Raw genomic sequence first — 144,179 nt, 5'->3', positions numbered from 1 at the left:
ATCAGTCTGTAGCAGCATTTTTTTTTCAAGTATTTTTCAGCCATTTCAGTGATGAATTTTTTTGGAGGAGGGGGGAATCTGCAACCTACACACTATGCTCATGTAATCATGAATTCAAATATAAGGAAAATAAAGTCTGAAATGTTTTATCTATTTAGTTTTAGTTTCTAACCGTGTTTTATTAGACTATGGAATCCTCTTCATGCTTTTTCCTTTTCCTCCTCCTTTCCCTCCCCTCCTCTGTCTCCCTCCTTTATCTTTGTGACTTCCTTCTTCCTTCCCATCTCTTTCCCTTTCTTTCTTTTACTCATCATGAAAGGGACTCTCTGAGAACCTTCCTGAAATGCACCCTGGTAAAGACTATTCCAGAGTTTCTTCTGCATGTTCCTCCTTGTATTTTGCTTTTTCAAAGGACTGAGTCTTTAAGCTTAAATTACCAAACCTAGGAGGGTTTTATCCTAGAGGTAGAGATAGCAATTTCAGTAGTATTTTTGTATATCAAATTCTGTTCTGCTGTGTTCATTCATGCTGTGTTTCTTTTTTTAAAATCCCTGCTATTTTCTACATCATTTTCTAATGTTATACCATCATCTCAGATTCTTCTCAGCATAATCACATAAAGTCCTGACTTTTTGAGTGCTTCGAAATGCTGTGTCTTCTCCCTTCTCCCTTCTCTTCTCCCTCCCCGGACTACAAACACGAAGAATATAATTTATTTACTTTTAGCTACCTGGCAACTGATCTTATATCTATAATTCCGGAGGATATTTGGAACAGGAAAAGACCACTGAGATGCTGCTAACTGGTCTGAATTACAAAAGGAAAATAAAAGAAAATTCTCCATTTTTAACTTCAGACTCAGAACTATTCAAGAAATTTCAAAGACGCCGGCTATTTCATGATTTCTGAAGAGCATGTCTGGAGCCTTGAGGGTTTGAGATGGTTTTGTACAGCACATACTTGACAGTGAATGTTTTCCTGCCATAGGGGCATGCCAATGTTTTATGAAAGAATGAAAAGCCGTTGTTCAAACGTCCATCTGGAGATGCTTAAAAACTCTGATACATTCATACAATCAAGAAAACAAAAGAGAAAGATTTCCATCATGTACTTTGTGCCACATTTGACACTTTGTTGGCAGATTTCCTGAAACTTCTGGACTGTTCCGTAGAATATCACAGGACTGGGAACCACAGTTTATAGTAAACTGGCACATCACCAATCATGGGCTTCTTCTCCATAGGTCACTTTGGTGACTTTCGATCAAGTGAACTGATAGTAGGGCACTATGAAAATCACACTGGACCAAATACCTTAGTAATATGGCATGGGCTTCAATGTCCTCCTGATTCTACGTTGGTTATAGTGACTAGATTAACATCAATAAGTTATACATTGCCAATTCTAGTAATGATATATGCTATCTCTTATTTGCCTGAAAACATAATATGTTTTTAAGCATAAGAAATATGGTAATATGTAGCATTTCACCAAACTCTAATGCAAGTTGAGAATTATAAAATTAATTTAATGTTATCATTTTGCCATCGAAATAAAACATAATTTAAATTTTTTTCAGTTAATATTGTAAAATAACAATAGAGTTATGAGACCGAAATGAGCATTTCAGGAAACTTATTACTGAAATTTATTCTGTTTTCACATTCTGCATCTAGGACAGCAAGAACTCAGTAAGAGTTGATGAACAGAAATTGTAGAAAAGTCATCAGAACAGAAATTTGAATCGATAAATCTATACACACTATCTGCTATCATGTGCTGTGATCTGTGTACAGAAAATTCACTTTACAAACTCCGTGAGTTCTTTTGCTTCTCTGCTCCCAGACTGCTTTAGGAAATCAGGCCTAGAGGAGAAATATTTATTTGCCCTAGCATATTTCCTTTAATATGGTTCTGGTTTGGCATGAGATACTTGGCAAGGCTATGGGTTTAATCTCCCACAAACATTCATTTGAAGCACTTTGCCAATAAGTCTTGACTCTGAGAAACCACCTTGCTTGTTACAAGTTGTAGAAGATAAGAATCCACAAACACAGCGTACAAGGTCACCCCAAGTTTTCCTTTACTTTAAGTCAATGGTTAATTTTTATGGAGCCTCTTCCTTTCTGTCTTCACTGTATTAATGATGCTAAGCAGGTGCCATCAAATTGGAAACCTGCTCACCTCTAAAACAGACAGTTCAGCAGCCAGCATCGGTGATGGCTGCCCTACTCTCCTTTTCTTCTTGTGGTTCCTCATGGCCTCTAACTAAAACACTGTTTGCTCATAGCTGTAAGACTTATTTCCTTACCATTCATTCTGCCAGTCAAATAACACCTTCATAATAATGCAGTTCTGCTCTACCTCTCTCATGTCTTTTGGGTTACTACTGATATTATTCATCATATGTACACATGTTGCTGATTCAATGATGAGCATTTGATATGTTTAGCATGATCATCTGGACATTCTATACCTGACATTTTTCAGGGTTGTAACTTTTAATCAGTGCATCCCAGCAGCAATTCATTAATGCCAACTATGTGCAAAGTATTTAGATGAACACTGCCTTTTGGTGGTCATTTTGGATTATCAATAGTCAAAAAATGGTCATCAACAGCCTTCTTTGTATCTCAAAAGAGAAAGGGCCTGGCCAAGGAGCACAGTCCCTCTTGAATCTCTGTATATTCAAAATGGAGTGAAGACTCAGTTATGAGATTTTTTTATCTAAATATATTAGTAATTATAATGATCAGTTTGATGCTGGGTCACTATTATGGCTAAGAAAACTCTTAGGGAAGAATTTTGGAAAGATACCATGGCAGTATAATGACATCACAATGAATCATGAAGAAAATACCACTACAATATGGGAATGACTATTGTTTCCTCCTCTAGGTCCCACACGAATAGAACATAAATCCAATTCAGATGACTAACTAGTGTTTGTTGGAAAATCAGGAATTACCTCTCAAGACTGAGATATGAGCTATTATCCTGAAATCTCTGTGGCCTTGGCTGTCCTGGAACTCTCTTTGTAAGACCAAGCTGACCTTGAACTCAGAGATCCACCTGCTCCTACCTCCTGAGTGCTGGGATTAAAAGCTTGCACCATCGTGCCCATCTTCAAGTTACTGGGTTTTTTTGACAGCATTTTATAAGCATTGTTTCATTTCATAATTACAAACATCCTCTCAATTAGGTGCTACATTTATCTCTAAGTACAGAGGAGGAAAAGGGAAGAAAATGATTTTGCTCCTGGTTGCACAAAAGGGCATACAGTTCTGAAACTAATCCCAATGCTGATAGAATACTATGCCCAGAATAGCTTAACTATTCTGAAGAAAGGTGTGTGTGTGTGTGTGTGTGGGGGGTGATCTATTTGATGAATATCATGTATCTAACTGGGATAAGTGATGCCCTTTTTTGATCTCAATGTCTTGAACACCTTTTATTTAATTTCCAAGCAACTTCCCACTTATAATGCTCCAAATATTCCACCAGTCATTTACTTAATGAACTTGCAACAAGTGTCCAGAAATTTTAAAGTCCACCACCGAGTAGTCTGAGCAAGGTAAATTCAAATCATTCACATTTTTTTTGGTATTACTTTTTCTTAGGAGTTTGCACCAGTAGGAAAAAAAAAGCCAAAGTCTGTGTTTGTTTTTGTTTTGCTTCCTTCCCTGGATAGCCGTACCACAATTATTGCAAATAAAACCACAATATTTCAATAGTTTCTTTGCTGTTAATAACTCTTCAAAAATAATGTTTTGATTCTAGCTACACAGTTTACACTTTGGAACCTCTCCATATTTATGTAATTGACACAGTTTTCCTTTTCTTTTTCTCTTGAGTTCTTCAACAATGAAAAAATTATAGAAATAAGGGTCTGGAATGTTTCTCTGATGGCCAAAAGTTGGCATCAGAAAACAAAGGATATATTATGATCATATATTTTTATATTCCAGAAACTATAAATGCTTCCCAATTATGGAAGAGCAAACATTTTTTGCCATTCTATACTTTGCATTTGTGGTTGCCTGACATGCATTGTTTGCTAGGATGCTTACCATGTTTCTCCTCAGTCTATAGATATGACACACATTATTCACTACTGAACATATGAAGAAATTCTCATAGTTTGTGGGGAATTTCTTTTGAGCATGTAGGGACTTAATACTGATACAGTATACTTATTTCGAGATAAAAAGATTTTAATTTCTCTCCTTTGGATGGAACAACATCCAGGGGGCATTCCCTTTAGTAGAACAAAGTGATTGACAGGAAGAGAGTGGATAAGTAATGTATGTAACCTAACCCTCAGTTGTCTAACTCTCTTGCATCAAGGTTTCTCTCCATATCAGCATTGTGTAAAGTTTTTTTCTGAGGTTAAAATGCTGTACTCATAGGATTCATGCATTTTCTTAACCCATTTTAAAAATTATACTCTTGTTTACAACACATATATTATGTAAAAAAATTCTCGGTACGATTCGATAAAGGAGAAATTACCTAATGCCATGAGATCAGATAACAGATGAAAGCTGAATCCCAATGAGGAAGCCAGGAGATTCTCTGCATCATAAAAATACACTCTACTTAAGTCAAGCTCTCATTTTACAAATTATCTGTAAGATCCTCCAGTGCCTGCCATAAGCATGCAGAATTCTGTTGCTGGGTCATGTGGAAATAATGGAGAATTCCTCTATTATGCAATTCTTTTATAATCTTTGAATAATGAATCTATTCAATGTATTCTGTATTCAAAAGCATCATTTTGAATTAGCTGCAATCTCTGAAAGTTTCTAAGATAGAATTAGGTCCATATTTTTTATATAATTTTTAAAAATATTCAAAGAAATAATTATGAGAATTCACTGTGGCCCAATATATGTTTGGGCTACTAAGCTTTTATTGTCCTAATGAGGAGGATGAAGGTGATATCAAAGACTTCATATATCTAAGCAACGATCTTACTATGAGTGACAGGATATGGAATCCCAACTACTTAAATAAATGATAAGGGACCATAAATTTCTTAACTGTCCCACAATCTTTGTATCAAAACCTCCTGGTGCCACACAGTAAAGAGCCGCGAGGATTATACTGTAAGTCCTTGAACTTTCCACTGTGTGTCAGTCTGTCCCTTTATGCAACATGGAACAACCATCTGAAACCAAATCTACCACTGTTTCACTTATAATTTGTATATGTGTTTAATTTCATCAGAAACATTTACCAGTTGCATGGCTTGTTCCAGGTCTAGTGTCTGGAAATTACAATAAAACAATACATGCATTTCTTTATCTTCCAAAAACTGTTGTCTAAGAAATACAGGCAAACAAGTAATTACTTATATCTCCCGCTTTTGACATATTCTGAAGCAGTTGTTGGCATAACATGGTATGGAGCCCAAAATAGAAAGGCAGTCAGGAACTTTTGAGAAATCAAGGAAACCTCGCTGGATCAGTCAACAGCTAACTGGAAGATGAGTTGAGTCTCATGTATCCCAGACTTACCATGTAGCCAGGATGACCTTTGGTAAACTTGTGATCCTCTTGCCTCTACCTACTGAGTACTGGGACTATAAGCATATGTCACCAACCAGATTTGTGAAGTAGTGTTAATTTAAATCCCAGCCTTAGTACATTCTAGGAAAGCACTCTAGTTTCTAGGCCAGGTCAGCAATTTAAAAAAATGATATTCTACTATATGTATATGTCATGTTTTTCCATATGCTGCTGTTGGGCTATAGTTAAAACCATCCTTATGAACATGAGGGAAGAAAACATCCTTTTAACATCCCGTTTCCCGTTACTCAGAATCACAACTGGTAAATTATGTAATTTTACTTCTTTTTTTTTATTATTTGCACATTTCTTATATAAAATGACTTGTTTCATTGCAGCATTAAAAATTAGTCCTGCATGTGTGAAAAAGTGTGCTTCATTGCAGCCTTTCTTTAAAAATTAGTTCTCTGTGTGTGAGAAAACACAGTATTTGTGTATCTGAGTCTACGTCAGTTCAGTTAAAAGATGACGCCTTCAGTTCCATCCGTTTTCCTGAGCATGACAAAACTGCATTCTTCTTCATGACTGAACAGAGCTATGCAGTGTATAAATGGAATGTTTTCTTTCTTTAATTTTTGTTTAATGTTTTCTTATAATATATTTGTTCATGTTTTTTTCCCTTAACTCACAGATCCATCCAACTTCATGTTCTTTCTGCCTCTCAAAAAGCAAACAAACAAACAAACCAAGCAGGGAAAACAAGAAGGTAAACAAAATCAAAATAAACTTTAAAAAAGAAAATCAATAAGATAAAAAATATCAAAATAAGCAAAAAGTCCATTTCAAAACAAATAAACAAAAGAAGCCATGTAGTCCATTTTCTAGTGGCCAACTACTTAGGGGCAAGGGGCTTGTTCTAAAGTGCCTCAGTGATATTCTATTGGAGAAAATGTTCCCTTATCCCTTTTCCAGCAGATATAACTTGCAAATACCTTTTTGGTTAAAAATGGGGACTTATGCCTGCTTCCAGTTCTCAGTGCTGGAATTTTGTCGGTGTTTAAACCTGTATAAGCCTTGTGTATCCTGTCATAGTCTCTATGAGTTCATTTGTGAATAAGTCCTATTTTCTGGAGAAGTTTCCTTGGAATCCTGCAGAACCTCTGGCTCTTACAGTCTTTCTGACATTTCTGCGTAGATCCTCGAGCCTTCAGATGATGGATTTAACCAAGACATCCTCCTAAGGGCTTAGTGTTCCCAGATCTCTACCATCTCTACACATTGTCCTGTTGAGGATCCTTTTGTTAATTCCTATCTCCTGCAAGAAGCTGCTCTGATAGGGTTGGATGATGCTCTGATCTATGGATATAGCAATATGTCATTAGGAACAATGTTATTGCTATGTTCCTTTAGCAGACTGATAGTACTAGGATTTTTTTCTGTACCTCTTACCTACCCTGTCTCGGGTTCTTTGCCACTTTAGTCATGTGACAGTTCCATCCCATGGAGTGGGCTCTAAATACAATCAAAAAGTGGTTGGTTATTCCCACAATGTTTATGCCACTTTTTTTTTTTACCAGTATATCTTGCAGATAAATCACTATTTCAGGTTATTGAATTTTTACCTAGGTGATATTAATGATTAGTTTGCTCATCCAGTAGCCTGGAATGTGCCTTCAAGCACCATGAATGCTAGTCAGTATAGGTGAAAGTGTACATGGGGACCAGCTTGATTTATTCATATTTGATAACATAAGTAAGTTATGTCATCAGTGATAGAGCATTAAGAAATCAATGTTATAGATTAATTTGTAGATAGTAACAAATAGTCTTGGCAAAATAGCCTTGCTGCTTGGAGGGTTCTATAGGGCCACTTTGGCCAATGACTCAACAAGATATGGCTTATACCTAATGGCATATTTTCTTTGTCTATTCATTTTTTAATTGGTATCTGGTCTGACTCCATGACCCGGTTGTTATAAATAGTACTGCAATAAAGATGGATGCAGGTATCCCTATTTTATGCTCACCTAGAATTCTTTGAGGCAACAATATTTTGAGAAACAAGCTGAAAATTAAGCATTAGTTTCACTTTAACACAAGCAAAAATGAGGCTGAATAGCTGACTCAGATAGTACAGTTGCTTGCTGCCTAACCAGACAACCTGAGTCTGATTCCTGGTACACTGGTAAGAGGTGGTATCACCCCACAACTCTTTTTAAGTTGCCCTCTATTGTTCATGGTATGGGATTCCAGTGAAAAGACATTCAACAAGTCTTGGGAAATCAAAGAAAACTCATTGAAGTAGTCAAGGGCTCATTGGAAGATAAATTAAAAACTTCCAGTGGTGGGAATACACCATCTCTTTAGTTATCATTTTTAAATTATTATTTCATAAAACAAGGTTAATGTATCCTAAGACAGCCCAGAACTTAAGAATAACCCTTTATTTTTTTTAACTTCTTATCTTCCTGCCTCTATCTATCTAGGGGTGGGATTATAGATATGCTCCACCACACCATGCATAATCACACACACACACACACACACACACACACATACACACAGCAAAAACTAAACAATTAGATGTGCAAAATACAAAACAGAAAACCAAAAGAAATATGTCAATGCCTTTGTACCATCAAATTTATTAAGAGGTTTTACATTAACTCTTCTGCCATCATCAACACTCTTTGAGGCTTGTAGTAGCTAATTTTCTTTGTTAATCTGACTGGATATGGAATCACATAAGATGAACACCCCTGGGCATGTCTTTGAGGGCATTTCCAACAGGGTTTCACAGAAGAGGGAGCCCCACCCTGGATGTGAGTAACCAGGAAAAAGGAGATAGAAAAATGAGCATTGACATTCTCATTTCTGCTACCCAACCGGCACCATGGACTAAGCCTCCACAGCCAGCATGACCCCTCAGCGTTATGGACCATACCTACTCAAACCAAGAGCCAAAATGAAGCCTTCTTTCTACATGCTAGTTTTGTGAGGCATCTGTCACTGCAGTGTGAGAAAAAGAACTGATTCGAGGACAACTGCTGATGAAAGGAGTCCCACGCTGCCACCCTTGACGTTTTTCTATGGTTAGGGCAGAAGGTATATTTTACCCCAAGGTCTCCTTGTCCTTCATAAAAGAATTATGTCTGCACTTATAATTAGTAAAGTTGCTTAATTAAGTTAGACATTTGCCAGACATCGAAGATTATAACACATAGCAATTATTTGCCAGAGTAAGTTATTAGTGTAATTTGCTTTATATTAAGTAGAGAATTAAATATGCCAAGTAAAGCAAACAAATAAACCTCCCTCTCAGTACCCCCAAGTGTCCCTTGTATGCCAAAGCTGCTCACTATTTCTCTACTAGCTCTGAAATTGACAGTCTGAGCAAGTTGCTCTGTTCTACATTCTGGAGAAAGACAGGACAAGTTCAGGGAAGTGCTGATAATGTTCTGAACGACCTAACCATGGCCATCCCTTCTCTGCTGCACAGCAAAGTCTCTCAATTTGTCTCTGTTTCCTTGCAGGGCCCAAGGACTATGGTGGCCGGGATCTCAAGTTCCCCTTCTCTTCACTCTCTCTTATAGGTTTCCTCTTCAACGGCGTAGGATGACATCTTTAATACCATATCTCATTATCTGGAGCTATTCAGGTCAAAACCAATATATATTTATAAACCATAGAATTATATTTCCAAGAATCAAAGATCCGGTGCTGACAGATTTAGTGAAGGCTGACTTCTGCTTCATATGGCACATTCTAGCTTACATGATGGAAGGAGTCAGGAGTCTCTCTTAGGTCTCTTTTAAAGAACACTAATCCCACTCATGAGACAGGGTCTTCATGACTTAATCACTTCCCAATAGCCTCATCACCCTGGGGCTAGGATTTCAATATGAATTTAGGGCACACCAAATTTGGACCATGGCTTTGTATCTCTTAGTTTTCATTTCATCTGTGTTGTTTATAATAACACTAATGCACTCAATGTTGTAAAAAATAAAATACAGTCTCACTGATCTATGACTAATTCTTTCACTTTAGCTTTTTTTCTTATGTATTCTTTTTTTTTTTTTTTTCCAGAGCTGAGGACCGAACCCAGGGCCTTGCGCTTGCTAGGCAAGCTCTCTACCACTGAGCTAAATCCCCAACCCCATGTATTCTTAAAATATGGCTGATATTCTTTTATCCTTCACATTCTACCATTCTTTCCTATTAAAATTCATTCATTTTTATTTCTTCTTGATAATCTGATACACATAAACAGTGTGTTTAGAGTTTTATTGTCTCTCTATGCCCTTCCAACTCCTCTCAGACCTCCACTCATATCCTCCTCCCAAATTCATGCCCTCTTATTCTTTTTTTTTTAACCCAATGAACTCACTGAGTTAAATTGATGTTGCTAAGATGAGCAGGAGTGTCGGGTCATCCATGAATCATGAGCAACCTACCATTGGTTTGACCCCAAAAGAAAACCGATTCATCTTCCTTCAATAGCCAACAACTGCCAATAGGTCCTCAGCTAGAGGCAGGGCCTCCTGAGCTCAGCCTCTGTCCATGCTGGAATATTTACCCACTTGGTCTCGTTCAGGCACCCACAGCTGCTGTGAGTTCATGAGTGCACTGGCCCTATCATGTCCAGAAGATAGTATTTTCCAGTAATACTTCCAAACCTTGGACTCTTAGAGCCTCTCTGGCCCCTCTTCTGTGATCTTCCTCTAGCCTTGTATGGAAGGAGGTACTTGTCATTAAAGAGCCTTTGTATGGTATGTATAAATATAAATATCATCAATTAAGGCACTAATTTATAAGATATTTAATACATTCATTCAGAAATAATTACATGCCAACAAAAATACCTGGTTTTTACAGAAAGATAAGCCTATTGAAAAGTCCAGTAAGCCGAGCTTGAAAAGTGTATTGCTTTACAGTTGTTCAAATCTCTTTGACATCTTAACATCGTTGGTTTCTGGATGCACTCTGCACTACAGCCGCTGCCGTGCTGTCCTGCTGCCATTTGGAATTTCACCTCATACAGATTTACAATTGAACAAGGGGAAATTACTTCAATAACCTTTTCATGTAATTGAAAATAGTATTTCTGACAAGCTGCAGATTCTTAAAAGTGAGCTGTGCTGTGCATTCTGAAGTTGTACCAGCCCTTCCACTGCTGTGTGCCATTAAACTCCAGGAACCTGTTTGGATATTTTACTCACAAATCATTGTGCGTTAGTCGTTTGGGAAATATTTTTCATTGACTTTTGTCAAGCTTTCAAAATTTTATAACCTTCATTACATAATGTAGTCTCTAGCCAAACTATCACTTATATTTTAACTGTGAAAAAAATAGGCTTTTCAAAGTTTAAATTGTTATCAAAACTAAAATTTCATCTTTAGTAATGTGGTGTCAATTGAGATTTAATACAATTAATTTTCTTATATATTATTCTTATATTAAATCTAGTTTTCATTTGAATAGTTATTATTGTGCTATTTTAATTTCAATAAAATTAGTAATTTATTGCCTCATTAAAATATTTTCCAATAAAATTGGATATTTTTAAAGTCTAAGTGCTTGATAATGGAGAATCCAATTAAAATTTGCTTAGTGTGTTATCACTCTTTAGATTAGGAGTTTTTCTGTAAAATTGGTGTCAATGTCAGCACAGGGAGAAAAGTCAAATATATTAATTATGTGTTTTGAATGTGTATTTTTGACTTACTAGATCATCTGTGAGAATCTTGGTAACACCCGAGGTTCCCTATATGTGGAAGTGATGCTTCATATAAAATTATTTAGGACATTCTGACAGAAGACCATATACCTACAAAGACAAAAAGGGTACCTATTAATGAGTAGTACTTCATTAACAAGCACCTATAATTCCAGTGGCATGTCCAAGACCTGCTTCGCAAGCCTCACCAGCTCTGTTCAGCCTTTGGCCTATTGGACCTGTAGAGAAGTAGTATAGATAATAAGGAAGAGGGTACAAAGGCAAGTGGGAAGACATCCCGTGCTACCCTACAGAGCACTGGAGCTGTAGGTTTAGCCATGCACCGATTTTCATCTATGTCTTCCCAAATCTGTAGGACAGTAATGTGTAAGATGGTAGCCATTTCATTTGGAGCAGGCTTTCATTTGGGCCACCAACTAACTCCCAAATCATGACACAGAGACTTACTAGTTATGAATGCTCAGCCTTAGGTTATGCTTGTTCCACTAGCTCTAATAACTTAAATTAACCTGTTTCTCTTCATCTGTGTGTTAACTTGGGGCTTTTTACCTCTTTTCAATTCTGTATGTCCTCCTCTGTGTCTGGCTGGCTGGCCCAGGGCATCTCACTCTTTTTCTCCCTCATTCTTTTCTCTTTTCTTCTCCCCAAAGCCTAGACTCCTCCTAGTTATTCTCTCTGCCCACCAGCCCTGTCTCTTCCTCTACTGTCTAGCTATAGGCTGTTCAACTTTTTATTAGACTAATCAGGTGCCTTAGGCAGGCAAAGCAACACATCCTTACATCATTAAACAAATACAGCATAAACAAATGTAACACTTCTTTGCCTAGTTAAGGTAATATCCACAATAGCCATTGGATAAATGTAGTTAGATTAAAATTAGATAAAACCCAACAAGTTTTAAAATTCAATTTCTTGGTCTCTGTAGCCATATTTCAAGTACCAAAATCATCACAATAATTGCTATTATTTTAGAAAATGATTATATAAGACATTGCCATCCTTGCAGAAAGTTCATTAGTCAGTTTTACTATGAGATGTTGTGTTCTTTTTTCATCATGATAATTTACTTCATCTTCCTTTATCTACTTCTTGTCTGCCATTCGTCATTCTTTGATCTACTTCTGTTTTTTCCATTTAATATAAACACCATGACAATACCCTGCACAATAATTCCTCTATGTCCTCCACCTGTATGTCACCCCTTAAGTAATGTAGAGCTACACTATCTCTGAAATTACATTGGCTCATTCTCAGTCCACTTAGGCAAATTTTAGAAAAAAAAAATAATTTCTTGTTTTTTCAACTCAGTGAGGCAAAGCAAAGTCACAGACCCATATTCTATTATGAATTAGTAATTCACTGCCAACACAGACTGAACCCTTGAGGAGACTGTGTACTCAGAGAGAGCTGGATCCTTGACACAAGCCTGACAACTTTTAGCCTGGTGAACACATTTGGACAACTTTTTCACAGTTTCTCTACAGCCAACTTCCTGCCCAAGACAAAGAGATACTTTCATGAGATAGTATTTCCCTCACTCCACCCACTGCCACACACTTAGAGAAGCAGATTGTGAGCTCTGTCAGAGGTGGTGGAGCAACCAGGAGCAAGATAAGGTAGTAGGAGTCATCCAAGAAACAATCCTTGCCTCTTAATTTCTGCAGTATTTAATTGGGACAAAAGCAATTGAATGAAGCAGCTATGGGGTGAACTTCATCCTAACACTAACCCTAGAATGATGTCAAGGGACACAAATATTCCATGGTTATTTCCATAGTTTTTTTTTTAATTTATTTTTTATCACGATGCAATCTCTGTGAGGCTAGAGTACATATTTTAATTATAATTGCACTCATGGATAGTATAAAGCAATTCATAGATTCTTGCTGTTTGTGATTTGCAGTGAATATTCAAATATCCCTCCTCTAGGGATATTAACGCATAAAACATCTAGGGATTTAGTTCTCCAATGTAATTTATGTCACATTTTATTTTTCCACCCTTTTAAAATAACAAATTCTGACATCTACAATACTTTAGCTCCAGTAGAAATTGCTAAGATGTGTAAGAACTTTATTCTTTTCCTCACTTTCTCTTAATTACCATTCATATAGAGAGAGTGTATCATCATGTCATAGAAAAACAGAATTGGAAGTAATCAAAGAGTCTCACATAGTTTGTCTCACATATTCAGATACTCTTGAGATTAAAAACAGAGAAGTAATCTTTAAAGATTATTAGATCTAAGCATTGCTTTGGACATATACCCTTGACAACACATATTGTCAAGGTCCAAATGAGTTACTAGGGATTTTTTCCTCTATATTTGAATACATATAGGATTTGGATATTAAAATTTTGAGACTGCTAAATAGCTTGCTGTTTTGATGGGAGGAAATGGAATAGTTGGACTCTACATGTGACAGCTAATATCACTTTCTAGCCTTGGTTTGATTTACTTTTTAATAGTGCTTATTATTTCCTGACATTATTTTGCAATTTCATTTGCTTGTTATATATTCCTATTACCAGAAAATATGTCTGTCAAGATCTTTGTTCTGGTCAAAATTCCCACAATTTGGAACAGTACATGCAACTGGTATTCAGGAAATATTTTATGGATGCGTAAGCATAGGGTGTGTTTGATCACCTTTGATTAAATATTACAAACAGCAGACCTTCACAAACAAGCCTTTCACATTAAAAAAATACGTGAATCACTCTGTGAATATACTTTTGAAAACTAGGTAGCATTATCTTCACTTTAAAGAAAAGATACCTAAATGTCTGAGATGCGGTGTTGTTAACATAAAATCAAAGCTCATTAAAGAAGAGCCATTTCTGGAAAGAAAATGTCAGGAAATGACAAGCATGAACAAGCAAGAGTGTAATTCTTTAGAAGTGGCTTTAAGAGCAACAAGCAAGTGCATAAACATTTTAACATCAGTTTTACTAATTCCTTGAGAATTTCATACAATGCATTTTGAACATATCTACCCTCCTCTCCAAAGTCTACTCATCACTACCATCTCCCTTGCCACCCAACTTTGAGATTTCTTCATTTTGTTTTCATGTCGAGTCCAGTTTGTGTTACGCAGTTACTCTTGGAGCTGGGGCCTGCCTGGTGTGTGGTCTGCCTAGCAGGGGTCACACCACTAAAGAAAACAGATTCAGTCTCCCTGTAGCTATCAAATATCAATAGATCTTCAGTTAATGGTAAGAATGTATGCCCAGCTTCCCACTCTATGCTGTGGTATTTGCCTCAATGGAACTTGAACAGGTTTTGTACACGTTATCATGATTACCATGATTTCATATGTGCAGGTGTCCTGTTGTGTCTGGAGAAACAATATTCCCTTGATGTTATCCACCACTTCTGGCTCTTACAGCCTTTCCCCAACTCTTCTCATAAGATCCTGAGTCTTGTGGGGAAGGGTATGATATGTATGTCCCATTTAGGGCTGACCATAGTCTCATTCTCTGCACATTGACTAATTGAAGATCTCTGTGCCATTTACTGTAAGGAGAAACTTCTCTAATGAGGGATGAAAGATGCTCTGGTCTACTGGCATAGCAATAAGTCATTAGGAGTAATTTTAATATTATGTCCATTCAGCAAAACAATAGTATTGGCTTCTCCCCCAGGACCTATGACCTATATAGTCACAGGTTCTGGTGTCTGTATCAGTTCTAGGTACGGGTTCTATCTCATGCAACCCAGCCTTCTATCCAATAAGAAAGTGGTTGATCACTATCAATAGTGATATTATTATCACTATTATTATTCATGCCACTATTGTACAAATGGGCATATCTTGCCAGCACGGTAGTTTTTGTAGCTTATATGGTTCATATCTTGAAGAAATTAAAGGTTTCTGCTGTGACAGTATGCCTAGCAACAACTAGTACTATGAAAGTCTGCTAGTAGGGATGAAAACTGCAGGTCTTCATCTACCTTAATCTGCCTGCTTGATTTCTCAATACTCTGTAACTTGGGTATTTGAGTATGTGGTATCTTCAGTAACAGGATCTTATCATCAAATTGTATAGAGTACTCAAAATTATTGACAATAACCTGAAATGCATGAAGGTCTATGTGACCCCATTGGCTAACAACCCAAAAAGAAGTAACTCATTCCTGGTACTGGAGTTCTTCCTTTTTTTAAAAAAAAATTAAACATAATTTTTTTGATTTTTTAAAAAAATTTCACATCATGCACCCCAACCCCACCCATTTCCCAGTCCTTCCTTATCCACTACTCACTCTTGCAGCATTCACCTACAAAGGAAAACTAAAAAAGAAAAAATAAAAATTAAATAAAAAATAAAAATAAGAATATTAATTAAAAAAGAAACAACAAAAACACTTCACTCTTCCGTCTTTCCTGCCTTTGCCACTGCTTCATTCATCTTAGGGGCATGGGAGCTGCTGTGTATCATGCGGAATAACCATTTGTCCAAACAGCTTTCAATGTGTAACATGTTGTTGGTCTGGCTCAAGGCCTCTGACTTCTGATATACCATCAAAACTGGACAATCACCAAAACTCCTCTCAGACATCTTCCTGTTGCCCTGCGTCATAGAGATCCTGCAGCAACTCTTCCATAGGACCAGTCCCTTCACAAGCTCCAAGAGGTCATAGATGGGGTAGGTGTTGGGGAGTGCCAACCCAAAGCCCTGGGTGTATGTCTGGGTGGTAGCTAAGTTGGTCAGTCCAGGCCGCTAGCATCATACCTCCTCTGGTAAGGGACAGAATCAGCTCTCCTGCCCATGAAGCTAGCTTACCCAAGTGTGGGGGGCTGGCTCTCCTATTATGGGGAGGATCAGCTCATCTATGTGGGGGTCATCAGGGTCCATTATCCCAGGGCCAGTAAGGGGCAGGGTCAGCCCTCCAGTGGGAGGGGTAGGCTCTTCTTAGGCTAGTGATGGATGAGACCAGCTCAGCATGACCTTTGTACTTCAACAGGTGGTGCAACATATTTTTCAACACAAGGTTCAACACATAGTTCCCATGGGCCCCTGTGGTAACACAGGTAACAGACATCAACACAGACCCAAGCTATGGCAGGACCATGGACCCAGATATGGCCAGCAGCAGCAGATTGGGCCCAGATGTCACATGGCCTCAGGTGGCAACATAAACCTCTCAGATAAGCAGGGTAGACCACAGACTCCAACATGGCCCCTGGTGTTGGTTCAGATCCTGGGCAATTGCCTGACCTTTGATGGTAACAGGAGCCATTGACCTCAACACAGACCCTGGCTGCAGTAGGGCCACAGACCCAGACATGGCTCCCAGCCAGAGATCTGGCCTAGATTTCATCTTGACCCCTGGTAGCAGCACTGGGCACTCAGATCTGTGTGGTACCTAAATGGCAGCATGACTTTTGGATTCTAACATGGTTTCAGATGTTGACCATACCCTGGGCATCTGCACAACCTTTAGTGTAACAGGAGCCACTGACATGACTGCAGACCCTGGTTGATCAGGCCAAGTCAACTCCACGGCCACTGGTGGCAGGACAGGCCACTCAGATCAGCATGGTCCCAACTGTGTCACATCTCTTGGTCCCCAACACAGCTACAGGTGGTGGCCCAGAACCTGGGCATCTGGGTGGCCTTGAGTAGACATCAACACAGTCCCCAGTAGGACCATGGACCCAGACATGGTCCTTGCCAGCATCCCAGGGCTGGATGTTACCATGGCCCTGGGTGGCAGCATAGGTCATCAGATTGGGTCTTTCTAGCTGCAGGCCCCAGGTGAGGGTCCAGACCCTGGTCATCTACTTGGCCTTCAATGGTAACAGCACCATGGATATCAACACTGACCCTGTCCCTTGGCAGTAGCCCAGGTCTGGACATCACCATGGCCCCAGGTAGCAAACAGACTCCCCCCCCACATCAGCTAATTCCTCACCACCTTCACCTCTTCAGATCTGCCTCTCTCCACAGGTCATGAACCATTCTGTCTCTCTCTCTCTCCCGTACCACACCATATATTTGCTTACCATAATGGTGTTCAAGCACCCAGCTCCACGAGGCATGGAGCATGCCTATGGTTTCTTCTCCTTACCTCAAAGTGTATACAGGTAAAACAAAGCAATTGAACAACTAGCTCTTAACATCTTACATTTAGAAAAAAGTAATCTGTCATATTTTCAATGTTTAGTTTTACTTGCTAAAGATAACATCTACCAATTTTCCTAGTTTTGTTCATGACGTTTGTCTCTGCATTTATAATTAATCAGCTTCTACTGTTATTCCTGAATTTCATCAGTTTAGGGATTATCTATTTACTTCTGTGTAGAATGGGTAACAATTTAATTTGTAAATACTGTACTTGATACTTTAGTTTTTTAATATATAACTTTTGTTTATTCTTATCTCCTTTTGTCACGTTATACCACAGGACAGTGACTGCATGATCACAATTATGAAAATGGTATTCATTATTAAAATAAGTAAGGTACTGAAAGTGATTTTTTTCTTAGTATGAGAGTTCAAACCCATGGCCTTGTAGGTGGTGGGCCCAATGTTTTGTGCCCACCACAATTAGACAGGATTTGGAATCACCTAGGAGACAAGCCACCAGACATACATGTGAGGTATTTTTTTTTTAATTAGGTTAGTCAGGAGCTATGACTAGGGGGAATTACTTTGATTGAGAGGTGGAAGCACCTACCATAATGGAAAGCAACATTTCCTGAGATTGGACACTAGACTGCATAAAAAGCTAGCAGAGAACAAAAACTCATTGCTTTCTGCAGATGTAATATGACCAGAATCCTCAAGCTACTGCAACTATGACTTCTTCACCATGATGGTCTACACCCTTGAACTGTGAGACAAAATAAGTTGTTTATTCCCTAAGTTATTTTTGTCAGTGTATTTTATAAGAGCATCAGGAAAAGTAAATAAGACAGAAGAGAAATGCTGGGTTACTAAGCTACATCCCTAGGCCTTTTGCATATAGAAGAATAAAAATAACCACATCCATCATGGTACACAAAACTCAACTCCGAGTGGATCATGGACCTCCACATAAGACCAGATATCCTGAATTTAGTTGAAATTATCGTCCCATGAAAGGATGTTCTGAACAGGACACAGATAGCACAAACATCACGTCCAAAAGTTAGTAAACAGGACTTCATAAAGACAAAAATTCTGTATAGCCAAGGTCACCATCATTTGAGCCAAATAGCAGCCTATAGAATGGGAAGCTTCTTTACCAATTATGCATCTGATAAATATTTAGAACATACAAAGGATTACAAAGAGATGGACATCAAGAAAACAACACAATTACAAATGGGGAATAGAACTGTGGAGGTTGGGTGAAAATGGCCCCCATAGGCTCATGTCTTAGAAATTTTGTTTCCCAGTAGGTAGACTATTTAAGAAGGATTTGGAGGTGTGGCCTTGTTGAAGAAGGTGTGTCACTGAGGGTGGGCTTTGAGGTTTCAAAAGCCCGCACCAGGCTCAGCCTCTCTTCCTCCCTCCCATTAACTCCCTATAGCTCCTTGGGAGAGGTGGGTGGCTCATGAGTTCCTTTCCCATCCATGCTGTAATATTTATTAGGTTGACCTTTTGAAGATCTTGTGGAGATAACAATGACTGCAGGGAGCTCATGGGTATAACTGCCATGTCAGGTATATAGATAGTGTTTCATAACACCCTTGCCCTTTGTTTCATACATTCTTTTTGCTCCATTTTGTATGGCATTCCTGAGCACTGGTTAGGAGAAATGATGTAAATGTCCCATTTAGGTCTAAACACTCAACAGTCAATTATTCTCCATACTTGGCCAATGATAAGTCTCTGCAGTAACCACTGGCCACTATAAACATAAGTTTCTTTGACCAAAGCTGAGAACTGCACAGATGTATGAATATAGGCATAAATATTTGTTTGTTTCACAACACAACAATGTCTATTTAACAAGACAATGATGGTTAAGTTTTCACTTGAGCCTAGGACCATTCCATAGCCATGAATGAGTATTTGACCAGGCATACAGTACCAGGCATGATATACCTCCTGTAGAGTGGACCACAAATTTAATCAGAAAGTGGTTGATTATTGCCAAGACCAATCATACTATTATTACACTAGTGGATACATCTTCCTGGCAGATTCACACTATAACAGGATACATCCACTGCTTGGTAAAACCATTGATGACTCTTCTCACTCAGCCTCCTACGTAAAAACTGTGAAAGCTATCCAGGAGAATATAAGTCAGTTCTAAATTTATTTCTTTTTTTTCCTACAAGCAAAGTATTTGTTGACTTCAGAAATAAGGTGTTATCATCTAGTTCTGGTAAACAACTAAGAGCAATGTGATTGGCCTGTATTATTTAAGGGACTTCAGGAAACTTATAGCCAAAACCTTATAAAGTAGTATCCCATACTTGGCATTGGGATTTTTGTCTAATAACCTATGGCTTTTAACAGCACCTTTATCTATCCACACAGGTTCCTCTTATATTTTTCATTTTAACTTTAAGTAGCTTCCTACATAGTGAATTTCTATAAGATATTGAGTCACCTTTCACATGGGTCCTAAATCATTCCTTTAGTTGACTTAAGCCTTTCATTTGACAATAGCATATCCTCTGAAAAGCCTTTGGGATTATGAATGAATGTCACATCCTTTTTTGTCTTAGTGTTTATATCTAAATATGTCCTTATTTTGCCATAGTGGTTGGTTGCTAAATACAACTACATAAAGCATTTATAACTGAGAATAGGTTTAGATATATATTTTGCTGACTTTGTATATGACATCTTTCAGATTCTTAAGTTGAATTTGAACTCCACGTCTGTATGGCATCCATGTGTCTTAGATTGGATTTTACCCACTTTGATGGCTGTTCCGGGTTGTCAACTCTACTATACTGGAATTATTAAAACCCTATAAGCACCATCACCAATGAGAGGGGGAAATTTGAAGCTTTAGAGAGGCAGTAGGCTTAAAATAAGAAAGAAGTTTCTAGAGAGCACAACTGACTCAAATACCAGAGAAGAAAAAAGGCTGAAAAATGCTGAAACTAATCCTGTGGTTTTCTATGTTTGTGTAAATCAGTGCTAGTGTGTAGATTCTTGCCTTGCATCAAGCCAAATCCTTCCTAGCTTCCATTGCTGCCAACTATTTATAGTAGACCTCTTCATTGTTATATCATTGTTCTACATTTTTAATTTTGAAAATTTCTAAAATATTCTTTGAAACTCTCATACAGTGTATTTTTATCATAGTCACCCCTCCCCCAACTCCTCACTATCCTTCCAATATCACATTATCTTTTTCTTCTTTTTTAAACCCAAGTTCATTTTGTGTTGCACAGTACTCTTGAGTGGGGTCTGCCTTGCAATATGGTTGACCTATCAAGAGTTACACTCTCAAAGATAATTGACTCTTCCTTTCCCAGCAGCTATAAAACGCTAATAGCTCCCCAGCTAGGAGTAGGAATTTATGACTACCTCTACCTCCTTTCTTCTCTAGGATTTTTTTCCGGCTTCAATTCACACAGGTCTTGTGAATGCATCTCAACTGCTTGGAGTTCACATGTACAACTGCCCTGCTGTGTGTGGAAAACATTATTTCCTCTGGCTCTTATAGTATTTCTACCACCACTCCCCTTCTAAGAAGATTCCCTGAGTCTTGGGGAAAGGGGTATAATATGGATGTCCTGTTTAGGGCTCAGCACTCTGTAAATTCTCTAAATATATATCGGAAATTGTGAGTTTCCATAGTAATTGCATTTATTGCAAAGAAAAGATTATCTGATGAATGTTGGAAATATACTAATTGCTGAGTGCCATGATAAGTCACTAGGAGTCAGCTTAACATTGTGGGCATTTAACAGAATAATAGTAGTTTTTCCCCTTAGGTCTAAGGCCTATGTAGACATGGGTTCTTAGCCTCAATAATGATGCCAAGTATGGTTTCCATTTCATGAAACAGGTCTTAAATCCAATCAGAAAGTAGTTAATAACTCCCGTAATATTTGTGAGACTATTACGTTAGTGGGCATATCTTGTCAGAATTGTCATTGTTGTTTGTAGCTCATTAAGGTTACAGCTGAGTAAGATTGATGATTTGTTTTCTTCTCAAGTAACATAGCACCTTTCAAGGTCATGAAAGGTAGGTAATAGGAATGAAACTTCCAGGTCAGTAACAGTTTGTTTTCTCTAAGGACCATGGCTCAAGCACATAATGTTTTCTGAAATATTGTCTTACCGTCAAGTTCTAAAGGGTAATCAAGGGCAATAACATCAACCTGTAATGTTTGGGAATTTATGGGACTCCACTGGCCAACAGCTCAAAAATAAATGACACCCAGTAACGCAGCTTTTATTTGCTAGCCTAAAGTTGTGGCACTATCAAACATTGGTCCAGGCCCTTTTGGCTTTCAAAGTCTCCACAGAAAAGTTAGCTGTTACTTTGATTGGCTGACTTTCCATGTTATCTGGACTTTCTATCTTGAAGCTGTCAATATTCTTCTTTGTTCTATACATTGAGTGTGCTGATTGCTAAGTGACATGGGGGTTTCCTTTTTAATCCTCTCTATTTGCTGTTCTATACGCCACTTGCCTCTTGATAGGCATATCTTTTCTTAGCTTTAGCAAGTTTCCTTCTGGGATTTTGTTGAAAAAAATTACATTGGATCTTTGTTTACTGTTACCTGAATTTGTCAGGTTGCTGACCCAAGTGAATGTTGCTAGGTGTACAATCTTAGGGCCATAGCATATCGATGTGCAAATGGGGGCATCATAAATGGTGTCATCTCACCCAGGGGTAGGTATAACTTCTGAGCTTAGGAGAAAACTTTCTATAGGCTGCTGATCTCAGAAATCTATGGAGGGCTTTTTTGCATTCCACAGATGGCTCTTGGGTGGCAAGGACTGGGATCACACTGGAAATGGAAGTAATATATGGGAGTAGGGGACAGGATGGCACATTATCCTCATGTGGAGGTATGTGTGGTGGAGGCTTGAAGAGGTTCTCCACCTGGGGTAATGGGCAAAGCAGCCCATGTAGTCTCTAGGTTTATCTGTGAGTAGGGTTGCTGATGATGATGCATAGGAATACTAGGTCTAAGCATTCCTTCCTAGGTCTCAGCACATCTTGCTGTCCTGAAGCAGGATTGTGATTGGGAAAGCTGATAAGCATTGGCATGGCTAAGTTAGATTTGGGGCATCCCTACCTGGAATTCTTGTCCAGACTCCATGTGGTCCCAGAACAAAATGTGTGTCATGGCATCTCTAAAATGCTCCTTGGTCTTCATATTTTCAAAAGAGATTACAGGGATGTTCTTAAGTTAAAGAACTCTGAGACAAACACATCAGCACCAGTAATACTTCAGGCTGTGTGAGAAGCTTAGAAGCAGAAAATGTGTTACTTATCCTTTGATAAGCACAATGACAGATGTGGTAAATGTGGTTAAGAAAAGAATTCCATAAGTTTGTTTTGTACAATATTATTGCAGTAGATACTCTGGGTGGATTCTATCAAAGACATTTAAGACCGAAAAAAACAATAAGTAAGTAGGTAAATAAATAAATACAATTTTACACCTACTATGTCTATACAATAAGCACATTAGGCTATTGAATAAAGTAGACTATCTAATAAAATTATGTTTTCCCACTATTAACCTACTTGATGCTTGAAACAAATATTCAGTATCCTTATAAAATGATTCATCTTGGTCACAAACATTTATTTTGTTTCTCTAATAGTTAATGGTTATTCTGGCACAAGGTCTATAGTTAAATAATTTGGATAAGTGATGCATTTTCCCTCGGAATACCTATAACATGTTAGAGTACATTAAATGTCTAACATTTCATTGAAGAGAAAAATGTACAGTTTTAACATAGTTTTTAAGATCTTATTTGGCTATAAGATCCAGTTGTAATAGAATTTCTCTTAGTAACTTACAGAAATAATGGTGCTCGACAGATTCTTGAGAGACCACAGTTTAGTGGAATCAAGTTGGACAAAGTAGGAATCAGGCTAAAACAAGCGTACTGTGTCCAATATTCCGCACAAATAGACATGGTGGCACCAGAGATTAATCTTTCAGAACATCTGGTCTTTTAATGTGGAATATAACTCCCAACCATCTAAATATAATTCTTGCTTTTACCACATAAAATATTTTCTGTACCACCCTGTAGTGTAACATTGCTGGTGCTATTTTAATTGCCACTTGATATTGTCTCAGACACAGCTGGCTACAATTTTACTGTGACAGAAATGACAGGACTTGTATATGTGTAATACAATTTGTGATTCTCTTTTTATTTGTGTTTTAAAAGTGTCATATGCCTCAGCAAGTGACATTTGACATTCATTCAACCTACTACTTATTAGATAAAAAGAAAGTCATTTTTATATTAGCTATAAATGGCAAGGCAAACAAAAACCAAAAGTCAGAAGCTTATATTTGTTTAGTAATACTCACTTAAATACTAAATGCTTTTCGTGAATTATAATTTTAGATTAAGCCAGGAAGTTCCACTGTGCTCTGTTTGATGCTCTAAAATATGACCTGGAAAACACGTTATAAATACACAAATGAAACAGAGAGTGAGTGCTTAATTGAGGGACAAGCGAGCGCAAGATACAGTAAGCACCTGGCAATAAGAGAATTTGGAGGTGACAATGCTAAAGAGCTCTTAGGGACAGAGATTTTGAGCTACATTTTCTATTATAAGTTATAACTTTGTGTTGATTCATCCAACTGTCTATTCCTTCTGGATAACAACTGTCTGAGTAAAAATAAGGTGGATTGATCTTCAGGAAATGAGTTGTAACTATAAAATAATCCCACCCACTAGCTAACTTGACCAAGTGAACATTGTGATATCATTCATTAGCATAAATACTTACTCAGATGTGCTATTGAATACTATGTGGTTTCATAGTGCATATGCTACAGGTTTTTTAAATTTTCTTTTTAAAGTAGCTCTCTGTTTTGAACATTAGATATGAAGAGATTGCTGGAAGGCAAACTCATGAAGTATTCCACTGCCTGGGAGACAACAGTTAAAGATATTACTAAGATAAAGTAGTAGGTTACTGTTATTGTTTACTATGTATTCAAACTATTTTTGAATAACCTATGTTAGGGTAGTGTTAAGTTCATGAATTGCTTAAAAGAAAGGAAGTTCAGAACCAGCAAGATGACTTAGTAGGTAAAGGCACTTGCTGCCAAGTCTGATCACCCAAATTTGATCCCCAGGACCCACATGGTGGAGGGAAAGAACCAACCAACTTCGGCGGGTTGTCTTTTGGCCTCCATATGTGCCTTCAACTCCCACAAGTTAATAGAAATCCAATTTTAAAAAATTTGTAGCAAAATTGAGCAGAATGTACAAAGATCTCCCACATACTTCCTGCCTCTGTATATGCATAGCCTCCCTTATTGCCAACAATTCCCCTCTTGTGGGTAGCTTTGTTATAATAGATGAACATACAATAACTTATCATTATCACCCAAAATTAATGGTTCATACTATCTTTACTCTTGATGCTTTACATTCTGTGTAACAGGACATATGAATTATAGCATGTGTTCTCTAGAGAGTATCATTTATAGTATTTTCACCATCCTAGAATCCCACATGTTATACTTGTCTTCCCTTTACTCTCATGAATCTCTGGCAACCACTGCTCTTCTCAACAATGTGTACTGCTGTGGAATAATCCTCTTGTAGACTGTAGAAATTTCTCACTCAAATTGATTTAATAAAACACTGATTGGTCAGTAGCCAGGCAGGAAGTTAGGTGGGACAATCAAACTGAGGACTGGGATGAAGAGGGAAGAGTCAGGAGAGACACCAGCAAACAACCCAAGAAGAAAGATGCTAGAGGACCGGTAAAGCCACAGACCATGTGGCAATACATAGATTAATAAAAAATGGGTTAATTTAGATGTAAGAGCTAGTTAGTAATAAGCCTGAGCTATTGGCCAAGCATTCTGTAATTAATATAAGCTTTTATGTGTTTATTTAGGACCAGGCAGCTAGGACAAAAACAAAACAAAACAAAACAAAACAAAAACACCTCTGCCTCTGTTTACAGTGTACTTACTTAAACTGATTGAGATTGTACTCATTTCCACAGTTTTTCTTTCCCAGAATCATTGCTTCACAAGAAGCTGCTGAATTTCTTCCGAGTGTCAGTAGCCCTCTGTAACCCTCAGTAGGGCTGAAGGGTCCTGTCACTCCACCTCCTGGCCAGCATTTGCTATTGTCAGTATTCTGGACTTTGGCCATCCTAATATGTGTGTAACTATTTTAATTTTTATTTCCTTGATGGCACATGATTCCATGTAGAATGTCTTCATTTGCTGACTTGCCAACTGTCTATCTTCTTTTATGAAAGTCTGTTCAGGTCTTTTGGGGCTCACTTTTTCAGTAAATTCATAGTGTACTCAGAGTTGTAGGAATAAAAACTACTTTTTTGATCTGTGTATGAGTCATCTTTTATACAGTGAGGCACTGCTTTTTAATATTTTCTAAGTATTTCTATACCAATCTCCATCACTTTTTTCTCAGTTTTTGAAAAAGCCACCTTCACCATACATAAAGAATACTTTCCTCTAAAGCACACAGCAGCTAGCATTAATCCCTCAGAATTTTCTGAGCTATGACAGTTCATTGATGTGTTCTAAAAATAGAAGAGTGTTCTGTTTCAGCAATATTGGTTTGATTCAGCTCTAGCATTACAGAAAAGAACTTTTGCTTTGGATAGATATATTTAGGGTAGATAGGAAGTAAATTTGGATTTTCTGTTACGAATATATAAAAAAATTACAAAACATGTTTCATTAAGCCTCTTAAGTACTGCCCAACCTTCTAATAAACAATTGTGAGATAAGAGACACAAAAAGGTTTCCTATTACCTTAGAGTAAAAATACCAACTTACCATAAGTTGGAGGAAAGAATATAGGTATTATATTATGCAATCTTTCTTACCAAGTGTCTAATTTTCTGTAAAAATATTTTCCATATTAAGACAACATTGCTGTTTTTGAAGATAGCAGTCTTTCTACACACTAGAGCATTTAACACAAGAAATGACACCAAGTTGATCTTAAGTATTTAATCTTATTTCTTAGAAAAATGTACAAATCTCTCTTTGAGTGATTTTAAATGTTTTTTAATTAAAGATGATGATTATTATATTCTCCTATAGACACCTATTACCTTTGGACATTTTTCCACAGTGAAAAATTTCCTGTAATCTTATGTTTTGTTGATATGAATATCATTCATTCAGTGGACTTTGTCTAAATCATTCTGGAATGCTCTTCACAAGTAGTTTGTACTTTAGCATACCCAACTCCCTTCTGAGGCCATCACTATAGTGTCTCCTTGAGGCATCCCTCAGGCCCTGACACAGTTCTTCTTAACTCTTCAAACAGTTGCTTTTTTTCTTTCATTTGCTAGACCTATATAAATATCTCCAGTTTAAAGCTTGACTTACTTAACTCTACATTTGACCACAATTTACAAAAGAGTGGATTGCTTCCACAGCTGTTCTTCTGAAGAGGTGGTGAACTGTGCTTGCAGTGAGTGATCTGGCCTCTTTTGGCCCGCCATCTTTCTTCCTTGAAGTCCTGTGTCAGGCAGCCATTATGAGAGACCCTATGCAGGCAACTCATCCTTCCAGGCTTACTGAAGGTTACCTGGTTATTCCAACCAGGGATGTGGCCTGATTACAGCATGGGCCATCTAATAAGGACCTAATAAGGCCCCTAAATCTCTGAAGGTAGCTGTGGCTACATTCCTTCCAGAACCTGAGCCCTTCACCTTGAGGAACCTTTTTTATGGTTTACTGTAATAAATTTTATTTAATATCCATTGGTGCCAATGTGTCATTTGTCCTGGCATTCCTTATAAATTACAGGGGTGGGGCATTTATAGCAGGATAGATTAGTCATTCAAATAAAACAATTTTTATACACTACTTATAGTCATAAATCTCATCATGGCCATTCAGACTTTTCATGCCAAATATTAAAAGCAGGTCTTATTTTTTATGCATAATGCAGATATATCTACTGTATGTAATGCATAGTATATCATAAATTATCTATATACACATCTTCTCTGACTTTGTGTAAAATTTATTAATAACCGCTACCGTCTGTGACTGGTATATTCAAACATATATAATCAATTCAATTTAATTATGAGTGTATAGGTATAATTGAAATGGAAATAATATGTAACAATCTTAGTAACAATATTTAAACCTCTTATAGTTTAAATAATAATAGTGTGTTTTATATTTAGCTAACCAGTGCAGTATATTGATAATATAACATTGTGTTTTATTTAGTCTGTTTCATATTTCAGGCCTTATTGAGCTTATTCTTTTCAAGTTCCCCTTCCTCAGTTTGTTCTGCTGATGTGTTTACATAGTGAAACACTTGTTTATATAGTGAAAAGCTCGATGTGTGGGACTATTGTATGAATTAGTAGTCATTCTTCAGCTGACTTCATAATAAAGCTTTCCAACCTCTTCTCTTTGTGCTATGCTAATGTGACTTGCAAAACTATTTCCTGGTACAAAGCATTTTCCATTGTTAGAATTTATACCAGCCGTACATTATTGCAAACATCTGTAACACAGAAGAACATACTTGGATTCCTGCCTCTAAATTTCTCAAAGTACAATCAACAGGATTATATAGCCAAATGAATACAATAAATGCTCAATGGAGAAAGGTGTAGAAAACACTAAAATTATTTTAAAATGTGTTGTGTAATCCAATGTTCAATTTCATGTGATTCACATGCCAATGATTCAAGCGACTCTCATTTAAAGTTCACAACATATTTTTTTTCTTCTAAAGTTTACAGGTGGTTTTTACACTTACACAGTCCTAAAACGTGTTTGCACAGTTCCAATACCAAAGTTAAATTATGTTTAAAAGACCCTGGCAGAAATAAAAGTGCTCTGAAAGCAGAACAAAATAGTAACAGTGATATTGGATGCCTTAGTTCTGGAGCTCTTTCTCTCTTGAATTTTGTGTATTAGTGTCAACTTTTTTTATGACTTAAAGTCTATTTTATGTAGGTTTATATTGTATGTACATCATATTTCCCTGCCACACCTTTCTTCTCTTGTCCATCTCACCTCTTTAATCCTCTTTACTCATTTTCACCTCTACTTGCATGTAATCTATAATTGATGATTTTATGGATCTATGTAAAATTAAAGAACTGCAAACAAGATAGAACAGGATGTTTTTCTTTCTGAGAGTATGTTAAATTGCTTAAAATAACTATTTTAAGTTGCCTTAAAGTAACTATTTTAACTTTCTCTGAAAATGGCAATATTTTTTTGTTCTTTGTGGTTAAAAAAATCCATTGTATATCCATAGAATACTTTCTGTACTTATTCTGTTTTTCCATACCAAGCTTGATTCTTGTTGAAATTGAAGTTTCTATTGTTGTGATAAAACACTATGACCAAAAGCCATACGGGGAAGCAAAGAATTGATATGGCTTACACAATCCAGGTCACAGTACATGGAGAGAAACCAAGGCAGGAACCAAGGCAGCAACCTGGAGACAGGAACTGAAGCAGAAGCTGCTGAAGAATACTCTGTATTGGCTGGTTCCCCCTGGCTTTCTCAGCCTGCTTTCTTATACAACCCAGGACCACCTACCCAGGAATGGTACTGCTCCCAGTGAGCAGCCACCCCCCCCACATCAATTATTAATCAAGAAATGCCCTACACAGTTGCCAACAGCACAATTTTATGAAGTCGTTTTCTCAAATAAGATTCCCTCTTGTCAGATGTGGCTATGTCTGTGTCAAGTTGACAACAGCAAGCACAGACCAATTACAGCTATTGTGCATAGTGTTAAAGCAAGTATTGCCTGTAAAATATCTCTGTTTCATGCTGGTTTAGATCCCTGTGAATGAATAACCAGGAGTTGTGCAGCTGAGTCATACAACAGATACATTGTTAGATTTTTGAGAAGCCTTCAAACTTATTTTCGTCATGGCTATACTACCTGACATCACATGTCTTAAATCAATTAACTATTTTCTTGGTTGTTCAGAGGCTTTTAAAATTTCATTTGCCTTCAATTGTTGATTCTTTGCATTATTTCTTCAGTGACTAGAATCCTATTTAGAAAGTCCTTGCCTGTGCCTGTATCTGGAAGCTTTTCCTACTTTTTCTCCTAGCAGCTTTAGAGTTTCAGGGTATTAATATCTTCAATCTATTTGAAGCTTGTGTAGAATGAAGGATAGGAATATAGTTGCATTCATCCATGAGTAGACAACCAGTTTCCCAGTACTATATCTTGAACAAGCTATCTTTCCTGTAATGTGCATTTAACATCTTTGTCAAAAAAGTTAGATGGCTGTAGCGGCATGAGTTCATGTCTGTGTCTTCTATTCTCTTCTATTGACCTCCATGTCTGTCTCTTTGCAAGTAGTGTAAAATTAGCTTTTTGTTTAACAATTTCTTCTTAATTTTATTGAATGCTTACTATATAAGTCCAATAAACACAAGACTATATAGATACTTGCATTAATATTGCAGTGTTTTATTATCTGCTTTATCTAGAAGTAACATGGAACAGTCACTGGTAAATAGTGTCATTAAGTGGACAGGCCAATGTGAAGGATGGAGAGAAGACTGGAGGTTGAGGATGTGGGACAGGGCCATTCAGAATGGGTCCTGAGCATGAACATATCTCTCTACCTATTTACCAAGTGAACACCTGAAGAAGACAGATAGTGTGAACAGCAGGTAGATAATTCAGTTTTTGGAAGTTTTTGTCTTTTTTTTTTTTTTTTTTTTTTTTTTTTTTTTTGGTTTTTTGAGACAGGGTTTCTCTGTGTAGCTTTGCGCCTTTCCTGGGACTCACTTGGTAGCCCAGGCTGGCCTCGAACTCACAGAGATCCGCCTGGCTCTGCCTCCCGAGTGCTGGGATTAAAGGCGTGTGCCACCACCACCCGGCTAGTTTTTGTCTTCTTTGTCATTGAGCCATCTTTTCCCCCAGTGTTTCCAAAGAAAGCTGCCATAGTGACAAGGATGTAGACTATGTGTGGGTGAAATAATGAAGTTCCTTCAACAATGTCAGCTGTATCATCTTAACGGATTCTGTCATTCTACAGGAATCCCATTTTGCAGAAGACTACCCACATTTTCAGCAATCCCACCACTTTTGAAACTTTCTCATGGTATGAAGTTAGGATACTTGCTTTGCCTGCTCAGAAACTTATTTTAACTTACAGTCATTTGAAAATTTGCAAAATTCCCTGGAAACCATCATGAAATTCTGTACAAGAGTGATTGACATAACCAAAATGCTCAATGGAAAGCCAAATAAGTCAATGAATGCACACATTTAATGTTAACTACTATTTTTATGTTTCTACCACCCAGAAACTATGGAAAAGTGAAAATACCAATATAAGTTTTGCCAATTTAGTTAAGTAAATGATGAAAATTCCTGTGCTTTCATTCATCTCTCAGGATGTTTCCTGTTTCCTAGTCTGGCATTTATTTGGCTTGAGGTTTAATTATTCAAACAAGGAACATTTTAGCAAGTATGTTTTACATTGTAAATACTCACGGTAAACCACTTCTCAGAAGAGGAGATTACAAATAAGAACTCTTGGGTCCAGATTCCCTTATAGTTAAGATTCAGAACATGATCCCAGTTAATCAATATAATGTGAATATGTAAGCCATTTATGTAGAATTTGGTTTTGTGGTTTCCTTTTTTTTTCTTTTAAATTCTGATTAGATTGTGACAGAGTCAGAGTTTTCTGTTGGATGCATCATCTATCTACAACTGCTTGATACTCTAAAAGCCTGACTAGGGCAGAACCAGAAAGAAACATTTTTGGAAATCCCCACTCCTTAAGATTTATTAGTTCTCCACAAACAGTTTGGAAAACAAACTCATAAAAGCTTTCTACCAAGAGACAGCAAACAGAATTCATTTTCAACTAATGACCACGAATGACAAAGTTTGAAAACTAAAGTTCTCATTTGGTCACTGTAGATCATTAGTGACATTATGGGAGCAGCCTAAGAGTAAAGTAGGGTCTCTGCGATAGTAAAGAAAAGGAAGCATTCTGAAAATAATTAGGTCCATATTTACAATTATAAATCTTACCAGAAAGAGCTATAAATTACTTTCACACTTCAAAATAAAGATTAAAGCCAATCTATTTGGTGAAGTATGTGAACAGTACTATGAAACAGAGGAGTGAGGCAAAGGAAATTGAAGACAATGTAACCGTGTCACAAGGATCACATACTACCCTGTTTCATGCAGTGCCGTATACAAACAAGGATTTCATTTTCACCTGTCTTTCTCCTCCTTGAAAGATAAGAACTATTACTTTGTATATCGCCATTTTTGTCATTGATGAGTATAGAATTTTCAAAATGAGATTGAATGTGCATGCTTTAAGGACTTTAACTAGGCTTTTTTTTTTTTAAGAATTAAACTTCTGTACTATTTTCAATTTAAAAGAAAGTAAATGTTAAGTGATAAAAATAGCAATAGTTACAAATAATTACAGATTCATTTATTCTAACCATAAAGGTGCCAGGCTTGGGAGGTGGGGAGAAAGGACAGGAGATGGGGGAATTTCTACCTAAACCTCCCTTAGTTAACTAGGAGGAAGCACCACCTAAAAGGAAGATTGTGTGACACCTGAATCATTTTTCATGAGTTAATGAATTCCCGTTTTATTTGAAAGAAATTCTGTTTTCTCTACCCAGGTAAACCTGACCTTTGACAGCTTTTCTTGGATGGGATGGAATCGAACTGCTGACTTCCTATCCAGGCACCATGCCTGGGAATCCACTGAGTAGATTCTGCTTTATTTCTTTATGCTAGTCCTCTCATTGCAGAGAATGGAATAGAGAGTAATTGTTTAGAGTGATGTCTTCTTCATCCTCTACTTGTACTTTTCACTCACAATATTAGAGAGTAACATGAAATATGAGAGTGAAAGGACATAGGCAAGCATTGCAAACTGGGAAAATAATCATTTGTAAAAAATGTATTTTATTCTCTCTGTAGTTTAAAGCACAGTGATTATTCTCCAGGAGGGCTGGTTTCACTAATGACTTATATCTACTTATATGAAAGAAAAATCAATCATATGAAAACTCCCATGTAAAGACACTGAAAATTGCAGAGCAAAATCCATCATACAGCAAGGCAAAAATCCTCATGAAATATTGGAAAAGGACACTAAGCAGTATATAAAAATGTATAATGTATCATAACCAAATGAGATTTGCCTCAGGAATGAAAGACTTCTCTAATACTCAAGACTCAATCAATTTTATATACTACATTTACAGAATAAGTCCGAAAAGTATTTTCATAACAATAAAATTAAATCCCCTTGTTAAAAAGTACAGCTTATTCTCAGCACAGTGGTTACAGGGCGAACTTTTTTCAATCTGATAAAATTTATCAATGAACAATATACAGCTATTAACATAGTAACCTGACTGTATAAGAGTCAAGAAAAATTATTATATTAATAAAGTAAAGGCAGAAATGGAAAACATAAAGTTGACTTTACTCAGCAACTCCAACTCCAAGGAATGGACAAAATAACTAAGAATTGAACAGTGAATATCATAAATGGCTGCTTACAACACTGAGTAAAGAAATCTACTCTAAAGTTGAATAGCAAGGAGCAATGGAAAAAGAAATATTACAAACCACCAATAATGGTAGTAAATTGGCTAAGGATATGCATCAGTAGTAGAGTATTTGCCTCATAAGTGTTAGCATTTCTGGCATCACCTGGCCTATCGCCAGGGACCCCAGCTGTAGCCACTAAGAATATACCTCATCGGATAAGCATTGGCAGTATTCAGGCAAATGCTTGGTCAGTCCAGGGTCCTAAGGCTTCACTCCGTAATCCACGCACATGCACTGCATGTCTTCATGAGTCTGTATGCACGCCCTAAGCCCTCTTTAAGAGCTGGGCCCTGCCGACCTTTCTCTTCTTCTCTCCTCAGCCCTGCCCACTCTGAGTCCCCACTTCCATGCCCCCATCTTCCAGTAAAACCCTCCATGTGAATTCTGTAGTGTGGTGTGACTCTCTAGGGCCCCTTGGCTCCAACCCGCCAAGGTTGTCTTCTGCCGTTTTTAAATTACAACAATAAGCCTTCAGTCCTGTACACTACATGCAAAAATGTTTTCATTCATGAAACACTCACGGATTGCTTTAACCTGAGGTGTGTAGAAGCATTATACCAAAATTTGTAAGACAAAAGGCTATTCAAATAAGAGGTCATAATGGAGCAATGGATTAGAAGGCAATACCATATTTAGATGTCAATTACAATGAAATAATGTTGAGATTTAAAGAAATTTTTATTAATAGTCCAATAGGTCAATGGGACAAAAGGTCAAAGTCCAGAAATAACTCTATCCACAAAGAGTAGGAAAATAAAAGTGACTTCATCTGATTGTACTGCAATTACACGTAAAAAAGCATTTATTTATTTAAATTATTATTGATAATTGATTTCAGTTCAGTTTATTTGAGACGGGATCTCATGTAGCCCAGACTGGCCTTGAACTCACTTATGTAGGTCAGGCTGTCCTTGAATTTAAGATTCTTCTGTCTCAGTTTACCAAATGTTGGGATTTTAGGAACAAACTACTGTATCTACCTTAACACTTACTTTTAATCTCCTGTTGGTGATTTATATCAAGCTAACATGGCGACTGGAAAATTCTTGGATAATACCCATTAAAATTTCCCTGGATATGATTGCCAAAGCACCAACCAACTATATGGCATGTGTTGAAGTGTTATTGCCTGATATTTGCTTAACATATTTTAGACTTAGCATAATTATTTTTATTATAAAGAATTACACATTTATTATAATTTATAAGAAATGGATTATGTGTCATGTCTTAATCAAGGATGCAATAGTGATCACAACAAAGAGGCCCTCATTCTCAAAGACTTTTAGCTTAAAATATTTAAATGAAAGGGACAGTCACTCAAGTAAACATATAAAATTTTAAATTAAAATTGTAAGTTTCCCAAGTGTTATGTGTTAAAACCTTGGTCCTCAGCTGACTGTACAGTTTTGGAGGTTTTGGGACATAGGGCAGAGATAAAGAAAGTAGGTTTTAGGGGAAGGTCTTTGAAGTTCTAACCTGGTCCCATGTCCTGTCTCCTCCCCATGTTCCTGCCACCATGAGATGCTGTTCTAGCACAAGGGGAAAAGAAACTATAGACTGAATTTTCTGAAAACAGGAGCAAAATCAATCTCTTCCCTTGAAGTCATTCTCTCAAATACTTTGGTCCCAATTAAAGACATGATTAACTATTTTATAATTATAATACATTCTGTACAGATATGTTTTCCAGTATGTTGGTTTATGTCCTTCCTATAAGGTTATATTTTACAGTTAATTTACCTGTGCTATGAAAGGCAAACTTGTGCTAGTTAAAGGTGATAAATCTAAATGTTATTGGAGAATGATGGTTGGCTTTTCCGAGAAGTCAGGAAGTCATTCTTAGGCTGAGTTCTGATGGTATGAGGTAGACACAGTTAAGTGTTCAATCAAGACATTTAAGCCCTGAAATGTGGGAAAATTCTGAAGTAGATGAGAGTTTTTAAGTGTTTGAGGAACATTCACTGTGTGCATGTGATTGTGAACTAGTCAGCTTTTCAAAGGGAAAATTTGTCTTAAAGTAAGGCTCTAGCCAGGTGATGCTAAGCCTTGGGGCTATGATACTGAATCTGGCCAGTATCCCAATGAAACACCAAGCTGTCAAAGGTTATAATAGAGGAGGTAGCATTTGATATAATTTACATTTTAAAAAGACTACTCCATCTACTCTGATAAGATTGAAAGGATAGTAACCCTCAGATTTAGGTACCAGATGCTCAGGGAATGTGGTTGTAATCTACAGTTAAGCATGTGGACAGATGGATTCCTGACCTTGCAGAAGTTCAATCTATCAAAGGGCATACTCAACCCAAAGTATCTGCACACTGTTTCAATCACGGCTTGTAAAGAGCTTACTCATACACTTAGGTAATTAATTCATCATGACTCCTGCCTGTATAGCTTATAATAGGGGATCATTTATTTTGATTTGAAATCAAATGCAAATCACGGTCTTCCAGTCAAACTGGTGTTGAATATTTATCTTAGAGTAATTTGGCAACTTAAGGGTCCTGTGTAGGGCAGATTTGCATCTTTGGTGGAAAGAAATACTGTCTGAGACAGAGTCTTATCACTATCTTTAAATTTGTCTTCTAAAGCAGTAATGTCAGTATTTGTATACCAATGCCTAGTTATTATATCTTAGAGTTATTAGAAGGTGAAAGAGACATGAAATGTGTTTTAGCTCCTATAAAGACTGTAATTTAATCGGCCTCATTACTCTTCCAAAGCATTCAACTTATGACTATTTCAGCATACACACTTGAAGAAGTGTGAAAGTTGTCAATGTATTCAAAGTTTATGCAATTTACTTGCAGAAACAATTTTCAAGGAATGCAATGTATTACAAACACCAAAAAAGGCATGTGTTGTTTGCTGTTTTTCATACCTAATGATACCACAATGTACAATAAAAACTTCACTGAATAGTTTTTCTGAAACTGACTCATGCCATATTTTGGAATTTAAGACTTAGTCTTTCAACTAGAGAAGATACTAAAGGATTGTGTGCTGGAGAGAAATGCCATATATTTAACCTTGAATTAAGTCACTTTAAGTTTTGCATATAATTGTGAATATTTAATATAAATTATTCAGTTCTTAATTCATTCTTCCTCAATGACAGAACAATGTGTAAAAATGTAAAACACATGTTCTTATTTCTCATACTCATGAATAATGCTAGGATGTTCTCTATATTCTTAATGTGGTACCCAAAACAAAACTCTGTTTTCCTTCTATTTCATCTTTACTCTCTGTGTAGATAGAATTGAAGATGTTCAGCAGCTCAATTGGATGCAGTTAACACAGCACAGCCAGTACAGAGGCTTATTTGGGGAAAGTTGTTCTTTTTAGAGCTTTTCCCAACTTGATGTCTTAATAAATTTTATACTTTGATTAACTCATTGTCAACCTTTCATATTTGCAAGCTTCCTGAACCCCAGTTTCATACAGAAGTTTTAACACATACCACTAAATTCATGTCTGATGAGCTCAGGACTAGGCAGTGAATGGAAGTATGGATGTTTGGTTGTATTTTAGGCTTGTGAATGAAAGTTTAAAATGTGTTCCTAGCAATATGTCTTTCTATAAAGACAATGATAGCTAAGAATAAATCTGTGTTGATAGATAAATCCATAGTGTTTTTAACAGGGAAGTACCCTGTAGCCACTACTGATGTGTGGGATCATGTGAAGACACACAGCGGTCAACTTCAGAACTATAGAGAAACCTGAAGAAAGATATGGAGGAGGTAACAGTAAAATTTGAAACCAGGTATAATATGTGAGGAACTGATAATCATAGGATAAGTAAAGACAAAAAGCCAATTCTTGGTTAAAATATGCATTACATATATAAATACATACATGGATAGGATGACAGTGCTGCTGTGCACAGCTTTCTTGTGATATATAGAAGCCACTCTCTGAAAGCAGATGCCTTGGAACTTAGGCTCTGAAAATCCTCTCCTGCCTTCCATGTTGTCCCTTGAGCCTTTGTAGGAGTTGTGTTGTAGCTGTAATAATCAAGGCTGCACAGCCCAAAGTCAGTTGTTCTCTGCATTTTGACCAGTTTTGGGTTTCTGTGATGGTCTCTGACTCACACAGAGAGAAGCTTCATTGATGAAGTATGAGAGCCTCACTTATCTGAATGGTAGTTCAGGAAAGTGTTAGTAGCAGATTTCCCTTTAAGATCCATGACTTCCCTACCCATAGGTCTACAGTGCCAGGAATGAATTATCTTCAGTCCTGAAATCCAATTACATGGATGTTAGTTGCTCCTAGTACATCAGTTCCATAGTCGAACATTTGGAGATGTCATATCTTTGTAATCATCTTTGTGGTTCATAGGTTTTACAGCTGGATAATAGCACTGAATGCTTTAACCCTGGGAAATCTTCATAACACATTTGGATACTCTGAGAACTAGTTCTCAGGGGGAGGCTTCTGGGTCATATTAGTTCAACACCTCTAAGTCCTGTATCTGAAGGGAGTGGTGTCTTCAGCAATAAGGCCTTACCTACAATTTCTTGGTAGCAACCAAGAGCGATGGCAATAGATTATAGTATTTTGAATCTCCAATATCCCTCATCAAAAACTGGAAAGGAGGTTTCCCAAGCATGGCACTGGGATTTTTGATAAATAGTTATGGATTTTTGATAAATAGTTATGATAAATATTATCACAGTAAGTAGAATAACTTCATTTTATATATAAATATATATGTTTATAAGTATACATGTATACACACATATATGATATGTAATTTTAAATAAACATAAAATAATATGATTCTCTAGGGCTTTTTCAAACATTTTTAGTGTTATTTATTCCACCTCCCTCTTTCTTCCTCTGTATTGCCCCACACCCCCAGAAAGGGTCTTTTAAGTACCACTTGTATCTGGACCTGAATGCATACCAGGCAAATACTGTACCACTGAGTAATATTGCCAGCAGTTATTTACTTCTGAGATAAAGTCTCATTAAAAAGAACAGACTGACCTGGAGCTCATTTTCTAGTTTAGGAACTGTGATCTTTCTGCCTCAGCCTCTCAAGTAATTGGGATTATAGACCAAAGCTACTAGCCTCAATTGGCTTCCTATGAAAGATGCTATTGAAAATTGAGATCAATCACTTGCATCTTTTGTAAAATTTATTTGTAACATCAATTGTTTCTTTTGTAAGGAGCTATGTTAATCAAATGACCCAATTTTATAATTACAATAAGAACATTGATATTTCGAATTCTTTTTGAGAATTTTGATAAGTACTCTGTAGGAATTTAAATTACATTTTCATTCTGGTTCGTGGACACTGATTATTTTTTACAAGCATTTCTTTTTACTACCTACTAAATTACATGATTTTGTAAATTAATGTTATATTTAAAAATAATAAGTCTTGATTAAACTATCTAAAATTTTGCTATTTTATTAACCCTTTCAGAGAAGCAGATTCTGAAATTGTTGAAACTATATTTGTTCCACCTATAATTATCAAAAATTGCTTCAATTATTTTCCTTTGGCTTACTTTATTGCTTTTAATAATTCTTAAGTTCAATATTTTGAACATTGATTTAAAATTTTCACTTGTTTCTGATGAAAATATTCAAGGTGATAAAATTTCCTGACATTCAGTTGAAAGCCTTTTCTTTTTTATAAGTTTTCTACTGTGATTGATTATCTATTTAAAGTGTCATACACTCATAAAATTCAAAATTTAGCATCTATTGAAAGTATCATATACTCATAAAATTCAAAATTTAGCATCTTTTCTATTGGGCAAAATTTCCTCATTTCCTTATAGGTAAGGCATTCTTTCTTTGAAATTTAATTTATTCTGAACGACAATTCCTATGTCAATGGAGAATGTAGCACAGATGAGATGGTTCAGCAGATGAAGTCCCTTGACACTTAGCTTGACCACCTGAGTTCAAGCCCTGGTTCAACTATACATACACATACAACATAAATAAACAAGTAAATTTAAATAAACAGAATGAAGAATCGACAAAAAATTTGCAAAGTTTTCATCTTGAATTCAGAGTATGGGAGGAACTTTGTCCTGTGCAGCTCTCATCCAGCTGCTGCGCTTGCACTCAATAGCTGAATGAATAAGATAAACTACTATAAGGATATCCATCAGCTGCTCCCCACAATGACCTTACAGCTTGCTTCATGAGCTCATTAATGAAGTGGACAGTAGAACGAATGGAGGTCGTACATGGGTACTAAGACACAAACTGGTCATCACTGAAGCTGACTTCTTATACCAATTTCTGCCTGGTGTGCTAGCAACAATATCTTGCCTCAAGCACTCTGTATGGCTATATAATTGAGTAACAAATCTTCTCGTGGCAGCTAGAGCACTTCCTAATAGATAGAGATTTGTTCTTACTGAAACAAACACATATTCTGTCTATAGTTTTGATTTTATTTCCCTCCACACTTCAAAGAGCAGTAATAACTACTCATATCTTCTGATATTTCTTATTTAGCACTGTACCAACTTGCCTAATATTTCTTCTGATTTAGAAATTTATATTCCTGAGAAAATACTACGGCCATGAGGTTTATGGTCACAAAATTCATGGTCTTTATTAAGTACCTCATCACTTTAAAATTACCTGAATTATAAACCATAAGAAAGAAACACTGAAAACAGTTCAACATCTACTGAAAGGGAGACCTTGAGGTATTTTAGAACAGTCTTTCAAGAAGTTGTATTATAATACACCAGCAATTAATATGTTATGTGTTTTCTCTTGCCAAAGACCAGAACACATGAATTGAGAAACTTCCTGAGACTTCAGAATGCTTGGTCTTTCTGAATAGAACACAGACACACAGACACAGACACAGACACAGACACAGACACAGACACACACACACACACACACACACACACACACACATTTATGCACGCACGTGCACACAGGCACACATACACAAAACAAAACAAAACAACAAAAAACCCACAGTGTCAGTTTCTCTGGAACAAAGTTTTTTTTCATTCAAATTGTTTACAGCTACCAGTTTTATTGAGATGGACCATAATAACTTCCTGGAAGCTGAATGTCCAGGTTGGGGGGCAGTAGACACTTCAAATGAGCATATTTGTAAGAATATCATGAAATTCTATGTATCTGTATCAAGGATGTCAGAAAACAGGGTGAGGCAGAAGAAGAAAAGTTGAGAGAGTAGTGGAAAAACATGTGAGAGGTAAAAAGTGAATTTATGACATGAGTGGATACAAGTGGGGTGCTTACTACAATACTTTCAAGAGGAATTTGTCATAAACCCTTTTCTCCTGAATCTTAACCTCCCCTGATAAAATCTAGAAAACCCATTAATGGTTCACTTACACTTTTGTTCTCTCATCTAAGAAACGATTGCCTAAATTATGGTTAATCCTTTCAATTTCTTCTAAGATCTTTATAGTTTTAAACACATAAACACACACACATATCTTGGACTGAAATCCAATGTGAGTTAATGTTTATGATATCTATAGGGCAACTTCATCATACTCATCTTCCACCAAATTCATCTGACACCAGGTCACATTCATTAATTAGTTCTAAACTTTTCAACAGATTACTTAGGATTTTTATATATAAGATTTTGCCGTGCGAACAGACCTAATTTGGCTTTTTTTTGTGTGTCCAATTTTTTATTTTATTTTTTCATGTTCTTTAACTGTTCTGGGTGTTAAATATAAATGGAAAGAATAGATGCTCCGGTGTATGGCATGTTCTTAATTCCAACATTCCCTCCAGATTGAAACATTGTCCCACGAAGGAAGGGCAATCTGAGGTGGCATACAGGGGGTAAAAAACAGATTCTGTATGTGGGAAGACTACATGCTTGGGAGTCCCTACCAATTTATAAAAGGATTATACATTCTCAAGGAATAGATACTCAGGCAGCCAAACTGCAGAAAGAAAGACGTGTTTGGAAGTTGGAGCTTCCTGCAACCTGTGATGAGTACCAGAGGGTTGCCGTTGGAGCTGACATGGGCTTTGTAGTGATGCAGCCACTTTTGAGTTAATTCTGGAGCTTGTAGGCCACACATCCCACCCCCCACCCCCCACCCCCGTTTCAGCCATGTTCCAATAAACTCATTAGTTCACCAGTTAGGACCTTATTGCAGTAGTTATTTGAATGTGTCCTGGGTTCTCATTCTGGGGTTAGCAGAAGTGTGTGTTCTGTTTTCTCAGGAAGTCTGTCATACAATGTGCTCTTTACTTGTCCCTGGTGCGTGTGCGGTGTGTGTGTGTGTGTGTGTGTGTGTGTGTGTGTGTGTGTGTGTGTGTGTGTGTGTGTGTGTGTATGTTTATATGTATGTTGTTCCTGGGGTGTGCGTATATGTTTTGGTTAGCTTTTGCCAACTTGTCAAGGCTAGAGTCATCTGGGAAGATGGAACCTTAATTGAGAAAAATGCCTCCACCAGGCTTCTTGTAGGCAAGACTATATGACATTTTCTTAATTAGTGATGAATATGAAAGGGGCCAGCCCACTGTGGGTGGTAACATCCCTGAGCATGTGGTTGTGGGTTGTGTAACAGCAAGCCACGTAGAGCAGTAATCCTCCATAGGCTCTGCTTCAATCCTGCCTCCAGGTTTTTGCCTTGAGTTTCTGCCCTGACTTCCTTCAGTGATCGACTGTGATTGGGATGTTTAAGCTAAGTAAGCCCCTTCCTCCCTAAGTTACTTTTGGTCATGGTGTTAATCATGGAACCAGAAACCTAACGAGAACAGTATGGATATACTTTTGTTATTCCTGATCACCATCAAAAGCATTTGGTCTTTATTATTTGCATCATGTCCCCCTAGATTTGTCATAGATGTTCTTTGTCAGGTTGAGGAAATAGCTTTATAGAGCTGCACCTAAGTTATTTCAGATCATGAAGTTTTTTTGTGTGCTCTACACTATTTTATGGTGATTATATTGTTTGACTTTTAGATATTAAAACCAACTTTTTATTCCTGCAACTCATCCCATTTGGTCATAGTATATAATCTTTTTAATACTTTGCTGGAATTAGTTTTATTTTATCTTTTGATTTAGGCCATGATTCTTTTTCATAATGAAAGACAAATGTTATGCTGGATTGTAAAGACGAAATTGGGCCTGATGCCTCACATTCTATTTTCCTCTATGCACACCAATGTTAATATTGGAGATACAAATTATTATTAATCCATAAGTGAGACATAAACAGATATCCATGCAAAGGAAAACAAGGCTCATCATGAGACTACAATTGGAAAGAATCTAAGAATGAATCGCAATGTCCTTTAATCTATGATTTTTTTTTGTTACTAACTAGAACAATGGAAGACTGGTAATGAATTCTGTGAAGTTGAATGTGATAATTGAAAAACTGTAAGAAAAATATCCACCAGGAAGGTTATTTTTCAGAAGTCTGAGTTGAGACTAGGAATTAGAAAAGCACGTTTCTAGACTACATTAATGTTTTAAAAATTTATTACACTCAAAGTGCTTTGTGAAGAAGACATTGAAGGGAGAATGTAATAGTTGTCAGGAACATATTCTAGGAAATCAAACTAATAATGGTAAAAAGCCATGGTGTCTTAGCATGGGCTGCGTAGAGAATAATTAATTCTGTGCAACAAACGGGAATGCAGATGGAAATGGAGTTCTGTGTTGTGTTGGTCTTAGTGCAATTATTAAGTGTTATAGCTCAAAACCTTAAATTTTCATTCTATGGGCTACTGAGAAATTTTCAATCCTTGCAAAATACTTGGCACAAATTATTTAGATATGAAAAGCTTATAGCACATAGAAATAATCCAGGGCGATAAACCAGAAATGTGGCTCATTAGATATTCAATTAACACTATAGTGTGTCAGTGCTCTCCAGCAAGTTTGTGTATGTGTTTAGAGTGTGAAGCAAGGTATTGGAGAGTGGAGGCATTGCTCTACTCCTTCTAAAGAAAAAATACTCTTAATTTAATCTAATATTTTCTAAAGCACACATGTGCCATTAAGATAATAGTTTTTATACTTCTGCTCTTACAATCCTTTGGTTTTACTTTTTAATGATAATAAACCAGTAAAGATTTTTATTGTTCTGGAAGTTAATCCTGTTTTATTTAAATATTTAATATGGTATAAATTTTAATGAGGAAGTAATTTCTTTTTGTCAGAAATTCTGGCTTCTAATAATTTGTTTTACATATCACACGTACCATGATGAAACTCTAATTTGTACAAAAGAGCAATGGAAAATTAATTTAAAAAACACATTCAGTCGCACATATGTTTGGAATAAAATTGTTGTTGTAAATGCTTTAATTGGAGCAGCTTGTCACCATTACTGAAAACAAGGACAAGGGCAAGATTGTAACCACCCATTTCCAGAAGAAACCGAAAGAATAGAGGGCTAGAGACATCCAGAAACCTTATGCTTCTGTGCCTTTCATAACAGTTTTATCTGGCCCATTATCTCCACAGTGCTTGTCATTATATCTGAAAGATGCAAAGCTCTAAGCATAAAATGAGATCACTTCTGCTGGGTAAAATGACATCGATTCAACATGTGAAACATACGGACCCCTTTTAGCCTCTGAATGTAGAATTAATTGCAAAAGAATATGGTTTCTAATAGTTAAATAGTAATAGTCTTATTAAAAGGCAAGGAGTTAAATTCCCAGGATTTTTAGGGTGTTGATTTTCTTCTCAAAAGGGGAAACACACACACACACACACACACACACACACACACACACACACACACACACACATACACACAGCTTAACACTAATCATGGGTCACATTTTTGCTTTGGAGATTCTCCAGACTTCCTATACATCTGTTCACCAGGAGACTACACAGGCTGCATTTGTTGGATCTCAATGTATTATTTTATATACTCAAGTATTTTGATGATTAGGCTATTTCTCACACAGAATCTCTTTTTCTTATTTGAATCCACTGTAGGATACTCCTTCAATACGTTGGCTCTTGGATCTACTATCCAAGTCACTTTCACACTGTAAGTCTTAGCTTTTATGTGCTCTGACTATACTGTTGGTCCAACTTCTCCTGGAGATAATCTTGCCCCTTCATGTTTCCATGGTAATTATTAGTTTTCTTCATTATGCCATTGTAATGCAGTTGTTTATATCCTTGCCTAGTATGTGCATGCTATAAACTCCCCTGAGGCCAATTCCTTCTTATCTGCACATTTGGCCTCTTTCTTTGCCTCACATGGTTCTTGGTCGTGGGATAGTATTGTCAGAATGAATTGCCTTCACGGTTCACCTCATGACGCATATAGCCATATAGTGACTCACAGAATGAGCAGGGAGAACCCGCTGCCCTCCCTTTTTAATGGTGCCCTGGGGAAGCATCTGGAGAAAGACTTCTTACAGAAAAGTTCCTCATGCATCAAAAGATAGAAAAGGGGGAAAAGAGAAATCCCAAAGCTAAGGATTTTGACCTAGAAAAAAATTGCAAGGGCACAGAAAATATAAGAAAAGAAGCAAGCGTGATAGAATCAGTGTGCCTCTTCAGTTAAAACTCAGTCTTCCAATCAAGTACCCTCCATATGGAAAGCTCTGAAGTGGAACAGAGTTCTGGAAATTAATCCATTTTTTTCCATTTCCCTGTGTGAGTGTGTGTGTGTGTGTGTGTGTGTGTGTGTGTGTGTGTGTGTGTGTGCATAGATGTGCTCACACACATGCAGAAACATTTATGTGGAGACTCCAGGTTGATGGATATTATCCTAGATTTTTTTCTCTGCCTTATTTATTGAAGAAGGGTATCTGAATTAAACCAGAACTCATTGATGCAACTGGTCTTATTAACTTGCTCCGGGGATCACCGTGTGAACTGCCACGCACCCCTCCATTCATGTGGATATTGGAGGATCCGAACTCAGATCTTCAAGCTGGAATGGCAAGTGCTTTAACCTCTGAAATATCTCTCCATTCCTCAATAAAAAATAAAATTTTGTATCATAATGTATTAGATAAGCATTATAGGTATTTATTATTATTCTCTAAATCAGTTTCTTAATTCCTTTTTCATTTTTTTGACATCTTCTTATCTATTTGTGCTCGTGGAATAATTTCTCAAACTTTATCAGTTTTGATGGGGCTCTTTTAGTGATTTTGTATTGGATTAGCAGAGCATTTTTTCCCCTGTAGAAGCTAAAGTCACAAAACTCGTCTTTATTTTTTCCCTTACAACTGGGTACCAGTAAAACACGTAAGCTTTGCAAGTGGACAAAACTGAGCAAAATATGAATGTTTGTGGAGAAAAACAAATGGATCAAAGAAACTCCACTCAGGGGAAATAACAACAGGACTAAACACCCAAAGCAACTAGGTGTTAATGCAGGTGCCATGTGCTCTGGCTTACTGGGAGGCAAAGTGCATCTTCTACTGTTTTGTGTGCATCTATACATTTTTTCTTAGACAGTCTCACTCTTGACTCTGCGTTTACTGTCGTTGTCCCCATCAGTCCATTAACAGACAGGGTGTAATGGCTCACACCTGGAGTTGTAGAACTTGGGAGGCCGAGGCAGAACAATTGTTGTCAGTTCAATGTCAGTCTGGGCTATTCTGTTACAAACAAACAACCTGATACCTAATGATTTTTAACATCTTGGAAACTACCAGAACAATATTAATATGGCAGATTCCTCTTAGTCAAACAGTATGCATACCTGGAATTTTTGTACATACTAAAGACAAACTTCTTTTCGCCTTTCCTCATTGCCTACAACCACCATTCGACTCTCTCATTTCTAAAAGTTGTATTTTAGAAGCTTCACATAAATGGAATCATATAGTATTTGTCTCTGCCTGACTAGTACATTTTATTTATCATATGTGTTCTATCTTCACCCATGTTACCATATATGAAAGCTTAATAATATTACACTGTATGTATATGTTGCATTAGCCTTCCCGGATCATGTCTGTCTTACCTAATATCAATAGTGCTGCAGTTGTGGGAGCTGGGTATTCTTTTGAGAGTCTAATACCAAGATTAGAGATGTACAACCAAAATTGGGGTTACTATATCATATGATTGTTTCATTTTCACTTAATAAAACTTTATAGTTTTCATAGCAGCTGTATCAGTTTTCACTACTGCCAACTGTACACAAGAACTTGAACACAAGTTTCTACAGATACTTACCAATACTTATCTATCCTGAGTTTGCTAATAGCCATTTCCACAGATGTGAAGTGGCATCCTATTATGCCTGTGGTTTGCATATTCCTGACAAGTAATGATTCTGAGCATCTTTTCTTGCATCTGTTGACCATTTTTATGGCTTTGTTGAGGAAATATCTAGTTAAATCTTTACTCATTTTTAGATTTACTTATTGTTATTTTATGTGTATGAGGGTTCTCACTGTGTTCATGTCTATCAGTCTCATGTATGTCCATGATGTCTACAGAAATCAGAAGAGAATGACTGAACCCATGGAACTGGAGTTGCAGATAGTTATGGGTGCTGAGAATCAAACCTAGGTCCTGTACAAGAGCTATAATTTTTCCTAACCACACTGTCATGTCTCTAGGCCTCAACTCTTGCTGTGAAAATGTACAAGATATTTCAAGTGTATATCTTGCACTAGAACACTAATTTGACGTACAGAGACATGTCCACTCTTCTTAATTTATCACTTTTTTTGCTTAACATAATTTTCTCTTTAAATTTGGAAATTCTTTGAAAATTTCCTATAATGCATTTCAATCATATTCTCCATCAACTCCTCCCCTTAACTCCTCTTAGATCTGCTCCCCACATCTCAACTTAGTGTCCTTTTTTTTTTTTTTTTTTGTAATAATACTTTGAATCCAGTTAGTGCTAACCATGTACTCATGGATATGGGGCCATCTACTGGACAGCAGTCTACCTACCAGGAGACACACCTTTAAAGATACTGCCCTGTGGAAACAATCCATTGTTCCTCCATTTTCTCCTCAGTTAGTACTGGCTTGTGAACTTTTTCACTTCCATTCTAGTATGTTGACTGGTTTGATCTTAGTGCATTTACCTACAAACTTAATGATTTCAATTTTCTTCACAGATGAATAAGTTACATTGTGTCTAGGTACTACATGTTTATTACCCATCATTAGCTGGTGGACATCAAGCTTATTTCCATTCCCAAGGTGTTGGGAATAAAATATTTATGAACATGCATGAATGTGTGCCTCTATGGTAGGAGACAGGTCCTTTGGATATATGCCCAGGAGTGGTATAGCTAGTGTTTTGAGGAAGTGCCACATTGATTTCTATAGTGACTGCACCAATCTGCCCTCCCACTATCAGTGCATGAGGGATTTTCATTTCCCACATCCTCACCATAATTTATTTTCTTTTCTTAATCATAACCATTCTGATAGTTTTAAGTTGTAATTTCCTGATGACTAAGATGATGAACACCTTTACAGATTTTTTTTTTATCTATTTGTATTTCTTCTGAAAACTCTTTTCAGATCCATAATCTACTTTTTGAGTTGTTTCATTGCTATTTCATTTTTTTCTTGATGTTTAGTTATTTGAGTTCTTTGTATATATTCTAAACACCAATCCTTTGTCAGATAAGTAGGTGTCAGAGTTTTTTTTTTAATATATTTTGTAGGCTGTCTCTTCAGTTGATTGACGGTTTGCTTTGCAGTACAGATATTGATTTAAAAGTTCTTGATAAAATGCTTGCAAACAAAACCTAATAACTTATTAAAAAGTTCATGTACCACGGTTAAGTTGCTTCATCCCAGAGATTCAGTGATGGTAACTTATGTAAGTCAATAAATATAACTCATCTTGTAATTAGACTCAAAGACAGAAATCATATGATTCTTTCAGTTGATTCCAAAATGCCTGTAGCAAAATCCAATAACCCTTCATGATAAAACCCTTGGGATACTAGGGTGGGAGAAAAAGTATCACAACATCGTAAAGGCCATGTATGACAAAACAATCGTTACCCTCATGTTAAATGGAGGACAAACTCGAAGCATTTCCACTGAGATTAGGAATAAGATATACACTACTCCTTTCAATATAGTGCTTAAAGTACTAGCTACATAAGTAAGCCAAGGGAAAGAATTAAAAAGGGTACTGATAGGAAATGAACACATCAAAGTATTTCTATTTGCAGGCAACGCAATTCAGCACATGAGAGATCCAGAAGAGTCCACCAGGAAACTCATAAAGCTGATAAACAATTTCAACAAAGTGGCAAATTATAAAAGAAAGAGACCCAAATCAGTACCCTTTTTATGTACCAATGTCAAATATACCAAGAAAGAAAGAATCCTCAAAAACTCCATTTGTGTTCTCCAAAGAATTCCATTGATATTAGCCTAGAAAACAAACACTTTGATACATACCTAGCCAAAGAAATAAAGACCTAAATAATGAAAACTTTAAAACACTGGGGAAGTTGAAGAAGACACCAGAAGATGCAGAAACCTCCTACACACATGAACATTAATATGTAGAATTAAGATTTTGAAAATAGGCTTCTTGCAATCCACAGAATCAAAACAATCTCCACAACAATTCCTACACAGCATCAGGCATAGTTTCCTTCTTGCTGAGTAGGTATTAGGTCCATTTAGAGAACTGTTCATTTCAGTCAAGGTATACATATAACAGTTAATGAGCCATATGGTGGTGGTGTACAACTTTAATCCCAACACTAGGGAGGCAGAGGCAGGTGGATCTCTGTGAGCTCAAGACCAGCCCGGTCTACAGAGTTCCAGGACAGGCTCCAAAGCTACACAGAGAAACTCTGTCTCAAAAAAACAAAACAAAACAAAAGAGAGAGAGAGAGAGAGAGAGAGAGAGAGAGAGAGAGAGAGAGAGAGAAGGAGGGAGGGAGGGAGAGAGAGAGAGAGAAAGAGAGAGAGAGAGAAAGACCCATGAAATTCATGAAAAAAGAGGCCATTAATTTGAAAAAGAATCAGGAGAGCTATATGGGAGGATTTCGAGGGAGGTAAGAAGAGGGGAAAATGCTGTAAATATAATCTCAAAAATAAAAAAAATCCTCAAATGATTCTTAACAGAAGTATAAAAAAACTTATATGAAAGCAAAACAGACCGAAATAACCAAAAGCAATACTCATCAATAAAAACACTGTTAGAAGCATCACTATTCCTGATTTTAAATTCTACTAAAAACCTGGGGTGGAAATGCAGCAGGGTTCTGTCATGAATCGAACATATTGATCAACGAACAGAACTGAGGACCCTCACAAGTCCATGAACCTCCAGCCATCTGATTTGGACAAAGATGTCAAAACATCCACTGGAGACAATACAGCATCTTTAACAAATGGTGCAAGAGCTGGATATCTGCGTGAAGAAGAGTTATACTTGATCCTTCTTGCTCCCTTTGTACACGAATCAATTCCAAATGGATCAAAGATCTCAATGTCAAACTGAAAAATCTGAATATTTGAGAAGACAGAATAGAGATTACACCTCCTGATATAGGCTCAAGAAAGGACTTTCTGAGTAAGACCAGTTGCCCAGTCCCAATAAATGGGACTTTAGGAAACATTCGTTTTCACATGTAATAAATGAAAAAATCCAAAATACCTAGGTGAATGTAGTTTTAGTGATGTAAGCAGCTGTGTAAGGCTCATGGTGAAGAAACATTTCAAGGTAGTATCTTTCATCTCACCATTAAGACATCTTCCATCTTCACTAAATAGAAGGTCCTACTAATACTCACTCATCAAACTTACACACCACACTTTGCTCTAGAACAGATCTGGCTCACTCGACAGCTGTTCTCTGTGCCCACTGTTTTATGGCGGATAGCACTTTGCTCCTTCTTACATATTCAGCACATTTACCACACAGCCTTGTTGCCCAAAATATTTCCCCTGACATTGCCTTCCACAGACAGAGCTGCATGCTCGGAGCCTTTCCCTTCACTTATTTCCCTCATCTCTGTCTATTCTAATACCACAGAGAGGGCTGGGCAAGTAGGCTAAGTAATCTGATAAAGCAATATCAGCTAAAATGTTCTTCCAGAGAGCATTTGCATTTTTATTTGGGCTTTGAAGTCTCTAAACAATTAATATACTAGCATTAAGCACAGCAACAGCGGCTTTCAGGGAGATATACTTGGACAAGAGCATACGCTTTGCATTTTTCAAGCCCTAGCCTGCAAATGACTGCTCATTCCAGCAAACTGTAACACTGGCTCTAGAACTTTTAGGATATAAAAACCTGCTATTTCCTCAAAGGTTTTGCAATTGTCAATTGCCATCCTGACAATACTTACTATATCCAACCTTCAGAAAAGAATTATTTCCTTTTAATTATTATTTCAACACATTCTTCTTAGACATCACTCTGTTCATAGTATCATTCCAGGCAGTATAATTTGGTCAGTATCCCTATGCTCTAAAAGCTTCGGTATTTATATTAGTAAATTCTGACTGCTATATCAAGTTACCACAGTCTAAGTGCCAGCATGTTGAGGTTCTGGTAATTTTTTTTCCATGTTGCAAGCTGCAGAATTATTGTTTTATTTTCATAGCCCAGACAAGAAACAGAAGCCACCCTGTTTAGATTCTTATTGGGATACTAATAGCATCCCTACAGGCTCTGTTTCATGACCTAATTACCTCCTCTAGATTCCCTTCTAGTACCATTGCCATGTGGGTAAGAACTCAACAGTGAAATGTTAAGGACACAAACATTCAATCTATAACACTATTTTATTTGCTGACATCAGTGAACAAACACATAAATGATATTATGTACAAATTGAAGATTGCATTTGGCTAAATGTCCAAATAATCTTTATGCATTGTGCATTTTATTGTAATTCCAAAAAGTTAAGATAAACAGGTGTTAGCATGATTCAGAAAGACTGTACTGAGTATTTGAAATCTAGGTCAACCTCTAAAGGAGGGGACCATTTAAATATGGGAACAGAATGGAAATGAACATCTCGGCTGGGAAGAACAACAGAGGCTGAGAATAGAGTTCTATAATAGCTATAGTGGGGAGAAAAGTGACCCACTGGCTGAGGAGTATTCTAGCTGAAGAGTAAATACCTTGACTCCAAAGAGACAGCCCAGGCTTAATTGAAGATCTGTCTGTATACACTTTCTAAGCAGATTTCATGATACCTAAGTCATGTGAACCTATAGGATATAATTGACATCATCTAAAATATATGAACAAATCATTTTTATACTAAAGTGTTTTACTGTATTTCCCTTGATAAAATTCTATTTCTGTTTCTCCAACAGGCTTTTATTCTAATGCACTTATATGTTTGATATATGAAGATAAGTTATTGTAATATGCATTATTCTATATTTTATATTAGATTTCTTTTATACTATAATTTGTAACAAATACATGATTAAAGATGAATTTATACTAAAATTTTTCTATGCATAATGGTTTACTGTAAACTTCAAAATGAATTATGATAGCTACTAGAACAATTATTTGTGGTACAAATTCCTCAGAATAGAATAATTTATTATAAATAAGAATCCAAAACTTGGAAAAAACAAAAATAATTATTGCTAAAGAGTCTTTCTGTGAGACTGATTGGAGGAAGGGTTCTGATTAAACAAGAGTTTTGACACAAGGCATCCGTTTCCCTTTGGCCCCTGGAAGACTTGTAGCATGGAGGAACAGAAACATCTCTCCACAAAAGGACCTTCTCAGAGTGCAGGTGTGGAAGTCCAGCACATGGATATCAGTTTCCTCATGGTCCCTCACTCATATATACTCATAGATGCTCCACGTGCATGTACTGAAGTTGAACTTCAGTTAAAATGAATTTTAAGTTCAAAAAAAAAAATCCCATGCATCAATGGATCAAGTCCTTCCTTCTTTTCCTATTCATCCTACTTAAGTTAGGGAAACAAGAAAAATATTTCTTTTAATCTTTCTTAAATTCTAGTTTAAAAGTTGTGTTGGTGTGTGAGTGTGTGTGTGTGTGTGTGTGTGTGTGTGTGTGTGTGTGTGTGTGTGTGTGTGTATCTGTCTGTCTGTCTATCAGTCTTCCTTTCTGTGGGTGGTTATGTGCACAAGTGAAGTTGCCTTAGGAGGTCTGAATGGGGCATCAGACTCCCTGGCCATGGAGTTACAAGTCGTTGTGAGCCAGCTGACATCAATAAAAGGTAATAAAATCAGGTCTTCTGTAAGAGCAATACAAGCTCTTAACTTCTAAGCCATCTAACCAACCAACAAATCCTTTTGTTCAATAAATTATCTGGCTTAAATGTTATACACATAATTTTCAACTTATGAGATCCTTTGTAGAAGGTTTTTACTCTAGGGAAATAATTATAGGGAGAATTGTACATTTTTTTCTATAACTTCAGTTCCTTTCTGTACTTGAGTAATGCCATGACACTACTGTAAGAATTTTGTAGACAAATTCATCATATGTTAGGTAATAATAGAGACACAACAAAGAAATTGGCATGGATATGTATCAGGAGAATTCTGTTCTAGTCATGCACTGGAAACTTTTGAGAAGGGGAGAGCAGCAGACATAGGAAGACAAGGTGTGTGTTCATCTTGACTAAAGACATGTATCAGAAGAGTACATTATATTAGTACATTATATCCCTTTTAAGGATAGGCAACAGTATTGAATCTCAGTGTAAACTCACAGAAATGGTAAGTGACCTATAGTCATTGAGGTCAAAGAATTATGTTAAGACTCAGAAGTGTAGTTGAAATTTTCCTGTGTCCCACCTGGCCCATGGTCAGGACAAATCTCTCGCACCTATCAGTCCTGCAGCAACTTGGACCCCAGTAAACACACAGATGCTTATATTAATTAAACTTTATGGCCTAATGGCTCAGACTTCTTGCTAGCTAGATCTTACATCTTAAATTAACCCATTTCTATAAATCTATACCTTGCCACTTGGCTTGTGGCTTACTGGTATCTTTACATCTTGTTTCTTATGGCTGGCAGCTTCTTGTGACTCAGCCTTCCACTTCTCAGAATCTCCTCTCTGCTTACCCTGCCTATATTATACTTCCTGCCTGGCTACTGGTCAATCAGCGTTTTATTTATCAATCAATCAGAGCAACACATTCACAGCATACAGAAAGACATCCCCAGCACAGAAGGGTGGTGATACCAAGTTGTGGGAGTAGCCTTCTAGGTTAACATCCACTGTCAAAATTGATATGTGAATGATTTGACACAAACACCTTTAATCTGTCTACATTGGACTACACCAAAGACAGTAAAGAAAGAGACTCATCGTGCATGTAAGATGTCATTGCTGATGTTAGAGCTAATGTGTCCACATGAGTAAAATAAAAAAAAAAAATCAAAGAATCAGAAATTAAGAGTTGAGCAAAGTATGAATCATATCCTGTTCTTGTAGGATTTTGTGGTAATATTGGATTTACACAACTTAGTTATGGGAAGCAACCTCCAGAAGTTTGTATAAATGTTTTTATGCAGAACCAAAAAGGACAAACAGTTTCAAACAGAGGAAATTGCTACATCTTCAGAGTTAAAGTTTGGCATTTACTTAAACTTGTGTTCCAAATGTCAAATTCAACACAAAACAAAGTTCAGTTCTAATTATGACCTAATATTTGAGAGACAGACTCAGGACCTAGCCTGACCACTAGGACAGAGTGTTTAATGAATATATGGACTAATGAATGAATTAATCATAATCACCCTCACCAAAAACAAAAAAATAACAATTAAATTTGATATAAGAATCAGGACGTGAAATGTTGAGTTTTTGTGAAAAAAATCCTGCTGCTGTTAGAATAATTTTAGGAAACAAGCTTATTAAATCCCTGAGAGCAGTCACTTGAAATTTTGCTTTAACTATATTTTTATCAGTCTTCTGCTGTGTCATCATAACAATTTGTAATCTAAATCTCCTACAAATTATTTTTCCCACCAAAAGCACAACTTCTATTTTTAAGCTGCAAAGTCTTATTTTGTGAGACAACTGAAGAACTGAGATATAAATTGATAAGTGAGTATTTAATTAATATGAAAACTGCCAGGAACAATAGAGATAAAAATTATAAATTAAGCCGGGCGGTGGTGGCGCACGCCTTTAATCCCAGCACTCGGGAGGCAGAGCCAGGCGGATCTCTGTGAGTTCGAGGCCAGCCTGGGCTACCAAGTGAGTTCCAGGAGAGGCACCAAAGCTACACAGAGAAACCCTGTCTCGAAAAACCAAAAAAAAAATATATATATATATATATATATATATATATATATATATATATATATATATATATACATAAATTAAATAGAACAGTGTCTTTTACAGGCTATTTATTTCTTTCAGGTTTTGTAAATTAGGATTCTCTGGAATGAAAAATGTGGAAATGGGATTAAATTTGAAAGAATTTTAGTGAGAATACATCTGCTAAGATACGGGAGCTATCATGGAAAAATAGGTTCAAATGCTCTAAATGGTAGAAAGAAAGAGTGAGCTGTGTGAGAGAGATGTATTCTGGAGTTTTGAGACACTTTAGCCAGGTCAAGAGAGTGAGGAGCCCTGGATATTAATAACACATATTTCATTAACGTTTCTGTCTGTCCAGATTATAGATGTCAAAATTTAATTCTTGAGATGAGGTTTGGGAGGAGTGACTAAACTGAAGAGATGAGATTTTCATGAAGGGCATCAAATGTCTTCACAGGGAGCTGATTAGAGTTCACTCCCAACTTCCTCCATGTTACTCAGAACAGGAAGGTACTAACTATGAGCTAGAAGGTAGGCTCTCACCAGAAACTGAGTCTGACAGTGGCCTTCTCATTGTAAACAACTGTGAAGAATGTATTTCTATTGGTGGTAAGTTATTCAGCGGATGTTGCTTTATTTTAGCAGCCAAACAAAACTAAGATATATTTCCACCATGGTTACTGAGGAGTCCCTGTGAAGAACTTCAGTGGGCAGGACATCTCTGGGGTCTTAGGAGGTACCTTGAAGGCAGCAGTGTAGTGGGTAGCCATTCCAACTTTGATCTGGAAGTTCCAACCCCCATTGAGGCTTTGGTAACTGTCACGCCTACAAGGCGGGGCCAAGAGAGGACCCTGAAGACTGGAGATCTGGATGTGCCAGCTTTCTTGGTTCCTGGACCCTTGACGCTGGAGCTAGACTGAGCAGAGTTCTCCAGAGAACACCACCAGACCGCACTACACCTTTCCCAGACCCTGTAACCTATCCCTTCACTTGTGAGTTACCCCACAAAATAAACCTCTCTTTTAACTATGTGGAGTTGCCTTAATATTTCAACCAATACTACCAAGACCATCCCTCCACTGTGCTGCCTGCACTTGGCACTACTTGTGGTTTCCATGGAGACAAGTGAGGACTGAAATGTTTGCATTGAATGTTCCTCCTGACAATTTTCACCATCCCAGAGAACTTTTGCTTTTAAATTCATATTGCACTGCAAATCTCAGCCTAGCACTACTGTTTTTATTTGTCCATCTTTTTTTGTTTTTCGAGACAGTGTTTCTCTCTATGTAGCTTTGTGCCATTTCTGGAACTCACTCTGTCGACCAGGCTGGCCTTGAACTCACAGAGTTTCACCTGCCTCCGCCTCCCGAGTGCTGGGATTAAAGACATGTGCCACCACTACCCGGCTACTTGTCCATCTTTTAGGGGAAATAGATAAACGTAAGCCTTAACAGACCACTAAGACATATACTTAACAAACTGAAGCTTAAAACAAAAATTTTAATTCATATAAGAACCAGGGAGTATATATGCAATCCCTCCAGTTATTGAACTAGTTTAATATGAATGTATTTTAAGGTTGGCTAAATTGTTTTTCTGTTTGTTATTTGTTTTGATTTCTTCTGATTCAGAGATTGCTTAATTGTCTCTCTCCTAATTACCAGGAAGAGCTGGGATATATTTGTCATATATATGTATATGTGTATGTATATGTTTGTCACATTATGTATATGTATGTGTGTATATATGTGTCATTATATGTGTATATGCATGTGTGTATCTCTATATAGCCATCTCTATTCATCTATATATGCATATTTAATGTTTTACATAAATATTTTCTGAAACAAAAATAAGAGCCAAAGTTAATGACATTATACTCTAAATGTCTAAAAATGAAAAATAAATCCATGAGCATCAGCTTGAATGTTTCCTTATTCCAAACAGTACAAAAAAGATGAAAAACAAGTTGAATACTAATCCGCATAAAGCCTGGATTCCATATTTACAATAATAAATTCCCAAATCTAGCTCAAATATTTTTAGGATTTCCTATTATTTGGAACATCTGAAGTACCACTTAAGATGCCCAACACCTGATCATCAAAAGCAGAACATTAGTAGCAATAGTAGTAAACATGAATAGCTAAATTAATTTATAATCCTTGCTTAAAATGTACACTTGCTAAGCACATGCCATCATCCATGTGCAAACATAGCATAGGTTACAGTTTAGTAATCTGGAAATCTGTATCTTAAAATCCGGGTGACACATCAATGATTAAATATTTGCAATATATAGAAGAAACTGTTGAACATGCTGGGAGAAACTTGCCAATACAGAAAGACAGAAACCAGATGATGATGTTTGATGGGCTATAGGAGTCTCTTTTTGCAGAAAGAGTGGCATTCCTCATCCCAAATAGAAAATGAACCAAAACTGCACTTTGATCATATGGGTATAAGTATTTCCCTGAGATAATATGAACTCTTCCTTTCTGCTGTCATTGCTCACATTTTTTGATATGAGAGTCTGGATAAATATGGAAATAGCAAACTTGTTTTATAAGATTGAAACGCACTAAGGTGAGAGAGTGAGAAAGAGAGAACAACAATAACAATTTAAGAAACAAAGGTCATGAATTGAGAGAGAGAGAGAATGGAAATATATGGGAAAAATTGGAGGAAGGAAAAGGAATGGGTTAAATAATAATTATATTTTAACATCAAAAAATAAAAATACACAAATAAAGTTTGAGCTATCTGAGACCTTGAATAAATAAAAAAGGAAGTAATAATTTTGAAAAGTATTATTTGTTTGTCATTAAGAGAACTTTCATAAATCTAGGGTAGTGAATGAAATGAATGAGTATTTTCTTCCCGATTTACTTTGAAATATTTTACATTAAATGTAGGTCTGAAGCAGTATAGGATATCAAATATCACATGCAGTAATAAAATCATAAAATAAGTTGATCAAAATAAAGATCAAAAATTAGCAATTCTAGAAACAATATTTCCTCTATTTTAAGAAAATAAGGGTGATATTTCAATCTGATATTGAAAGTGAGAATTTTTAAAACTCCTATACAATTAAAAAAGAAGATGTGTGTGTTTCAAATTCATATAAAATGAGTTTCCACCAGATTACTTTTTATTGAAAAACTTTAATGAAATGACACCTGGATGTGATTTAAAAAAATGAAATGACTCAGTGTTATCATCAGTTTTAACCATGTTCCTCCACTGTCTCCAGAGAGACTTACTTGCCAGTTATTCTATTTCACTCTTTCTTCCGGCTGATGCATAGCTCCAGTTTCTTGATTTGTCACTGTTGTCATAATGTCCATAAACATAACAACACAAAGATTCAGCACTAGACTCACACATCCTTATTGTCGCCACCATCTACTTTCTATAAAGGAAAAATGTGTTGAAATCTGTCACTTGCTTATGTTGCTGTAAAATGACTTTGCAAAGAAATGGGTAAAGTATGTGTGATTTTTACCACAATCTATACATGACATTCAGAATTCATGCAGATTTAATGTCACCAATAATGGCGTATATGAGGACAAGTCTGAAGGGAAGCCTTTATAACACAAAAAAAGAGACATGACAGACACATGGATAGATAGATGGATAGGGCTAAGAAGAGTTACATGTGGATTTTTTTAAAGATTTAAAATTAAATTTAAAGAAAAATAGCATCTATTTAATAAATTTAAGATCTCTTTGTAGGAAATAAATATGAGCACAAAATAATTAAAAAGTGCAAAATACTCTATAGGGGTTATGAGTGTGAGCCCTGAAGCCAAATCTTAGTTTCAAATCCTGGCTTATTTGTCAAGTAGGAACAATAATATTACTGATCTCCCACCAATGTGTGTGCGAGTGTAATTAAATAGATGTAAAATGCTTAGAAGGAACATGGGACGTAATTAAACATTCTAGCCATTTTATTATTATAAATATTTAGGACATATTAATGGAAAAATGAACAAAAATACAACCCCTGAATGATTGAAATGGTCAGTATCCATAAATAATAACATAGGAAGCAACATTATTACGTGAGTCCATGACTGGAAACAAGATATAGATAACTGACATTGTCAGGTGGCATTAGGGAACTCTGTGTTTTCACAGATATCTGCAAGTGGCATTTAAATTATTTTATCATTTCTACAGAGAAACTTTAGTATCGTAAAAACCTTTAAAGATGTGTATACTTCTACAGTGAGTCTAGTAACTAGTCTTAAGAAAATAATCAGGGAGGCAGAGAAATGGCTCAGCAGTTAAGAGCATTTGCTACTCTTCCAAAAGACCAGATTTCAATTCCTAGCACCTGCATGGTGGGTCACAACTATCTGTCACTACAGCTTCAGGGGACCCAACACCCTCTTCTGTCTTCCACAGGCATCAGACAAGTAGTGGTACACAGGTGTACATGCACACAAGACACCCATAAACACAAAATAATTTAAAAGCCTTTAAAAAGAAGAATCAGGTAAGTTTACAAACATTCATGGACATAATACAAATGATAATATGCAGCTTACGCCAATGGGGAAAACGTAAACAAATTGTAGTATGTTATATAACAGGTCCCAATAAGATAATATAGAATAAATCTATCTCATATGTAAATGATCACAAACACATAAATGAAGTCATGATTAACCAACCTTTTGGTGCCCAGTCTAGGCACATTTAAAAAAAAAAGAATAGCATGTCAAACTTATCATAGCTAGAATGGGATGTTTAAACTCTTCTGGAATATGAAATAGCATGTAAATGCTACCATTCTTTTATATAACACAGGATATATAAATTAGAGAACTTGACATATTGAGAAATGATTTTATTGTTTGCTTTGATTCATTTTGTATATTCTAATAACATTTTAAGACTGAAGAAAATTCATTTACATAATTCATATATAATAGTAATTTATTATAATTATCTCCACTTAACAAATTTTTTTCCAGTTTAGAAAAATCAGAAGAGGTTTTGAGAACAACAATTAAGATTGTTTAAATTTTTAACTAGAATATAAAAGTTATTTGTATTTATGGAGTCATGTGTGATAGTTAGGTAATTACAGAATTTAAATATGCATTTTATCAATTATATTTGACTGAAATTAATAATTTGCATAAGCTTGAACTTAAAGTCAGGTATTACATAGCCAAAAAGTGAAGCCCAGTGAGACTGAGGGATTAAGGTATCTAAATCTATTCTAACATGCTAGTATCCAGCACAAATATAACTTTCCATATCTGGGAACTTAAATTTTCTTATCAAATATCTTTATGCAAAAATTAATGATACAGAAATGTGTGCTAAATCAATTTTGCTCCCAGGAAAGGTAAGTTTACACAGTATGGCAGTGATATCATTTTGACCATCCTCTAAATGAAACTAACTCTTTAATTAAACAAAATATATTTTAGTTTGTAGAATTTCTTATACAAACCCTAAGCAGACCGAAAGGTTACAGATTAGCAAAATACTCTCTTTCAGATGAAGCATATATTCTGAGAAACGCTAAGTACCTAAGCCTTTCAATATATCCTAATTTGTAATTTCCCAAATAGTCTAAACTTACGCTTTGAAAACTTTACAGAATGTGTAATTACATCTGGTGTGGCTGAACTGTCTCCCAATACACAATCCATTCATACTTTGAAGTCCTTACCTGCACTACATTGGAATGACACTTTATCTGGAGGCTAAATATTTAAAATGTGATGGACGAAAAATGATCTCAGTGGAGTGATTCCCAAGTCAGTGTAAGTAATTTCCTCATAAGAAGAGAAGAGTCAAAGACCTATGACCTCGTGTACACCCAGGAGAAAGGATGCTATTTACAAGACCAGGAGAGATGTCGAAGGGGTTAAAAAGAAAATATGGTTGACAACTTGATCTCCCATTTCCAGCTTTTGAAACTCTGCGAAAATAGTGCTTGTTTAAATCAGGATATGGACTAGAATATTGACTAGGCATTTGATGAATGTTAATCCTATGTTTTATTCATTTCTTTTTTTTCATGTGTGACCACAGATATTATCAACTCTAAATACATATGCTCATAAGTACTGTTAGTTTATATAATATAGTGTAGATGTTTGATAGACAAAAATAGCATTTAATGACATTTTAAATTAATACATTATCAAATTTACATGACAGAATTGGAAGATTAAAGTTAGAATGTTTTGCTGTAAGAGAGGAAAGTACAAAAGGAAATGCTCCACAATCAAATTTTTAACTTTTTCCAAATTAACGCAAGGATTAAACACAATTCCAACAAAAAAAATTGAAAGATTTTTTTAAAATTACAAACTTGTTCCTATATCTTATCTTGAAATATGAGCAAGAGAAATTATCTTAAAGGAAAATGAGAGCCTAACTTGAGTTATGGACTCCTTTAATTTGTACAATAAATAGAAGCTAATGTTTTGTTTTGGTATGGCTTATTTTTTCAAGACAGGGTTTCTCTGTGTAACCCTGGATGTCCTGGAACTTGCTCTGTAGAATAGGCTGGCTTCGAACTCAGAAATTCTCCTGCTTCTGCCTCCTGAGTGCTGAGATTAAAGGCATATGCCACCACTGCCTGGTAAAGCTAATATTTTTAATTGTGAAAGTAATTTTAATGAATTACATTGATAAGAACCTGTGCTTTCAAAGTTTGTCAAAAATTCTATAGAACACTTTGTATTTAAAATGATATTCAATAAAGAAAATGAAAAATGGCTGTGGATAGAACATGTATTAAATTATGTCTATAGCATCATTTATTTGAAAAAATATTCAAACTCATATCAAACATGAACTTTGTCAAATGTCTTCAGTGTTGCATTTGGTTTACTTTTGTTTCTTTGTTAATTTCTTTATGTACTTAATTCTTTTATTTTTGTTCATGATTCTTATTTAATTTGTCCCATATACAGATAGTTTCTGGGACACACTCTAAGCAGAAGGTAGACATTCTACACCACATCCTAAAACTGTTTTATTTTTGTTCACATGAGACAGCTTTTAAATAATAAGAAACAAAATAATTGAGTTCATAAATATTGAGACACTGGTCTGTCCAGAAGTGACACCATAACTTCTAGTTATATGATTACTGTTTCTCACACATCTAAAGCACATTAAAGAAGGAATAAAATCAAAATGTACAATTCTTAAAGGTGCAGTTTTAAAACTATTACTGGTGTCTTCAGGATGAATAAAGCAAGTTAAAGAAAAGTAGCAAAAGAGGGTTGTGTAATGTAAAGTAATGATGTACCTTAAGCAAACTCATTCAAGGTGAATTTCTATTCATAGTTTTAATGTGGTTTTATTGGGTAACTTCTTATAGTTGATGGAAGCAGTCAGAGAAGCTTATGGTCCATATTACATGCACTACAAAAAGACAATAATTGTATAGTCATTTTTCTCATTAATGTCAGAAATATCTATATAAAGCAGCTTAAGGGAAGAAAACTTTATTTTGTCTCATAGTTTGAGGGAAGGAACTGGGTTACCCCATGGTGGCAGGGGAATGCAGTTGGGACTCTTCACATTTCAACAGAAAAGCAAGCAGAGGAAGTAGATTGCTTATGTTCATTTGGCTCCCCCCCCACCCCCACCCACCCCCACCCCCACCCCCGTTATTGAGTATAGGTGCTAGCCCATGAGATGGTTCTAACCATTTAGATTATGTCTTCTCCATTCCATTAAGCTTCTCTGGTTATGCCACACAGAAAAACACAGAGGTGTGTCCCTCAGTGATTCCATATATAGTCGAGTTGATAGCCTACACACATTACAATGTTAGTAAAGTTATTTGAAAGAGATATAACAAAAACATTTGTCTTATGATTATGATTTTATTTTTTACTTGTAAAATGATAAAAAGTTACCTCAGTAATTTATTAATTAATAATAATTTATGCAACTTTTAAAAGGGTAGATCAGAAATAAGTTCAGTAAGCAAGTATGCTATCTTGACAGATCATCTTTCAGAACTGAATTAGCATCTGGCACTTAATGTCAACACAACAAGCTCATAAAAAATTTCTCTGTCCAAAGATCTTCAGAAAAGCCTTTCATCCTCATCAACTGGGGGAATATGAAGAGAACTAATTGTCACAAACCTGGAAATCCTGAAAGGAACTCCTGACAGAATGCCTTAGATGCCATTCAAAATAATGCCAAAGAAAGTGCTTACCTGTGGAATCTTAGGAGTTCACTGATTCACATTACTATTTAGTGGAACTAATGCATAGCGTCATTGGCTTAGCCTTACATAAGGAAGAGGAAGGAACAAAAAAACCACTCACTGATCCTTTACTCTGATGATCTAGCATGTACAGAATAACTTAGTTTACAGCCCATGTTGAATCTAAATTAAATTTACTTCATACTAGAAATCTAAACTACTTTTTTAGAACACACATGATAGAATCATTCTTCTGCCTAACACCTTCATGGTATCCTCACCGTCCATAAAACACAGTCCAAACTTATCAGAGCCCTTCCACACTTTCAGATTCATCTTCTGTTCCTTATCCTCTCTAACTTCATGCCTCAGTACTAATTAAAATCATAAAATAGACTTAATTTAGAATTCTGTGTAAATGATATCCTCTGCCTAAAACTTTCTTCTTCCCCTCCATGTTTATCTGTGAAGGGTTTGTAAGTCTCAGTTTTCTCTGTAGATGTCCAATGTCACTTGCACCATGAATTATTCATGAGTTCCACATCAGTAGGCTCAGTTAATTGATCTTGCTGTTTTCATTCCCAAAGATGTTTTTTGCTTCAGTATTAAAATTGCCTATTTATCATTTTCATCAACTGGACTATAAGATGCTTAAAGACTGATGACAACTTTCTTCATTGTTATATCACAAAACATAAGAGTACCCTGAAACATGATAGTAACTCAGTAGAAACCTAGTGAGTTAATAGATGAAAACCATTAATGAATGGACAATTACCTGGCTATGTTTCAATAGATCAACTCCTCCTACAGTACCAATTTCTAGACCAACAACTCACATCATAACCCAACATTTCTGGTCGTCCTCACAGGTGCTGTTGTGTTCATGAAATTCCAGTGATGTTCATCCCATTTCTGAGATGGGTCCTGCTTCTATGTTGTCCTTGGCTGTTGTATTACCAGTATTACCAAACACCAGTTTTCTACTGCATCAGAAATTCCCTGAGCCAGGTAAAATAGCTTCAAAAGCTTCCTTTCTGATTCCAGCAATGGCAACAAAACAGATGAACATCTCTTTGATCTCTTCAGAGAACAGCACTACATCTTCATAGCCAAGGTGATCCAATCACAGACCAGAAAACTCTTGTTTCTGTAAAATCACCCAGATTTCTGTTTTAAGGAGTGAAGTGTTCAAAGAGCGTGGAAAAGAATTTTCGAGGCTTCAAAGGTTGTAAACAGGTTCCAACACTGAAGTGTCATCTAGATAGAAGCGAATATAAAACCCCACACAGTAGAAGAAACCAGAGTCTCCACCATTACTTCCTTATTGGGATTTTTGTGCTTCAATGTTTCTGCTGCTGTAAAAGGAAATCTTGAAGCTCGGGACATTGCCTGATGTTTTGTGATCCTATCTGCTGCTGTTAAATCTCCCAGGAAAGCAATACTTACCACAAAGAGAAAAGACAATTTAATCTCACATTTCACAACCTCTCTTATCAAGCCCCTCATTCAGCCATTTCTTGGAAAATTCCATCTTGAGTTGGTTATGAGAGTGAATCAGATGACATTTTCCTTGGATGTGACCTACTGAACTTATTAAAATGTTACATGGAAGGGCTGTAACATTAGTTACTCCAATTCATGGAAGTTAAAGGAAGCATTTGTGGTTGAGACATGACTGTAGCTTCTGGAACAGACCTATACAGAATCATATAACAGAACCAGTATGCACCTTCCCTTTGACACCTCCAATATAATACACCAGTGAGTTGCAACATGTATTAAAAAGCATAGTGTGCCCAATTATACGTGAATTCCACATAAGTGAAATGTAATGATTTCTAGTGTGTCCTATGTAATGATTTATAGTATGTCCTATATGAAGCATGTTATATTAAAACATCATTTTCTGACATTTAAATTTAATGAGATACCCTGCATTTTAATGTTACTTTATCAGAAATGATGCAGTGTCATCAGGATGATACACAAGGCTCTTAGCAATGCCCCACATAGTTTTCAATTTTTTATGTATACAGTTTGAACTACTTAGTACTAGCCTTTTCATCCCAGTAATGGGCTATAATAAAGTGTACTCTCAAACTCAGGCATTTTCCCACTCTTCATTTTCACTGTCTTCTTATTTTAAAGAGCTGCTTATTTTTTCCAAGCTTAATAGCTCATCAAAAAGCATTTGAAACTTCATTAGACAAAGAGAAAACAAGATGTGCCCACAAAATAAAGGGAACCTCCTGGTGTTCAATAAAAAAGTACTAGGAAGATTAAAAAAAAAAAAAACAAACTTAATAAGCAAATCTCTCCAAGGATATTTTCATAGCTTGATGTCCTCCCACACTCTGGAAAATATTACTGCATCAAAGATAGAGAACACATACCAAAGTTAAGGCTTCCTTGTGACTCTATCAAATTGAGAATGATGTTACATTGAGAAATGAGACAAAAAAAAAGACAAAAAAAAGAAATGAGACAAGTGACTACTCCTGGCACCATAGCAATTGATGCAGTTTTCCCAAAGGCCTTGGAATGGAAACAAGAAAGACTTTCTGTGGGATTTCTTTTTGACCTCAATAATAATCTCAGTACTGGCCAACTTTAAGTACTTTTATGGATGTGTTCCTCTTCTTGTACTAGACTTAACATTGCATACACTGTATTCAAGAAGCTATAAAACAGAAAGGGAGAGAGAGGCTCTTGACTCTGTAACATACAGTCCCTCGTTTACATTCATACTCATTCCATAGGGTTTTAAAAGTGATCTTTTATTTGCTCTATCCATCCAATAATTCCATGCTCATCTTAAAAGAATTAAGAATCTAATTAAGAATATGATTTTAGAAGATTTTAGTGACAAAATTGAGTATTCTAAACAGGGCAATAGGGTCTAATGATTAAAGTCACTTTTTACTTAGCTTGTCTCAGACAAATAACTTGTTTTGCTATGTGCATCCACATTTATGTATCAAATAAGGTTAATAAAGTGTTATATTTAAATGTTATAAAAATTATGTATAACTAAGTATAAAGAAGTTACAAGAACCCCTAACTTACAGAAGCATTCAGCAGATATTACCTATTAGTTTTATAACTGCTTCTCAGTAGAAAATACTATGCTATCAGCACAACCCAACAGGAGAGAGTGAATCTATTTGGAAAAAAAATTATTCAAGCATGAAGAAAAATGTCTGAAAGTTTTCATAGCAAATGCTTAGTCATGCTAATCTTAATGATTAGAATAAATTGAAAAATGAATGGGGGAAACTTTAATTTAGCATCTAAATAATTTGAGGTTTTACAGTGAGACTTTTAAAGTCTTGCACGTGTTAGTTTTTTTTAATGTGTCAACATAAATGGTTCAAAGTTTTCCTGATACACTTGCACTGTTATTTTGGAGTGGTTTATTTCTATCTTTGGATTTATCCCCATTGAGGCAGCAAACTACTCTTCAGGGAAGAGATTGTAGACCAGAAAATATGTGAGGAGAGTGTGGGAAGGGGAATGATTTATAATGATGATATTTTGGGTAAAGGATATGTGAGGGCAAATGAGGCAAATAAGCTACAGTTATAATGAAGAAGATGAATTAAAAGGATACAGGTGTGTCAGAGGTGTCCAGAACTAACCAGAAGCTTACACCCCCTGACAGCTCTGTCTGCCTCTGTAGGAGGATATATCTCCAGAAACCAATGTTTCATCTATGACTACCCAGCCAGACTGGTACACAGGGGTGCCTCTAACTTATTATGGGTTGATGGCAGGATTCTCACAAATCTAGCTGTGGATATTTCCAGCATTTAAAGACGTGGATGGTAGTTTTGTCTGGAGCCAATCTCCACTATGCGTTTTATGGGAACAAAGAGAACAAGCCTAGAAATCTCCAAGGTCAGAATTTTCTACACACAGTTCAGACTGGCTTGGGCCTGGTAAAACCTTAATGGGCTTGCAGTTCCTTAGTACTTGATTTTACTGAAGTATATGGTGACCTTTGGAATAGAATTATCTTCATCTACTTTCTCAGATGCTCCTAATTAGAGTAGTTCCATTACTACTGAACTCAGGGCTGCAGACACAGAACACAGTTCCAAGATAGTTCTAAAGACTTGAGCCCAGATTCAATTAGAACAGGTAGGGCTTAACTTATTCTATGAAAAATCAGTGGCAACTGTGTCACCGAGTCATTTTTCAAGCTAATTTAACAATTCATGCAAAAGCTTAGACGGGGGCGGGAGGGGTTCTGGGCTCATGGTGAGTCGTCCATAGTCATTGTATATTTTAAAATTACATTCCTTCTTTTAAGAAATTAAAAGATGAACCTTTATAGAACATAAGAAATGAACTATTTTTTTAATCAATAACTGTTTTGGGCCTAGATTTAATCAGTCACCAAAATCTACTAATAGAAATAATAAACTTTCCACCCTTGAGGAAGAAGGGTGCCTTGAAGAAGGAAGAGTTTAGCCAAAATACTGGAAGAAACACTAACCAGGAATAAGAAGAAGGCATTTAGAGAGACTGAGCAGCAGATATTTAGGTCAGATTTTCGGCATAACTATGGTAGCAATGGGGAGCAACGACAGAAAAACTAGGAAGACAGCTCCAGGCTGCTGCATTCCATGCTGCTCTAAAGAACATCCCAGGAGCAACAGGAATTTTTTGGATCAGATGCGGCCATTACCCATAGGGCAATGGGTGTCTGCATTGAAGTTGTCCAGATAAGAACCTAGAGATCAAAGGCCCCTCAGAGATTCTGCTCTAGTTCAATATGGCAACTCCCCAACCTTACTCTCACACACACACCATGGTGCAAAGTAAAAACACAGAACTTTCACAATGTGACCTATATATGTTTTAGATTTCACAAAATAGAACTAATTTTCAATATTATTTAAGTACAAACTCTTCCCTTTTGACAGAATTTTTTTGCTGTCAACAATATTTTACTCTTTCAAATTTTTTTAATTATCACTTTCAATTTTTAAAATTAACTTTATTAAAAACTTGAAGGTAAAGAAACCATGCTTATTTTTATTTCTTTGTGTAAGCACATCTGTGTAAATGAATGGGACATGCTATGGGACAAAGGTGCCCATGTTGAGACCCAAAGAGGGAATCAGTTCTTTTGGAGCTGGAGTTACAGCTAGTTAGAAGCTAATTTTTGTGGGTTCTGGGAACTGAACTTGAATCATCTTCAAGAGCAGTGTATATTATTAACAGAAGAGCCATTCCTTCAACCTCCACGGTTGATTTCTAACAGTGTACAAGAATTTTAGGATATTTGACCCAAAATTTTAATGAAAATAATCTTAATTACATGAATTTAAAGCTGAGCACAGGCAGGTGTTCAGGGACTCTAATTTGCTGAGCAGTGTCCTGGTTTGAGCTTTGTTCTCAGAATTCAATGTAAGCCTCCATGGGGGCTAACTTTCAGGAGGGCCATGCAGGAAGTTCCTATAACTACAAGAATGCCAGTGAGAAAATTACACTGACCAATAAAAATGTGAGAAATACACTCTAAATCCTAATGAGAAAAGTAAAGGAGATTAAAAGTTTACTGTAAAAGCAAAATAAGGTTAAAAAAAAGAAGAGTAAGAGCGACAAAGGAGTTAAAAATGTTGTCAATGAGGAAAGCATATAAAAGTTTTGTCAAAAGGACAGAGAGAAAAATAAAAGATTTCTAATGAGTAAACCTACAGTTTCAACACTAAAAAGAGTTATGGTGTGTGAGGACTGTGGCACAAAGTAAGTCAAGTTTATGAGACACTAGAATGTGGTGCACTGTGATCACCAAATTATAACTTCACCACAAAGGCATTTAGTGGGGCAGGAAGGAGGGCAGTAAAAACACATGGCTCAACAGTCTCAACAGACCATCCCGTAGAGTGCATCAGAGCTGAACAGTCTAGCAAAGGACAGTGTTAGGAAGCAAAGAGGTCCTGGAGTACCAGGTTGTTCTGCTGAGTGAACCCATTTCTACATCTACATTTGGAAACAAGCAGTACTGGAAAACCTAAAGCCCTGTAGCTAGATATAATTTACCAACATTTGAGAAATCATTCTTACCTAGGACAGCTTTTCATCACCACCAACTTTCTTGAAGTTTTTTTGGCCTCCTTCAAGCTATTTACTAATACTATCTCGTAAGATGTCTCACTAATGACCCTAGTCCCAACACTTTTCAAAGCTATAACCATCATGTATCATCAGATTGGTATCCATGCAGTAACTTGTCACAGGTTCTTATAGCCTCTTCCTTTTTATCAACAGGAAAAATGTCCCAGAAGTACCTCGGGAAAGGTCTTTTTACTATACTCTAGTAAAAATCAAGTACTAGAAAAAGGTATGGAATGCTATAACTGGACTTAAAAAATGATGATTTATCTCTTTTACATTTCCATCAAGAATGCACAAATGTTCTATTTTCTCCATATCCTCAACCATACTTGTTATCTTCTGTTTGCTTTAGGTTTTGGATTTTTTAAAAATTTGATTAATTTTTTTTGAGAAGCTCATGCATATTCTATCATATTCACCCTTCTCAACTCCTCTTACATCCACCCCCACCTCCCTTTGAGGCCATCTTTATGTTCTCACTTCCTGATTTTAAATTCACCAAGTCCAATTTGTACTGCCCAACTACTCTTGGGTGTAAGGTAGTGAGGTCCACCTACCAGGGATTACATCATTAAGGAAAACTCACACTCTCTCCAAGCAGCTATCAAAGCTAATAGCTCCTCAGCTAGTGGTGGGACATCCTGCCCATCTCTATCGCCCAACTACTACCTCCTACTTTAGCGTCTATGGTGTAATTTTGTCTGGCTTGAACTTGTACAGGTCTTATGTGTGATGTCACAATCACTGTGAGTTCATATGTGCCCTGTTGAGTCCGGAAAACATCATTTCCTTGGAGTCATTCACCATTTCTGCCTCTTAATGATCTTTCTGCCTCCTCTTCTGAGAATATCCTTGAGCCATCTGAGAATTATTTAGTCCTCTTAAAATGCAATTTTATTTTTAAGTTAGCATACAATATGTTAGATGTCATTATGACATTTTGGAACAAAGTATGTTATAGGTATCTTTAATCTTTTTGATAATAGTCATTCTTAGTGATATTTTCTATCAGGAAGAGATGTGGCATTTTATCCAAAATAATTTTTGCATCTTTTAAGTTGATGCTAGCATTGTATCCTGAAGCCTTTTGATGTATCATGTTCAATGCATGTATTGAATAACACGTGAGCTTCTAACATAAGTCCAATGTAATTGTGAGGAACATTCTTTTATTGTGTTCTGGTGCAATAATTTCATCATATTTTGTTGATTTCATTGGCGATAAATCTGGTTATTAAACTCTAAACTATTGGACCCTCTGTATTTGTGCTTTCAGTCCCCTTTGCACCCTGAAGTCCTTAAATTCTAACAACCTGAACATTTGCTTTTTCTCAGTATTGCCCCCAAATTTCCATAATCTTTCTTCATTTTTTCACTTATTTCATCCTGATTGTGTGTTCTCAAATACCCTTTATATGTGCTCATTGCTTCTTTATTCTGTCTGGTCTGTGCAACTCTCCAGGCTTTCAGTTCTGCTCCTTGATTTACTAAGTGTTTTTGTCAGCTCAAGAAATTCTGTTTGTTTGGTTATTTCAAAAGTTGTTTGGCCAGGCGGTAGTGGCACACGCCTTTAATCCCAGCACGTGGGAGGCAGAGCCATGTGGATCTCTGTGAGTTCAAGGCCAGCCTGGGCTACAGAGTGAGTTCCAGGAAAAGGCACAAAGCCACACAGAGAAACCCTGTCTTGAAAAAACAAAAAACAAAACAAACAAACAAAAAAACTTGTTTGTATATCTTTGAGAAGTTTCTGCAGTAGAGCACTGAAATTTCTCCATATTGTCTTCAAGCACACTGAGTTTCCTTAAATCTGATATTTTAAGTTACCTGTGTGATAGTACCCCCAAACTGATTACAATCTCTTCAGTTTCTGGTGTTGCATTTCAAATATTGGCTTTCTGACTGCTTTTGATGCTTATTGGTGCATGATATCATTTGGGCACTAAAGAATTAGGAATTTATTCCAATCTTCCAAGTCTGGCTTTGTTTGTGTTTTTCAGAATCAAAGCATGCTGCTTGCTCAAGAGCTTATCATCACTTTGACTATTTCATCCCTGAGTAGCACCCAGGGCCAGATTTGCTGTTGGCATGTTATCACTGATTTGGTGTTGGAGAGTAATCTAAGTCTAGATTTCTTCCAAATATAATGTTGGTGTGTTGATTAGAAAAAACAAGAAATGTTCCTAGGAAAGAATGTTCTGTTTTTTCAAGCCTTTCCGGGAGCCCACAGAGCCCTCCCATGGCTAGTTAAGAATCTACCTCTGGGCAGAGTCATTATGAGATATCATCCCTGTGCTCATCATGCTGCCTGTCTGGATGGTACCCATTGTCCATGGTCCTCCAGTATCATCACAACACTGGAGTGTAACTGAAGTCCACAGCATTATAGGCTGCTTATTGCCCAAGTAGACTCATGGTACAAATGATTCTAGCTAGAAACCCAGGAGAGGGGGCCACACATCTTCCTCGGGAATTGAGGGTGCTCAGGAGACTTTGTCAGCAAGCAAACCTGGGTGTGGTGGCTGTAAGGATACACTGTTCCAGATTTTACTAACTTAGCAATAAGATCCAAGGCAAAAGCTTGTGATTCCTATCCTGACTATTTCTAGCAAATGGAGCCTTGCACTGCATCATTCTTCCTTACATTGGAGTACTTGTCATTAATTCAATTTCCTGGCCACCCAGGGTGACACTAAACTAGGGTGTTGGAATCTCATAAAGACGAGAACCCAGAGAATCAAAGGGATATGCTGAAATCCCTATGGTGGCTACATAAGCCCTTATACAAGTCTGCCTCACTGCCATACAGGCCTTTCTTAGTCTAGATTTCTACTTGCGTGCATTGGCTTGGCATGTCTTTGTTGCTCCAGGTTTGGGAACAGATAATGGATAAGGTCTGTTGTCTGGCTAATGCTGATAAGTTGAGCTGTGTGGAGTCCTGTTTTTAGGGAGCTGAACAGTCTTGTTTGGAGTGTGGCTTTTTCCCTGTCTCCCACTGAGTCTGGAAATGATGCTGGTCGAAACTGAGCCTGTCCCAGCTGGAAACAGATTGTACCTGTATTAGGCTAATCTGTGGGTTCTGTTGGTGAGTTCAGGCCTTGTAAATAGCCTTCCATTTTACCAGATACTGAGTATCACCACTGTGTACCTCAAACGACTTTAAGATGAAGCCCGGTGCTAACTCTGTGCCTTACTCCTCAGCAGGTAGATTCACTCATAGCTCTGCCACTGAGACAGGAGAGAGAATAGCGGAGTCAGACAGGCTCTAGTCCTAATGCAATTTCTAAGCTTGATCTTCCTGCGTTTGCTTGAAAGTAGAAGTCACAGGGCTTTGCCCAGGACTCCTTTTTACTGTGATGGGCATGGCATCTGGTTTCATATTAAGGCCTAGAAATCCTTTCTCCCTTCCTAATTGGGAGTCATCTCCAGAATGAACTGCTTGGGGTTAGGGAAGGAGGAAGATGGACAACTGTTTCCTTCCCGTTACCTTCACTAAGTTGTTTTTCCATTTTGTTACACCAACAGCTGGCACTATAGTTGCTCACTTGATTTCCTCAGTTCTTGTGAAGGTAAATGGTTCTCTTCACAGGAGCTAAGGAAAACGTGTACCTCCCTGGAGATTATTGGAAGATTTTACTCACTCTCTTATTCTACCTGCGCTGTTTACATGACACACAGCGTCCAATCCATATTGTACCCTGGACCACTTCAAGCCTGGCTGTGCAAGTAAATGAGATAATGGAAATCCTGTCGTCCCCTTCAGAGGGTAATGTTAGAAGAAACACTGTAATTTTATCTCTGTGGTCATCAGAACAAACCATGAGAACTAAATATAAATACACTGGATTAGAATGGCAACTTCCGAGAAGTTGAGCTTGTTAGGTATTGGCTGGTATGTTTCTGAGTGATACACATTTATCTCCCCTCCTTAAACGAAGTCATTATTCTGTGATGTGACCAGTTGCTTCAAGTTCCTGCTGCCTTGACTGCCCTGCAATGACAGACTTGTGAATTGTAAGCTAAAATAAATGCTTTCTAGGCTCCTCCCTCATAAGAAGTTGTTAACTGCTGCATTCGATCTTTATCTCTCCTCTATGAAGAGGAGTGGAGCATACAAGGAGGACCACTGATCAATGATTGGTGATTTTTAAACTACTGCATATGTTGTTTTATTTTGATTGTTAGTGTGTGTGTGTGTGTGTGTGTGTGTGTGTGTGTGTGTGTTTGTACATCTGTAGGTGTATACACCAGGGTATGGGGAATCCATTCTCTCCTTCTACCTTGTTCGTCCTGGAATAAAACTCAGTTCATCAGGCTCAGCTCAGTGACAAGTGGCTTTAACTGCTTATCCATTTTTCCAGCCCAGATCCCAGATACTGGCTTTTTTCCTTTTTTTAAAATTTAATTTAATTTTATTTTACAATACAATTCAGTTCTACGTATCAGCCACGGATTCCCTCTGAAGAGCATAGGGCATCAGATCGCCGACTTGTTTAGCCTTTCCTAGCATATCATCTCCTTTTGGTATGAAGTCTGCTTTTTGATGACTTTGTGTAAATACCAGAAATACTTTATATTATAGGTAGATTATTATTTTAAAGTTCTAGAGTTAGTAAAGGACAAACGGGTGCATGTTGTAGTTAAATATCCTATCTTGTATATACTGCGCTATAGGAATTAACCATTGTTAACTAAGGAAATGATCTCAGAGATCAATGGAAACTTGCTTCACTTCATGGGAAGCTACGTAGAGCAGTTAGTGAGAACAATATAAAGAAGCCCCTGTCACAACAAAGACAATGGGAGACTAAGATAAGATATGATTCTAAAACACTGAGGAAGTCCAGGACCTTGGGGTGTGCTGCAGAAAGAAAGGCTAATTGCACTCACTGTCAATCACCTCTTCGCCATGATCAGGGTTACCACTCAGGGTTAGAGCGTTAGAGCCCTGGAGTCTTTCATTTTGACCTTAATCTGATGACCAATGTTCAGAGACAAGAGGACATAGAATCAATAACCAACCAGTGTGTGGACCGTGACTCAAAGAAGGATGTGGGATTGCAATGCTGAAATCCCGTTAATAATGAAATATGGCAAACTCATATTCCTTGATTTTCATCTCTGCTTTTCTTCTTTTCTTCTGTCTCTAAAGACAGATAATGTTGGATGGTCAAGGATGTTGGATGGGAAGCATATTTTTCTTGGAATCAGGAGTAGGATAGAAGAGGCAGAGTTATTTTTAAGCACTCCTTCAATTAAATTTTTACACACTACTTCGACCACTTCTAACAGATGTAGTGAATATAAAATGGCTACCTTACTCCAGTGGTTTCCCAATTTTGCTGTTCAGTTTAAAGCACCACCTGGGTATCTTAGAAAATATTGATGCCAAGCTCCCACTTCAGATACTCTGGCTTAATTGGTATTAGCTGTTATCTGGGCACTGGGAGTTTGAAAAGCTCCCTAGGTGATTTTAATGTGCTGCCAACTTTTAGAATCACTCTTTACCCTTCAAAATTAAGGTATATTTTTATTCTGGCTTTGTAGGAATCAAAGATCCCTATAGAGAGATCTATTTTGTCAACATGTTTCAGTTTTTCAGTGTACAAAATACTTCGGTGTTTATTTAGCTGTTATCTTTATATGAGCCCAATGTGACTCCTCTGAAACTGTTTACAATTATGTAAGAGTTTTATATGGTTTTTTTTTTTTTTTTGGTTTTTCGAGACAGGGTTTCTCTGTGTAGCTTTGTGCCTTTCCTGGAACTCGCTTTGGAAGCCAGGCTGGCCTCGAACTCACAGAGATCTGCCTGCCTCTGCCTCCCAAGTGCTGGGATTAAAGGCGTGTGCCATCACCGCCTGTCACTGAGTTTTATATTTATTTTTAAGAGTAGGAAATTGTTAGTGTATTCCACCAAATAATTTCAGAAACATGGCAGTTGTTCACACTTTACATTCTTCAGAGATGTCACTTGACGAATTTCAGCAAAAAACTTAAAAGAGATTTAAGTTCTGAAAATGATGAAAATTCTGTTTCCCAGTTTCTGGGGTAGAGATGGTAATAAGCACATGAACCTTGGCAGTGTGATAAATGTCATATTTAAATTTAATTTGCATGTATGTTAATTTCCAATGAAAGATAAAAATGATAGATTTGTCGAGGATGTGGACACCTAAAGGAAATATGGGGGAGAAGAGAATTCTTAAGCGTTTGATAAATTTCTAGGGATGGATGGTATTTTTACAGGGAGAGATCCTGTACCCTGAGCAATTGACTATTCCCACCACTTTCCTGTCTTTATTCTAATGGAGACTAGCACTGGTCCAGTTCTCCTTAAGTTTGAGTTGAATTAAGCTCCTATTTCTGGCTCAAAATATCAACTGAAAATATGGAAGTAAAAACCCAGACAAACTGAAGCTCCTCTGATCTCAACTGTCCTTCTTAAAGTTAGTAAATCTGTTAGAGATGGTGATGTCTTTATTTCCCCCAAATAAGACAGGAGCACAGCAAAGTTGAACTTCTCCTGTTGAATTTTTTTTTCTCTCTCTACACTTCCAGCTTAACAGGTCATGTGACCTTGAAAACTAACATCTGAGATTTGTTCTCTCGCAACTAGAGCAACTCTGGTCTCTTGCTCCCTTACCTGAAATATTGGAAGAACTTGGAAATTTACCCTTTCCCATGATGCTGTTAGTCCTATTAGGGTTGTTTATCTGTCTGTCTGTCTGTATGATCACTTATACATACTCAGTATATGTTTTTCTCACTAAGCTTACTTCAAGATCACTTTTCCTATTATTATTTTTTTTACACTGACACAATTCCAGTCAGGGAACAGACCCTTGGTGATGGTAGGATCAGTTTTTTGGTCCCCTACTACAGGATGTGTTCAAAGATTAAACCATTAGCTAGCACAGAAATTCTCCAAGTGTGATTCCATGCCAATATCATCACCCTGTCTGAGAATTATTAGGATGTAAATTCTCCCAGACAATTCCAGACCTATCAAAACAAAAACGTTAGGGTTAAGTTCCTAAATCCATCCATTTTAATCATTTCTCAAAGCAATTCTGATATATGATAATGTTTTTTTAACCACTGATCTCAGAGAGTTGTTTGTTGTTTTAGTTTTTTTGTTTTTGTTTTCCTGTAGACAAGAAACAGGGCCTAAAGGCTTTTCTACATATCATATCTTCAAATGTTGAAATATCATGACCAGATGCAAATTCTTGCAACACCTGCTTCCACAATATTCTCATTTAGTCTTAACTTGTCTAAGTTTGAATCAAAGTTAGGAGGGGAAACTACCTGAAATTTTCTTGCTTCTTATTAGTAAAGTGGATTGATAGAATTATTAGGAAGTCAACCATTGGTTGGGCACAATCATTGTAATACTGGGATGAGATGTTGATGAAATGAAGATTTCTGCATTAGTTTCAAGAGTTCCCAGTGCCCTTAACTCTTATTGATAGATGATGCACTGCGTATCTCTTACACAGTACTTACTTTCAGATTGCAGGTAAGACGCTGGCAGTAAAATCATGTGTGTGTGTGTGTGTGTGTGTGTGTGTGTGTGTGTGTGTGTGTGTGTATACTCAAGTGTGCATATGTTATGGTGTGTCTGTAGGTCAGAGGAGAACATTCAAGAGTAGGTTCTCTCCTTTCACCTTGTGGGTTCCAGGGACTGACAGACATTAGGCTTGGTGGCAAACTCCTTTACCTACTGAGCCATCTCACCATTTCCGAGGAGTAAAGTCTTAAAGCCATGAAACATTGGCCGCGGGAACTATTTTTCTAATTCTCCCATGCAAACTTGACCAGATTTTCCATATTTTACTTTATGCTGATTCCTTGAAAAAGCACTCTTGTGAATGCTGATTTGATTGCTTGTCTGACTTATGATTGTTCTCCTGTGTATGGAAAAATACAATTTAGTGCCAACCATTAATCATATCTTAGTGTATTTGTACCTGAATGTAAAAGGTATATATCTTAAGAAAATTTATCATGATTACAATGAAACACAGACAAAACAGAATGGTGTTAACATGATCAAGGACTTGGGGGCCATAAATTTTGAGATCAAATTTATTGTATATGACCTTTCAGAAAGCTCCATGGTCTACAAGCACTCCAGCTAATGAACAATTCTACTGTGATATTGTGCTGCATGTACTTAATATATCTGACCTCTTGTTTCCTTGGCACATCTGTTCAAGGTGTCTAAGGACATGCCAACAATGCAAACACCACTTTATCACATTGTGCTTCTTCCCTTAACCATAAAAGGATGAAAAACGAACACAGATTCATAGTATTGTATCCGAACAATAGTTTAAAATATTCTTTATTTTAATTTATAATCTCAAATTGTTCTTTATCATTCCTGTTGCATGCACTTAGCCTGCAACACATTTTAACTCTGTACATGAAACTTTCCTTGTTACAGTCTCCCTGCTTATGAATCTCTCTCATTGTCTATATGATAAAAGTCATTTTACAGTGACTCCTTATTGCTATCATCAGGGATCTAACTACTAATTGCATTAGTTTGCAAGGGCTTCAAAACATACTATTAGCTGGGTAGCTTAAGCATCACAAATTCATTTTTGGACCATTCTGCAGACTACAAGTTATAGATCAATGTATTCACAGAATTGGTTTCTTCTTTTCTTATAAGTGGCCATGCTTTTCCTGCTTTAATTGGTCTTTAGTTGGGCATGTCTGTATCCGAATCTTACTGCGAGGACAGTCATATAGAATTAGGGCATAGTAAATTCACTGAAACTTAATTACCATTTAAAAACATTAGTTCTAAATATAATCATCTCTTGATTTGAGTGGTTATGATTTTAATATGTGAATTTTTTAAATAACATAGTTCACTCCATACAACACATATAGTTCTGTCACCAAAGTACAGAACATTTTATTCCAATATATTAAACTCTCCATATGAACTAATGTTTTAATTCCATCACTAACTTGGTCAAAATCCTTAGTGTTGGGTTTTTTTTTTTTTTTGGTTTTTCAAGACAGGGTTTCTCTGTGTAGCTTTGTGCCTTTCCTGGACCTCACTCTGTAGACCAGGCTGGCCTTGAACTCACAGAGATCTGCCTGCCTCTGCCTCCCGAGTGCTGGGATTAAAGGAGTGTGCCACCACCATCCAGCAGTGTTGGGATTTTTTTGTTCTTTGGAGTCCTCCTTTCTTCCGTTGCATTATCCACTTCTCTTCCACCTATACTTCTAGTATGGCATCCCCCATCTCATGGTCAAGTCTTCACATTAAGCTAACAGTGTTTTCTAACCACATGCTCTGTGAATCAACCACTGCACCATCAATTGCAATGTAGAAGTGACCTATGATGACAGCTAGTTAGTGCTACTGTGACTCCTTCCCTGGAATTTCAGATGACTTGGGTTCTTTGGGTAGCTATTGATCTCTATAATCAGGAGGTCCCTACGCTTCCTGTCTCACTACTCTTTCTAACCTGTTATCTTCCAAGACAAATTTGTTCATTTTTCAAGTGGAAAATGAGCTATTGAGTTCCTTAGCTTTCTTTCTTCATAGCCATATTTGATTGTTACATTTAGTTTCAGTAAACAAAACCCATCCCATTTTTCATTTCTTCTATCACTACTAAATGCAAGTAAATAACTTTCTTTTTCAAGGAAATTAGTAATCTTCTAGTGATCTTTTTCATTTTTAGGAATTTTCAGTTAGGAATTTATTTGCCCTTACTTTTGAAAAATGATATTAGTATTTCCTTATCAATCTAAAATGATACCCAAGAAGCTCATATTACCAAACAAGCAAAAATTCTTCTTTTTTAAAAATTTTCATCTATTTTGACATGCAAATTTTTGCAAAGGCAGTCTTTACATTTTGTCCCCTTCCCCTACCTTCTACTTACTAGTCATGTCATTCTGCTTTCTGACCTTATTATTGAGTGTCGTTTGTCAAATTACCTTTGCAATTTTGAGGCTAAAGGCAATGGTGAGGCTTACAGTTGCTCCCATAGATATCTTTCCTAAACTGCTTTCCTCAGATTCCATTTCAACTTTTCAAAACTTCATCTTATGGGTATAGAAAACTGTTCTGACTTCCTTGCAGGTAATTTGGTCCCAGTTTATCTCCCCCAATTCCCTATGATCGTTTATGTCACTGCCTTGACTTCAAATTTGTCATCCCTTTCTTTGAGCTTAGGAAAAAATGCTAGAGTTAGTCATTAAGAGTTGAGTGAATCTTGTGTAAGTGAATGAAACCTTAAACTTTCACCCCAAGTAAGATAAATTTATACATGCAAGAGCCCGTGTGTCTAAAAAAAAACCAAACAAAAAAGAAACTAAAATAAGAAAAAAAAACTGCAAGTGTATCTACACAGAAGATGTGAGATTATATCTATTTTTTATAAATTATTTTATAACATAGCGTTATATTTTATGTTCACTTTTTGCCAGTAACCAACACATAGGCAGTGTCATGGCTCAAATATTCAAAATCAGAAAGTCAACTGGTCACTTTTTTTATTTGCAATTTTCTTTTATGCTGTAGATAAATGAAGAAGAGTAGTGCTTATTCTTGGGTTTTTGTTTTGTTTTGATTTATTCACCTCAATGTAGCTTTAAGGCAGATTTCTTCGCCTAGGAAACAATTGTAGTCAGGGGCAGAGTTAGCAGAAATTTGGCATTTTGGATAAGCAGTTTTCCTATTCTGAAACCCATCACATTATGAAAATGAGCATGACTAAGCAAGCATAAAAGGACTGGGAATATTAGGTTATTTATCATAAAAGTCAGTCTTTATGACTGCTTTTCTTAATGCAGTGTGTTATGATGAAATATGCATAAACACAAAATGAATGCTTAATTTCAAAGAATGTCTATGGGACTTGTGGGAATAATTCAACAGATAGACATAATTAATATGATAGCTATTGAATAACTTAAACTTGGAACAGCAGATAGTTGTTGGGGAAAGGTATTACCCTAGTAGTGGTTTAGGTTTCTAATGAGGCTAGAAGAAATGAATACATATTAGTAAAATATAGAAAACAGATTCTGATCATGATTATGTGGAAATGAAAGTGAATAAATTAAACCAGCGATCTTCTTCATATGATATTTATTTTAATATAATAAAAGTGCCAAGATAGTTTTAATTACCATTATTCCTTATTTTGTATGTTCTTAAGTGTAGACTATATTCCCTACTTCTTAAAATACTTAAAATACTTAAAATTGATTAGCCACATCACCTGCAATTTCAATTTTATTAAAATTAATTTAGGTCTCTCTTTACATAACTAGAAAATCCAAACTTATTTTAAATAAGGATGCAAGCTTACAGCTATCGAAGAGGAACACAAGACACAAACAGAAGGAACAATTTCATTAGTACCTGCAGATCTTGGTTACGTAGATGACAGGAGACTGGGGCACTGAGTAAGGTAGGTATCAGGGAGATAAAACTTGGGAGTTTTCAGTACCAATCAAGCTTGAATGAGTACTCAAAGGCTTTGCACTGGTGACGAGCAGATTTTATGGATTAAAATTTTCTGTTTCTTTGGTGGGATGTAGTGGGTAGCCATTCCAGCTTTGATCTGGAAGTTCCAACCCCCATTGAGACTTCAGCAACTGTCAAGACTACAAGGCAGGGCCAAGGGAGGCGCCTGGAGACCCGAGATCTGGATGGGCCTGCGCTCTCTCTGTTCTGGGACCCTGGACAGTGGAGGTGGGCAGCAGAGCTCCAGAGAACACCACTGGACTGCGTTACACCTTCCCTAGACCCCGCGACCTACCTATCCCTTAATTTGTAAGTTACGCCATTAAATAAATCTCCTTTTAACTACGTGGAGTGGCCTTAATAATTTCACCAATAGTGGGACATCAGTCTTGTGACAAGATTGCAACCTCTGATTTTTTTTTTTTTAATTTACTGTCCTGGGAATTGGAGAAATTTGCAAGAGAATTGTATTTGTTAAGTTCTATCCCGTCTTTCTCTTTTAACTTGTACATAATGAATGCAGGTGGGAAAATGTGAAGCTCTGTGTGATTGAGGAATCCTCTTTAGATGCGAAAGACTGAATTCTTATTCTCATCCATCATCACTTTTATCTCATGAGAAATTTTTTCATTGGTTTTAAAAGAGACAAAGATGTTGAAAGGCAGCAAGTAGTAAGACAAAAGGCTATTCTTTTCTAATTTTATTAGAGATCTCAATCTTTTAAAATCACTGACATACACCAAGGGAACAAGGCCTTTTAAACACAGCAGGACCCATGAACATATGAACTCACAGAGACTGTGGCAGCCTGCACAGGGCCTGTACATGTCTGAGTCAGATGGGGTCCCAATGCCAAGAATGGATGTAGACAAATGCCCCCATTCCTCAACATGAACCTGTGTCCAACTGATACCTGCTCACAGAGGGAAAATTAGTTTTCTCCATTTGAGTCTTACTGGGTACACAAACCACTCAAGAATAAGCCCCATGTCCAGCAATAGATGACCAACACAAAATGAACTCAGTGGCATTTTGGAGCTATTTTTTTTTAACCAAGATGTAGTTTTTTGTGTTTGTAAGATGATAATATAACCCAACTCTCAGTAATTCTAAGGTTTAAATAAAGCATAAGAAAGGCAAAAATAAAATAAAATCTCTGACACTTAAGAAAATAATGAATCAGTGTTGAGATTCTATGAACTTCTCTTTTGGAATTTATAAAAGGAAGTTTGTTACAATTACAAGAGTATGAGCTTAATAAATGGCTGTTGTGTTGATGGATATCACAATCTCACCAGCATTCAGCACCCTGCACAAAACCCTGGAGATCTTGGTAATGATAGGGTCCTCCTATTAAAATTGGAGAATCTAAGTCAAGCTGGGATATGTGAACTATTCTGAGATTGTTTTTAGTTCCTAGTTGTCATGTTTGAGACCGAATCTGAAAGTCTATGTGCTTCCCCAGATTTCTAAAGTTTTCTGTTACTCTCATTTAAGTGAGTTTTCTGGTTGGTCCTGCTTCTTATCCTTCTCAAAATATCCTTGTGTGCTGTGGGCTTCCTCTTTCACGTTAAGCATTTTTTCACCCATTTACATTCTATTCCTTCTACGGGTTTGACTGGCTAATTTTTTGTGACCTGTCAGAGCTCACTGAACCCTGATTCATCTTGATATAGTCAGCTATTGAGTTCCTTTGATGATTATTCTTATGTTTGGATCCTATTTTGCTACTTGGTTTTATTTTCTCTGGTTCTGTGCCTGTGTTAGACAAAATAGTCACCTTTCCAGTCTCCAGAGGGTTACCTTATTGAAAGGGAAGAACTTGATCAATATGCTAAAGATCTTGAATGCCTCCCACACTTTGTCCCAATCCAAACTACTCCTACTTCCTGGCAGTCTCTGAGTCCAGAGTCCAGGATTCGTGAGTTTTGGATTCTTTCCTGATCATAAGGCACTGAGATGGCAATGATTATGTGGGTGAGCCTGTCTCAGTTATTTCTAGAAGTTTCCATGTGAATACTTTTGCATTGCAGAGTATAGGTGGATCCCACAAATGAAATGCAAGTTTTCTCACAAAATGACTCGATCTGTGCATTGCAGTTTTGTCAGAATGCTCATGAGGAAAAGAAAATCTAGAGTATTCTATCCCATCAGTGAGCCAATGTCTCTCTCATGTGTGATTTTAATTGCTTTGTCATAATGTACATTTGCCTTTAGTAGAATGATTGACACACTAACTTATTTGATCAGTAACCCAGACGCATCATTGTGTTAAATAAAGCATGTTACTCCTGTAATTTCAATTTCCTAGTTTGAAAAACCATAATCTGTAATGTAATCCAACAAATAGAGTTGATTTCGGGTTTAAAGTTGTAATTGAATATGAAATATCTCATTGTTGGGCAAAAAAAAAGACACTATGCTCAAAAATAATAATTCCCTTATTATATACTGCTGTGTATTCTGGAACTCATATTGGATCAAGTTTGTAAAACTCAAAGTAGAGAAATGATTAACAACTATGGTAAGTTTTTATTTTTCCATTTCAGCAGATTAATGCAGTATTTGATTGATGGTATTTTGTGAATGGTAATCCTTAATCTGACTAATGAGCTCTGTGAGCAGAGTATTGTAGATTCATCGAGAAGTTAATGACCTTTCATAATTGAGGGTGGGAGGTCAAGAGTGACAGAGACATTTGGGAAACTGTAGTTCAAACCAAATATTAACCAGCCAATGGTAAGAAAACGTATAGAAGGAGGTAACTATGGTTTTCTACATGGAAACTAAATGAGGAAAGGAAAATGGTACATGGTGGATGCATAGCTCAGAAAACAGCATCTAAAGGTATTCCAAGGTTAGATCAGAAAGAATTGTAGTAACAGACGGTTTTCCTATTTCAGAAGGGAATGTTATTTTAAGGATCTTCAGTACCTTGAAAATTATATTTAGATTATATCATATTAGCCGATACAGAAGTGTATGTAGGTGTGTGAGTGTATAGGTGTGACTAGAGTACAAAAACAACTATTATAAATAACTTTGGACTTAGTATTACCAATTACTAAAGAATCATGTCTTTTACTAAAGTAGGAATTCCTCAATTCAGTATGCAATAGTAGTGATTTGAAAGACTGTATGTATATGTTTGGTAATTCAATTTCCCTTTTAGAGGTATTCATTTTATTATTTTTAATTATGTGCATGGTATGTGTAGATAAGTGCATATGAGTTTGAAGGCCAGAGGAGTTGGAGGCGACAAGTGGTTGCTAGGCACCAGAGGCAATGCTGAGAACTGAACTTAGGTCTGAGTCAAGAGTAGTGTGGTTAAACCATCTTTATAGCTCAATTTCCTTTCTTCATCAAAGATAAATATGTAAAACTAGCTATATGTGAACTTTTCAAAGTCGCCTGATTTTTTTTGACCCAACAAATTTAAAAATTATTTGTGTTCATTCTACAGTCTTTTAAGTTTGAGTCCATCAGCTTTGCAAGTGCAAGCTGAACTCTCAAAAGGAGTGGTGAAATTCTATGTTTCACAACAGGTTTGAAACTACTTCGCTCTATCAGTTGATTAAACAGCTATAGAAAAGACTTGCTGACACTGAGAAATTCTTCACAGGATTTAATTTTTACCATCATAATTCACAAAATGTCATATGATTCTGATATTTTAAATGAATGTACACATACTCTTTGAACTGCTAATCTTCCTTCTCAAGATTTATGTTTCTGCAATAAATTATGACCACAGGGTTCTGGGGGTTTATGATGTTACATGAGAATTAAAACAGTAAAGGGTAGAATGAAAGGTAGATGCTCAGAAAGGGAATTTTCAGGTATCTAGAGAGGGCGCTGTATTTTAATTTTAATTAGAACAGTTGATGGATATGCATTTTGCTAAAAGCATGCATGCATCATACTATTTCATAACATTCTTCCAATGACAGAATACACACTGCTGTGCCATAAGGTTAAAGCTCTTAGTGACATCCTAGCCATCTTGATTTGTGTAAATATACTATTAGGTCCAATAGCACTAAAATTGCCTAACGGTGATGCGTCTTTCACAATTTATTGCCGTTAACTGGTAGCACATTACTATACATGTTAACATGTGTGTACTTTAAAAGGAGGACTACACTGAGCATCAAATAATCTTTATCTATTTGCTAAAATAATAGTGAAGGATGAAATCTGCTCTCTGTTCTGTAAATATTCATAGTTTTGGATATTAGAAATGTTTCTTAGGATCCAACCTCTTTCAGGAAAGGAATTTGGACTCAAGCAAGTACCCAACTGCCCACTTATCTGCTAATAGGCCACGTGTTTACTAGGCCACAAAAGAACATACTTTATGCACCTTTGACTTTATGCAGTATATTTTAATCATCAGCTTCATGAGTTAGTTTGATTTCATGGGCATGAATCTTGTCACTCTGTTTTCTTCCTGCTCATTGCCTGGCACTAACTAGACAGATGAGCATTTATTAAATGCCTGTCCAACTGCATTGGAGTGACTATAAACTAGTGTTCTTTTCAGAAGTAGATCCTTTATTGATAAAAAATTACGGTTTTTAAAACTCGGTTCTCTTTTTATAAAACACATGAGTTTTAGTTTGCCCAAAACATTGTTCCATGCCTACTTAAACTTCTCCTTTTATCAATAAAATTGTTTTATCTATGTCACAAAAAAGAGATGTAAAAATGATTGAATATTAAAAATAGTTAAGGGTTGAAAACATAGTGCTAACATAATTTTTTAATATTCCTACAGTTGTCCCATATAAACATATTTTGTACTAAATATATATTTAAAGACAAAATAGAAAAATATCTACAGATAAAACCTCAACACATCACACTGGTTCTATCTGAGAAATGGAATTAGAGGAAAAGGTTGGGAAAAACTTCATTTCTTATTTCTCCTGTCAAGAAACTAATTCTGATTTTTTAAAAAAAAAAGTATTGTTATGTGCCAAGACAAAATATTTCCACAAATATGATAAGTGAAAATTGCAGGTGTTAAATATCATAAAATTTTAATGAAAAAAGTTACAGAAGACAATAGTCATTGGAAATGTACCATGTGTTCATGGATCAGAAGAGTAAATATTGTCAAAATTTGCACTATCCAAAATGATCTATAAGTCACTCCCTACAATATCTCCCCAAATATTCATATAAAATGCAAAAAACAATCTTGAAATTCATAATTGAACCAGAAAATTCTTAGGTAACAAAAGGGGTCAAAGCTAGAAGCGTTATACCATGTGATTTTGAAATACACTACAAAGATGTAGTAACAAAACAGCATGATTCTTATATACAAATTGTAGTTGAATAGTGCCCAGAAATGAGCTAAGCACATGTTTTTTCAACAAGTGATTTTCAACAAGGAATCAACAATGGACAGTGGGAAAATGACACTCTTTTCAATAAATGGTGTTGAGAAAATATTTAGAGATGGAAATGAATAAAATTTAACCATTATCACACACTGTGGTGGTTTGAATGAAAAATGTCCCACACAAGCTCATATATCTGAACACTTAGTCCCCATTTGGTGGCACTGTTTCGGCAGGAACTTTATAAGGCACAGTCTTGCTGGTAGAATGTGTCACTTGTAATGGATGTTAAGGGTTTATAGCCTTACTCTGCTCTCTCTTCATTGTCTTCTGCTTCCTGTGTGTGGATAAAGATGTCATCAGCCAGCTTCCTTCTTCTATCACCATGCCATTCCTTCCCTGCCACTATGGACTCTATCTAGCTTTTTGGAACAGTAAGCCAAAGTAATTTTTTATTGATTTTTTAAAATTGATTGTTCCTTTATTTTATGTGCATGAATATTTTGCTTACATGTAAAGTCTGTGCGTCACTTGTGTGAGAGTGTTAGACCCCCTGGAACTGGAGTCATAGATGGGTGTGAGTGGCCATGCTAGCAACCAAACTTGGTTCCCCTGCAAGAGCAATAATTACTCATAACTGCTGAACTTCTCTGTAACCCTAATTCTTATACAATTTTTGATTAATTTTTTATTTCTAAAGTTCATTTTCCATAGGCAGTTTGCTGTAACATTGTAAGGTGCTATTCCTGTTGAATCACACTCACCTAGCCGTTTGCCTTCCAACATGCTCCACATTTATCTGGCCTCTATTGCTGATACATGTACTTCATACTGAATTGTGTATCTCATTGTTTTCACTGGAGCCAGCAATGGAGAAAATCACTGTGTTTTGCCACCTTGTGGCTTCTCAGACCAGACAAAACTGGATTTTTAACACAGAATGTGCTGAGCAGTATACAGAAGCCCCAGGTACATATAAAAAATAATAATAAATGAGACTCACTTTACTCTATAGTCCAGAAAAATTGGAAGTAGGTTTAATACTATCTAACAAGTATGAGGAAGTAACATAATCTTAACAAAGGAATCATGGCAAATTGTAATAATATCTGTCTTATGTGTTTGTGATTTTTGAGCCACCAAATAAACAGAAGGACAAAGAATATAATTATTACAAAACACAATATATTGGCTAATTTTATGTCTAGTTTGGGTTAACTGAGGATGGAAGACCAACCCTAAATGTAAGTGGCACCATTCCATGACCTGGTATCTCAGACTAAAAGTAAGAGAGAGAGAGAGAGAGAGAGAGAGAGAGAGAGAGAGAGAGAGAGAGAGAGAGAGAGAGAGAGAGAGAGAAGAGAGAGAGAGTAGAGACATTGGCCTAAGCACCAGCGAACGTTCATCTCCTTCTGTCTCCTATCTGTGGCCACAGGAAGTCAGCTGCCTCAAACTCCTGGTACCAGGCCTTGCAAACTGTTTCAACTGAAACACAAACCACAGCGAACTGTATCCTGGAACCACAAACCAATAAAAATTCTCTTTCTCCTCTTATTTTGTTAGGAGCTGATCGCAATAGTAAGAAAAGTAACAGGTACAAGATCTCTAGCAGTGGGCAGAACTGCCACATTGGTTCTCTGACTCGTGAAGCAAGAGGAACAGAAAAAGTTGCAATAATATATTTTTTTTTACCATGGATAAATTTATTGTACTATCCTAAACATTTATTATAACTTTCATACTGCTTTGTATGACATTTTTCTATACAAACTTTAGTCATACAGTTTTTCTTATTTATTTTTCTTTTTAATATAAATAAGTTTTTTCTTACATATTATATATTGATTATGGTTTCACCTTCCACTACTCCTCCCAGCTCCTCCCACCTCCTTCCCGTCTGGATCCAACTACTTTCTGTCCCTCATTAGAAAACAAACAGGCCTCTTTGGGATAATAAGATAAAATATAGTAAGATAAAACAAAAACAAACACATCAGAACTAGACAAAATGAACAAACAGAAAGAAAGAGCCCAGGAAAAGGCACAAAGAAAGAGAGAGAAACACAGAGACCCACTCGATTGTACACTCAGGAATCCCATAAAAACACTAAACTGGTAGCCATAATATATACACAAAGAACCTATAGGGTAAAGAGAGAAAAGATTTATATATATATATATATGATAAAATTTAAATAAGGGGGTGGTCTCTAAGAAAAGGAACCTTCAAAGATGCTGTTAAGTTCATTTTCTGTTGACCATTTATTGCTGGGTGTGCAGCCCACCGTTAACAGTAGTCTGTTTCCCCAGGGAGACTCTCTGGGAGGAAATTACATTTTCATTTGTAAGCAGCTATCAGTTGGAGACAGCTTCTTGCTTAGGGGTGGGGCAGGTGTCCACTTCTTTCACCTCTAGGATGCAAGCCCTGTATCTGCTGCTTCAGTCTTTGTGAGGATGTATGCATTGACCTTATACATTTAGAAGGCCTTGTTTTCTTGGTGTCCTCCATCCCTTTGGCCTCTTAAACTCTTTCTACCTCTTCTGCAAGATTCCCCGAGGCCTGGGTGAAGGGATTCGATGGTCTCTCACTCTTTACAAAATGTCCATCTGTGGGTCTATACACTTATCTCCAAATGCTTCAGGAGGGCTGAAAAAGGCATTGATCTATGAGTACAGTAGAATGTATTTAGGAGTTAATTTAGTGCTACTTTTTTTATTAAAACGATAATTTTTTGGTTTTACTTTAAGGTAGTCCCAGGTTTCTGGCCACACAAGAAGTGTTGGGTATGGGTTTAATCTCTTGGAGTTGGAGTGGGCTTAAGTCCCTAACAGGAGAGAATTTTGCCATTTTTAGTAATATTATTAAAAAGAACAAGTTCAGTGAAAAGCATACATAGACACCTACGAATTGTAATAATTATAGTAGATAATGATGCATTTTACATTTCAAAGCCACAAAAAATAATTTTGAAATGTTTTACCACCTAAATAAGTGAGGGTGTATGACTTTGCCCATGACTGCACACTATATATAAAAAGACAGCTCAAAATGGACTAAGTTGCATTCATAAACCATATGTCATTTTGTTGCCCATAAACATATACAATGTTGATTCATTAATTTATATTTAAAATATAAATAAAAGTCTAGCTAATGAATAAACAGAAATTGAAATTAATGGAAAGTTTCTTTAAGGTCAGATTTTTTTAAAATAATGTTTTTGAAGTGATTCTTAAAAACATACAAGTAACATTATATGGGCTGAGCAGGTTCTATTCATGTATTTAGGAATATACATGTATTCATATACACATATGTATGTAGAAGCAGTTAATGAAAAACAGGCCATGAATTTGAAAGAGATCAGGAAGTGGTATATGGGAGGGGTTTTAGGGAAGAAAGAGAAGGGGGAAAGCATGTAATGACATTATAACCTCAAAAAATAAAATAAATAATTTAATAAACATCAAAAAGTGAGTGAATCTTATCAACCAAAATAATTTCCAAACTCATTACAGTGTATAGTATAGAAACACGTTTCTAGCATACATGTCTATATTCCTCTCATATCTATAAGTTTTGCATTTATTTTGATAATGTCACAAACTCAATAAGCCTTAAAATGGAAGGATGCTGAGTAAGAAATTAAGAATTTTTTTATCTAATATTTCTTATTATGAAACAAATACATTAGAACTTTATTAAAATCTAAGAGGACATTTAAAAACAAACTCTACATTGGCCAGCAATGTATACATGACTGACATAATCAGGATTCATGCAGTGTAAGTCACATATGTTAAAAAGCTATAGTAATGATTAAAATAATCTACTATAATTATATGCTGGTTACATTTCTGTTGTGTATTTATTATTTGAAAGTAGCAAAACTGGTATCCTTTGTCCTCTGTGAGGAAATGAGTGAAAAGAGAACCTTGTTTCTATAGAGTTCATACAACCATTGAGCAGTGGTTCAGGTTCTGATCTCAAGTGACCAGCCTCCAGGACAGATTCCTGGTTAGCATTCTGCTCCCAAGGGTGACTGGGTTGTCAGAAATATCCTTTTGTCTTCTCCTGTCTTGTGGTGAAAAATGTTTGGCAAGAGGAGGTCATATTTATGCCTTGACTTTCTAGCTGTAACAGTTTTCTCTTCTTGAAATAGCTTTCCACGTGTAAATTCATGTTTAGATTTTTTTTTATTATTCCAAAAGACCACACACTTTGGATGTTTGAGTTTTTACTTATATCCTTAGCTATATTAGAAAAAATAGTACTTGAGGATAGTCTTATGGCATAGCTTCTGTCAGATACATTTTAATGCAATGTGAATTAAAACAATTTTTAATTTAATTACATGATTTCTAATTCTAACTCAAGGAACCTCAAAGAACCATCAATGATACGTATTTGGTGATCTAATGCAACATAAGCATACTGCAATACATATTTCAGAAGCAATTGTGAAAATCAGTAACTGTATACAACTCAACATTAATTTTTAATTAAAAAGCAAGACTTCATGCAATTTGGAAATGTATCCACCATAAAAGGAAAAGAAAAATGGAAATAATGAGAAATATTTTTCACAATTAAGATAATTATAATTTTATGAATATAAAATACCCAGCTGCCATAGAAATACACTGTAGCATATTTCTTGCTTAAATTGTGATGGTTGCTTTACTAAGTTTTTTTGAAACAGGGTCTCATTATGTAATCCTGGCTGGCCTCCAATTTACTGTGATACTAAGCTTGTCTCCATTTCACAAACATTTGCCTCATGCTGGGCGGTGGTGGCACATGCCTTTATTTTATTTTTTTTTAAAGATTTATTTATTTATTATGTATACAGCATGTATGACAGCAGCCCAGAAGAGGGCATCAGATCTCATTACAGATGGTTGTGTGCCACCATGTGGTTGCTGGGAATTGAACTCAGGACCTCTGGAAGAGCAGTCAGCGCTTTTAACCTCTGAGCCATCTCACATGCCTTTAATCCCAGCACTCAGGAGGCAGAGCCAGGGGTATCTCTGTGAGTTCAACACCAGCCTGGTCTACAGAGCGAGAATCAGGACAGGCACCAAAACTACACAGAGAAACCCCGTCTCAAAAAAACAAACAAACAAAAAAAATGCCTCAAAAGTGATGGGATTAAAGTCAGGTACCACAATGCTTATTGGTCCTTTTATTTTTTATTTTTAGTTAAAAGTTAAGTATTTAATACTTACAACTTTTTTATTTGCTTGGAATTTTCTTTTTTTAACATAGCATTTAAAGTACAGAGTGCTTTCTGGTACAAAATACAGAGAAAATAACAGATGATTACAGGATTAATAGCTACAAATAATTGCAATGACACTACTCCACTCACTGTCTTTTAGGGAGAAAACTCCAATTAAGACACATTTCCTTTCCATTACCATTCTCTTGCCAATTAAAGTCTGATCTATTTAGTCAGTTTTATACAGACGAAGCTTTTAGTCCTCACTAGATTGAAGGATTTACATCTTGGCAGGATTATAAAGGGTTGTGTCAGTTAACTTTTATATGCCCATAAAAGACTCTTCCAGATCTTCTTCCCGCTACTCGACGTCTTTCATTGTCACCAAAGACATAAAAAAAAAAAAAAAGTCTATTGTCACAAGCAAAGTGATGCTTGTTAACACTTTTTACACTTTCTCATGACGCGATTATGCAATAAGGGAGAAATTCAGAGTAGTTAAATGCAATGTATAGAATGTTGAGAGTGCTAATATTTATAACCTTTTAGGATCCACCATATTGATGGCTCGACAGGAAGGCTCTGGTGGGAAAGATATTTACTAGAGGGTAGTGTAGTTGTTTGATAGTTATCTACAATCATGGACTGTGATAGAAACAATATACAGAGAGCTCTTTGAATCACACATAGCACCTTCTTAGTTGCATGGTACTAGTCATAGACACGGCCTGCAGAAGACGCTCTGGAAAAACATCGTTCCTGGGTTTCAATGCCAGTGTTCTCTCTTCCTAAATTGGAGGCAATAGACAAGTCATTCATTCTCTGAAACAGCAAATTTTCCTTCTTTTACTTAGGAAAACGATCTGCAATAGCATTCCTGTGAACATTAGAAAGAGCATTTGGGAAGTAGCAGAGTAAAGCAGAGAGCCATTTCTGGGGTGTGTGATTGTGATATTGGTTGGGGTCATGGTTGACCATTCCACTGGGCTAATTAATACCTGAATTGTTCCGGGCTCCAGATGAATGCTACTATCCCCTTCTTCCCAAAGGAGCAAACATGTAGACTCTCAAAATGACATTTCACTAATTTTCAAATCAAAATTTTAACATCAATAAATATCCCAGGAAAATGAGCATTGTGTACCTAAGGCAAGAGATTATGCATGTCACCATTCTCACTGGCCCTTAATCTCTTCCTCTTCCCAAGTCATTGACATTGATAACAAAATTTACCATGAGGGAGGATACAGAGCAGCACATCAGTTCTGTTCTTCATTAGAATGATAATAGACATGGAATTTATAAATATACTCTTGAGTTTAAAACTGAAATATTTAACCCTTGCATTAACCAACCTTTGAAAGTACCCGTAAGTCTGTGATCTGCTGCTGATTGCCTCATTACTTTACAAATAATACTGTTAGCACTTGAAAATCAGCCACAGATTATTTATTATATTATATATAATATAATATATAGTGTATATTATATTATACCACAAATCTTGGCTATAAGCAGGCTATGGGGTAGGTATTGTAAAAGGTATTGTTGTTATTACTAAACATTCATTCTATAGTTACACTGGTATACTCCCAACATTTTCCTCCAGCTATGCTCCTACCTTTATGTCTCCATATTGTAAATTTCAACAAAAAGTCAGTGTCCAGCAGCAGGCTAAATGTCTGTCAAATACACTTGGAAGAGTACCTATAGGCCTTCTAAAATGACCTGCCTTCCCTCATAATCTCTCTGACCTTGCTTCTGCTTACACTGTTGTGGGCTTGATAGCATCCCAGCTACTCCACATGCCAAGAGTTTAAGCATTTCACAGCCTGAGGACACAGGAGTGAGCTCTGTCCTTTGTGTGAACTTACTCTTTCTTAATGCTCATCCAACTCACCCCCTTGTTTCTCAAGTCTGTTCTAATGTTAGCTCCTCCCTTAATCTCTACTAGATATTCTGTAACGTCACACCAAACCCAGCATGATATACTCGATTTTCCTTATTTTGGTTTCCTATTTCTCCAGGACATCCATTAACATCTAATATGTTGATTACTTATTTATTAATTTTCTGCCCACTCCATTGTAAGTACTTAGAGAGGTTCAACAGGATCTCTTTCTACATCCTATTGCCTAGAGCTTAGAAGTCACCTACTTAGCTGTGAGTAACAAACATTACATTCAGTACTTTCAGACAGGCATCTCTTTTAATATTTGTAACAACTCTACAGGCTGATGTTATTATTCTCATGGTTTTGTAGGTAAAGAAACCGAATCTTTAAAACTAATGTCACATTAAAAGTAAATGATCCGAGATAAAAGAAAGTCTTTGACTTAAAAACCTTTGTTCTTTCATTGGGATTTTTGCTCTTCTAGCCATGTGATTTGCAGGCATTTTTACAAGCCTTAAAACCACCTAGATTTGCTGACCTCCCCTAAGTCTAGGACTTTGAAAAATACCCAGCAGGTTGTGAAATAAGAAGTGTCCCAATGTTCATAATTAGACCTCATTTCACAGTTGTACTCAACAATGTGTCTTATTGAGTTTTGTGCCCTTCTCAGATTTATGGCTTCATTTCTAATTCCCCAGTAGCTGCATAGCGAAACAATATTCATTTGATTCAATTAATCTGAGGAATGTGTCCTAGGGAAATCAGCAGTGGCGTGGGTTCTCTTAACTAGCTTCTCCATGTTCATTCTTGTAAGTCTTCATCTATTACGTTTACATTGCTCTTAGTCTGCATCAGGCAACTATCTCTGGCAAGTTCATTACATATGCATTCTGATTGCGTTTGGAGCCTTTGGAGTTGCTGTTAGGCATAGTGGAGATAATTCAGAGCCTGGATCTATGCTGACTTTAGAGCAAAGAACAACGTGTTCTCAAGTATCTGAATGACCAGGAACCAGTTTTAGCAGGTCATATTCTATGGCCATAGACATAAGCAAAAACTTTCCTCTCGTGTAATTTACCTAAGGATAAATCTATGTCTTTTATATTACAAGAATGGTCAAAATATTTTGCTGTCTTGCAGCTTAATAAAAATAAATGTTTGAGCTGGGTGGTGGTGGTGCATTCCTTTAATCCCAGCACTAGGGAGGCAGAGGCAGGAATAGTTTGAGGTTAGGCTGGTCTACAAAGAGAGTTCTAGGACATAGAGGAAAATAAACTGTCTCAAAAAATAAGTAAACAAAAGAAAATATTTAATTTTAAAACTATTTATATACCTATATACCCTGGGTTGCATAAATATTCTACAGGCAACTTTTGAGTGGAAAATATTTTTACTGTATTTCTAACATGAAACATATTGGTTATGACATATTGTCTCTATTATAATTTGAATTGTTTCTTACAACTTTAAAATATTTTTAGTTACAGAGCATGTTGATTAGAGGTGATGGTTTATAGTTTCCTTATTTTGATAAAGCTTGAACTTTCTATCAAATGATAGAATCTTCAAAAACCAGGTTTTAGAAATAGCTTCTGCTCTTAGATACATTTGTATATTGAATTGTCATTAAGTATTATTTCTTCCTCAAAAGTATGAGGAAATTTGCCATCGAAATTTTCTGGGACTACAAGGTTGTTTGGACTTTTTATTTTTTATTTTTTATTTGCATTGTTGTTGTTGTTTCCCTTTTTTTTTCCAGTACTAGAAATTCAAAATAGGCCTCAAGTTATTCACTGTTGAGCTGCATAATTCCTGTTGCTATATTTTGAAGTGTAAACTCAATATTATTAGGACTATTTAAATTCTGCTTTTAAATTTATTGTTTTTGAGAAATCATTTCTATACCTCTCTTTGCTCCCTTCAACTCTTCTTTGTTTCCAACTACTTGATAACAAATATGTGGTTATGTACCACATTTCCATTATCTGTTCATCAGAACATCTAGATTGTTTCTGTTGTCATGAGCCCACCAGAGATCACCAGGAGTCCAAGCCCCTTTGCAAAAGCAAAGAGCCATTATTGCAAAGCTGAAGCTTGGGCTTCTTGTCAGTTCTGACACAGGAATTGGATCAGAGAAAGCATTGAGCTCAGTTATGGAAGGGTTTTTAAGGAGTAAAGGATGGGAGTGTAGGGGAATTGCAGATTCAGATAGACGTTGAACTCCCAATTGGGCAGGGATTGAACTCCCAATTGGGCAGGAGTGAGGTAACAGAAGTTTTGTCAAACAGTGATTGGTACTGGCATTGCTTCAAGGAAATTGGCAATCTATATGCAAGTGATGTAAGCTATCCTTTATGTTCTAGAGCATTTAGTACTTGTTTGTCTCAATTCTGATTGGTGTCCCGCAGGGTACAGTTTTTGGAGTTTTCTGGTTATTGTAATGGTAAGGCCTAGTCCCAGTATTGTTAGTGTCTTCAGCCTGTCATAGCTGCACTAATGTTAAATTAGACCTCTTCACTATTTCCTGGAAGCTGTGAATAGAGCAATGAACACTGTTGAGCAAATACCTCTGGAGTAGGAAATAGAGTCTTTTGTATATATGACCAGACATGGTATAACTAACTGAATCATATAGTAGAGGTATTTCTAAATTTTTGAGGGTCTAACACAGTGATTTCCATAGTAGCTGCCCCAATTTGTACTCCCACCAACCATGCATAAAGATTCCCAATTCACCACAAACCTGCCAATATTTGCTTTTTTTTGTTGTTTTTCCTTTCATTTTTAAAAAATTTTTATTTATTTGCTTTTGTTTTAAAAAGTCTGAGCCATTCTGGTTGGGATAAGATGGCATCTATGACGATTTGAAACATATTTGTCCCCAAAGGGAGTGGAAGTATTAGGAGGTGTTGCTTTGTTGGAGGAAGTGTGTCACTGTGGAGGTGGGCTTTGAGGTCTCATATGTTCAAGCCACTCCCAGTGAGACATTTCACTTCTGTTGCCTTTGGATCAAGATGTAAAGACTCAGCTTTAGCACCATGTCTGACTCCACACTGCCTTGATTCCCATCATAATGATAATGGACTAAACCTCTGAACTTTAAATGAGCTACAATTAAATGTTTTTGTTTATAAGATTTTCTGGGATCAGGGTGTCTCCTCACAACAAAAGAAACCCTAAGTAAGACATCATCTCAAAGTAATTTTACTTTTCAATGATATGATGGCAATTGATGGTGAATGATTTTAAAATATTTCTTAGCTATATTTTTTCTGAGAACTCTGTCCAGTTTCAAAGTACATTTTAATTGATTAATTGAGTAATCTCCTTAACTGCACCTTAATGTACTTGATTAATAATTAAATCATGTCAGTCAGTTCTGAGTCTATTGCAATTGAATAATTTTTCCTTTACATTTTATATATTATCTTCTCACTTTGTCTACTAATTTCTGATTGGACACAAGACACTGTGTGTTTTCACCTTGTTTGGTGTTTGAAAACATTGCATTCCTATATAGAGAATTGGCATTTCTTTAGGCATTTGGACAAATCACTCAGAAATCATTGACTCATCTACATTTCTACTTAGGTGACAAAAATGGTAATTTGTCTGGGGGAAATTATCCTCCACATATGAAACAAGACTATTCTAACCAGAGGAAATGAGTGAAAGTATAAATCCATTCCACACTTTTCATTTTCGGCAGAATTGGAAGTTGCAGAGTCACTGAAAATATGTAGTAAGCATCAAATACTTTTACATGTTTTGATTATATACAGGTTTGCCTGCTATTATACAGGGTTGCCTGCTTTTAGAGCAGAAATTATGTGGCCTAATATTAAAAAAATGTTTATGATTATGTTTCCAAATGGAAATAATATTTCCCCCTAAGAAAACAATGTATGATGAACTGTAGAAAAATACTTTGATGATTATCAATTATTGTGGCTTCTGAATATATCTAAATATTGATATCTGTATCTATACAGTATAGCCATACTGTCTTATGTTCTGTGACCTGTATGGCTTTAGGGTTTACCTGACTGGGGCAAGGAGCGAATGACAGAAGGACAGAGCAAAGACACATGTACAGAAAAGCTGAGATCAGATGGGCCATGTGCTCTGATGGACATGCACCAGTGACACAGAAACTTGGAACCTTTTTTATGTGTCCCTGAGCAAGGAGGGATGTTTATTGAGCACAGCTGAATGAGGAGGAGGTGGTCAGTTATCTAATCTCAGTAAGAGGTCTCTGTAAGGGAGCAGTTTCAGATTGCAGTCATCAGGAGGTAGAAGCTATGGTTGACACTTATTGCATACACAGGTTTTAGCTAAAGATCAATCATTCATAGCATCTGGAATTGTACCAGAAGAAGGCTTTGGCATAACTCTGAGCCTGGCCTAAGGAAGAATTTGCCATTCCTGTGGATCTGAGGCGCTAGGATGCTCCACATAGCTATGCTCATATCCAAATACACTCAGGACTTTCTGCACTCTGCACGCTTATGGGCTTAAACAGAATATTAATGTAAATAAAATACTTCCAGACATTGCAGTTCATGTAACACTCAGTAGCAAATATGTTTGGTTTTTTGCATACAGGATAAAAATTAAAAAAACATAGCAAGAATGTTAGATATGACTTCCCTGTAATAATTAGAGCTAACACTTAAATTCAAAATTCTAGCATGGTAATGTCATACAAAAGACATGTATTTGTTTTTTACAGTGTTCAAAAATAATCTCTTGTTGATATTAATGAACAACAGAACACATCAAATGCAGCTCTCTCATATGATACTCAAGATGTTCACATTTTGGTCAGCTTACCAATGAATTAGTTGGCAAATAAATTTAAGTGCTTTATCCCTACTATAGTTAAGATACTCTTTGTACTATTGTAGAAATAAACTTATGTCCTCTTTGCCTAGTTTTATACTAAAGGTCCAAAGAAAAACAGCCTTTAGGGGTTTAAAATCCAAGCTCAGTAAGTTCAACATTCATCTGTAAGAATACATAAATAATTATTCAAAACTCACAAAATATGTTCATGAAAGTTTATTGATCATCCTAGAAGCAGCTTTTTGAGCAGAATGTGGACAATGGGGATGTTATGGGTGGGGACATTTGGGAAATTTGAACTTTCCACTCAATTAAGCTCTGAACCCAAAAGGGCTCTAATGAACATTGTTATCACTAAATAAAATACAACTCACTTATTCCTGATTCCACTGTTTCACTGGGGGAAAATACTCATAAAGAGAGACTTGGCTCTTCTCTTATGCTGTCAGTCAACAGAAATAAGTGATAACCTGAACTCAGTATGTTCTACTGAGTTCTATATGAATGTTCTGTATGTCTATAGAGACTGACACTGTTCAGTTTGTCACAATTCATAGTTCTAGAACCAAGGACGATTTCAAAAATATAAATATTATTAAATGGAAGTAAATTTTATTTTTAAAAACAATTTAAACATGACAATTTCCAAAGAAGTTGTAAAGATTAAAATAATTACCCAAATAATGAATTCAACTTTAGAGATTTATTACCAAGAAGCTGAGTAAAGTTAAATTTTATGCCATTAGACAATTTAAGAAAGAACTGTAGACCACTGCAAAAATAGTTCAGTGATTAAGAGCACTTAATGTTCTTGCAGAGGACCTAGGTATGGTTCCACAAAACCACAGTGTGGTTCACAAGCATCTATACTTCCCGTTCCAGAGGATCCAGTGCCTTTTCTGATCCCTGTAGTCATATGATACACATACATACACCTAGGCTCACACACATACATTAAAATAAAATCACAAAAAGAATGAATTGTATAATATATATTACATTGTGAAATATGAAATAATAATTTTTATCTTTGCACAAAAACTTGGTGTTTTTCAAATTTTTTTGTTTTAACAAAAATAACCTTAAATTTTTATTAATATGCAAAAATTCTTTAAACAAGAGTAGAACCATATACACAGTGTAACAAAAATAACTTTAAATTTATATCAATATGCTGTATTCCCCTAAATGATAACAAACATCTATAGCCCACCAAATAATTAAAAGTCTTCCACACTCCTCTTGGGGATGTGGACATTGTGTTCTTCAAACTGCTACCTGCTGTCTGTGGGTGAAGTATCCTTAGGGTCCCAGAGAGAAAAATTTGAGATAATGACCAAGTCCTGGGAAGATCAGCAGTAACCTTTGCTAATAAATATCACCTGTCAAGTTTTAGGAGGTCTTGCCTGATCAATCCTGATCCATATTAATGCTGAAAGAACCCACAGTCTTTCATCTCCTGTGAGAACAAAACTCCAAAGCATTTTTTATTTCCTCTTCACAAATATACTTTTTGACTTTTTAAAAGATTTAAGGCATTCTTAAGGTATACAGGCTGATGTATTTCAACAGTCCCTCTTTCAATTGCAGGTCTCTCTGCAGCTGTCCTTTGCTTTTCAAGAATTAAAAAAAAAATCAAAATCAACACAATAACATACAGTATCCAGACTTCCTGTGAGTTTCCCATTTTATCTGGCTTTTTTTTCTTTTATATTACTTTTACTCTCTCTTTAAAGACTTTATTTTTTTTTAATTTTTTTATTTTTATTTTGCAATACAATTCAGTTCTACATATCAGCCACGGATTCCCTTGTTCTCCTGCCTCCCGCCCCCCTCTCCTTCCCCCTAGCCCACCCTCCATTCCCACCTCCTCCGGGGCAAAGCCTTCCCCGCAGACTGAGATCAACCTGGTAGACTCAGTCCAGGTAGGTCTAGTCCCCTCCTCCCAGGCCGAGCCAAACAATCCTGCATAGGCCCCAGGTTTCAAATAGCCAACTCATGCAATGAGCACAGGACCTGGTACTACTGCCTGGATGCCTCCCAAACAGATCAAGCCAATCAACTGTCTCACCCATTCAGAGGGCCTGATCCAGTTGGTGATCCCTCAGCCATTGGTTTATAGTTCATGTGTTTCCATTCGTTTGGCTATTTGTCCCTGTGCTTTATTTGGATATTTATTGGCTGTAAATTTGAAAAACACCCCACAGGGTGTTTTTCAAAATTAGAGCCAATAAATATCCAAAAGTTGTAAACTCCTTTTTTTTGGTTTTTCAAGACAGAGTTTCTCTGTGTAGCTTTGGAACCTGTCCTGGAACTTGCTCTGCAGACCAGGATGGCCTCAAACTCATAGAGATCCACCTGCCTCTGCCTCCCGAGTGCTGAGATTAAGGGTGTGTGCCACCACCGCCTGGTACACAGTTATAAACATTTTTATGCCTCCTAAGAATTATATTTTAAATTTAGATTAGATAACACATTGTAAGACTTTAAACATATATCTATATATATGTTTAGCATAATACATACATATATATATATATATATTATATTAAAGCCATATTTTAATGGTGTGCTAGAATTAGTATGTGTGGTCTTTTGACAACCAATTTTAAGTACTGGGTACTCACTATTAAAGGAAAAACACTGAACATTAATTCTACTCTGATTAAATTTTAAAGGTTTAATGTAGTGTTGTGAACTAGAGGCGCAAGACTGGCTAGCAGATCTATATATCTTCCATAACTGAAACATCATAATTATTGAACAAAACCCTCACTTTTCCTTGCCCATCAGAAGAACAATCACCATTTTATTCACTGTTTCTATAAAAACAACTGTTCAGATATCTCGTGGAAGTACAAATTTGTCCCATAACTCTCCTCTCTCATTTATCCTAATGTTCTGACAGATCGTTAAAATTCTGATAATGTAAAGGAAGCCATGGTGTATTTATCTTTACTATGAAAATCAGCATACACTCGATGACAGTTACGTTTGGTTTTTGACTTTGTTTTGTTTTCAGATAACTGATTTGCCAGCATACATCTGTGTACTTTATTAAAAATATTTCTAGTAGTTGGGTTTTTTGTTTGTCTCTTGTTAGAATCGGGAATTAAACTGCCCTGTTAATGTGTTGGGGGAATTTTGAGTTCTCATACTGGATCTGTGATAACATATGGAGATATATAACCAAATATAAATCCATCTGAGCATGGCCAATCCTGTATGTTTGCCACAAATAAATAACTGGCTGGGTCTTTTCCAGTCTAAGGGATCTCTGAAGCATGTGTATTGGTGAGTTACAGCAGGTCTCAGTGTATACCTAATATTTCAGAAGAAAATGGTTCAGGAAAGAATAAAGTTCAAGAAACTGAGGTTTCAGTAAATACCAAAGAAGAGGTTGCCTTGTGAGCATGCAACAGTCAGTATCTAAAAAGGTAGATTTGCCTTGCAAAGATAGAACAATTGGAGGGCTCTCATTAGAGCATGCTTCTCTTTTCTGACCACACCAGTATTAAAGCCAGAGATCTTACACTCAGACTCGCTGTACTCAGTGAGATTAAAGTAACACTGAACTCTTTTTTTTTTAACCACCATCCAATTGGCAGAGAGTTAAATTGGTTATAATTCCTTCTACTGGCAATGATATTGAGAAAAAAACATGCATTAATAATCATACTAGAAATATTAAGTGTTATATCCTTTGGCAGGAATTTTAAAATTTAAATATATGTCTAACCTTTGACTCAACAGTACAATTCCTAGAGTCTACCTTAAATAAACTATATAATTAGCTTATAAAGCTGTTTCTAGTGGTATGTCATTGGCAACAGCAAGAAATTGGAAGAGAAATTAATGGCAATTAAAGAGAATGATGGCATGTACTGTGGCGCATCCATTTCACGGGCTATCCTGCATCCACTAGAAAGAACATGTTAAAATTTTGCTATCAAGTACAATAAATTTTTGTGATGTCAGCTGGTACTCAAACCCAATGTATCACAAGGTGTGTTTTATAATATCTGACTACACTAAATATAAACAATGCCAAAAATTCATTTGACACTTTTGTAGAGAATCTTCTTTGTATAGAAGATGTAAAGAACAGGGTATCATTAGCTCACATTATCCAATGTGCGCAGCTCAGGAAAAGAAAAGGGAAAAGGCAAAATTAAGACAAAAGAAATGGAAAATTCAAAGACTTCAATATGCACAGTATGTATAATTCAGTTCATGCAAAGTGCAAAACTTTAATTATACCTTTACATATGTGTATGATCATGCTAGAGATGTTTTAGATTATGATCACTGCTATGAACTAAATACTGTATCTTCAAAGCTCGCATGAGAAAGCCACAATCTCCAATGTGACTATATTTGTGGTTTTAAAATTAATAATTAAAGTTCTGTGAGCTCACAGGAAGAAGACCCAATTCAGTATGACTGATGACAGGAGGAAGGAGGAAGGGATATTGAGGACACATGTACACAGGGAAGGACATGAGAAGACATGGCAAGAAGTTGACTATCTGAATGCCTAGGAGAGAGCATGCAGGAAAAGCAAAACCAATGATAACTTGATCTTGGATTTCAAGTCCCTACAGCTGAGAAATACATTTTTCTTGTGTAAGGCATCTGATCTATGTTCTTTCATTATGGCAACCTTAACAAACAATTCCTTTCTGCTGTGGGATGGTCTGTATGTCAAATGTGTTGCTGATTGGTCAATAAATAAATTACTGATTGGCCAGTGGCCAGGTAGGAAGTATAGGCCAGACTAACAGAGAGGAGAATTGAGAGAACAGGAAGCTGGGTGAGAGAGACACTGCCAGCCGCCACCATGACAAGCCGCATGTGAAGATGCCGGTAAGCCACGAGCCATGTGGCAAGGTATAGATTAATAGAAATGGATTAATTTAAGCTGTAAGAACAGTTAGCAAGAAGCCTGCCACAGCCATACAGTTTGTAACCAATATAAGTCTCTGTGTTTACTTGGTTGGGTCTGAGTGGCTGTGGGACTGGCGGGTGAGAGAGATTTGCCCTGACCATGGGCCAGGCAGGAAAACTCTACCTATACCTTTCATCACAACGTTAATGTGTGTGATGTATTTCAGGTCAATTTGTGCTTTTTCTTCAGAGTAGTCTCTAGCATGTAATTTTTTTATACTTTATAAGAAGAAATTAGAGTTATTATTTCAAAAAATGTTTTAAGTGGGAGAAAAATGAAAGGAACAGAAGGTAGGAACCACTAGAATTGAAGGGTCATATAATTTTGGAACCAGATTCAGCAGAATGAAAAACAAAAACTAAACACTTTGTGGTAGTGGAGGGAAGCAGAGACACTCCTGGACGCTCAAACAAGTGTACCCTTAAGGTAAGGTTAAATGACATGGAGCTGCTCAGAGATGGAGGCAGGACAGCCTGAAAGAAGCTAAAGGATGGTTTAAATGCAGCTTCCTTGTGAGTAGGCAGGGCTTCTTACAGCTTTCAGAACACTTGACTCAGGCCCCAAGGTCTACAGGAACATATTTGAGACTGACCTCTATTTTGTTGCGAAGAAGTGTAATTATCTTTACTTAAAATGTGAAGTTAGTTACAGTTATTTTCCAGAGCATCACATATTGACTCTGTCCCTGCAGTTTCTCTCATTTGAAAATATCCATGTCCCCAAAGGTTTCTTCAAACATTCTTACTGTTATTTTTTCCTCTTCTCTTTGCCTCCCCCTCTGTGAAACCCCAGGGCATCATATTTTGTGCTTACTTAAGATACACATAGGCATTTACATATATACATATATAATTTGGAATAATTTATGCCATTTGGCATGATTATGCTCCCCTAAAGAGCCATAGGCTGGCTAACAAAATTCCCAGAGTGAAGCAAAGGAAACCTCCCCTCCAGTTGTTGGTAAGGGGAGTCCATGAGTCTGGAGAAACCTATAGGCTATTGCTGTTGCTCTTTGTTGGCTCCCTTCTTGAACTATAGATGAAGACACTTCAAACAAATGATTGGAGAAATCAAGCTAGACCTGACCTCCTCCTCGAGTACTAATTCTCATCATATCTCAAGGTGCTATGGAAGCTGTCAGGGAAGAAGAAAAATCAGCAATCAAGAACCCTACTCAGTTGTAAAGCCTAGCAAATACAATAATGACTAGCATGGCAAGATATCTGCAAAGGGTACAGTGATTGACACTTCTGTCTTGGGGATAATCAACAGCCTTGTAAATGACCCATTAAGAAGGAATCCAATTGTGGTACTGTAAACCTAGCCAACTACTCCTGGCTAATGAGGTCATAGATCCTAAAGGAGAACCTACTACTCCCTCTTTACAAAACCAGTATAAAATTATAACTACAGTCTGTGTGTTTATACTAACCATGAATAAGTGCAGTTCTCACCCCAAAGAAGCTTCTTTTATTCAGCAGACACTGCCCATGACAGAAATTCATATTGAGCAAAATGCCAAGAAGAACTGACTATGGGGTACCTAACCCAAATTGGTATATCTACAATACAACTCCTAAACCTAAGGTCTGGGGAACATTCCAGGAGTCAAAAGATTCTAAGAGTCAAAGAATCAGGAATACTGCTTTGAAATAGTATCCTCTTTGTAGGATAAGGGAGGTATTCTCATGAAATCTCAGCAATGTGGCTACCTAAACAAGACCTGCACAATGACACCAGCTGACATGCTAATGTGAATGGTAGAGATTTCGTAAGGACCCACGCTTCGATGAAGAGATATAAGCAAGTCATAACTGCAGAGAGCAGCAGAATCAGTATTCTCCAAGGATGAGCCCCTTGATAAGCTCTCCACACACACACACACACACACACACACACACACACACACACACACACACAAACACACACAAAGGACAACACCAACATGGGCTGTGTGTGTGTGTTTGTGTGTGTGTGTGTGTGTGTGTGTGTGTGTGTATGTGAGAGAGACAGAGACAGAGACAGAGAGACAGAGAGAGAGAATAATTTAAAGAAGGAGGTGATAAATTTGAGAGGGATGGGGACATAAGAGATATTGAAGGAAGCAGAGGAAGCATGGGAAATATGTAAATATAATACTCACGTATAAAATTCTCAAAGAAAATGAATATTAAGTAAAAATAAAATGTCCACCCTCACTCCAGCATTGCCCCTGTATGAAATCAATCTTCAGCATCTTCTATTTGGTACTAAATTGTGGCAGACTAAGGGGTGGATGACCAACTTCAGGGAACAATAAACTGAAGTGAACATTTCCTTGATGAAATCGTTTGCTTGAAGAAGTCATTTCAGAGTAGGAGTTTCCTATGTTTCAAAATGAAAGCAAAGTCAACTTCACCAAGACTCCTTGACAGCCTGATAATTTGAGAAAACCACAGATGTCTGGGCAGAAGATTTATTTATTAAGGGATGAAATGGGGATCACACACTCAAGAATTCAAAATGAGCCGGGCGGTGGTGGCGTACGCCTTTAATCCCAGCACTCAGGAGGCAGAGGCTCTCTGTGAGTTCAAGGCCAGCCTGTGCTACAGAGCGAGTTCCAGGAAAGGCACAAAGCTACACAGAGAAACCCTGTCTCGAAAAACAAAACAAAACAAAACAAAACAAAAAAAAGAATTCAAAATGAAGCAGCACAGTTGCCTCTTCGTCTCCCTGGGAAAGATGGGGAAAGCTCCACACCAGGTCACTAGACTGTGCTTGTGTCAGGAAGCCTTCCACATCCAAAAGAGCTCGTGACCCCCTCCCTCTTCCCTTTTAAGAGGTCATGTAGCACTGCCTTTATTGGTCCAAATAGCCCAAGGTCATGGATGGAGTGAATATCTACTACACTTCCCCTTTTTGTCTAAATAAGAAGGTTCTAAACTTAATACAAAACTATATATAATAAGAACAATTATCAAGTATTGTCCAGGAGAAAGAAAGGGTACTAACATAAGCAAACGTGGAACTGCAACCAACAAGAACAACGTCAAGTAAGAAACATACTAAATGTCCAGATCATAAGTAAACGGCAAATTATAGAGATTACTCCAAGAGCTGTCCTTTTCTGAAGAATCTAAATGTAGTACCTAATATGCTCTTAGCTAAGATATGAAATGATTGCAACTGTAACTATCTAGACTTCAATCCCATCAAAGATCTGAGAAGGAAAATATTACCTCAGGAAACAAGAAGCAACTTCCAATAAAATGCAAGAAATGACAGAGACAGCTGGCTGCTTGGACAGTCGCCCAATGTTTTTCTGCATCCACTTTTGGCTATAGGCCTAGAATATCTGACAGACCATTTTCAGAAGCAGGATATTTGAAAGATCATCTTACACTGTCTTGGCAAGGTTCAGCAGTAGCTTTTTCTTGTTTCCTACTCATCCAGAATGGACAGTGTGCTTGCTATCAGCAGCTGAGGCAAGGGCAGTTCTTTGCCCAACAAGCCATTTTTTGCTAAGATGAAGATAAACTCCATATAAAGTGTCTTCAATGCCCAACATCCTTTCAGGAGTAAGTTGATGCTGTCAGGTGCAATCATGTCTCACATCAACAGAATTCTAAGTTATTAAAACATTTAAATGTCCTATTCTCTAGGTCTATGAAGTTGTTTGAAGATCATCTATCCATCTGACATATATTTCTGTATATCTAGAAAACCTAAAATGACTAAGTATGACAAGCATGGATGACTGTTGACCTACAATTCTTATCAACCTAAACAGCGTAAAGAATAAGGCTTCACATTACAAAAATAAACAATATATAAACAGATGTACAGTATAAAGGACAATGACCTCAAATTTGTGACAATACACAAAAATATCTTAATCAGAGGTAGAAACGCATAGTGCAATATGACAATATCCTTAATATGTATCAATATACAAAATATCCTAAACAGAGGTAGAACATACATACAATATGACAAATATAATTTTACATTTGTATCCACATACAAAATGTCTCAGACAGGAGTAGGAACATACGTACAATATGACAAATACAGTTCTGTATTTTATCAATATACAAATTATCTTAAACACAAATAGAAAAATAATTTTACATTTACATTAATCTACCTTATTATCCTATCCTAGCTATTCCCCTTTTATCTTTTCCAAAAGAGAATCGTACCATGGGATGAACATTTTGTTCCATTTTTGCTTGAGTAAGTTTGAATCTCCTCATCATGAAGTGGCTGATAGTTCCCCCATCTTGACCTCTAATAAATCTTGCAATAAATTGGTGAGCTGACTCTGATTTCCCTGTTCTAAACCCTCAAATGACTCATGACTTTGGTGCTCCCTCACCAGTTCTTGTAGCCTTGTGCAATAGAACTACATGAGTCAAGTTGTGTTCTGTTTTTCTCTCAGACACTTGCCCTCTTTCCCAATAGAACCTTTCCTGTGTTACTGGCATCATCTCCTGGATAAGGTACTTGTTCAGAAAATTGCTGTAAGGCATTAAAAAGCTGAAGTTCTAGAGGCTAGAAGTCCAAGATTCTGATTTTAACAGGATTGTTTCTGCTCCTTGGCTTGTAGATGGTCACCTTCCTGATACGTCCTCACATAGTCTCCCTGTGCACATAAAAGTTTTTTATTTATTTGTTGTTGCATTTAGATCATATTCACCCCTACTCCTCTCCCTAACTACTCACAGATACAACCTTCCACCTTACCACCCCCTACAAACTTTGTGTCTTTAAACAAAGTAATAACCCAATGAGTCCACTGGGTGCTACCCATATACTCATGAGCCATTCACAGGCACATGATGGACCTCCCAGAGGCCATAACAGAAAACTGACTCTTTCCCTCATAAATCCATAAACTGTCAGCCTCACGTAGGAATGGGGCCTCATGAGCTTCTCCTTCCTCCATTTTAAACTGTTGACTGGCTATTCCATGTATTTGTGTGTAAGTGTGGCTGTAGGAATATGCAAATGTACTAGGAGTTATCAGTGTCAGGTCCAAAGGAAACCTCACTTCCCCAAAATTCCAGAGGTTAGACAAAAGCCATCTGTGGGAGCCCACAGAGGCTCCCTAGTAAGACCTTATTCAAGGTCAGAGAATTTGAGCTTGTTTTACCCAACAGGGCTGCATAATAGGATGATTTGGCCAAAGGCGTGGTTACCAGGTGTTTTGAAGGGATTGCACTTGGCTGTACATTGTATTTTGATCTTGAAAGGGGAAGGTCTTTTACCTTTCCCTTGGCAGTGTATAAAAACCATTAGAATAAATCTCCAGATGGCTGGGTATTGACCCAGGGCCCTTTCAAAGCTATCCTGTGTCTCTGCCTTTCTTGTTGTCTCTGTCTATATTTCTATCTAATATTTCCTCATTCCTCTCTCCTCCCCCCAAGAATACTTCAACAGGTTGGAGTCCCCAACAGCCGTCATTCTTCAGAAATTTATGAAGCTGGATCCTCTACACTAAAAGGAGTCATGCCTGTATCATTGTCAGAAGGGACAAACGGCTATCTGTGATGGCTATTGACATACTATAGGGGTCCCAGAAAATGCTGAAAGAAGACCCCAGACTCAAGCAGTGTGCAAAAACAAAGAACATTTACTTACCAGCATAGGTGGGGTGGTTCACCTGTACAAAATGGTGATGACCCCGGACCAAGGTGCATAGATCCTTTAAGCATAGCTAGGGGAATTTCAGAAACAGGTCATCTAAAACGTGATTGGTTAAACAAGCAGCAGTTACATTAACATGTTTTTGATTGGCTGAGGTTTTAGTTTTTCTATCTTTGGGCATACTGGGGCAAGTCTGGGCCTGCTTCAGGGTGTTACAGGAACTGGTTTTTGTTTGTTTGTTTGTTTTGGGTTTTTCTTTGTCATTGTCTTGTGATACTGTGGGGCCTGGCTCAGGCCTCTTACATGCTTCCCTCCTGGTCTCTGCTGTCAGAGGTGGTGTTGACTAATGGCCCTTTGTTGAGAAAAACAAAAACAAAAACTTATTTGCTCTTAAAAAACTGAAACCTAGATCCAGTTGTAAAATGGGGGAAATTTAGACCTCTCAATACTAAAGCGCGTGCTCACCTACAGGCTCCCTCAGTGTAACAACTGCCTGCTACATATTTCAAAGTCTATGCTAACCTTCTAGCCCTTCTCACCTCTCTTCTCCCTCTCCCAAACTCCCTCTAGCTCAGGGCTTACGTATACCTATCTATTCACTCTCTTTCTAACCCTGCTGCCTTGGCTCTGCTCACTCTGTCTTCCTCTCTGTTTCTTCTCCCTCTCCCTCTCTCTATATCCCCCCAACCCTATCAGCTCTGCACCCATTTCTTTCATGACCAGCCTGCTGGCCTTGTTCAGCCTACTACTTTTTCTCCCTGCTCTGAACACTGCCAGATGTCTCTGGCTGTTCTCTCCCTCATATGTATGATTAAAAACCTTCCCCTTAACCATAAGATGGAGTGGTCATATTGTCAGATCATACAATCAGATGCCCTGGAGCTGGAGGTACAGGTGGTTGTGAGCTGCCTGAAATTCTGGGAGTCAAATTCCAGTTTTCTACAAGAGCATAGGTGCTCTTAACTGCTGGGCCGTGTATCCAGGTCCATAGCCCCATATCTTTCTTTTTGATAAGAGTCTTGCATTTTTTTTTTTTTTTTTTTTTTGGTTTTTCGAGACAGGGTTTCTCTGTGTAGCTTTGCGCCTTTCCTGGAACTCGCTTTGGAGACCAGGCTGGCCTCGAACTCACAGAGATCTGCCTGGCTCTGCCTCCCGAGTGCTGGGATTAAAGGCGTGCGCCACCACCGCCCGGCTAGTCTTGCATTTTTATGTTTGGGATTTTCACTTAATTTTAGTAAACATCAGACCATTTTTCTTCAGCTATTGTTTTCTGCCTCATCCTGTCTCCCCTTCTCATTTCATCTCAAATGCTTAGGTGATAGATCTTTTAATACTGTTCCAGAGTTTGTTGGTATTTTATTCATTTATTTTAATCTATTTTTTCTTCTTTTTGAAGCTACATTATTTCAATAGACTGCAAATGATATATTTACTGCCATGCGTAATCTTCTGTAAAACTTATCTGCTTAGAAACAAGTAATTGTGAGTTATTGTACTTTTAATTTCCTAAACTTCTATTTAGGTTACTTTTAATAATTTCAACAAGTTCCATTTTTCTGCTGAGATTTCTTATGTTTAATCTTTATGACCACACATTTCCTTTAAACCCTTAGAAATATAATTTCTTTAGTGATTAGAATTTTATTTGCTAATTTCATCATCTAGGTTGTGTTAAATTTCCTTCATATGTATTCTTTCTTTTGATAATGAATTTTGCATTGGTTTGCTAGGGAAGATCCTCTCTAGGCAGCCTGAAGTGTTTACCAAGCACTTCTCCTTTGGGAAACTGAATTATAAACACTGTCTCCCTTGTGGTTGGTAGCACATAAAATCCCAATGGAATTATTTAAATTTGCCAGTTGTTCTAACTAACCCTTTGGGGGACTAAATTATAAAATCAGTGCAATTTGAATTGCAGATTTGAGAATCCCTTTCTGACTTCCTACCACTCCATTTCCAGACTGGGATCCATTCTCTGTCAACTGGAGCTTGAGTTCTAACCTCTGAAATAGAAGGCTTGCTGAGTATTTTAGAAGCAAAGTCCTATCATTGACCTTGCTGTGGATCAGAGGTCAAAAAGCCAAGCCTCTGAGCGGTGGTGTAGAGAAACTACCAAACTAGACTGATCCATGGGCAGAAAGAAAGATTTATTGGGGATCAAACTGCAAAGGCCATCTCTGTGGGGTGGGGGTGGCAGAGAGAGGAGTGAAATGGTGAAACAGCAAGCAGATTTTATTTGACAGTAAGCAGGGAGTGGCCTGAGTTGACACAGGCTGTCTGGATTGATCTTCCCTTAGCTGAGGTAGTTTCCTTTGGAGGGAGGGTTAAGGGAGGTTCCTGGAGGATGAAGGGAGGTTCCTGACGAAAAGAAACCACCTTAAGACATCTGCTTTTCCAGTAAATGGAAGCCTCCAGACTTGTTTACTCAGTAACAATCTTTCTGTTTACCGACCAAAGTCCTTCTATTCAGGGCAATGTCACCAGCACTGCCATGGGTGTGTGTGTGTTGGGGGAGTGGTGGGGGGTGGTGGTGGACATGACAAAGTCCATCAGAGGTCTTGGCTTTAGACTGTGCTCTTGAAATCATGTTTTGTTTGTGAAAAAATAAAATAAAAGGAGGGCATGACTATTCCTAAAGTATGGAAGGTATATAAGGTATATATATATATATATAAAGTATATAAGGTAGATAGAAGGGAGAAAGCAGACAGAGGGAAGAGTCCAGCTGAACATGGCAGATAAATGGGACCATAAGAGGAGAGAGGGGGAGGGAGAGTAAGAGAGGAGCCACTGACCAAAACACACCCCCACTCCAACCCCACCCTGCCAAGAGCACATAGCCAAAATGGCTAGATTATGTAGGGAAGAGAAGCTGGGGGAGGGGAGGGGACGGCAAACAGAAGCCCAGCCCCTGGGAGGGAGAGATTTAGGGTAGAGGGTGGGTTGAGAAGGGCTGGGAAGAGCCATAGATCCCGAGTGATACTGGAGGAACTGGGAGAAACCACAGGCACTGAGTGGTACTGGAAGAGCTAGAGAGCATCTGCTTTGATATAGTAATAGGCATTTCAGTTAACCATTTGTTCCAGGTTTCTTTTGGACCTGACACACTGTATTATTTTTTCCTTTCTATGTCTCACAATTTTCAATGGTAATATTTCATATATTTTATCCTACATGGCTAAGAACAGAAACATAAAAGATCTTGGTTGTTGTATTGATGAATGTTATTCTTTGATGCGGAAAGAAACATAGGCATCTCAACAGTGAGTTTCTATAGGTTTTTAAAGATCGGTTTTCCTTTATCTGTACAAGAATCCTTCTTTGCTTGAATGTTAATTATCCTTCATATCTATAGCAACAATTGTTTTGTTCCTCCTTTTCTCTTTTAAAATGGAAAATTACATCAGCTGCTTCTGTCAAGTTGAACCAAGCTTTTATTCCTGAAATAATTGTAATTAGATTAGAAGACATCGTTGTCAAGTTATGCTCATTATTATATTTTTAGGTCTTTTGCATCAATGTTTGCAAATAATATTTTACTATAATTTTATTTTCCATTCTGGGTGAGGTTGTTACTGAGGCTCCAGTAGGTTCTTACAATGAGTTAGAAACTGCTTAATTTTATAACATAGTCATAATATGTATAAATATCTGATTATTGGATTTTGTTTCTAATCAATAAAATAGTCTGGGAAAATATTAAACAATTAGTTCATGTATTTTAATGCTTATGGAGTGTGGGTATTTCTATTTATTTCTGAACAAGTTTTGGGTCGTTAAGAAATTTCTACAAGTTGTCTACTTTATCTAAATTTGTATGGTCATGGATATAACATAGTCACAATAACTTCTTATCTGTTCACTAATGATTTCATTCATGAATGTGTCTTTTCCTCTTCTATTTCTAGTGCTGTCCCTCATCTGTGCCTTTGTTACTGGATTCACAGGGTCTGTGTCTTAGAGGCAATCATCTAGGAACAGAGCCCTAAGAATAGGTGTCACACAAAGTAAAAGCAGAACACTTCTGGACAGGAAGCTCTTAACAAGATTAGATGCACTCAGGTCCAGGCAAGATCTGAATAAGGAAAGAATGACAATGACTCTTGATGTCCAGCAAATCCTTAAGCTTATGAAAAGCTTCTCTCTAGGTAGGAGATACCAAGGATGAGGAAGGACAGGGAACAAGAGGAAGGAGGAACAAGGCCTGGTGCAAAAGTATCCATGGAACATTGCATCTATAGCACAGCGATCTCTAATAATGATTTCCAACATGCTATGTCATTTAATTTTGATGATTCTTATTTCTGTAAGATGCATTCTGTCCTTTTATAACTAACTTCTCATGTCAGCAGATTGGCTTTTTATTACTTACCCTAACTTTTTAGAGTCCGCTCATATTTGGATATTTTACAATCTATATTTCAAGACATGTTGTAGCGATTTTAGAGATATCTGTTGCTAAATAAAACGTATGGGACACAATTGTTTTTCAGTGAGGTCCTGTGCTAGCCTGGGCCCTAGCAGGCCAAAACAAAAGGGAGTCTCTTGTGTTAAATACAATGTAATTCAACAGAAACTTTAAAAAGTGAGAAAATTATGAAGAAGCTTAAAACAAAAACACAAGCAAGACAAGAGATGTCAGTGATCAGTTGAAAGGAGCCATGTTTGCCTAAGCCAGCATAAGCCAACTTCCAAAGGGGCATCTTTCATTTCTTCTGTTTGTGCTTCTTCAAGCTTATTCCTGTCCCCGACTCCTTAGCTCATTCCTAAGGCTGCAGGAGAGATCCTGCCTGATTCCCCAGTCACTAATAAAAACCAGTTATGTCTTAAAGCTAAACATCAGTGAACTGCTTTAGGGCATCGTTACATCAACTGTTGACACTTAGGGGTTCTTTGCTGTATTTGTTACTGTACATTAGAGCAGGGTATTTATCACACAGAGGATACTCTGTACATGTTGGATAAATTGAAGATAAAATATTCTCTGTTTGATATTTCCAACTCCAAAATATTTATGTGTCTGCTCTTCTGTCTGCTTTTTCTCTTGTTCATACAGAGTGTGCTGTCTCCAGGTAGATTTAGTGGGTTTTAATGTAAGCTCACATTTCTTGGATCTTAATTTATGAAACCAGTGTTCCCCTAGAGAGGGCTTATGTTCATTTCTGCCAGCTTCTTGGATGCACTACCAAGTTGGAACAACTTTAAACTAAACCATTGGATTTATGTTTTCCACAGGATCCAGTAGCAGGAATTCGCTTCACAGAGATCTGCATCTGAAATGTTGTTTACATTTTCCTCCTTCTCCTGACACTAAATTCAAGAGAGAGAATTTTCCTTGACAGTGGGGTTTTGTTCTTTGTATGTTTGTTGTTTTTGTAAACAGGCTTCGGTTGCCATGTACACTGAGTGTTAACTCACAAGGTTAGCACTGTTCAGCAGAATTAGAAATGCACCATAGGAACATGATATCAAAGACTCTAGTGGTGATAATTTCAAGAGGTATATGATGGAACTAATTTTACTTAATGTCATTTTAATGAGTAATAAATATAGAAATCTTTGAAACATTTCTCTTTTTTACATTCTAAAGCTTTGAAACGTGGCTCTTTACCCCTGTGCACATTATTAGATTTGTCTAAAGGGACAGAAGCAGTGTAATAATGAGTATAGAACAAAGGCAATTTGCTCACAAATAAGGGCTGGGAAGGCCAACAGTAGCCACTTGAATGCTAGAGAAGCTGAGGACCTCAGCCCACAGTTTCTCAGTCTACAAGGCTGGATGCCTCAGTAGTGCCAGCCTGGTGCTCGAGGTGTGGAGTTTGGAAAGCTACTGGTCTTCAGTCTTTGTTGGGAAACTGAAGAAGCTGGCTTCTGACGGCAATGAAGGATAGCGACAAAAGCAGTAACAACAAGAGAGATGTGCTCAATGGAAAAAGCAAGGTGGACTGATGGGGGAATGTCTTTCTGTACTCTGCGAATAATATGTGTTGCTCTGATTGGTTGATAAATAAAGCCGTTTGGCCTATGGCAAGGCAGCTTAGAAGCAGGTGGGAAATTCAAAAGAGAGAGAAAGGAAGAAGGTAGGGAGAGATACCAGCGAGCTGCCCAAAGAGCAGCATATAATAGGATGCAGGTAAAGCCACGGAACATGTGGCATACATAGATTAATAGTTATGGGCTAATTTAAGATATAAGAGCTATCTAGCAAAAGGCTTGAGCCATGGCCATGCAGTTATAATTAATAAAAGCCTCTGTGTGTTTACTTGGGGGGATGCCAGTGGGAGAGATTTGTCCCCACCATCCGCAGGCCGGGACACAGAAAAACTTTCAGCTACAGTGGGCTCTCTTTATATCTCACTGCCCTGGGATAGTACCAATTACCCCAGGGAAGGGCTCTCCCCTCAGTTATTCTTTCTTGGAAACAGAATCACCCAGTGACCAGTATCTTAGATTGGATTCCAGATCCACTCAAGTGACCAATCAAAATTTACCACCATAGACAGACACATAGTGGTTTTAGGAAGTCATTTTACAAACACAGAAACATCTATTTATATAATTCTCAAAATTCACACTTGAAAAAGTAGGTTTGAACGCCCACACTGAAATTTTAATTAAGTTAATTTCTATGAAATAAAACTAAAATGTATTCCTCAGACTTGTGAGACATGTTTCAAGTACTCGTGCTTACACATGGTTCATGGCCACTATGTTCGAAAGCCCAGCTCTAAAATCTTAGTATATGTGGCTTCATGAAGCAGATATCCACATCTTGAACACACCCTCATTCCACTTTTCTGTTTCTTTTTCATTTCTTTTCTCTTGGCAAGATAAGGCCCTCTATAGGCCCCGTGCATGCCAAATGGCTTGGAATCACAGTTTCTCTTTCCTGCTTCTGTTCAGTCTTTACCTGTGTTGAAAGCTGTTTTCGCCTTTGCTGTAAATATATACTTTAAAGAATGTTTACAATGCTTTATCCTATATGTAAAAATTATTTCAATAGAAGAGTCAGCTGTGGTTCTTTAAATTCTTCCTGGAAGGAAGTTCATTTTGGTTATTTGATCCTGAAAGGAAAGGGTTTTTCCTCAAAAACTTGTGACTTTCCTAAATATGTTATAGCTTAGGAAAAAAAGTAAGAAAGAAGTCATTTAAATGATGAAAATGAAAAATCACACAGCATTTAAATGAGTGATTCCATACCAAAGTTTGTTAATAAAATATTATAGTATCCCTCTAACTATTAAGGTTAATGATTGGTCTCATATTTCTGCTCTTCAAATGTCACAGGAATCATAAATGTTTCAAAATAGACATAGCATTCACTATACAAGGCTTAGATACTTAGAGAATCAGAGCAGAGACTATCTTGTGCAAATCTGGTAGACTTCATGATTCGTGGAAGTGATGAATGTGATTAGCAGTGAGTTTCCTAGACTCTCTCAAACTGGTCCTGAACTTACTGTTACTACACATGATGTTTTAATGCTAATGTTCTTTGATTTCTGATATGCACGAATGTGCTTTATTTGTGATTCCTGGTGCACTCAAAAACATGGAAGTCCATGAATTAAAATCAAGTCAGTTCTCTATTTACCTATGTGGAGCCAAAGCCAACAGCTTCATTTTAAAGCACTGTGCAGCATACGATGCACAATGCCTGAGTTACTGATCATATGGTTTTCTTACTACACATGGGACTTTGATGTATTGATGGGACTAGGTATACAGGATCCCTAAAGAAAATGATTATTAGTTTATTTACCACACAGACGGAGTCTAAACAAGCCTGGGTCTGCAATGAAGGCAGACAACTTCTGGGTACCTCTTGTACTATTTATTTATCTCATAAAGAAATGTCTCATAAAGAATGCTGCACTGTGTAATTCATTAACTTAGCAGTGACTTACTGGGTAAGTACTGTAGGAAAGTGCAGCCTTGCTTACATAAACGTGAAGACTATTTTTCTTCCTTATAAAGCATAGTGGAGTTATGCATTTTAACTCCTGATTTCTGCAACAGGACAAAAACCATTAATACATTTTAATAACTGGAATCCATTCCAAAGCAAGCTTTTGTGTGTGGTTCCCTCACACTCCCCCCAGTATTTGGTTATCTTTGAACATAATGTTTAGATTGTGCAAACTGATTTCTTCTCTTCCCCCAGATTGCCCCATCCTTACCTCAAGAGCCAGCAATAATCACTATTTCTGCTCTAAATGTCCATCATGTGTACCCAAGTCCCTCAGGGTTCACGTTGCATATTTTACCTTGTATTTCACATTTACTGTACTTGTTTAATATTCTTAATAGCTTCTTAGGATTGCAAAATGAGAATCCAACCCTAGCTACTAGCATAGCCTCTTGGCAATACCAAGTATTCCAGTAGTGAGGAAGAGAATGAGGAACATGTTCATATACTTTTCATTATCTGTGGGCAAATGATATCACCCTTAAGGCTGTATAGTAAAAGTTACTTTGCTTTGTGCTTTTATCACCAGAAAAGTTCTGAAAGCTAAAATTCTGGTACAGTGCTTTGCTACCTTCCAATCTAATAATAAGTGGGTTTATAGATGTAGGAGAAATAAGTTACCATCATGAGGATATTATATTATTATTAACTGTAAATGTGGGTCCTTAGTAAAATTAGCAGTACCACCAAAGTTAAAAAATAATTACTGTAAACATGCTGTAATATTGGCCCTTTAGCCTCTGAATTACCTTTAAGAGGAAGCAAAAGGACATAGGGAAAAGCAAAATAATTTGAGGCTTAAAACAATTAAGTCTGTAGAAAGCTAATGCCAATGTTTCACTTCGATGGTAGGGCTTTTACAAACACTTAACTTTGTTATCGATCTTGATTAATTGAAAATGCTATTTTTATTGTGGCTGTAGATTTAAAAGATACTGAAAATCAATAGTTTCATAATATTTCAATTTGTAAGATTTATTGGTAGATTATAAATAAAATGCATTTGAAATGCTTTTAGAAATTTGGAGCATCATCAAAATATACAAAGCTGTGAATTAATTAAATATAAATTATACATATTTATATCTTCAGAACTGGCATCTAAGAAAGTCTAAATTCTAAAGTTCAGACTGTGGATAGAGTGCACTTTTCATTTTTAATGCATCTTTATCTCATGTAAAGTTTTCTGCTTTTAGCCATGAAATATTGCCTAAAATCAGAAGATATATTTGTATTTGCATATTCAAATTTCCTAGTATTTGTCAGCTGAAGAAATATTGTGCCAACACTTTAGTTTTGCTTTAAGCAATTTGTCATTGCAAAAGCCATCTCTCTCTGATTATTGGAAGGTGTTTTCCATTAATGTAATGACTAAGCTTTTCAAAAAATTCATTGGGAGGAGAAAAAATTTACATGTTGTTGATAATAGGCCTATTATTCAAAATGCCAAAGGAAGTTGTACTATCTGATGAACGTTTTATTAAAAAGTAGAGTGGGATGGTAATACAAGGAAGCATTTCTCTCCAGCCTCAATTCCAGATTTCTCAATTAATTTGAAGGAAGTTAATTTGAAGAACTTTTCCTGGAGAAGTTTTATCCCTGTTGCCTTGCATCAGAAAAATGGCATTGATCTAACTTTGCACATATACACAAATACATTTTCCCCAAGGGTTATCAAATTTTAGATGTTGTGTTTTCATGTAAAGGTAAAGAATTTAGACTGAAGTTAGACATTTGGGGAAATATATCTCCCTGGCTTTAGTAAACGTTTCTAATGTTGAGAACTGACTGAAATAGGGAACCTCTTTCCAAATAACTGGGGAATAAATAGGTTGTTACGAATGATTTTGGGTTCAATCAATTATGCAAATAATATTTACATAAATATTTATTAAAAGATTTAATTTATTAAAATATATACATAAACAACATAGTTATTGATTAGAAATAGTTGAAAATGAAATTGACATGCTATAAGACTAAAGTGATATGACCTATGTTGAATCTGTTCTGTATCATGAATACATATATGCTCAGTCTGTGACACTCAGAGGTGTACATGTCTTATATATGTGGAAGAACTAAACAAAGTGCAAAAAGTACCAATGTTTTAAATTAGTTTTAGTCAATACTTCATTAATACTTTTATCAATAGTATAAACAATGAGTTTTTCAACATATGTTTAGCATTTTAAGTTATAACTGCATAAAATTCTGATAAAATGTGCAGTTTAGTTATAGTATACTAAGTATAATTATTGATTCATTTATGCTGAAATACCATTGAATCCACATATTAAAGATGAGAAATAATTGAAATAATATAAATGACTAATATGCTTTTTGAGAAAAAAATGTGATGTCTCTTTTTCAAAAAAAGAAGAGATTACTATAAATTTGGAATATAAAAAAGCATGCACACATAAGGCAACTTTAATCTTGAACACTGAATCAAGATTTTTTTCTACACTACTACCATGCAACACTGAAAGACATCAGGAAAACTTACTGCCAAACTCTGTTTTTGACCTTGCCTTAACCCAAGGTCTACACATAATAATATGGAAGCAGCAGGGCTTGCTGTTCAGCCAAATGCCCACAGAGGAGTCATTTAACCAACAGAAGATCTTCACTTGACTTTTCTTTGACATTATTTTTTTTAAAGTTTAATTTTCTTCATTAAAAACGGTACTTGAAATGTAGTAAATGGATTCATTAGCTATAAAGGCTAAATTCCCATTATTCACCATATTAATAATCTTCCTTTTTTCACAGGCTAAAATACCATTTAACTTTTTGAAATGTTTTCTGTGTCTTTATGTATTGCTTCTTCTTGTAGCCTATTATAGATTACTTTTTGATTCTGACATTAAATATTCTACTAATAAAATGTAAAAAGATCTATAAAAGTGAAAGAGATTTGTTTAATAGATCATGTTTAAATGTAATCAAAATAACAGTGGTTAAGAGCACGTTCTGCTCTTGTAGAGGACACAAGTTTGGTTCCCAGCACCTACACTGGGTTGCTCACAATTGCCTAATTCTAGCTCTGGAGAATACAGAGGCCTCTAGCTTCTGTGGCACCAGCACTCACATGCATATTCAGATATAGACACACACATACAGAGACACAAATTTAAAAGAACCTTTTGTTCAGATAAGGTGGCTGGTACAAGAAGAAAGGACATGACATCTTTGTCTCCTGTTGTGTCCATCTCCTCTAGGGTCTTAACTTATGGGTAAGGTTACCTAGCAGCTAATGTGACTAGAAATACCAGGCCATTCAAAGAGCAAAACAAAATGACACCTAAGATGTTCAAAGGTAATTCCCACAAAACATTATTATCCTCCATTCTCATTCTCTCTCTCTCTCTGTCTCTCTCTCTGTCTCTCTCTCTGTCTCTCTCTCTGTCTCTCTCTCTCTCTGTCTCTCTCTCTCTGTCTCTCTCTCTCTCTCTCTCTCTCTCTCTCTCTCTCTCTCTCTCTCTCTCTCTCTCTCTCTGTCTCTCTTACTGTTTTCCCACCCTGTCTCTGTAACTGATGCCCTGGGTTGACCAACTGATTTGTGGGCTTTCACTTCTCCCATCCTTGCTCATGAAATCAGGACCATTTTTCTTCCATCTCATTAACTACTAGTTTTAACGAAAGTAAAAAAATTGAGTCCTTTTCTTGGTAACATGCCTAGTAAACACCAGCAATACTATCACTGCTGTGAAGAGACACTGTGAACATGTTATCTCTTATAAAGGAAAACATTTAATTGGGGTTGGCTTAATGCTTTCAGAGGTTTAGTCCATTATAGTCATGGCGAGAAGCATGGCAGCATGCAGGCAGACATAGTGCTTGAGAAGAAGCTGAGAGTTCTACATCTTGATCTACAGGCAACAGAAGACAGTGTTCCACACTGGCCATAGCTTGAGCATAAGAGACCTCAAAGCCCACCCCCACAGTGACACACTTCATCCAACAAGGCCACATCTACTCCAATAAGGCTACAAGTCCTAGTAATACCAGTCCCTATGGGTCAAACATTGAAACACATAAATCTATGGGGGCCTTACCTGTTCAAACCACCACAATAACCAAGCAGATGTTATTGCATATGGCTTACTCTTATTTCAATCAGAGTATTAGAAAATCATATGTGGAAGGAATTATAAAAACTATGACCTTATAAAATTTCATGGTCTCTTACCCCAGAGCAGTCTCTCCCATTTCTTTTAGTCTAAAGAAAACCAACAATGTGAGTGTCTATAGAAGAATGTTGATAATATTTTCCTCTACTTATGCATTTAAAATTCAGTGTCTAATTTATAAGGCAACTGAATCATACTGAGAATAATGGCAAGGTGATATGGTGTTGTATGATATTTTGTTTGTGTTCTGACAAATAAAGCTTGCCTGGAGATTAGAGGGCAGAGTTAGTCACTAATTGACTATAGAGGCTGGGTAGTGGTGGCATACACCTTTAATCCCAGTACTTGGGAGGAGGAAGCAGGAAGATCAGGAGTTCAAGGCCACCCTGGGCTACACGAGATTGAACCAGTCTAAAAGAGAGAGTGCCAGGCAATGGTGGCACATACCTTTAACCCCAGTACCTGGGAGGTTCAAGCCTTTAATCCCAGAACTAGGGAGGTGAAAACAGGAAAATGAGGTGGGTGGAGACAGGATCTCTCCTTCATTCAGTCTGAGGATTCATAGAGACAGGGTGGCCCATTCACTCTGAAGATTCATAGAGACAGGATCCCTCTCACTTGGTCTGAGATTTCTTAGAGGTAAGAGGTCTCTAAGTGGGGTGCCAGATAAAGTGTGATCCTAATTAGTCTTAACAATAAAAACTCAGAATCAGATATCGAGGATGAAAGATCAGAGAAGCAGAGCAGCAGTCACTTAGAGATTTCTTATCTCTACAAAATCTCAGACCAAATGGAGGGCGATCCTGTCTCTATGAATCCTCAGACTGAATGTGGTCAAGATCCTGTCTCCACCTTCCCAGTGCTGGGATCAAAGGCATGGGCCTCCCAGGTGCTGGAATTAAAAGTGTGAGTCACCATTGCCTGTCCTCTAGGGTTAACTATTGGCTAGCTCTGCCCTCTGATCTCCAGGCAAGCTTTCTTTGTAAGAACACAAGCAAAATATCATGCAACAATTTGAAAGAACATGGATTTATATAACAATACCTGATCCCACATTATTCCCCTTTTACTAAGAAATTCTGCCTTTAAAGACAAAAATCCAAATTCACTCTGTATTATTAACTTTGGTAATTGATTGCCAAATTGATTAGTTACTGCTGCATTACTGTAACCAAAATGCCCAGTAAGAACAATGGAAAACAATAAACATTTATCTGGGATCACAGTTTCAGAGGCACTTGGGATAGGGGAGCCATGGCAACAGGACCATGAGGGAGGGGGCAGCTTGCTCAGTCTGCACAGACCTGGAAACAGTGATTGAAGCTAGAACCAAGAGCAGGTGTGAGCTTCAAAAGCCCACTCCTAGTTACCTGCTTGTGTAAGCCAGACTCTGCCTCATGAAGAGCTTCTCAAATACTTCTATCAGCTTAGGAACATATAGTCCAACCATGAGCCTCTGGGAGACAGTTTCAGATTCCAATAACAATACTGAAAATGTATGTGAATTGCATTTAATTTGCTTCTCTATCCTGGCTTTTGCTGCATTTCATATTAAATATTTTTAGTATAATTAACTTAAGAATTTATAGTGGATATTTTCTGTTTCCCAGGTGGACAGACACTAATTTATGATCTTGTGGCTTTCTCACCTGAAGGGCATGAATGTGTATTTTCCTGGGTGAAGACAGAATATTTGCTGATGGATATAAAGACTTGTATATTTGATGGATTCTTGGTAGTTTTGATGATTAATTTTATCATTTCTGACATATTGTCTCTCTGTGAATGGTAAGTCTTTCCTGTAACAAGTCTCCAACAAAAGGCTAACCTCTCTATTGTCTTTTAAATTTTACACCTTCAAATTTTCCCCAGGAAAATTTCCATGCATATGTTTTGGCTGGATCTATAATTTAAGTAAAAGTATAATGCACTAGATAATAGAACATTTATTATATGAAAGTATAGATGTCCCTCACTGTTGATGGCTAACTCCTATTTACTCCTTGTGTTTATCAAAGTCTGTGATGTTTAAGTCCTTTATATAAAACGGTAGAATGTTTGTGTACAACCCTCTCATGTATACTTGAAATCATCTCTAAAATATACATAATGCTTACTATAAAGTAATTGCTGTGCAAATAGTTCTTGTACTCTATTGTTTGAGATAACAATAAGAAACAAGTCTGCATATGTTCAATAAAAATGTACTTTAAAGACTTTTATATTTTACCTATTAGGGGTGTGTGTGTGTGTGTGTGTGTGTGTGTGTGTGTGTGTGTGTGTGTGTCTGTGTGTGTCTGTGTGTGCGCGCGCGAGTGCTCGTGCATGCCATGGAGCACATGTGGGGGAGTTGCTTCTCCCTTTCCACATGTGTTTACAGGGTCAAACTCCTATTTCAGGCTTCTCAACAGACTCCTTTATGTGCTGAACCATCTCACCAGTCTCAGATGCAAATTTTACAAAAATATTTCCAACATGTAGTAATTTGACCCTAGAGATACAGATTCTGCATATTCAGAGAGCCAAGTATAACTGTTACTAGACTATGTATGATTTAAAGAAGTTAAAAATAGACTATTTTCAAAAGACTTAGTTAATGGGAAAGCATATGTGTTTATTATACAAACAAAAATAGTTTGCTTAGACGTCTGTCAATGGCCCTGACAAAGGAACAAAATCAGAGTAAACTTCAGCTTCAGAGAATCAGAAAACTGTCCCAACTACACTACAAATCATCTTTATAAGTATTGAGAGGAGGCAGCACCTCAGCTTTCTGCCTGGAGGCCATTTTGAGACTATGGGCACTGAGGGGCAATTCAGAGTCTTTGATGAGTTGAGAAGTTGGAGATTGGAGTTCAAACAAGCAGAAGCAGCTTGAAGTTGTGAGACTGAATTCCGACAGAAAGAGCTTTGCAGGAGAGCTTAAAATCGACTTGAATCACTGTTAATCATTCAACTCTGTGTACTGAATGAAGTTCCACTGTCTGACTTGTGAATTGCAAGCTTAAAGCAGATGAGATGAGATGTTTGCACTCTCTAACAGAATGAGACATTTCATGATCACCCGGTTAGAAACAGGGCTGTTGGGATAATCAGCAGAAGAGTCAAGGGTCCTGTGTTAGCAGCAGGGCAGATACATTTCTGGAGTGAAAACTGCTACTAAGATAGGTGTGGTGATACAAGCTTCTAATCCCAGCGTTGGGAAGGCAGACAAAAGAGGATGGTTTCCAATTGAAGACTAGCCTAGTTTACAGAGTAAGATCCTGTCTCAAACAATGATTCAACCATCAAACACTCACACACACACACAGAGAATCAGACAGACAAACGCCCACATGTACACACATACACAAAACCCTACTCTAGTATTCCAAGGAAAGCTGTCTATAATGATCAGATTGATCTGAAAAGAACTTTGTCATTTGTCTAAATAAAGCAGAAAATGGGAGCATAGGCCAGTGGCAGAGTGCTTGACTCAGCATGAGGTACAGGCACACAGAAATTGGTTTTGCCAGGTATAATATTGGCACTGCATGATTGTTGCCCAACCTACTTGAGAAATTGAAGAGGAAGAACGACTTCTGACAGGATTTAGAGACCAAGCTGGGCATACAAATGAGATTCTGACTCACCTCTCCCCCAAAATAAATAAAATAAACCACAACACTACCTACAGAGGACAACAAAATACAGACACTTAAAAATACAGCACTCAAATTATCCCTAATTCACAAATTACTAAAGGAAGGTGTAGCATGAATCTTAAAAGTTCTTATTAATAAAAACAAACCTGGAGCCAGGTATTGGGGTGAACGCTGGAAGATCAGAGAAGCAGAACAAGCCACAGCTTCCTCACCTCGCCAATTCCTCAGCTGATCCTGTTTCCTCAGACTGGAAGCCTCTGAGTTCTCATCCAAATGGATCTCAGCTGAACTGCTGCTAAAAGCCAAAAAGCTTAACCAGCTCTAGTTCCTGGTTTTCACACCTTATATACCTTTCTGCTTTCTGCCATCACTTCCTGGGATTAAAGACTCACTTCCTGGGATTAAAGGCATGAGTCACCATGCCTGGCTGTTTCCAGTGTGGCTTTAAACTAACAGAGATCTGGATGGATCTCTTCCTTCGGAATGCTAGGATTAAAGGTGTGTGTGCCACCATTTTCTGGCCTCTGTATCTAGTGGCTTTTCTGTTCTCTGACCCCAGATAAGTTTATTAAGGTATACAATATTTTGGGGAACACAATATCACCACAGGAGGGAGGTGAAGCAGGCTGGTAGCTAAAAGCCTCTCTCCTTGCACAGACGTACCGTATTGAACAGCTCTTTTTTCACCAACCATGTTCACAAAAGCTAAAGAAATCAGGGCAGGGACCATAGTACCAAATTTTAGTGTAACAACCACAAAAGACATATGGACAGTGACAAAGAGTTGTCTGTCTTGCTCTGAGGAGGGAGAGACCTCCTGCTTAGAAGATGGAGAAAGAATCAAACCCAGGCTGTAGATTTGAAACCCAGCCACGAGGCCAACAGACATAGCCCTTAGGATGGCTTCCACCACTTTTCCTCTAACACCAACTTGTTTGGGAGAGTTGGGAGCAGGGCTCCTCTCACTGTGAAACAACGAAGGAAGTCTAGTAGAGGGCCTTGTACTAGAGATGCAGTACAGTTGGAAGCTAAAAATGCCGCAAGCAGCAAAAGGCTCACAGAGCTTCTAGAACCATCTTACAATGGTGCCAAGACCAGGATTCTAGAGGGGTGACTCAAATTTACTGTGCACCTTGGAACATATTTTAAATAAATGTGATAGCTGTGGAAAAATGATGCTTTTCTAATGAGTTGCTTTCTTACATTCTTCTATGCAAAGCCCACTAACCAGAAGACTTTCTTTGCACTTCTTCAAGTGTAGCATCATTCTTCTGGTGATGAGCTATTCATGTTGTATATGTCCTAAAATACTTTTTAAGCTTTAATTTACTTAATTCATACAGAAAACTGATACTTATTCAGGTAACATTATACAGTTTCTCAATATATGTAAATATTGCATAATGTTCAAGTTAGGATAAACATAATTACTTCCTTGAATATTTAAAACCCATTTACAGTTAAATAACATTCAAACTCTTGTTAACTGGCATTTGTAAAATGTACAACACAAAGTTGGGCGGTGGTGGCGCATGCCTTTAATCCCAGCACTAGGGAGGCTGAGCCAGGTGGATTTCTGTGGGTTCGAGGCCAGCCCCGGGCTACAGAGCGAGATCCAAGACAGGCACCAAAACAACACAGAGAAACCTTGTCTCGAAAAACAAAACAAAACAAAAAACAACAACAAAAAAAATGTACAACACATTATCTATAGGTTGTTACAGAGTAAGATCCTGTCTCAAACAAATAACCATTCAACCATTAAACATATACACCGCACAGATAGACAGACAAACACGTGTACACACAAACACATAGCCAAACCCTTTAGCATTCCAAGCAAATCTGTCTATTGAGATCAGATTGACTTGAAGAGAACTTTATCATTTGCCTAAATAAAATACAAGAGGGAAAGCCAGAGCTTGCTACTTCTATCTAACTACAATTCAGAACCCACAGTTGCATCCCATCACTACCGCCTCCAGCTTCTCATAACCACTTCCCCACTCTGAACTGCCATAGGATCAACTGCTTTTAGATCACACATGTGAGTGACATCATGCAGCACTGGTCTTTATGTCCTGGCTTACTCCACTTCACGAAATAACTTCCATCTTCAGCCATCTCGTAAGCATCAAAATTTTGTTCTCTGATAACTAATATATATCTAATATATTAATGACTTTCATGTCTTTTGATTTTTATACAGGCATGGAGTCTGCTGGATAATACCACTACTTCATGTAGGAGTTTTTGACGTAAACTTTCTCTTTTTATCATTGTTCATATAATTTTAACGTTGTGTAGAATTGCTGGTTGGTAACTGCTTTTTCATTCAGCATTTTTAAATGTCACTGCAATATCTTTTTATTCCTTGTATTACTTATTAGATGTCTGTGATCATTTTTTATTCTTCTGTCCTTGTGTGTTTTTCATTTTTAGATTTTCATTGGTGCGTTAATTACTTTTCTATTGCTGTAATTAAATACCATGAGCAAGGCAATCTTAGAGAGGGATTTATGTGGGTTTATGGCTTCAGAGGGTTAAGAGTCCATCACCACCAAGATGCCAAGACAGCAGGCAGGCGTGATGGCTGGGGCAACAAGCTGAGAGCACAAATATTAAACCATAAGCAGGAAGCAAAAATCAGACTGGGAATCGTGGGAGTCTTGGAACTCTTAAAACCTGACCCAGTGACATACTTCCTCTAGTAAGGCCACACCTCCTAAGGCTCCCCAAACAGCACCAAAGACTGGCAACCAACTGTTCAAATGACTTTGAGCATGGGGGACAACTCATTGAAACCACCACAACTGATTCAGTTCATTTGAATATTATGAGTATGATGTAGGTTTCTTCAAATATTTTGTACTAGGAAATCTAATAATTTCCTAGACTCTTTGCCCTGTAGCAATATTTTTAGAAATTGCTTCAACTACTTGTCTTGTGATTTCTTTCTTCCATCAGGTGATGGCTGCTCACTTAGCAGTTTCCTATGGTGTAATGATTACTTTTGAAGCATTTTTTTTTCTGTTTCTTTTTGGGTAATTTTGCTGCTATGCTCAACTTTACTAATTTTATTCTTCATTGTTTCAACTGATGTTTATGCTATTTGCAATATTTTTCCATCATGCCTTGTTCTTTGTATCTCTAGAAGTTGAGCTTTGGTCATTTTATATTTCATAAGTCTCTACTTAAGGTTCATCTTTCATTTTCATTTTTTGCCATATAGAATGCAGTTGTTTTGGTTTTTTGTTGCAGTTGTTTTTTGGTTTGTTTTTTGTTTTTTGTTTTTCATGCAGGATTATACTTTAGCCTAGGCTCACTCTGCAGCTGACTGGCCTCAGTTCATTGACCCTCTCACCTCAGTCTACTCAATGCTGTAGTTACAACTATGAACTGACATGTTTGGCTTGCAATTCAGTTTTAATAGCTGTTACATACTGTCTTGTCAAGTAATTCAATTATTATATGGTTTGGGAGTTGGTATTTGGTGATTTTTTTTCAAATGATTTGCCATACTTTTTGACTTCTTTAATGAAAATAAATTTGTTTCCATACAATATATTCTGATCATGTTTACCATCCCTAATTTTCTCCTAGATCCTCCTCACCCTACTTCTTTGCTTATCTAGAATTTTAATTTTGTATGAAAATTGTGACTATTATCTTACTGAGGTGGATATTTTCATGCATGTTCTTATTAAAAAATCTTGACCTTTGTTAAACGTCTTTGTTAAATGTTATTGCAGTTTACTTACTTAGAAACAGGTTGAATATATTGGGTGCAGTCTTATCAACTCTAAGACCAAACAACACTTCTTTGGGGCCTATTTTATCCCATTTCTGTGGCAGCACTTTTCTGTGTGTTCATCGAATGCTGCAAGGAGTATATGGATTTCTATTCAGGGTTCTGAATATTGGAAACATTCTAGCCCTGCACATGTCCTGTGAATTAATACCTATATTAGTATTGTCTCTGCTCTTTGTTAAGTAACTCACACACCAGCATGTATTGGTCAATATTTAACTAACAACTTGAATAAGAAACTATTTCTTTGAGTTTTTTCTCTAAGATTTTGCCCCAGAATTGGTATTTATTCCCGTGATCCCAGGATATACAGTGGTCTCTGTGAGCCTCTGCCTGGGTTCTTATGCCCTCACAGTAGTCTGTAAATCACCATAAAACAATGAACTAGGCAGTTGAGTGTTCTCATGATTTGTGTCACATAATCTAGGATCACCGACCCCTTTTGTCAGAAATCTACATATTGGAAACTATAGCTTTAATTATCCTATCTGATATTTTATTGATTTCTGGCAAAAGAATAACTTAGATTCTTGTTATTTCATCTTGGCCAGAAGTATATAACTTTGAGCTTGTACCAAGATTTTCTTATCAGATATTGATGGAGAACCAATATGGAATATTTATCCATTTTAGATATGTTGAATATCATGAGATTTTCTGTATCATTTGGTCAAAACTGCAGGGCAGTTTACACTACAGCCAAACTACATTGAAAGGTTTTTCTTATTCTCTGCACCATTCAAAGTAGGTTACATATGAGTGGTCATAAATAACTCACAACTATATGTCCATATGCAGTATAAAATTCTGAGCTAATTGAAGTCTGCCAAGTCAAACACTGTGTAGCTGTCATAATGGTAGGAGGCATGGATTAAATAGCTTCCCCCTTTCCCTTATTAAAAACATTCTGGCACTATCAAATTAAGTGGACAATGCAAAAGAGCCATGAATATTATGACGTTTAATGCTAAACTCACTTGCATGAAAACATGAGGGTACTTAAGTCCCTTAACATTTGTACACCACCCTTTTGATAAGTCATCTTAATACTGTAGGGGATCTCAAGCCAGCTGAGTGTTCCGAAGACTAAATTGTAATGGAAAACATTCCTACCTATTATTGTCGTTGTTTGCAAACATGCTGGCTTTGTTTATATCCACTGACAGGTAAGGGGAAAACATCTGCCAATCCCCAGAAGTCACACAGAATAATAATAATTCTGTTCCAGCAATAATTCTCCATTTCCTGATGATGTTTCACTTGATTGACTAATGCCATTAGTATATTATATTTATGCTCATTGAACATTGCTTGCTAATGATTCATCTCGTCACACAAAAAATTTAAAGACAAAACTGTATACTTGAAAGTGACTTGGGGCCAGTGAGACGGCTAAGCAGGCATAGGCACTTGCTGGCAGGCCTGACAACCTGAGTTCTATCCCTGGAGCTTCTATCACGGCTAGAGCCTCCTTCAAGCTGCCTTCTGACCTCTATACAAACATTGTATATGCATGCCTTTATAAAAAACAAACACATTAAAGAACCCAATAAATTAACTGGTTTTAATAAAACTTAAGGTTATTTGATTCAGACCACCACTTTTACAGCTTACAAGTTGGACAAATACAACTTTTTTTTATTTTGTTAGTCTTTTGTTCCCACTGTAGAATGATTTGATTTTAGGACCTTCTGCATAGTCCCAGCTATTACAGTGGCCATTAAGTCATTGACTTAAAGCAAAAATTATTTTCTATAGATACTGAGAGAACTTATTACACTTAGACATAAGAATATTCACAAATGTTTGACTGATTATGAGACAAAATTGAATAAAAATTTCTTTTATACTTTATGATGGCTAATGTTGTCCATTTGAAAAAATATAGACTCCCTTGTGAGATGGGCATAGGATTGTCTAAATTGTATTAATTGAAGTGGGAAGATCTGTGCATTGCTAGCAGATTTCCTTGTTGGGATGCTGGTAGTCTGGAGGGGTTTTGGGTCTTTCCTCAAGTAGATTTACTGGAATCCAAGAATGAGAAGAAACATTGTTTTGAAAACAGAATAGAGTGTTTTCCTCTATTGGTGAAATTATTAAGGCCACTCCACGTAGTTAAAAGGAGATTTATTTAATGGCGTAACTTACAAATTAAGGGATAGGTAGGTCGCGGGGTCTGGGGAAGGTGTATCGCAGTCCAGCGGTGTTCTCTGGACCTCTGCTTGGCCCACCTTCAACGTCCAAGGTCCCGGAACCGAGTGAGTGCACCTCCCATCCAGATCTCAGGTCTCCAGGTGCCTCCCGTGGCCCCGCCTTGTAGGCGTGACAGTTGCTGAAGTCTCAATGGGGGTTGGAACTTCCAGATCAAAGCTGGAATGGCTACCCAATACATTCCTCCTTGATGCTTGACATTAGTTTGTTTCTCAGTATGTCTCTCTAATTTTATTTGCACAGTTTATCCAGCACATTCCTCTATACTCCGTTCCCAGCCTCCGTAGCACCAGGATCGTACAGACATTGCCATAGAACCGTCTTTGTAAAGCACTTGGATTGCTTTTCTAGGCTTGTTGCCCATGATGATGATTGCATCCTCCCCATGTCAGATGCTCAATCTCTACAGCATGCCTTCGGGCACCAAATTTCACTTTCTCCCTTAATTTCAGAGAGGCCAACTTCATGACAGCAGTCTTATTTTTGTGTTTAAATTCTTGGCTGTAATTTGACTTTTTAAATAAACTATTTTGAAATACTTTCAAATTTACAGAAAGTTTGCAGATAGTTGAGAGTTAGGGATGATCCTTGGCCCTTCCTCCACACACTTGCCCATTTAATTTTTCTGACTGTGGTGTATTTGTTTAAACGATAATTTGTAATATTGCTATGATTCAATACCTAATTAAAAAATATTTAAAAAAGAATTGTAGAGGAGTACCCTAAATAAGCAGATAGAGCTTCCCCCTAAAGCCATCAGTTATTAAATGAAAGTGTGCGTCCAGGAGTGGGGTACCTCCAGTTATTGATCAAAGAGGTCCCGAAGCTCCCAAACATTATAAGCAGTTTCCATTTACACTAGCTGTCCACTAGAATTAGACTGTACATATGATTGCTTAAGACAATGCTCCTTATGAACGCAGGGCATTCTTAAATCAAGCTGGAACTGGGCCAGCAGCTTCTTCCCTACTCGCTATCCCTCATGCCTGTAAAGTGCTGCTTAGGCTGCTGGGAGAGAATTGTCATCAATACTCTTAATCATATGTGAACCCTGCATGCAACACCACTAACTGGTTGGGCAAGAATTCCCCACTGGTACAATCATGGCAACTCTGTTTTGGGAATAACCAAATGCTTTCTGAGTGTAACTGAGGCTGCTTCAAAGGACACAGTTTTGGTATTCTAAACCCAGTCAAAAGCCCATGACAGAGGAGTTCATAAGCATATGACAGAAAGGACATTATCTTGATAAATGGGTACATGTGTCAGTCAGGTGGCCTTTCAAACAACTATGCTTGTGCACGTAGATTAGTGGTGCTATCACCTTTGGTCAGAGAAGCTTCATTTTGCAATTGGCAGGGGTTACTGAAGAGATGCGTGTCTGTTGTTCCAATCTTAGATGGTCTTTTAATAAAAAACCCAGAGCCAGATATCAGGGTGAAAGCTGAAAGGTCAGAGAAGCAGAACAGCCAGCCACTTGTTCTTACCTATACGAAATCCTCAGCATAGAGTGAGTTCCTGTTTCCTCACGCCTTATATACCTTTCTCTGCCCAGACATCACTTCCTGGGATTAAAGGCATGTGCCACCACCACCAGGCTCTGTTTCCAGTGTGGCCTTGAATTCACAGAGATCTAGAATGATCTCTGCCTCCTGAGTGATAAGATTAAGGGTGTGTGCTACCACTGCCTTGCCTCTATGTCTAATCTAGAGGCTGCCTCTCTCCTCTGATCCTCAGGCAAGTTTGTTAGGGTACACCAAGTATCACCGCACATGTCCCATCAGTGAGAAGAAATGTCTCTTGAATTCCAAGCCATAAATAGAATACATATATCACTTTCTCCAAGGCTCAAGGAAAATTATAAAGGAGGGTGTGGAAAGAAGGGAAGAGCCGTATATGAAAGAACTGTGCTGAAGAACACTGACTTTGTAGTATGACAAGGTTGTTAAACTCTTCAATTCTCAACAGCTGTGAGTATCTACATAAGATTGGTCCATTGACACCCTGTGATTTTTGGTCATGGGAGGAGGAGTGGCTCATAGGGCTCTCCCTCTCCCTGAAGAGCTATATACAGTAAATGGTTGATGTGGAAAGAAGAAACATTTTCTTCAGTATAGCCATTGGTAAGGTGCCAATGTTTTTGGAAACAACTCCTGGGCTATTGTAATGATTATTCTTGTCACCTTAATTAGATCTGAAATTAACTGAAACCCAAATGACTGGGTATACTTGTGAGAGATTTTTCTTAATAAAATCATTTAAAGTAAGAGGACTATCTTTAATCCAGATCTTTCAATCTGGGAAGATCCACTTTCAATCTGGACCACATCTTCTGCTAGAAGCCTATATAAGGACATGGGAGAAGGAAGCTTTTACTCTTTGCCAGCTTACTTTCACTCTAGCTGACAAGTTCATTCCTTCATTGGCATTAGAGCCTCAATTCTTCCAGATTCTGACATACACTGAAAACCAGCTGAGATATACAGCCTCTTAGACTGAACAACTATTGGATTCTTGGACTTTTCTATTTGTAGACAGTCATTGTTCTATTAGTTCTGTTCCTCTAGACCAGTGGTTCTCAACCTTCCTAAAGCTGCGATCCATTAGTATAGATCCTCATGCTGTGGTGACCCTCAACCATAAAATTATTTTCGTTGCTGCTTCATAACTGTAATTTTGCTACTGTTATGAATCAGAATGTAAATATCTGTGTTTTCTTATGCTCTTAGGTGACTCCTGTGAAAGGGTCATTTACCACCCAAGGGGGTCATGACCCACGGGTTGAGAACCACTGCTGTAGAGAGCCCTGACTAATATCACTGTGTTGTAAGCTATCCTTACAAAACTATTTGGGTCAAAATAAAAGACACTTCAGTAAAGGAAGCTTACTTTTTAAATGAAAGAAGATCAACATGAGTGGGAGAGGGGCCAGAAAAGGTAATGAAGGTTGGATATGTTCAAAATATATAAATATATGAAAATATCATGACAAAGACCAATATATATATTTAACATATGATAATTAGACATAAAAAGAATACTGAATGAACTGGAATTTATTTTATTTATCTACTTTTTTTTTTAAACTGATACCCTCATTCTGTTCAGTTAGGTCACCAAGGTCCATGTAGCTTTCATGTGTCACCAGCTCATGGATCTGTGACATCATTTTTTCATTTATTTTATTACCTTAGCAGTTTTTTGAAAAAATTGATAAGGTACTCCATAGAATATTCCAAGTCTTAGATGTTCTAGTGTTAAATTGGACTGAACTTATCGGCTTATGGAAAGAATATCATGAGAGAAAATGCCCTTCTCATCACATGCTATCAGGGATCCTTAGCATCATTGTGATCAAAGATGATATTGGCCTTGGATAGTTACTAAATTACTGTTTTACATTTCTCATTCCCCAAACTCTTCTTCAAAGCAAACCCTTAAATCTAGCCTATAGTAGGAAGCCACATTAAATTAATTCAGAAAGACAGGAGTATCCACAATTGATGGGGGTCAGAAGACATATGTATCTTCTATATATTTACCCAAGTACTTTCTTCTGTCTGTATGAAATCACATGTATGCATTTTATACTTTGTTTATCGCACAGTGCTGCAAATACACATTTAACATCATGCAAAAGTCCATCCTTATTATTCCTACCTGTGCTTTGTCTAACCCTTTGTATTAGGTATTTTAGTATATGGCCATGTCCCCTTGAATGCACCAGATCCATAAATTAAGCCTTGCCCCAGTTACCTTTGGACATCAGATTCTTTGATGTACCTGAGAGTGTAATTCTGTGTCTGGGGGGCCAATTCTATAGAGTCACTATGTAAATGTTACCAAGAAATTTTCAAGGATGAAAGCCTGGGGTTATAATTATTTGTGAAATATGGAGAACCTCATTTCCTATCTGGAGTTAGGAAATCTCTTTGTCTCCTGATGCTCTTGATGTCCCCACTGTTCTTGTGCTATTGGCCTCAAATTGCTGAAAATTAGTAATAATGAGTTTGCCTGGCAATAGTTCTTTAAGATCATTTGAAACTCCTCCATGCCATTGTCCCAATTATGGAAGCTTGAAATTTTCTGTCTGCCCTGCACCTGCAGTTATTATTGAATTAGCATGAACAATTTTTGTAGCAATTTCTGCATTGCCTAAATTTAGAACTGGATGCTCTGAACTTCTAAACATAATAAACAAAAATTACTTGTGAAGATACCTGGGAAATGTCCTCTTTTGATAGCCATAGCTCTATATTAAAAGGCATAAATCACATAGAATATGAGTAAAGAAATTCAAAACTTTCTGTTTCTATATTCTTCTTTACCAACCTTTGTCTCTTTGCATTATGGTATTTCTATCTGTACAAACAAAAAATGTTTCTGACACCTGCTGAATTTTACTGGACTAGAGATGGAAATACCATTTAGGTTGTCTGTTGAAGAGGCAGGCTTTTAAATCCACATCTTACCAGTGTCACCTTTCTGGTAGGTGGATGCTAGGATGGACAGCTCACAGACTTCTTGAGTTTACCTCATTCATTTTTCTGTTTTTTTCATTACCCTGCCAGTAATCTCCTCACTTTAGTAGCATCATTGAACTTTTGTTTTTCTCTCCGAAATTCAAGTTAAACTATTATTCTCTTACTCTTCGGTGTAGGGATGAGGCAAGCACTCACCTGCAGTGTTGGTTTGGAGGCTTATATGATTTCACTGTATTTAAAATCATATATTGATGTAATGTTAAATTAAAAGACTCATATTTTTTGTCAGTCCAAAAGGAGGAGTCCTAGTAGTTACAATGTGGCCTTGGTTCTAACATATTTCAACTTGGAGAAAATCATACTATTTATTCTTTCTCTCTCTCCTTCTCATCTCATTTATTTTAAGGATACAATAAATATATTTTGGGAAAAAAACGTAGCTTTGTTTTAAAATAAATCGTACAAATTTTGAACCAAGAATGTTTTCATAAGAGTTTGTGTAGTTCAAAATAATAAAAATGAGGCTATTGACACAGTTTCCATTAACATTTGGGTTGGTTCTCTAAAGATATTTATGTAGCTTAACATTGTCATTTGAGAGTTCTTTTACTAGGGGAAAGGGCCAATGAAAATATCTGTGAGGGATTGTCTTAATTACATGAAGTGATGCAAGAGGCATCATTCCCTGAGCTTGGAGTCCTAGACAATGTATGAATAGTTCAAACAAGCTGAATACTAGCAAGCATGCATGCATTAATTCATCATTCTCTTGACTATGTATGGACTGTTTCAAGTCCCTGTTGCCTGAGTTTCCCCACAACAATGACCTGTAAACTAGATGTTTGAATGAGATAAAAATTTCTTTTTATGTTTCTTTTGTCTGAATGTTTTATCACAACAGTAAGAATCAAAACTAAGACATGTGATCTTGAATATGTTGCTTTTTCTTTAAAATGAAGTGAAATTTACTTCTTAGGTGTACTGGGCAAGTTAATACAAAATGGATGATCTCAGTAAACAGTACACCATTTGATTCCAAAACACATTTCCTTTCATTTCTCACCATGCCTCCCTCATCTTTCTCATTACCCTAGTTCTTTTTCTTGAGATGCACTGTCTTTTCCCCCCACTGAGGCAAGGGTTCTTTGCATACCTCTGCCTATCCTGAAACTCACTTTGTAGAACAGGCTGGCCTAGAACTCAGAGATACACCTGCCTCTGCCTCCAGTGTACTGGAATTAAAGACATGGGCTACCACGCTGGCAAGATCAACTGTTGTAATCATACAGCTTGTGTTACCTGTGTAATGAAGACACCAGTTAGTTTTGTAGGGCTTGATGACAGACTGAAAGGCATGCATGTTAATCATTAAAGTATCTCTCCACCCCTGCAAAAGCAAACCATGCAAGCAGAAAGGAGAAGTAAGATTTCATGAAATCTGTTTTTACTGATGTCCCAGACACACGAAGCCTTAGGTCTGCTGTATAACTACCACCATTTGCTTTGAGTTCTTCAGTCTCTTCCCAGAACATCATTTCGTGTTGCAACCTTTTTACTTCTCTTTACATTAATGAAAATTTAGTTGTTGGTTCAAAACTCAGTCTGCATATGCCATTTGAATGTGTCTTCTGTGAGCTGGCTGCTCTTCTTCCTGAATGTATTTCATGCCGTGTACACTCATCATTAAAGACAGTTGGCTTACTTATTATCCAACTAAATTTATTTATTTATTATTTATTATCTGAAGAATACCTGCTTCAGATAAAGTACTGAATTTGAATACTAATTTGGCTAATTAGTATTTAAATAAATTTTGCTAAGTTATTAAATGTCATTGAGCCCCAGTATTCTCAAAACATACAAGGAATAAGCATGATCACTACTCCCAGAGTTGTGAGGATTAAAAAAGAATATAGAAGATCCCTCAGAGATGCTGAAGGAATCCGGCTTTTGCCATGGAGTTTTTTAAGGGTCACCTCATGCCTCAGTTCTTTCCTAGTTTTCTGTTTTGTTTTGTTTTGTTTTTTTCATAGAAGTCTTTCTTCTCTAGTTCAAATTTATTTCATAGTTATTCCACAGTGTCATGTTTCTCAAGACTATGACTTTCCTGGAGTACTCATTTGTGCTTGCCACTGTGTGGATGTAGAGACCTTCCGCCAGCCCAGTAACATTGCTAATCATCCAGTGATAATGGCAAAGGCATTTTCCCTGTGTCCCTTTTAACTGACTCCATTGGGAACATACATAGTTCAGTATACATTTGCTTAGTGATCTTATTTCAATCACTTAATTTCAATGAAAGTAGGTAAAGTTCATAATTTGAGGAGTGTCAATTAAGGTAGGTAAGCAAACTGCATAATAGAAATTTCTTCATTATGATAAGTACTTATTGGATATTTGATGACTTTTTGGTAATTATGAAGACAAATTGTCTGTACTTACATCTAAGCACCTCATTGATTACCGTGTACTTAGCTATAAATGTAATGAGAATCTTTATATGAACCATCAAAGGTTAATGATCGAGGCAGGGTCAAAAGCATAGGAAGGAAAGGATACTAATATTAATGCTAATAGACTCGTATCCCAACCTATTTATTACATTTCAGATAAACCACACTGCACAATTGCCATACACTAGGACACATAAAAATGTACTTATTCTTCAAATTCTAACATAAAACCCTTTATTTCTGTTTTGTTTTATATTATGCCCACTGGCAGGGCATAGGGCATGTAAGATTGAACTATAGAAAGACTCAAGGCCTAGAATCAAATTTTACTCCTGGTGAACGAGGGGACTTACCACCTTGGCTAAATACTGTATTTATTTATTTATTTATTTATTTATTTATTTATTTATTTATTTATTTATTAATTTATTATGCATATAAATCAAACACATTTGCAGCTATCTACCTCTTTTCAGGATCATACTTGCTGTTTAAAAAAAAAAGGCTTTAGGGTAGCAGTTCTCAACCTGTAGGTTGTGACACCTTTGGGGGGTCAAATGACCCTATCAGAGGGGTCACATATCAGATACCCTGCATACCAGTATTCAAAGATACAGTTTTGAAGTAGCAATGGGAATAATTTCATGGTTGGGAGTCACCACAGCATGAGGAACTGTATTGAAGTGTTGCAACATTAGGAAGGTTGAGAACCATTGCTTTAGGCAAACTTACTCTTCATTAGCTTTTCATCTTTCCCTAACACCTACATGTCTGTCACACAAGCTTGGAGATTCTGGAGCTGGAGAGAAGAGGTTCATGAAGCATTCTCTTTCACTTTCTCTTCCCCATGACTCATAGAAAAAGATTTTTTTTGAAAAATTTGTTTTCTGCTTGTTTGATTGAATTGAATTCTCTTCATTTGTGTGCAAACCATTTTGAATATCATCTTTGGATGTGTTTAATGGAAATGATCTTTTAATTTGAAAGACCTGTTATGGTAATTAAAGTTATTTAAAAGAAAATTATTTGGAACCTAGGGCCTATGCTGAGACACTTTGCTCAACCTTGATGCAGGAAGGAGGGGACTGGATCTGCCTCAACTGAATCTGCCAGACTGGACTGAATCCCCAGGGGAGAACTTGCCTTGGAAGAGGTGGGAATGGGGGGTGGATTGCAGGGGAAGGCTGGGGGGTGGGAGGAGGGAGGACAGTGGAATCCATGGCTGTAAAATTAAGTTAATTATAAAATAAAAATATTTTAAAAAAGAAAATTATTGTAATATTAATCCATGTTGTATACAAATATGTTTTATCTTTTGTGAAATGTATTTTAATGCATATTTATAAATATTATACATGTAAATGGGGTACAATGTGGCCTTTTAATGCATATATACATTATAAAACTACAGGTCTGGAAAACTGGTTACATCAGACATTAACAGTTTCTTTGTGTTAAAAACATTCAATATTCTCTCCACTACCTGAAAATATTCATGGTAGCTGGGTGGTGAGAGCACATACCTTTAATCCCAGCACGTGGGACACAGAGGCAAGCAAATCTCTGTGAATTTGAGGCCAGCCTGGTCTACAGAGCAAGTGCCAGGACAGCCAGGACTAGAGAGAAATCCTGTCTTGAAAAACCAAAAATAAATAAATAAATAAAATTTAAGGGTTAGAGATATGGTTCAGATAGTAAAGTGTTTCTTATGTAAGCATAAGGACATAAGTTTAGATCCCCCAGCACCCGTTCAAACCCAGGTGACATATTACTCACCTATAATACCAGCACAGGGCAGGCAGAGTCAGGAGGATCTCTGGATCCAGCTCCTTGGGAAACTAACCCAGCTAAAATGGTAACTCCAGGTTCAGTAAGAAACTGTCTCAAAATATAATATTGATCTCTGGTCTCTACTTGTGCACACACACACACACACACACACACACACACACATACACACACACATGTGTGCATGCGCAAACACACACTCACCCACTTGCATATAGATGCATGCACACTAAAGTAAAAAAAAAAATCCAACTATACATTGTCAACAATATCTGTAACACCACTATAGAATATAAATTATATCTTTTAATCCATTATAGTTTCACAACTGCTGTCCATCCTAACCTTCCTTCCTCTCCTGCACTCTTCTTACACTTTGCTGTTTTATTCTCCAATTCTACAAGAGAGATCAACCTTTTAGTTTGCACATAATACTAAGATTGTGACTAGGTATACTTCATCTCTTACAAGGGGATAGGTTTTCTGATACCTGTGTGGTGAGTACACACAGTATAGATATAAGAAGCCTATCTGCTTCCATGGATTATATGAATATATAACCAACCTCTCTGGTCCAATCTTAACAGATGACTTGGAAAACTCTTAATGAAAATGAGGATTTTCAATTTCTAATGATAGAATGGGAAAAATTTCTAATGAATATTTCAAATTCAAAATAAATTTAAATACTGAATAAAAACTACTTCAGTTATATTTTAAGTAATTTCTGACCAGAAAAAAAAGTATTTATAGACTGAATAAATCACATATGCATGACTCCAAAAGGATGGACATAAGAAAAATAGAATAGCCAGCTCCCTCAGGACAGTTGTCAATTGAAGATAATCCTTTTAATTAAAAAAAAAATCTCATAAAGACTGTGGAAAGAATATAGAGTTTAGCCTTAAACCATGGAAAACCTGAAAGAATCCTTGCTCACACTAGACCACAAATGTCTATGCCATCAGTGAAGGGGGAAATCCATCCACTGAGAAAGGCAAGAATGGAATGTCCTCATCTTAACCCTTTATTCCAACTGTGATACTGTGCAAAGGAGACCATTTATAATCAAACTTCTCTCCCCATGGGATTTTAAGTTTGAAATTCATGCTACATATCTGGGAACAATAGCCTTCATCAAAATCTTGTTTAGATGACATACTAGGAGTAAACCTGATTATCTGACAGAAAAAATAATAGGTTCTTTCTTAGGAAATTTTAAATCTAGGCTCTTAATTTCCTCAAAACAGAAGTTCACCTCAACTTTTAAGAAAAAATAACAGGCATGCATATCCAAATATACACAAATATGAACACATAGAAATCCCACAAGACACCATAAAGGTAAAAAATGTGAAAGCCAGTAAAAATGGCAGGAATGGTACCATAAAAAATCCTATTTAAATAAAGGCAACAAATGGAAAACATTGTTAGTAAGTTAAAAACAACAATATGTGAGAATTTCAGTGGAGCTATAAAACTTTAAGCCAATTAAAAATCATCCAATTAAAATATTTAGAAATCAATAGAAATAAAATAAAAACCTCAAAAGAAAGATTAAGAATTTGACCTTTATCTCACCTCAGAAAAAAGTAATTTGACCAGGTTCATTTAAAGTTGGAATCATTGAATCATTGAATGTCTAGAAAGTAAGAGAAACACTACCTCCGAGTAGTTGAAGATATTTTGACTAACTGGGAAAAAGAAAGTCAAAACACCAACTCAAAGTAAAAATATTCAAATTAGACTTTCTCAAAATATACCATGCTCACTAAAATACATCATTCAGAAAACAAAATTTCAAAGCAGACATTGTTGCAAAAATATGTTCAAAACATACATCTGACAAGGAACTTGCATCAAGGGACATAAAAAGTCTTTACCACCAACATTAACATAATACTACTCAATATTTAAGTAGCCATGGTGGCATCCCAGCACTCAGGGCCTGAGACATGGGAGTAAGAAGTTCAATGCCAGTCTGAGCTACATAGAGAAACTCTGTTTCATAAAATTAAAATTAAATGGATGAGTAAACAACACATTTTTTATAAAAATGAACAAAAGTAGTGAGATGTTCTATAAATTATGTACAAGAGGCCTAAGCTAGAAACATCTTCAATGTCTTTCAGTAGAAAAAGGGATAAATGCAACATAACTCTAAGAAGAAAGTCCTGGAGAGGTTCATAATGAAGGAAGCATACCTTAACATAATAAAAGCTATACATGAAAACCTATAGAAACATCATTATAAATAGACACTTAAGGCATACTTGCTAAGAGCAGCTATAAGACATAGGACTCTATTCTTCACTCCTATTAAGCATAGTTCTTGAAAACTTTGGCAGATTAGTAAAATAAAATTGATAAAAAATAGGGGGGAAATTCAAAGTAACCCTATTGCAGATGATGATACTCCATACATAAGAGACCCTAAGGATCCACAAAAAAAAAAAAAAAAAAAAAAAAAAAAAAAAAAAAAAAAAAAAAAACCTCTTAGAGCTGAAAACTCTAGACAAAGTAGCACCATGAAAAATAGCACAGAAATCACTACTTGGGGCTGGAAAGATGACTAAACAGTTAAAAAGTACTCATACAACCGATGACTCAATTTGTTTCCAGCATCCATCGAGGGAACTCACAACTACTTGTAACTTCAATTCCAGAGTATACTACAACTCTGGCCTCTGTAGGCAGCTGTACTCATGTGCATATCTGCTTACATACATACATACATACACACACACCACATACATTTTTTTATTAAATAAATTTATTTATTTATTTTACATCCCAGCAGCAGTTTCCCCTCCCTCTTCTCCTCCCATTTACTCCATCCCAACACCTCCTGTATTCCCACTTCCCAATCCACTCCTCTGCCATTTCTGTTTAGGAAAGGACAGGTCTCCCCTGAGAACCAACAAAGTTGTAGTCAGACTAAGCACCTCCCAATGTATTAAGACTGGGCAAGGCAACCCAGTATGAGAAGTAGGGCCCTAAAAACCTGTAAAAGAGTTGCAGATAACCCATCCCCACTGTTAGGAGTCCCATAAGAGGACAAAACTACACAACTGTAACATATAAGCAGAGCCTAGGTCAGTCCCATGTAGGCTCCCTGGTTGTTGGTCAGTTTTTGTGAGCTCTTATGAGCCCAGGTTAGTTGATTCTGTGAGTTTTCTTGTGGTGTCCTTAACTTCTCTGGTTCCTACAATCTTTCACCCTCCTCTTCCATAGGATTCGCTGAGTGCTACCCAATGTTTAGCTGTGGGTCTGCATCAGTTTCTATCAGTTGTTGGATGAGGCCTCTCTGATGACAACTGGGCTAGGCACCAATCTGTTCACAGGAGATGATGGTCAGTTCAGGTTATGTATCTACTATTGGTAGGAGTCTAAACTGGGGTCTTCCTTGTAGATTCCTGGGAGATTCTTATGTCAGGTTTTTAACTGATCCTGAAATGTCCCATTCCCTTTCCAGTAATCTCATTCAGTACTGTCCTCCATATCCCACTCCCCAACCCGATCGATCATGTTCCATTCCCCACCTGCCCTCAGTCCACTCATGAAACCTCTTCTATTTCCCATTCCCAGGAAGATCTGGGTGTTTCCCCATGAACCCTCCTTGTTACCTAGCCTCTCTGGTCTGTGGATTATAGCATGGTTATCCTCTCTTTCACAGTTAATATCCACTTATGAGTGAGTATATACCATGCTTGTCTTTCTTGGTCTCTGTTACCTCACTCAGGATGATTTTTTTTCTATTTCCATTCATTTGCTTGCAGATTTCCTATTGTCCTTGTTTTTAACAGCTGAGTAATACTCTATTGTGTAAATGTACCACATTTTCTTTATCCATTCCTCGGTTGAGGGACATCTAGGTTGTTTCTAGGCTCTTGCTATTACAAATAAAGCTGCTGTGAACATAATTGTGTAAGTGTCCTTGTGGTATGATTTAGCATCCTTTGGGTATATGCCCAAGAACAGTATATTCCTGGTTTTCTGAGAAACTGTCGCACTGACTTGCAAATTGGCTGTACAAGTTGGTACTCCCACCAGCAAGGGAGGAATGTTCCCCTTGCTCCACATCCTTTCCAACATGAGCTGCTGTTTGCGTTTTTTTTTTTTTAACTTAGCCATTCTGACAGGTCTAAGACAGAATCTCAGAGTTGTTTTGATTTGTGTTTTCCTGATGGCTAAGGATGTTGAACATCTCTTTAAGTGTTTCTTAGCCATGTGAGATTCTTCCATTTAGAATTCTTTGTTTAAATATGTACCCCATTTTTTAATTGGACTGTTTGGTTTGTTGACATTTAGCTTCTTGAGTTCTTTATATATCTTGGAAATCAGCCCTCTGTTGGATATGGGGTTGGTGAAGATCTTTTCCCATTTTACAGCGTGCTGTTTTTTTCCTATTGACAGTGTCCTTTGTCTTACAGAAACTTTTCAATTTCATGAGGTCCCACTTTTTAATTGTTGATTTTAGTGCCTGTACTATTGGTTTTCTGCTCAGAAAATTGTCTCCTGTGCCAGTGTGTTCAAGGTTATTTACCACTCTCTTTTCTGCCATGCTCAGTGTATCTGGATTTATGTTGAGGTCTTTGATACACTTGGACTTGGGTTTTGTTCAGGGTGATAGATATGGATCTATTTGCATTCTTTTACATGCTAACATCCAGTTAGACCAGGACCATTTGTTGAAGATGCTTTTGTTTTTCCATGCTATAATTTTTGCTTCTTTGTCGAAAATCAGGTGTTCATAGGTATGTGGATTTACATCTGGATCATTGATTTGATTCCATTGATCCACCTGCCTCTTTTTATGCCAATACCATGCAGTTTTTATTACTATAGATCTATACTAGAGCTTGAAAACAGGAATGATGATACCTCCAGAAGTTCTTTTATTGTACAGGATTGTTTTAGCTAGCCTGTTTTTTGTTTGTTTGTTTGTTTTGCATATGAAGTTGAGGATTGTTCTTTCAAAGTTTGTTAAGAATTGTGTTGTTATTTTAATGGGAATTTCATTGAATATGTAGATTACTTTTGGTAAAATGGCCATTTTCACTACATTAATCCTACCAATCCATGAACATGGGAGGTCTTCCCATCTTCCAACATCTTCCCCAATTCCTTTCTTCAAAGACTTGAAGTTCTTGTCATACAGGTCTTCCACTTGCTTGATTAGAGTTGCACCATGATATTTTAGATTATTTGATTATAATTTAAAGGGTATTGATTCCCTGACTTCTTTCTCAACCTGTTTATCATTTTTATACAGAAGGGCTACTGATTTTTGGAGTTAATCTTGTACCCACCACTTGACTAAGATGTTTATCAGCTGTAGGAGTTTGCTGGTAGATTTTTGGGGGTCACTTATGTATACTATCATATCATCTGCTAATAATGATACTTTGACTTCTTCCTTTTCAAGTTGTATCCCATTGATTTCCTTTAGTTGTCTTATTGCTCTAGCTAGAACTTCAAGTACTATATTGAATAGATATAGAGAGAGTGGACATCCTTGTCTTGTTCCTGATTTTAGTGGAATTGCTTTGAACTTCTCTCCATTTAATTTGATGTTGGCAGTTGGCTTGCTGTCTATTGCTTTTATTATGCTTAGGTATGTCCCTTGTATCCCTGATCTCTCCAAGACTTTTATCGTGAAGGGTTGTTGGAATTTGTCAAAGGCTTTTTCAGCATCTTATAAGATGACCATGTGAGTTTTTTTTCTTTCAGTTTATTTGTGTG

The sequence above is a fragment of the Peromyscus californicus genome, unplaced genomic scaffold, assembly GCF_007827085.1.
Source record: "Peromyscus californicus insignis strain IS unplaced genomic scaffold, ASM782708v3 Scaffold_17__1_contigs__length_78620276, whole genome shotgun sequence".
Classification (NCBI taxonomy): Eukaryota; Metazoa; Chordata; class Mammalia; order Rodentia; family Cricetidae; genus Peromyscus; species Peromyscus californicus.
The sequence above is the reverse complement of the archived record's forward strand: the minus strand, read 5'-3'. Positions refer to the sequence as shown.